Source organism: Cataglyphis hispanica, chromosome 22 (genome assembly GCF_021464435.1).
Source record: "Cataglyphis hispanica isolate Lineage 1 chromosome 22, ULB_Chis1_1.0, whole genome shotgun sequence".
Lineage (NCBI taxonomy): Eukaryota > Metazoa > Arthropoda > Insecta > Hymenoptera > Formicidae > Cataglyphis > Cataglyphis hispanica.
In genome coordinates, this window is record NC_065975.1 from 1 (window position 1) to 118,649 (window position 118,649).

Consider the following 118,649-nt stretch of genomic DNA (forward strand, 5'->3'; position numbering starts at 1 on the left):
ACCTAACTCAACCAACCCTAACTCAACCTGACCTAACTCCCAATCCCAACTCCCAATCCCAATCCCAATCCGAACCTAACTCTAACCTGAATCCCATCATCCCAACCTAATCCCAACCTAACCCAATCCCAATCCCAATCCCAACCCAACCTAGAATCCCAATCCCAACTCAACCTGAATCCCAATCCAACCCAATCCCAATCCAACTCAACCCAATCCCAATCCCAACTCTAACCCAACTCCCATCCCAACTCCAATCCCAATCCCAATCCCAACCTAACCCAACTCCAACTCCAATCCCAATCCCAACTCCCAACCTGAATCCCAATCCCAACCTGAATCCAACCTGAATCCTGAATCCCAATCCCAACCTGAATCCCAACTCCAACCTAACCTAATCCCAACTCCAATCCCAATCCCAACTCCAACCCAACTCCAATCCCAACCCAATCCCAATCCCAATCCCAACCTGAACCCAACCCAACTCCAATCCCAACCCAATCCCAATCCCAATCCCAATCCCAACCCAACCTAACCCAACTCCAATCCCAATCCCAACCTGAATCCAATCCCAACTCTAACCTAACCCAATCCCAATCCCAATCCCAATCCTAACCTAACCTAACCTAACCTAACCTTAACCTAACCTTAAATCAACCTTGAACCTAACCTAACCTAAATTCAATCCCAACCTAACTCCAACCTAATCCCAACCCAACCTAACCCAACCCTATCCGAACCTAACCTAACCTTAACCAACCTTAACTCAAACTAACCTCAACCTGGAACTCAACTCCAACCTTAAACCTAACCTAATCCCAACCAACCCCAATCCCAACCTAACCCAACCTAACCTAACCTAAATCATAACTCCAACCCAACCTAACCTTAAATCCAACCCAAACCAACCTAACCTAACCCAATCCCAATCCTAACTCTGAATCAACCTAACTCTAATCCTGGGGAATCCCAATCCCATCCTAACCTAACCTAACCTAATCCCAATCCCTAACCCAACTCTTAACCTAACCCAACCTAACTCTGAATCCCAATCCCACCTAATCCCAACCTAACCTAACTCAACCTAACCTAACCTAACCTAATCCCAATCCCAATCCCAATCCTGAATCCTAACTCAACCAAAATCCCACCCAATCCCAACTAACCTAACTCCCAACCTGACCTAACCTAACCTAACCTAACCTAACCTAACCTAACTAACTCTAACTCAACTCTAACTCTAACCTAACCTAACCTAACCTAATCCCAACCTAACCCAAATCCCAACCTGATCCCAACTAACCTAACTCTAACCTAACTCCCAATCCAACTAACCTAACCTAACTCAACCTAACCTAACCTAAATCCAATCCCAACCTAACCTAACTCCAACCTAACCTAACCTAAATCCCACCCAACCTTAACCTAACCAACCCCAAATCAAATCCAACCAACTCCAATCAACCCAACTCAACCTAACCTAACCTAACCTAACCCAACCTAACCTAACCTAACCTAAATCCAACCTAACTCAATCCCAATCCCAATCCCCAACCTAACCTAACCTAACTCAATTCCAACTCCAACCTAACCTAACTCAACCCAACTCCAACCTAACCTAACTCAACCTAACCTAACCTAACCTAACCCAACCCAACCTAACCTAACCTAAACTAACCTAACCTAACCCAACCCCAACCTAACCTAACCTGGAACCCTTAACCTAACCCAATCCCAACCCAACCTAACCTAACTCAACCTAACCTAACCCAACCCAATCCCAACCTAAATTCTAACCTAACCCAACCTAACCTAACCTAACCTAACCTAACCCAACTCCAACCTAACCTAACCTAACCTAAATCCCAACCTCAACCTAATCCCAATCCCAACCTAACCAAACCTAACCTGAATCCCAAACCCAACCTAACCTAACCCAACCTAACCAACCTAACTCCAATCCCAACCCAACCCAACCTTAACCTAACCCAACCTAACCTAAACCTAACCTAAACCTAACCTAAACCTAACCTAAACCTAACCTAAACCTAACCTAAACCTAACCTAAACCTAACCTAAACCTAACCTAAACCTAACCTAAACCTAACCTAAACCCCAACCCAACCCAACCCAACCTAACCTAAAATCTAACCCAACCTAACCCAACCCAACCCAACCTAACCTAACCTAACCCAACTCAACCTAACCTAACCTAACCCAACTCTAACCCAACCAAATCCAACCTCAACCTAACCTAACCCAACCTTAACCCAACTCCAACTCTGAACTCCAACCTAACCTGAATCTAACCTAACCTAACTCAACTCTAACCCAACTCTAACCCAATCCCAACCCAACCTAACCCAACCCAATCCCAACTCAACCCTGAACTCCTGAATCCCAACTCCAACTCAACTCCAACCTAACCTAACCTAACCCAACCTAACCCAACTCCAATCCCAACCTAACCCAATCCCAACCTAACCCAATCCCAACTCCAATCCCAACTCCAATCCCAACCCAACCTAACCTAACCCAACTAAATCCTGAATCTCAACCCAATCCCAATCCCAATCCCAATCCCAACCTAACTCCAAATCTAACTCAACTCATCCCAACCTAACTCCAATCCCAACTCCAATCCCAACCTAACCTAACCTAACCCTAACCTAACCTAACTCAACCCAACCTAACCTAACCTTAACCTAACCTAACCTGAACTCCAACCTGAACTCTGAATCCCAACCTAACCCAATCCCAACCTAACCCAACTCAATCCCAATCCTTAACCTAACCTAACCTAACCTAACTCTGAACTCTAACCTAACTCCAACCTAACCTAACCCAACTCCAACCTAACTCCCAATCCCACCCCAACCTAATCCTAACCTAACTCTAATCCCAACCTAACCCAATCCAATCCCAATCCCAATCCCAATCCTTAACTCCCAATCCCAATCCTGAATCAACCTAATCCCAACTTAACTCTGAATCCCAACTTAACCTGAATCCCATCCCATCCCAATCCCAATCCCATGAATCCCAGAATCCCATCCCAATCCCATCCCAATCCCAATCCCAACTCACCTAACCTGAACCTGAATCCCAACTCTGAATCCCAACTCCAACCTTGATCCCAACCTAATCCCAATCCCAACCCAACCTAATCCCAATCCCAATCCCAATCCCAACTCCAATCCCAATCCCAATCCAACCCAATCCCAATCCTAACCTAATCCCAACCCAACTCTAATCCCACCACCCAACCTTTTTCGCTCGACGGGATGGGAAAATGCATTTACGCACCGTACCCCGGGACCGGCCCCGGGGCGTGTGTGGGACTCGCTTCCGGATATTACGGTCCGGAAGAATACCCACTAAAAACCCACCCCCTCTAGCAGAGTGTTCTGCTTGGGTGCCTGTAATGCGTAAGGGGCGGGAATTGTTTTCCACAGTACAACCGCCCCTCCGCAAAAGGCATGCGCTGAGCTAGCGCCCTCCTTCTAACATATCTTCTCCTTCAAAAACTCTTCCAGAAGGAAGAACTCTTATCGAGATCACATGTGGTGTGACTACTTAAAATAACCCCTTATTTATAGTGGCTTTTACGACTAATAATAATATTTACATATGACGCTTAATAGCTATAAGAAATAAAACAATGAATGATGAATTATATCTAATCATATGTACACGAACTTAAGGCAAGTAATACCGACCTTGGCCAGCCTTTACTTTCTCCTCTACATTCATATCGTATCCTAAAGATATATACATTTACTTCCTATATATATATATATATACTCATACATACACACACGCACACACACACTTACATACTTACATACGCATACATACATACACATATATATATACATTAACTTACTTAGTTATAAGTTATACTACTATTATATATTTATTTAATAATAACAATTGGTATCTCTATTTAGACTGAGGTAATTTTACTATACCCCAGTCTACTAATGTCAGGAGTCGTCGGAACCTGACCCATCAAGAAGAGTGTTGTTTACTCTCCTGGCCTCCTCTTCCTGTCTAGCCCTCTCGGCAACTTCTTTTCGGAGCATAACCACGTTCGCAAATTCAGCGAAAGCCTCCCATTTCTCCTTGGAACAGAGAACCTGCTGGATTATTTTCTCCAAGGAGAGCGTGTCTACATTCACCTCTAGGCTCTCGCAAAGTTTATTTCTGTTTTCTTCCCATGCCGTACAGTCTCTCAGTGTGTGTTCGGGAGAATCTTCGACATTTTGCACGTTGCAGTGCTCGCAGTAGGGCATCGAGGCTTTGCCAATCCTGTAGAGATAAGTTCCAAAGCAGCCGTGACCGGTGAGCAACTGTGTGGTTCTGAACGAAGAGCTTCCGTGCTTTCTGCTTATCCACTCCTGGAAGTGGGGAAGAATAGCTTCTCTAGTTCGTGCGCCAGCCAAGTTGGGGTTTTCACAGTACACTTCCCATTGGCGGCGGAGGAGCAAGTCCTCGTCCGTTTTAATCTCCAACTCGGCCTTTTTAGACCATCTGTTGCTGTTTCTGAGATCTTTCGTTCGATCGTATACTCTCCGTCTGGTATTAGCTAGAAGATATGCCGGGGGAATTCTAGCGAGAAGAAGGGCTGCATCTAACGAGATCGTGCGGTATCCCGCAATAACGCGGATGGCCAAAGTACGCAAAACTCTATTAATTGTTATTTGAGAACTCCTAGAAGCAACGAAAGCCTCGTTCCACACAGGGGCACCATATAAGAAGATGGAAAGAACAACCTGAGCGTACAGTCTTCTCTTATTTTCATTAGGCCCTCTTAAATTGGGCATCAGTCTGCCTAACGCCCTATTGACTTTGCCTATTTTATCCTCCACATACTCAAAGTGGGGGCGAAAATTAAACCGACCGTCCAACATGATCCCCAGATATTTTAGCGTGGGCTTCGCTTCGATATCTTCTCTGTCCACCTGCAATCTAACTGTGCGAGGAGGCCTGTTTTTCCCATAGAAAACTATGGCCTCCGTTTTTCCACTGAGACCTCTAATCCTAGTCTACGTATACGGTTAAGCACACGCGCCACCTGAATATTGCTCCTAGCGATAGCCGTGCTTATTGTGTCCGCCGAAGACATAACGAATGTGTCGTCGGCATAACATACGATATGGCTTCCCTTCTCTGTGCCTTCTTGGAGCACACTATCGTAAGCAATGTTCCAAAGCAAGGGGCCCAGGACAGATCCCTGGGGGACCCCTGCTGTAACTTGACATGTGAAGGGTTTTTCTTCGCTGCTTATCTTATATTCTATGGACCTATTGCACAAATAGTTATCTATAATTCTCAACAAGTAATCAGGGAACTTCTTGTCAATTAGAGCTTGTCGAATCGTGCTCCACGGCACTGAGTTGAAGGCATTACAGATATCGATGCTTACTCCAACGGTAAAACCGCCTTCCGACATCGCTGCTCCTGCTACTGTTTTGACGTATTCGATTGCATCATACGTGCTCTTGCCGTCTCGAAAGCCAAATTGCCATGGAGAAAGATCCACACAAGGGTTCTCAGCCATGTGTTGCTTCATTCTATCAACGATTATCCTCTCTAATGCTTTCCCTGTTTCGTTGAGGAGACATATAGGCCTGACTTTAGGTAGTGCATTCAGTTCTGCTTTATAGCCTACTTTTGGGATGAGTACTAAAATCGCTCTTTTCCAACTGGTAGGGAAGATGCCTTTTTCAGACAAGCTGTAAGACAAATGTTCATCTTGTCTAAGAATTCGGAAGGGACTTTTTCCAAGCTTTTGCAGGGACCCCATCGGGACCCGGAGATGTGTTACCAGATATTTCTCTTTTCTTGAACACCTTGAATACCTCTCCAGGTGTTACCGACCAATCTTCGTTCCAGTCCTCATCTGACCAGTCTTCCCATAGCGTTGAGGGGTCATGCGTTTCGCCCGACGGGAATAACTTAGCGATCAACTGTCTTCTAGAGTCTTTATCCAGATTTTCAAGGATGTTGCAGGACGAGCTCTTAAGCTTGTTAAGAACAAGTCTATAGGGGAGGCCCCACGGGTCGGATTCCACTGCATCGAGCAGCTCTTTCCACGCAATAGTTTTGGCCTTGCTGATTTCTGCCCTAAGCTTCTTTCGTGTTGTCCTGTATCTCTGTCTTAATAGTTCCTCCTCCTGTGGGCTCGGGTTGCAAGTTCGTCTGAGTCTTTTCCATGCGCGGTATGCCGCATTGGTGTCAGCTCTGACTTCCGCGATAGTATCGTTCCACCAATAAACACTTTTCTTGCCCTGAGGCGGAAGCGCTTTAGGGGCAGAGTTGTCACATGCCATTTTCATTTCAGCATCCAGTGTGTCGGCGATCTTGTCCACATCTGGCTCTACATCAATGTTCGAAAGGTTGCTCGTACAGCTCCATAGGAGGGAGTCTTGGAATTTTCCCCAATCAGCCTTCTTCCAATTCCATCTCCGGATTTTCTTCCTCATCCAATTATTCTCGACATGCCTGATAGTATCGAACCTGACCACTATATAAACATGGTCCGATAGAGTGGACAGGTCCAGTATTTGCCACGAGTTGATATATCTTGCAAGACCAGGGCTGGCCCATGTGAGGTCAATAATTGAGCAGCCCTGGGCTCGGATGCAAGTGGGATCCTTCCCGGTGTTAAGCAGTCTTAGGTCACTAGTTGCTGCCCATTCATCGATTGTTGTGCCCTCTCGTCAGAAAAGGGGAACCCCATGATTTGGATTTTGAGTTAAAATCTCCACATATTAAGATTTTATTCCTTGAGTGGGCAAGAGCGTCGTTGAGTTCGTCCACAAATTCCAGGAATTCTCCTCTAGGAATGTTGGGTGAAACATAGCACGACACCAGGTCGATCTCTCCCATCCTAACTGCTACCACATTGTTGCCTTGAAACGCCAGAACTGGCGAGGCACCGGTGAACCTAGTGTCATGGAAGACCATTGCGAGTCCATTCCTGCTGCGAAACCAATTTGCTCGATTTGCTATGAATGGTGGTTCAGAGATTGCAGCTACTCCTATATTAAGTTCCCTCATATTTTGTTGGAGCAGATCAAATGCTCGAGGGCTTCGATTAAGATTAATCTGGATTAGGCTATTCATGGTCTGTGTCCATATGCTCAGCCCTCCGTGCCGATTGCGTCTGTATCTCTGCGGCGTGGCTTTTACTTTTGCCTTTACCTATTCCAGAAGGATACTCCTCAGCCTTACAGGCGGCAGTTCCCATCCTGTGGTCACATTGCAGTCCAAGTTCTTTACAGATGGGGCAGGAAGGAGACGAGTCGCACACGCGAGCCGAATGTCCCGTGGAACCGCAGTTGTAACAGGCAAAGGATCTGTCCACGGACGATTTGCAGTTATTGCGTAGGTGTCCTACTTCCCAGCACTTGTAGCAGCGGATGGGCCTGGCCTTGAGAAGAACAATACGAGCCACTGTCCATCCAATCTTAACTTTTTCATTCTTGGACGCCTTAACCGCTGAGGCCAGTGGGCATTGTATCCACACTGTACATAGGTTATTTTTAGCTTTCTAATTTCTCCCATTTTAATATCCTTCGGAGGACATCCACCAATCTCCGCGATTGTCTCGGCGATCTCCGAGGGAGTGACAGAGTCGTCGAAGCCGGAGAGGCGTATGTCTCCTCTGATTACTGGTCTCGAGACCCTGGCGTGATCTTTTAAAAGATCTGCTAGTTTGTCTTTAAGCTTTTCAGCCTTTTCCGCGTTTTGGGCTCCAGGTATCTCGATTAGTGCGTCACCGTTAGCCGCATACCTTATTTTGGTTTTCTCAATACCGAATTCCGAGAGTTGTACGTTCTCTCTGACCTTGCGCATAACCTCCGAATAGGTTAGATTCTGGTCGAGAACCTTGATAGCGACTGCAGCTGTCCGGGGAGGCTTGCGTGTTATTTTCTCCTTAGTAGCCTTATTAGCGGGCTGCGGGACTGCTTCTAGAGGCTTTTCCTTTTCTTTCAATATAGACAATTTAGTCATCTGCCTTCTAGCCTTATTCTTACTCTTTTGCTTTGCGCCTGTATCCATTCCGACGAGCCAACTACAGGTGATTCACCAACTACGTTTGAGGGAGGAGCCAACTGTATGTCACTAACAATTTTAGGTTTTGATTTAGGTTTCGACATAGCCATGTTGGCGCTAGTACTGGGTTGTACCCTATCCTGCATGTTACAGGGTCCTGACGTACTCGAGGCTCTCGCTGCCGCCTTACTCTGTCTAACATTTCTCATTTGTGACCGAAGATTACGTATCTGGTTAGCCAATTCAGCTTCAGTCTCACTCGGGTCGTTATCTCTTAAATTATTGACTGGGGCTAGAATTGGTGTTGATACTCCACCAAGTGGAGGTCTCATGACTGCGTCATTTAGCAGTCTAGGGTCCTCATCAAATATTAAAGGAGAGCAGGCTTTGTTCATGGTGACTTTTATATTGCCACCATTAGAGGAGCTGACTTTTTCCTGCAGATCTTCCACTATCCGTTTGAGATCGGATACGTCTCTACGTAGCCTCTCAGTTTCTTTTTTGGAGGCCTTAAGCTCGGCAGCCAGTTCGGCGTTTCGTCGGCGGAGAAACGCAGGATCTCCTATGTCCTCCACCTTCTCAGCCATAACTTTTATAACCTCCTTGAGAGCATTGACCCTTTTCTTCATTTGGCTCTGGAGACTGCCCTGTAAATTTCCACTTCCAACACGGATAATTTCCAAGTCATCCAGCCACTCGAGCGCTGATGCTCCCAACTGACTGGCAGGAACAATAGGCAGCTCATCCAAGTTGGTGGGGACCTCTCTAAGTTGTGACTCGATTGTGGGGCCACTACGTTTAATTTTAGTTTTCTTCTTTCTGGTGGAGCTCTTCGCGGGGCTTCGGATTCTGAAGCTGTAACGTTACCCGATGTTTCTCCACCATCTTTAACTATTGGAACATTCACCGGATCTAGCTGAATCTCCATGTTATTATCCGTCTTAATTAGTTCTACAGCAGGTTTCTTCAGCCTCCGTGGCCTAAGCCTCACACGAGAAGAATCAACGGATTCCTCGACTTCTTCAACAACTTCCTCGTCTTGTTTCCTTTTACCGGGAAGTATATAATTGCTTGACGCCGAAGTGGATACCACCGATTGCAGATCTTCTTGAGATCCCATTTCGATCTGCAAGAATTGTGACGGAAAGATCTCAGGTTGCTCCGGGGAGCAGGGCAACTCGGCGGGCTCCCTGCCGAAGGAGTCCAGTTGGACATTGAGTATGGGGGTATGATGCCCATCTTTCGTTCCACTTGCCGCATTGCAAGTCTGGTTGGCAGCTTGGGACTCTAAGTACGGTCCCGTTTGCTGTCCCTTGTCAGGCTCATCTTTGCGTGTATCGGGTGTAGGATACGGCATTGTTTTATTTACAGACGTTGATGCAGGAATTTCCTGGGCCGACGAAGTCAGGGGGACCGACACACTCCTGGACCCCTCCGAGTCCCAGTCCCTTACGATCTTCTCTACATCAATCTTATTTCTTTCCTTCTTTTCATCCAGCTCCTTCATTAGCTCCTCCATCCTTTCTTCCATCATGCCTTCTCTCTCTTGCACGTCTTCCTTCTTTTTTGCTCCTTCATCATCCTGATTCTTGCGCATTAATTTGAATTTTGGTTTTGTTTTGTTTTCAGTTTCTTCCATTTTGTTCCCACGAGTGTGGTCGGAAATCCTGTCCATCCAGGCAGAGCCGCCATACCTGAACAAGCCTAAATATCCTGGGGTTTCGGCAGGTTCCCCAGGGGCACCGTTCGAGACTGAGCATTTTAACCTCGCCCCAGCCATGCAGCCATCACCACGGTTGCGCACAGCTTAACTTGCGAGGAGTGCATTTGATTCGAGGGGCACTACCCTCTAGGCATACTTTATGGCGCCTCCCCACACCAGGCCTTACCGGCATGATTAAATCTGCCGGCATCGCCCTGGGGGATCATAAGCAGCCTCTCCGTATGCCAGGGAGTTACCCACCCCAAAACCCCGAAAAAACCCACCCAACCCTTAAACGGCCTTGATAACGGGGTTGGCTCCCCGGCCGTTGACAGACCAAGTCTGCCTCACGGGACGGCCTCCGGTTTGTTAACGGGGTGAACTCCCCGGCCCCCTGGTGGCGCGAACACCACCACTATCGGCAAGGACGTGCCGGGTTTGTAGTCAGGGTTGTCCTTCCCCTAGACCAGTGGTAGATCACAACTACCTCCGGGCTGGTCACTCCGGATTTTTTAACGAGGTTTGATCTCCTCGAGTGCATTTACTTCAAGGGGCACTACCCTCTAGGTATGCATTAGCCAGCTATTACTCCCTGGACCACCCCGGCATGGTTAAACCTACAGGTACAGCCCCAGGGGATCATTACAGCCAGAGCCCCACCGCCACGACAAGGCCGCACACCACAGTGGGGAACCTAACCTAACCTAACCTAACCTAACCTAACCTAACCTAACCTAACCTAACCTAACCTAACCTAACCTAACCTAAACCATTAATAACATATCCATATTTAGTAACATCCTTACATCTAAAAATATCCATATATCATCCTTTAATAACGTCCTTATATATAATTACACCCATATATTTATTAACATTCCTAAATTTTTTAACATCTCCATTTTAGTTACATCCCTATATTGAATATTTGACAACATCCCTACATTTAATAACATCCATAAATTTGGTAAATTTGTTTAGTACAAGTCATCTAAGATCAGTCACTTGGGGCAATGACGTCATTCACACATAAGCAGAAGTCTCTGCCAGTGGTATAAAGCGGGGAGCACAACTTTTGCATAAGCGCATAACCATAAACATAAAGAAATTGATTGGTCCACAATTATATGCATAAGGAAATGAACCAATCAATTTCCTTATGCTTATAATTATGCGCTTATGCAAAAGTGTGTGCTCCCCGCTTAATTCCCTCAAATTTTCATCACTGCAAGTAACCCGTGCAATAGCGACAACAGTGACAGCAAAGAAACAACGCGAACAAGAATTCCCTATCAATTAGTATAATCAATTTTCTTTTTTTTTTGTCCACCCCAGTAGAATTTTGCAAAATCTATACATTCCCGTTTATCAAGTATACCGAGCCCAAACGAAAAATCCTTGCGGAGGGGTACAGGACCAAAGTTGTAGCCTAATTTATATACTTCATACAATACGCATGTGCAAATTTTATTGAACCAATAGTATTATATTACGACCTTACGTATGCCAGCACATGCGCATTGCGTCAAGTACTTCAATTGTAAAGGCAAAAGGTTGACATATATCTCCATTGTAATGTTTTTACCCGCATTGAACTTTGACTAGCAATACTAGTTTTATATATATAATTTCTATCATCTTCCCCATGGTCAAAGAACGGTGATGCGAACAAAAACGAGGATAAATCAATCGATTTGATCTTCAATAATGCAAATCAGAACGTTAAATTTTATTTGAATAAATAAAGTTACTTTATACAACCAATTACTTCTTATACATAAACATAACAAATTTTATTATATACAACCACATATACATTTATTTATGAGAACATTTGCTATAAAAATTTTTTTGTCACACCTATAAATTAATTTATTATAAATTTACTATAAACATTTTTAAAAGTAGCGTTTAAATTTAAAAACTTTTATTTTTATATATTTATATTTTATTCAAAATAATCTTAGCGCTATGTGCCACCATTTAAAAAAAATTTAAAAAAAAAGAAAATAAAAATAAAAAAATATATATATATATAAATGTAGAATGTAATATAAATTTTATACATTGCAATATATGGTAAAATATTAAATGAAAAGTGAAAGAGTATTTAATACTGTGCAATAATTTTAAATGCTCAGTATTACAATTTAAAAAAAAAATTTCACTAATCTAATATATTTATTAGATTTATTACATTTGTAGATTCGAATAATCAAGAAACATTATAAAACATTATATAAACATCTTGAATGCTTAGAATTTTTTGTTAATGGAAATCATGTCTTTATAAAAAATAGATCTCTTGCCGTGGAATGCACATCAAATTCTTGTTTCTTCCTTAGTGTATATGTTATATATGTATATATATATATATATATATATATATATATATATATATATATATATATATATATTGATCTAAACAATATATTTCTTATAGACTTAAAAGAATATTATAATTAATTTTATATTATAAGAATAATATTTTATAAGTTAGAATAATAATGTTTTTAAACATTACAGATGTAAAAGAAACTTTTCTTTTTATACTTATTATTTAGTACTTATTTTAATCAATGATGATGTCCAGTTGTAATCAACGCGGGTAAAAATGATCCTATTACCAAGAATAATATTTCTTTAACTTTAAGTCCAGTTACAGACGTTGTACTCTCCATGTTTGACAAATGTGAATAATTATTGTTTCTTGTCATTAATTCTGGCAAAACATGTACAGTGGCTACGTAAAGAAATGTTCCAGCGCTAAACAACATAGCCAAACCAGTCGCATTGACACTACTCAACGTTTCTTTTCCTTCCTACAACGACACAAAATTTAGTATATAAATTAAATCTGTGTATAGAAATTAATGTCAAAAAAAAAATTAATATTCAAAATTACTGAACGATAATGTAAATATAGAATAAAAGGACAAAATTTAACTCGTAAAAATTTTATTTGTTGAGAGAAAACATATACGAATAATAATAAATACATTCCTAAAAAAAAAAAGAAAAACACATGTTAAATTCGTACTCGCGTTTTATTATTACTTCTTCAAATTGGGGAAAATAATTTTTATTCAAATTTTTTCCATAAAAAGAAAAAAGGTCTGAAATGAATGAGTCGATTCGTAAAAATGTAATATTTCCATACATTATATAAAACTTGTGTGTATATAAATATCTATTGTGAATAATTGTGACGAAAAATAATTTGATAAATATTTTGCATTCTTTACCTTTCCAATTCCAAAATATGTCACAAGTGCGAGACATGGTGCCGCAAGAGAAAATATTAATAAGTGTCTGCTTATCTTCTTTCTATCTACACCTTCGTGAAGAAGAAAAGACACGAGTCCAAATGCAGCTGGTGCCTATAAAATAATGTATTGTTTATTGTTTAATAAGAAAGAGGGTATTAACATAACTAAATTATACAATTTTTATTAAGCACTTGTAAACTAATTGCTGAAACATTATATAATTAAAATCCTACTTTGTGCAACATTATTGCGAAAAAAACTATCACTTCAACATCAGCTTGAGATGTAGTAGCGGCAGCTCCCAATGCAACTCCGTCAACAGCTGCGTGTACTATAAGACCTAAAGTTGCTGTAATACTTTTTTGTCTTCCTCCGCTTTTTCTAGCTGAACATTGATCGATCAAAAGCATAAATACAAAACCAAGTACTAAACTAATTCCAATTAAAGAATGTAAATCACCTGTAAAAACATGAGTACTGTTCATATATATATATATATATGTGTGTGTGTGTGTGTGTGTGTTAAATATCTTTTTCGTATAATCAAAAAATATACAATTACATACTATATAATCCTTTTTCATTAGAAATTCCACCAGTGAATAATGCTCTTATACCCTCAGGTATAATCACTGCTAATGCAGTACCAACGAGAAGTCCTGCTCCTAATATTGATACTAATTGTAACTTATCCTAGAGAAAGCACATATTGTGTATAGTAGCAAAGCATATTGAGAGACATAGTGTATTTTATAAACATAAAATATTTTCCATTTATTATAAGAAATAATCTTACTTCTGACAAATTTATAACTAATGGCAATGATCCTGCTACGCAAGAGCCAAGAAACATAACGAGAGAAAGCATCCATAGCATTGCTCTCTCCTCCATTTTTATTTAATATCGATGGAAATTATTAATTTTCCACATTATTATATGTTGTTAACGAATAAAATATGTGTCAAACATCAAGATGAAATAATTGAGTAACTGTCAATCAAATTATAAACTTGCCTAAGTCGTACACTAATCTATCATGCCAATGTAATAATTTTTTATGGGAGATCAAAATATATGTAAGATATAATTCACTGATTTATATGCAATATTTATTGATATCGATTAACTTAGTCACAAAAATCTACAAGAGCCTACAAAAGCAACAGACTGATTAATAGACCAATTCTAAATGTTTTTTGCGAATTGATCTTGAGCATTGACTTATAAAATATATAGACGGAGTAAAGAACTTGTAAAGCGGGGAACACACACTTTTGCATAAGCGGATAATTATAAGCATAAGGAAATTGATTGGTTCATTTCCTTATGCATATATTTGTGGACCAATCAATTTCTTTATGTTTATGGTTGTACGCTTATGCAAAAGTGTGTGCTCCCCGCTTAAACAATTCACTGACCGCGCAAAGAAAACCGCTCAGTAGCAATCGAGCGTGATTGGTTCTTACTTTTAAAACCAATAAATTTACAAGTGTTGATAATAGCGTTTTCAAATGTAGCAAGTTAATCGCTCTGACAATGAGAGCGATTAATGACGTCATTGCATTGTCTTTGCCAATAAAAAACTTGAATTCGTAGTAAAATTTAGTGATTAATTGATCCGGATTGGATCCGTCCATTCGAAAACGCCATAAAATAACTGAGTGCTTCCTTTGCAAGAGGTCAATCATGTAACTTTTTCTCTATGAAAAGTGAAAACTGCTGCAATTGAAACTGTAGAATATACATTGTAAAACTGCACACAAATAGCTTTTAAAAACATAAAAAACTGTATACCCATTTGCAAGAACATAAATACTACTTCGTAATAAATAAAACATATATATACATATTATATTGTTGCTGCTAAGAAGCTGTTACGGATTGTCAATTTTGTTAATATTTACAGTTGTTTTATTTATTGATTACGAATTATGTATTGAAACTAATAATCTTTTTTAAATATTATATCCATGGCAAAATAATTGCATAGAATATACAATTCCATATTTTTTCCAGATATATGTAAATAAATGAAATATATTACATTAATAATATTAATATTGTTAATAACTTTTTAATATTTTTAATATCATTGCCTAGAGAGAGAGAGAGAGAGAAAGAGAGAGAGATTCGAGAGAGATATTACGCTTGCATTTCGTCAATCAAGAACAAGAGAGAAAGAGGTAAGAGCGGTAAAACCGCGTAATATGTTCAACGTAATGCTTAAAGTTTCAGTCTTTCGCTTTCTCTTCGACGAAGTGCTCGATCACGTGCTCTCGTTTCCTTTTTCTCGATGGAAGCGTTTTTTTTAACGGGACATTTAGCGTCATATTGCTCATCGAAATGTTACTATATATAGTTTTGCAAAAAAGAATCTAATTGATTAAAAATTAATTATTAGAAAGAATTAATTATATGTGAGCGTGTACATACATATATATATATATATATATATATATATATATATATATATATATACACATATATACACATATATATATATATATATATATATATATATATATATATATAATAAGTAAGTAATATGAATAAATTGAATTTGTGCAGAATACCGAAACTATAATCTGTGTGATCATCAAGAAAGAAATCAGGTTAAAAATATTAAAGCAATAAAGCAACCATTTACAAATAATAATTTGAGCTATTTTTCTAAATTGTACCAACATTGTATATAAATCTGTCAAACATCTAACAATTGTGCTTTTAGATTTGTGCTTTTAGACACTTCGACATTTTAATATTCTTAACTTAATTTTTTTCTTGGATCATTCGGATTACAGTTCAGATTTCCGCGAATTCATAATTATTCACAATATTTTTTTAGTTTATGGTTTACTCGAAAACTATTAGAAAAAATTTTAAATATGAGCAAAAAAATGTTATTTCGAATATTTCAAATTCATTAGTTATGTAAAGATTACGATTGGAATGTCAGTTGCCTAATTGCTGAATCCAATTTTATACTTTCTCCGGAGAACTATGTCTGACAATTTCGAAATAGAATACATGTAATGAAGACCTAAAAATACTCTTAACTACTTATTTTTTATTTACTATAGATTTTCGTAGATTTTTTAAGAATCAATGGTTTATGTTTTAATTCAAAGTATACATTATTTAAATTGGCAATGATAAATTGATTAAGGATTATATTAATAATTGTACTTTAGAAAACAGAAATTATAGTTTGTTTAGCTATTAGGTTAGCACCTTTTTCTCCAGGTAAAAGTTAACCAAAATTTACACTTCACAGATCATTTTATTTTTGATATATAATTGAAGGTCAAAATTCTGAACAATTTACACTTTGAATCAAATGGTTTCATCTTTACCGATGAGATATATATTATTATGAAGTGATGACAGTAAATGTGTTTACTTTAAGTTAGAATGCGGCGTCCCATATGGCACAGATTTTTGGCATAATATTTATCGCGTAATCAATCATATCAAAGGACACCACCCTTATAACTTACGGATCACTTATTTCTTTTTTATATATATCGTAGAGAGTGCATTCTGTAGTAATACATGCTTTAAATTATATCGCGCTGTCTTTTCATCTTTAAAATATGTGATATTTGAAATATCGCAATTTTTGTACTTATGTTATCTCTTTCTTATATTTTACTCGTGTGTTTATATATATTTTTTTATATTTGCTCGTCTGTATCATTGTCAGTATTCATTGTCAATACAAACTATGTATTTTAATTTTATTTTATAGTAAAATAAACGTGTGAGTGGAGGAAAGGCTCTATAGAAGGGCTATGATATATATATATATATATATATATATATATATATATATATATATATATCACAGACCGTATTCCAATAAAATGAAATATATAAAATAAAGTTTTAGAAAAACAAAGAAATAAAGCAAAACATAATACATTGAAACCAATAGAAAAAAATCAGTTAAAGTTAATTCAGTTACAAAGGCTGCGTTCCGTTATTCATGTCAGTATAATTTACATCACGTATTCTATAGATTTTCAATACTATGAATATCGGATTTTCTTTTCGATGTTTGAATATAATCACTGCGAACATAATTATTGTAATAAATAAAACAAATTTCTATGTTTTTAGATTTATGTTTTTAGATTTATGATTTAGTTTTATGTTTTTAGATTTCCGCATAAAATTCCAAAGGAAAATATTCCGAAAACCTTTTCAATATAATAATAATGTATTGGATACACGACGAAAAAGATGACTGGTACTATTCACAATATAATTACTTAATTAATGATTAATTTTCCATATCCGACATTTTTTATGAGTATATAGTGATTTACAATTATAAAGTACAACAGTATGAAGAAAAACGCGCAAAACGTACATGAAATATTTAATTCAATTTTATTCTTCAAAGGTATGTTTTATAACATATAATCCAAATATACAAATTTAACAGAAAAAGAAGTAAAAATATTTGCAAACTCGGCTACTTAAAAAATTTGGACAATATTAATATTGATTGAGATTGCAACCAGTAAGAAAGATGAATGTTACGACAATAGTCGGTGCCGCTATAAAAGCAGCGACTGTCCTACTTGGTGTCAGCATCGGCAAGATTACTATAATCCCAGTACTGATCGTCGCGCTCATGTACTTCAATTATGATCTCATGGATCCGGAAAATCATCCGCGTGTAAGGAAGGAGTTAAATAAAAGCTATGATTTTGTTATAATCGGCGGCGGTTCAGCCGGTAGCGTACTCGTCAACAGATTGACCGAAAATCCCGAATGGAACGTGCTGTTATTGGAAGCCGGAGGTCATGAAACAGAGATAACCGACGTGCCAATATTGTCTCTGTATTTACACAAAAGTAAAATCGATTGGAAGTATCGCACGCAGCCACAGAATACAGCCTGCCAAGTTATGGTCGATCGCCGATGTTCTTGGACTAGAGGCAAGGTATTTTAAGCTTTGTAGATAATTATTATATAAAAACAAAGAGAAACAAAGAGAAAGATAGAAAGAAAAGAGAGAGAGAGAGAAAAAGCGCGCTACTAATAGCATATAAAAATATTACAACTATTAAAAAATAAATATACTTCATATATGTCATTATATATATATATATATATATATATATATATATATATATATATATATATATGACAATATTTGTAAAATTGTTATGATACTATTAGGAATACGGTTATTCTTTCATAAGAAAATGATTAATTGCCAGTATATGTTTCTTCATTATACAGGGTATCCGAAAATTCGCGCAACACTCTTTAAGAAAAGGTAGAGGGTGTTATTCTAAACAGAAAAGTCCTGTATCATTTTTTCTATAACGCTTAATAAAAGAGTTATTATTGAGTGAAGTCTGGCCTATCATCGCCGATCTTTAGCTGGACGCACGGTCGATGAGCCGCGCGCCTGGTAGTGTGCGTGAGCGCTCAGATGTATGACGGCTCACCGACGTGCGCCCGGCTGAAGATCGGTGATGATAGGCCAGACTTCACTCAATAATAACTCTTTTATTAAGCGTTATAGAAAAAAATGGTACAGGATTTTTCAGTTCAGAATAACACTCTCTACTTTTCCTTAAAGGGTGTTGCGCGAATTTTCGGACACCCTGTATATTAGCATTACTCTATTTGAAGATCTATTTAAACAAATTTTAAACGAGTTTTAAGCGATGCACAAAAGGAATTCGTATACAAAAGAAATTGTGATATAATATAAATATATATATCATCGACATTATTATCTTATCTTACACAGAATTTTGATAATCTAATACAATGCAATCGTATTTAATTAAACTATTTATTAATTTATTTTTATTTGTGACCCATTTAATTCCAACTATTAAATCATTTCACTATCTTCATTATCATTAATAAACATTAAAATGTGAGTATTCAAATTTTGAAAAATTTGTAATTTAAACTTTTTAATTACCACATGATTTAACTTCTTGAGAGAATAGCTAATCGAATTAAACAGCAATTAAACAATTGCAATTAAATTTAACTTACAGAAAATTTTGTTGTAGTATATTAAGAATTAATTGTTACATCAAATATTTATTACATTCAAGTGGAATAAAATCGCGAAATCTTTTTTACGCTAATTAAAGAACTTATCCACCAATTGCGCTTAAATCGAAACCGATTGCGTTGTGACATTAACATTAATCATCGAACATAAAGGCATATATTACTGTTATACGTATTGCAAATCATCGTGTATGGAATGAGAAGTGTATATATGTTCGAAATATTCAATCTCAAAATTGGAATGTAATTTCTGACTTCTTTGTATCACAGCTTAATGTTTTTGTATGATAAAATACCTGTCATATTTTATATTACGGCAATCATTATGTCATTACGCGATTAAAGATAATCATTTCATCGAAAAAGTAGATTAAAAAAGTTACTCGTTTATTTACAATTATGTGATTATTCTATTTTGCGCAATCTTTATAGTCAGTTAAATAATATTCCAGGTTCTTGGAGGTTCCAGTGTTTTAAATACAATGCTTTACATTCGCGGAAATCGACGTGATTTTGATCAATGGCGAAGTTTCGGAAATCCTGGTTGGGGATACGAAGATGTGCTACCGTTTTTTCACAAATCGCAAGATCAAAGAAATCCGTATTTGGCACGTAATACAAAATATCATAGCACAGGTTTGCATACTTTAATTATCGCGTATGTATGTGTGAAATATAAATATTTCTTTAATTTTATATAATTTTTTTATTTTCCAGGGGGATATCTAACCGTGCAAGACAGCCCTTATATTACTCCATTGGGTGTAGCGTTTCTTCAGGCTGGAGAAGAAATGGGTTATGATATTTGCGACATCAATGGTGAACAGCAGACTGGTTTCGCCTTTTTTCAGTTCACAATGCGACGAGGTACTAGATGCAGCACTGCTAAAGCATTTGTGCGACCCATTCAGCTGAGAAAAAACTTTCATCTTTCTTTGTGGAGTCATGTGACTCGAATATTGATAGATCCGCAGAGCAAAAAAGCGTATGGAGTGGAATTTATTAGAGAAGGTCGTAAGGAGATAGTGTTTGCCAAAAAAGAAGTTATCCTGTCTGCCGGTGCTATTAATAGTCCACAATTATTAATGCTCTCAGGAATAGGGCCACGTATCCATCTAGAGCAATTAGGAATCCCCGTAATTCAAGATTCACCCGGGGTCGGACAGAATCTACAGGACCACATAGCAGTTGGCGGTCTCGTTTTCCCGATCGACTATAAGATCAGCCTCGTAATGAATCGAATGGTGAATGTCAATTCTGCATTGAAATATGCTATCACCGAAGACGGCCCGTTGACATCCAACATCGGCCTCGAGGCGGTCGGCTTTATTGCTACCAAATATGCTAATCAGACTGACTGGCCCGATATCGAGTTCATGTTAACGTCTTCGGGAGTCAACTCTGATGGTGGCAACCAAGTAAAGAATGCTCATGGTTTAACCGACGAATTCTACAACGAAATATTTAATGAACTCAATAACCGCGACGTTTTCGGAGTGTTTCCGATGATGCTAAGACCTAAATCGCGCGGCTATATTAGGCTTAAATCTAAAAACCCCTTGGATTATCCACTGCTTTATCATAATTATCTGACTCATCCAGAAGATGTGGCAGTACTTCGCGAAGGTGTTAAAGCGGCCGTTGCCTTCGGCGAAATGAGTAGCATGAAAAGATTCGGTTCCAGATTTCATAGTAAACAGTTACCCAGTTGCAAACACATTCCACTCTATACCGACGAATACTGGACATGTATTTTACGAATGTATACTATGACCATATATCATATGAGCTGCACTGCTAAGATGGGCCCATCTAATGACCCTATGGCGGTTGTGGACCCAGAACTGAGAGTCTATGGTATTGAGGGCTTGCGAGTTATCGATGCGTCGATTATGCCGACCATTACTAGTGGCAATATAAATGCGCCTGTCATTATGATCGGTGAGAAGGGCGCTGATATGATCAAGACAATGTGGATGCGATCATTTCGCTTTAAAAGAGACAATATCACTGTTACTTTATGAGTTAGTCATCAATTGGATAATATTATTCTAATATTTCGTAACATAATACATAGATGTACGATTAATCGAAAAATTAGATCAAATAGAAGTTTTAATAAGTATTTGTATGTATAATGGAAAAAAAACTAATTCCAAGTTTAAGATAAGAATAATTTAAAAGAAAAATATAATTATTCATATTTGGATGCGTATAACGAATCTAATAATTTTAGTATTATTACAAAGAAAGATGTTGAAATAGGAACCAAATTTGCCTAGTAATGGAAATATATGCAATCGATCTATCTTTATATTTTTGAGCCTGCTGAACTCGATGTGGCTTTTTTTAAATTGTCCAAAATCCAGGGAATCTCGTGAAAATGAAATTTTCCTACAGGAAAGCATCGTTTTATAGCAGATATCGTCTATTGAACAATTTAATAATTGTTGACAAAAGAAGTCTCGTTTAATTGATATTTTTGAATTTAAATGAATGGTTCTTGATCACCTATCATATATTTTTGCAGCTCTTATCAATCAAAAATCTATTACTTTGGTTGTTACATGATCTCAAAAAATTCAAAAAGTTATTTTTTTTGCAATGAAAGAATAGTGTTCAGTGTTATATCATGAAAAATGATATTTTCGATAATTGGCAAAAATTATTTGTTAACTTATAAATAGAATTTTTTGTACACATATATTTTACTAATCTATATTATCAAACACAAAACATATATTGTGCGAATGAAATCATAACCTAGTAACATTTTATTTCTATTCATTTTAGTTCAATAACTATAACATATAACTACAGCAACAAACTAGGAGCTATAAGACTGGATATAAAGATTAATATGATATAAAAAGACAAATTTTTGATGTTTTAAATACTATTTTCAATTATTCAAGCATAAAATAATTCTTTTAGATATGAAGAAGATAACATATTTATTATATGAAAATCCTCATTTTATTATTAAACCATTCAATAATATATAGAACTTTTTTTTATCATAGCAAATTTTATACTAGCCATTATTTTCATCTGGTTGAACTTGGTTTAATTGTACCTCTTCCTTTTTCTCCATATCATTATCATTAAAATTTTCATTTATTATGGATTGCATTGAAACATCAGCATTATCAATGATTGCAGCTTCAATATGTTCTGGATTAGGATCTCGATTTTCTTCACCCTCTTCCATCGAGCGCGAAGCTTCTACTATATGTAAAGATGTAGATGCTTCAAAATTTTGTGAATTTTTGCCTAATCCTATCTGCATCTCTATTAAGTTTAGTTCTTCTATCAATGCTTTTTCTCTTCTCTCAATTTCCTCTAAAATATGAAAAAGAAAAAAGTAAATAATATATAAATATATAAAGAGATATAAATTTACAATATTTGTAAAAATATTAACCATAAAGTTCTTTTGTGGATTGCACTAATAATATATCGGTCTGTGGATGTTTGCGCTTTGGTACATAATAAATGGAAGGTTGTGCACGTGTTTTTATAAATGAAGCAAGGGGTAACTGAGCATTACGCCAATCTTGAAACTGTCGACTACGAGCAAGTTTTGCTTCCAATGCCCGTACTTCAGCTAATTGTCTTTTCCGTGCCAAAAATAATTGTTGTCTTTCTTTTCGTAATTCTTCTTTTTCTCGTTTTCTAGCTTCTTCTACTCTAGCTTCTACTTCTGCTTTTTTATCTTCCTATTAATAATAAATGATATAAAATTTGATAATATAAATTTCTAAATACACCTAAATTCCAATTTTACCTTTGCCTTAAGTTTAGTCTCTTCTTGCCTAAACTTTTGTAAAGTACCCAAAAGTGCACCAAACATACGTTTATTTCTTTGTCGACTGCGTTCATCTGTTCTTTCTCGTCTGATAACCTCTTGACGTGAAGGAATTTCTCGAGGAGTAGCTATTACTCTGGATGATACAGCAGGCTTAATAAATATTATAAAATACGTATTAAATCATGTTTAAATTGTACATACGTTAAAAAAAGTTATATATGTGAAATAATGTACAAAATAGTATAGTTAATAGAAAATGTAGAAAACTATAGAAAATAATAATTAAGTAAAACTAAAAAGCTTGAATTTGCTACAATTTTGTGCTGCACTTTATCTGCTATAACTTTACAATACTAATTGCAGTAAATTTACTAAATTTATACAAGATATATATATATATATATATATATATATATATATATATATATATATATATATATATATATACAAGAAAAGACCTGATCAGAAATATTTACATCCACTAATGTTAATCGTTTCTTTGTATCCTCCCGTATTGTTGATCGTTTATAAATATTTTTTTATTATTTCTATGCATAATAGTCAAAACAATCTGCAGATTTGTAGATCATAAAATTTGCAGCTCTGTAAAAATCTTCTTTCTATATAGCACTTTTTTTACCAATCCACTAGTTTATAAAATTTCCATCATACTCAATGAATAATGTGCTAAAACAAGTTGAAATCATATCGCCATTTTATCATAACAAAATCATCTAATATATCTTTAAATTTATTCTGAAGAAAACATTATCATTTAATATTTGCATTAAAATGATATAATATCTAGAAAAGTGTAATATACAAGTTTTTTTAACTATTGAATTGGGAATTCTAATTTGATGTTGAATATTGCACACACTAATGTGAGAACAATTGTAGATCATTGCTAAGACTATTAAAGTGTACCATTACGATTTCGATAATAGCAAATCCTGTCTACAAATGAAACTTTTTTCAGTTTGAAATAAGTATTGAATACTTATATATTTAACATTAATATTTAACAATCTCTTTAAGTATCTCTATGTACATACATACATACATACATACATACATACATACATACATACATACATACATCATACATACATGCACGTACGTACGGACGTACATATATATATATATATATATATATATATATATATATATATATATATATATAGTGCGTGTGTGTGCGTGTATGTAAAACCCAATTATAAAAAATGTTGAAAATGCAAGTTTTGCATCTGTAGATTTTCCTGTAATCTCATGTTATTATCTAATGTAAAATTATCTCTCATGTAATTTGGCATTATATATGAATATTTCTATTAAGAAATGTTAATTATACAAACATAAAAAATATCAGTAGTTAGTTTTTGAAAATAAATCATAAATAAATTACCTTAATAATGCTATCATCTTCTTCAGCACTATCATCAGCGTTAGATGGAACACGTGCGCTTAATCTACTAAAAACCGTTTTTGGCTCTATATTGGAACTTTGCCATCGTCGTTTACTTCCAGGTAGTTCATTATTCACAAAATCTGTTACGACTCGTCGACGATCTTCTTGTAGCGGTCGTTTTTGAGATATTCTAAAGAAAATTGAATTATATCACAAAATTATAATAAAAATATATGTATACATTATATAATATTATGTATACAATTTAAATTTTTGATACAATTAGTATAACTGCAAATTAATAAATGTAATTAATGTAAATATAATATAAATAATATAAATTTAGCAAAAGTATTTTGAAGTAATTTAAATGATGTAAATACAAAAGTTTGTGATCAATAAAAAAAAAATTGTACATATACTAGACATATTGCACAAAATATTTTATAAGCTTCTAGAAAATACTTAGAGCACTTAAAACATTTTTAATAATTTTATATTAATACATTTAAATGATAAATTGAACATTTTTTAATTAAATATAACCTAGATGGTTGCAGTGAACCACTTTCGCCGTCAGGAAGATCCCGGCCTAGAATTTTACGGATACTGCGATCTAGACCGCGAAGTCCATCGCGAGCAGCTTCCAATTGAGCTTCTAATCTTTCGGCTCCCCATATCTCTGGATCTAATTTCCTCATTTCAAAGTTCCCAGTGTTGGGCACCGACTCAAATATGTAATTCTTTTTAGCAAACTACGCGACAATATTGTCAAACGAAATTACCATAGACACATAAAATATATAGACAGTGAGTTCTAGTATAGTATTATATAGGCCTTTAAGCCGATTGCACACACTTGTCGCGTTGTTATGAGGTCTGTTCGTTTTAGCTGAACTAACTGCACTAATTCAGAGTTTATCTTTTTCTCTCTATATTGGAAAGAAAAAGATAAACTCTGAACTAGTGCAGTTAGTTCAGCTAAAACGAACAGACCCAGTGACAGCCGAATTAAGCAATGCGATTGATGCGAATCCTTACGTTACGGTTACGATTACGGTTACGAAAAGTATGCATTTGGCTTTAGGCTGCGTTCCGTAATTCAAGCCAGTACTGAAAATCTATAGTGCACGTGACGTAAACTGTAGATTTTCAATACTAGCAGCATATATGTAATACTACTATATTGCTAGTCAAAACTCAACGTGGGCGAAAAGATTACAGTGCAGACGTATATCAACCTTTCGCTTCCACAATTCGCGTACTTGACACAATGCGCATGCGCTGGCATACGTGAGCCATATGTGTAATATTATTGGCTCAACAAAATTCGCGTAGACATATTGTGGAAGCGAGAAATTGATATGTATCTGCACCGTAATGTTTTCGCTAACGCCGCTTATTGGGAAGATACGTGACTAGCAATATAGTAGTATTACATATATGACTAGCAGTGAATTACGGAACAAGCCTATAGCTTCTCTCTGATCGGTTGAAACGTTAATGTGTTCATATTGCCGCTAGATGGCAGTTTCAAAAGACAATTATAATTCCTCTATCGGCGTAACAGCGTACTAGCCAATACTGCAATTGGCAACGAGTTAAGTACGAGCGAGACAAGTGATTAAAAAATGGCATCCGCGCCGACGTCGCACAATGAGGTTTCCCAGGAATTCTCTGTCAACAAACTCATACGTGTCGGTTATTACGAACTGGAAAAGACTATTGGCAAGGGAAATTTCGCCGTAGTTAAAATGGCCACCCACGTCGTAACAAAATCTAAGGTAGAAGAATAGCCATAGGAATCTATGTTGCAAACATGAAATCCGTCATTTTGTCGTTAATATCTTGTGGATAACTGTGTGTATGTGCGTGTGTGTGTGTGTGTGTGTGTGTGTGTGTGTGTGTGTGTGTGTGTGTGTGTGTGTGTATGTATGCTGCTGTTATATACTTTAACATTTTCAGTATATGATTACAAAATAAGATCATTTGAATTATTATATTTTATCATCATACTCATATAGCAAATATTAAAAAAACATACATTATAATTTGTCAATATTAAGAGAGGATATTGTGTGTTGCGTTATTTAAAATATGTAATTTATATAAACTTTTTTAATCTTGTTATAAAAATAACGTCAATCATTTCAAGTAAAATAAATATAATAATAAATAAATGCAGAAAAAATGTTTTTTCTCTTTAATTTTAGATAGTTTTTATATGTAGAACACACAATAAATATAAATTAAAAACAAAATTTAATTTTTATTTTATTATAAATAATGTTATCAAAAAGAAAACTAAAGAGATAAAACGACTATAATGACTATAAAGATAGTATATGTGAAAATGTACATAAGAATATGTATGTTACATATTCTTAAAATCAAAAAACAGAACATTAGATAATTTTGTTCAATATTATCATGACGTTATGCTAACACATGCTTGCTTTTATAATTATGTGACATTAATAGCAGTCATATTTACTAGCATTTTTTAATATATATTTGTATAAATAAACTTGTATGTATATATATAAAAATATTAAATAATAGCACCCAATCAATCCTTATAATTTTTAATTTACCAGATAATTTGTTATGATATGTCAAAAACAATATTATGATATGTCAAAAACTGTGTGATGTCTTTAGCACATTCTCTCGCTCTCTTTTTCTTTCTTTTTCTTTCTCTGATTAATATATTTCTTAACAGATAAAATCTTTTACATGACTTTTATTACTGTGAATAATGATATATAGAGGTATACAGATATATATAAGAATATATATGGAATATCTCAAAATTATTTTATGTCTTTTCTATATTTGATTCTTTGATATCTAATTTGAATTTCTATTGTTCTTAGCAGAAATTAGAGAATGTTCATCATTTATTGCAATTTTTTGTATCATTCATATTTTTGTAATTATACTATAAGTTTTAAAAAATTGTAATTTTAAATCAAAATTTTATAGTAAATTTTACATGTGTGTGTGAAATTGACAAATGTTTTATTATCCAGTTGATTTCTTAAAGCTTAATATATAAAAAATATATATAAATCAGTTTCCTTCTGATTTCCTAATTATTTATAATGTAAAAGTTATTAATATCTTGGAATTTTTATTAAGAAATAATTGACAGCGTAGTATCTATCCCCTAGAGAAATTTAGAAATTCTGTAGTTTTTAGGAATTTTTTTACCTTGAAAAATCAAAGACTTTCCATGGAATTTTTTGGAATTCACGGAGCTGTTTTTTAAATTGTCTCTTATAAATTTGCTCTTATACTATAAGAGATCAACATAATCTGCTGATTGGCCAAGTCAGCAATCAGTATAATGATATGTACAGCGCGTACACATCTGTATGTGATTGTTATACTTTTATTTTTTAATATCTAAAAGATATTGCTCTTGGCATATATATTGCATAATTATTGACTTTATGATTAATAAATCCATATTAAATGTTATAGAAACAGAGCCTTAGATCTGTTTTATACTTTATTCAACAGATATAAATTTATTTATTTTATAATACAATTTATTTATTTTATAATATAATTTATTTATTTTATAATATAATTATGATTATGAATTTTTGTGTTTAAAATATTTTATGAATATATATTTCCTATCTGTTTATATATATATTTGATATTTCAGAAAGATATTGAATATACATTATACTTTTTATTGTAATTTTAGTTATTAAAAAAATGAAAATATTCTGCAAATGAAAAATGCTTACTTTATGAAACTCATTCAATACTTCTTTTTTCAAATTTAACATTTAAAACTTAAATGGCTTTGTATTTTTTTAAATTATTTAAGTAAAACACGTTAGAAAGCACAATAAAGAAACTCATTCTTAAAAAACACACTAACAATTTTCCAATTTTATTTATAATTTTTAAATACTTAATGTTAATTACATAGAAAATTGGAGAAAATAATAAAGGAAACGTTTATAATTTTTTATATATTTATTAAAACTTGCATGAGTTTAAAAATTATTTAATTTGTAATTTATTCTAATTTTTATTGGATCTAATATTTGCTCAAAGACATTAAATGTTTATTTGAACAATGTATATTGTAATTTATATTACAGAGACTAGAATTAATAATTAATAGTAATTCATAGAAACGATAATATAAATAATAACAGAAACGATAACATATGCGCGCGTACGAGTTATTGACGTACAAATTTTGGAGAAAGTAATTAAAACTCGTAAAAAAATGAAAAAATTTCTCGACAGAGAGAGAGAGAGAGAGAGAGATCGCTTCTTTATCAATAACAAATAAACTGTAAATAATAATTGTAAATAAAATAAACGTATTGCGATATATTATATGGAATATTAAAAAGTCGTCTACGAAGATGATCGAAAAAATCAATTAAATCAAATGAAAATTTATAATTAAGATAATTATAGCTTTTCTTTATAAATTTTGCTTTTAATCTTATAAAATAAAGAGAAAAATCTCCTCTAGCCGAGAATTTTTGCAAATTATTCTTCAGAATATTTACGTTATATTGATATTGCATGTTATAATTTGTGCTATTAATTTGCTTAACTGTTTTATAGGTTGCTATTAAAATAATAGATAAAACTAAACTAAATGAAGAAAACTTAGCAAAAATTTTTCGTGAAGTACATATAATGAAAAGGTTACGACATCCACATATTATAAGACTATATCAAGTAATGGAAACGGAAAAAATGATATATTTAGTGACAGAATATGCTCCTGGAGGTGAAATATTTGATCATCTTGTTCGAAATGGTAGAATGCCAGAACCAGAAGCACGAAGAATTTTTCGTCAGATAGTACTTGCCGTTCGTTATCTGCATCAACAGAGAGTGGTTCATCGAGATCTTAAGGTCTCTAAATCTGTTATGTACTGTATTATATTAAAATTAACTTAAATTGAAAGTAATCTATGAGTCTCTCTAATTGTTAATAAAAATTATTTTGTTACCTTGTTTTGTGCATATTTATATAATTAACTTTTTATCTTTTTTCTTTTATCAGGCTGAAAATTTATTGCTTGATGCAGACAATAACATAAAACTTGCTGATTTTGGATTTAGTAACGAATATACACCTGGTGTTCCACTTAATACATGGTGTGGCTCACCACCATATGCTGCACCTGAAATTTTTGAGGGAAAGCATTACGATGGTCCAAGAGCTGATGTATGGGTATGTTATCGGTTTTTTTTTTTTTTGTTTTTTTTTTTGTTTTTTTTTTACATAAATCATATATTCTAGTTAAAAATCTAATTATTTTATTTATTAACATAAATACTTCTTTTAATAATTATATATATTATATAATACAGAATGTTCCATTTCAAATACTCAACACAAAATATCTGAGAAATTAAATAATATTGAAGTAAAAATTATACAATTGTAAAAGAAATGTAATTATAAAACATTTTGTTTTCCAAGTAACGGCACTTTTAAGATTTAAAAAGATTACCTTTTTTTTTATATAACTGACTTTTTTATATGTATTGAATTTCTTACTCATTCTGAATATGAGAAAATTTAAGTAAAGTAAAAAAACAATATTATATGAAATAATTAGCAAATAAGAGGTGATAATTAGAACACAAATTTTTTGTTATTTAATTTTACTAACAAATATACATTAAATATATACGTTATTAATCGTTTTTTTTTCATTCATCTTCAGTATAGCATATAAAATTAAATTTATATTTAAAATAAACATGCGCAATATTATGCGGAAAACTCAATAGCTCGAATGTCGCACTTTGCGGTATTTTGGCGAGTACATTCTTGCAGTTATTCTAATCGTTGTGAAGTGTGACAGCTTTATATGGCATTCGTACGCGATAGATCTCGATATACATATATATTTGTTAATGAAATTAATTATTTTATTAGTAGGAAACATGAAAATTTGAACATAATTAAAAGTTTTCAGTAAACTCTATATATGTGTGTGTGCGTGTGCATGCATGCGTACGTGCGTGCGTGCGTGCGTGCGTGCGTGTGTGCGTGTGTGTGTGTGTTATGTATATATATATATATATATATATATATAAAATTTTGTGAATTTCAAGAGATGTCATTAAAATGAAACTTCAACAAAATAATGTTGATTTAATAGGATATTTTGCAACTTAACAATTTTTATCTGAATTTTTTTTTCCAATATTGTTTAGTTTTTTAGATATTTTGTGTATGCTGGAATATTTAAAATGAGGTACACAGATTTGTGTGTATTTATGTATAGGATATTTACACATACTTGTACAAATTTAATACTTTCTACAACTGTAATATATAATACATAAAGCGCAATAAATAAATGTTTCAGAGTCTTGGTGTTGTCTTGTATGTATTAGTTTGTGGTGCTCTACCATTTGATGGACCTACCATGCAGTTGTTACGATCTGTAGTTGTCTCAGGGAAATTCAGAATACCATTTTTTATGTCTGCAGGTAGATATATACAAGCTATTCTATCTCTCACAAGAAATATTTCTTATTAATTTATTGAATGATTTATCTTTTATTTATTGATTTATATATATATTAAGAGGGAATATAGCAACATATACACATTTGGATAAAAGAAATTGGAAATAGAAATTACTTGAAAAGTATTTATTTTTTTTTTTTGTTTAAGAAATCAATAAATTAAATTAAATTTTTGTATTGAAAGATTTCTTTAACTGTTTTTAAGAAGTTTCTTAATTCAAATTTTTTTTTTCTTCTTTTTTTTTCTTTCTTTCTTTCCAAAATCTGCTATTAACAATGTTTTATTATATTTAATGATTCTTGAACATTTTATATTTCTTACATATCATTTGTACAAAAAATATTTCTTATTATCTAAGTTAAAAAATATATACTATCATACACGAATGCACATTTGTAATTATCAAGTGAACTGACTTACTCTTTTTATCATTACAAATTAATGCAAGATTTGCAAAAAATCTATGGCGTTTTACATATCTAAACAAATCGATCAGTTTTTTTTATTCTAAATTTGTTATATTTTCCATTGTTTATTTCGATTATATTAAAAAAAAAAAATGTATATTCAAAGCTATGTAACCATACGTTTTTATCATTTTAGATTGCGAAAAATTGATTAGGCATATGTTAGTGGTAGAACCAGAGCGGCGTTTAAGTATCTCACAAATATTAACACATTCATGGATGTGTGCAAATGGAGTCGTAGAATTAGAACCTGGAGGGTATGTATTATGTCATACATCAATATTAAAGAGAATGGCAATAAGTGTCACCTCTCATGTGCAAATAAGGATTAAACTGAAAAGAAAAGTTCTTTACTATTTTGCGATTTTTGCAACAATTATTGAAAAAGTAGGTAAAAAAAAAACGCATGCGGCGAGAAAGGTCAGCCCACTAGTATGCGGTCGATAGGACACGAGCATTCAGCGTTATGCACCATTAGTATTTAATTCGTTGTCATTTGTGAAGCGTTTCTCCCAAAACTTTATGCGTCTAGCAATTCCGCACCAGTAGTCGGTCTTTCCTCGCCGCGCGCTTATACTCGCACATTGACCGATCTTTTTAAATTAATTTTTCAATAATTATTGCGAAAAAAAATCGCAAAATGGTAAAGGACTTCTCGATTTTTCTATTTTAATTGTATAAAAGAGGGTTATAAGGTTATGTCCTATATATGTATGTATATATAATATGTGTGTGCATTCGTACGTATGTACATACATTGATAATATATTAGGAGAAACCTATTTATATAAAAAAATTAGTGATTTTATTTTAAAAAATTATATTAACATTTTCACAATTGAAAAATGGCCTTAATTAAAATTCAAGATTATCAACTTTTTTTCTCAAAATCCTATAAAATTGATTTAAAACATTTTTTTTTTTGTACAACATCAAGTTTAGAAGAAAACACATTGTAACACTTTATGAACAACAATATGTCTATATTATATATTTTTATATATCTTTATTTATATATTTCTATATACTTTTTATATCTTTACATTCTCAGATGTAATCCTGATGTAGTACCACAATTAAATCAATTAGTGATAGAAAATATGTTAAGATTGCCTGGACTCAGTGCAGATACGTTGTTACAAGCCATCAAAGGAAATACTTTTGATCATGTATCAGCTATATACAATTTACTTGTTGATCGATTAGAACCAACAATGCCTAATTTGCCTAATATTCAAAATATATCAGGCGATTATTTGCCAGATGGTGCACATCAATTGGAGAAGGTAATTATATAACTGAAAAGAAAACAAAAAGATACTTGACTCATCCATTTCTATTTTTATAAGTACAGCACTGTATTAATATTATATGTTGCAATGAATTAAAATTAATAAATCTACAATATCATATAATTATATTTTTTGACAGTTTGGTGAAACCGAAGCGGAAACAGAAGAGAAAAGTAGTCTTTATTTGCCTTCTGGTACGCCTTACCATACAACAAGAAGACATACAGTTGGACCTGGTGATGCAGTGCACCAATCTCCTGCATCATATCCTTATAATCATATGTCGGGATATCAAACTTTACGACCTTTTCCTATTCTTCATTGCAATATGGATCCTCAAGTTTTACCACATACAAATTTACCATTAAATCTTCCTTTAGTTCAACACCAACCACCTCAAAATTTCCAAATAAAAGATCAGCATTTACTGAAGCCACCTCCACAACTTCTGGGTGCCAGTAAGTTTTCATTTTTATGTAAGACAACTTTTAAATAATTTATTGCAGTGTAAAATGTGTGTATGTATATGTGATTAATTAATCTTTTATCTCAAGTCTGTTATGTTGTTAGTAACAGTAATTATATATATTAATTACTTAATTATATGTTATTAATATTAATTATTTTTTTGGATTTTTCTTTATATAATTCATTTTGCACACACATTTTATAATTTATACAGAATTTTTATAAAAAGAATTATAAAATTACTAATATTTCCTTAAACTTTTAATCATTCTAACTTCTCTCTTTCTTTTAAAGAAAGAACATTAATTTGCTATATATCATGTATATTTATATATACAGCGGGAAGCTTTGGTAGAAGAGCTTCAGATGGTGGAGCAAATCTGCACATATTTCATCAACAACATAGTAATAATATCAACAATGATGAAGAAGGTGGCTGGAGTCAACCTGGTAGTAGGGAACAATTACAGTCTGTAAGTATATATTATAGATATATATATATCTATGATAAATATTATTTAAAAGCCAATTGTGGAACAAAGAACAATAATTTTATTTGAATTATTCTAATATAAAATATGATATAATCAATCACAATTTAATGATATGGTTTCAACATTAAACTTTTGTTTCTTCAATCACAATATTACGTATTGAAAGTTTTTTTTAATTTTTAAATATGTATATGCAAACAGTTACAGAGTGGCAATTCAGGATTAGTACAATGTGCCCAGTCATTAAGTATTGGTGTTAGTACTGCGAATGGAGATGGGAGTAGTAACAACAGTGGTAGTAATAATGGGAATAGTGATAGAAGAAGAAGAAGTGGTCTTAGCACTGTTATGCAGCGGCCAGGTATGACATAGCCAAAGTTTCAGTATTATATTGAATCCTTTTTCCACAATTAATTATTAAAAATGCACGACTTATATAGTTTTTTAATGTCTGCAATTTTATTGCTCATTATTTTGATTAAAAATAGCAAAAACAATATACATGTTAAGTATGGAGATTTCTTAAATTTTTATTAAATAAACAAAAAAATTGATTCTTCTTTAACAATTAATCAACATATAATCATATAATATAATATAACAATTAATCAACATATAATATAAACTATATAGATATATCTAGATGTAATATTTATTTCATTAATTTTGTAAGCTTTTTGCAGCTTTTATGTTTTTATTATTTGTATTATATTTTTTGGTATTATTTTTTAGTGTTTATAAAACGTTTTATTCAGTTTTATTTTTGATTTTGCATGGTTTTTTGTGTTCACTGCACCATGCCTCGTTGGTTGGTAATATGCATGTAGTTATAAACTCGGAACTGGTAATGGAGGTAGAAGCTAGGATGAATAGAGCTTATCTACCATCACGGTTGTTACCAACTCATCTTAGAGGATCAACACTTCCACATCACAGAAAATCTTCATTATATCACACTAGTACTGGTAATTTTTGCACTTTTGTTAATTTTGAATTATTTCTTTTGTGTAGTTGTGCAAGATATGTTTAAAGATATTTTTAATAATTATAAGCATGTTTAATTTATATATTTTTCAATATATATTTTTTTTTTAATATAAACGAATAAAATTGTGTGTGTGTGTGTGTGTATATGTGTGCGTGTGCGTGTGTGTGTGTGTAAATTATACAATATTATTATAAAAGACGACTTAAAATATAGTATAACTACAAAAAATATTTATTATACTTAAAAATACATTGAAAAAATATTTCAACTTTTTTAAATATATGTAACTATATGTTAATTTTGTTTTGATTTTTATATACCTACAGATAGATAAAGAGAATTTATATATATATAGTATAACAAGTCATGTGTGATAACATTTATAATATAAGAATAACTTTTATATCTTGAAAGTATGTTTTCACTTAGAACAAATTCGTTCTAATTATGGATGTTCCTTTAAGGAAAAATTTTATAATTTATTTCAAACTTTTTTTATATATATAAATATAAAAAAGAATTTTTCTCTTGAATATAATAAATGAGTTTTATGTAATGTAAAAATATTTTGTTATTATTAACTTATGTGAATTAGTAAAATTTTGTAATTTATACAAATTAATTTTGGATGGAATGCTTATATTTACAGTATTAGATTATATCAGAATATATTTTATTTTAGTAAATAATAGGGATTCATATAAGGAGCCAAGCAGTCATGTTGTTACTGAAAGATACTCACCTGTTCGTCGGGCATCAGAAGGATCGGGTGCTCCTGGACCAGGTATTCAAGCTCTTCAACAAGAGTATCAACAGTTACAAAGATTGGCATCGCCTTCACATAGCCCTGCAAGTATTCCAGGATCTCCTGTACATGAAAGAGGTGTAGCAGCAATTACGCAAGGTATTAGTTCCATTTTTTAAAGAATATTTTATTAATTTAACATACACATTATTATAATTTTTTTTGTTTCAACAAGTTAAGAAATTACTAAGGCTCTAAAGTGAAAATCACAAATTAAAATTTTTTTGAGCCAATAAAAGCCAGATGTGGATGGTAGTGCGTCAATTTCACAGAAAATTTTTCTATAAAATTGATTACACTGTGGAATGAATACACAGGACATGAATTTTTCTTAATCCTATATCAGGTGTAAATAAAAGATTCGATATTCTAATAAACTTCCCCTTTATCTTCTAAAGAAGTGTAGGCGAGAAAATATCGGGGTGACGCTGAATCAGGAATCGAACTCGAGTTTTTTGCTTGTCGTATAACTGCTTTTACTACTGACCTATTCAAACCTCACAGGGATCTTTTCAGCAGAGAAAACAGAATTTTATTAAAATCTTGAATTGGAATTTATTTATATTTGATCAAGACAAATTCGTAATCTGTGTACAGTAATCAGTTTCATAGAAAGATTATTTTCGGTAAAACTAATGCACTATCATCCGCGTCTAGCTCTTTTTGGCCTGCGAAAATTTTAAGATAATGACTATTATGCCATCTAATGATTGTTTATTATTTATTTCTGTAATAGTTAGCTGTTTTTAAAATAACATATAATCAATTTTATATTTTTGACACTTTAAAACAATTTATAATGTAATATTTTGTTACATTAAATAACATACAGAATACATAACCGATAATTATCAATTTTAATAGAAATGTTTAATAAATATTCAATATATATAATAAAATCTCTGATTTTGAGAAATAAAAAAAATTTTTATGAAAACAAACTTATAATTAATACATCTAATTAATTTTTTTTATTTATTAATAATAGGTCTCAGTGGTTTATCTACGACGCCAGTACAGGGTAGTATTGTACACGGTACACCAGCACAACCACCGGCAACACCTTTAGATCTAAGTCCACTTAGGCATCATAGATCACCTGCTACTACTCCCGTGAGTTATTCCCCTAGTAATAGCCCAGCATTGGATATGATACAAGAAGAACATCCTGTAGAAATACCAAGGGTATGTAACACTTGATTAAGTCTGCATAAAGAGCTTCGTTATAATGTAAAATATTTAGTATAAGAGAAATTTTTAAAAAGTAAGATATATTATACTTAAAAGAAATTTAAAGTAAATTTTTATTTTTTAAATGTGTTGCTTGATTGTGATGCTATTTAAATAATTTCTTTTTTTTTTATTAAATGAAAAAGACGTTGAGAATAAATTTAAAAAATTTTTAATACTTTAAAATGATCTTGAAATTAAAATTTCTCATATGATTTAGTGCAAATGACTTAGAACTATACTTTATAATATATGTCAGAATGCAGAAGACCATCTTTTTTAATATATGTCAGAAATATGTCATTAAGGTATAAAGTTTTATAAACATTTATTAAAAAAAATAAATGTCTTTTTTTAATTGCAAAATGCAAAATTTTTAATGGTAATTTTTAACTAATATAAAAATTAACATTTCACTCAAAATTCACTCGACATATTATATAATTTAACTTTTCTATGTTGTAAATAAGATAAGATTTTCATATTAATATATTTCATATAACTTATTTTCTTATTATTTACTTTTTTCTTTTGCTAACTGTAAATATAGTAACCATTATATTTATATGACATTTTTGACATTATAATATTTGTTATAACTTTTTATAGAAATAATATATAATAGAGAGAGAAAGAGAGAGAGAAAATTATATAATTCTTTGTTGTTCCAAAGTTTCCAAATTAGGCATTTAAACATTGTAATAATATTTAATATTTCCCCTCTCTATGTTAATAATGAAGATCATTAAATGATTTTTTATTATAGAGAGTAGATTCTTTTTGCTTTGTTTTTTTAGAAGAAATATAAAGTAAAAAGATCAATTTTTTATTTTATATAGTATTATTATATAATTGATTTGAAATATTTAATGCCAAATTTTTAAATTTTGCTTATAGGTACCACCGCAAATTTCAGTGACAGATGTTCTCGGAGGACAAGTGACGTTAATTAATTGTTCGCCTTCTCCGTCGCCGTCGCCTGATTCACTTGAAGATGCATTACCTCATTATAACACTCTTCCGAGTTTTATTATTTCAGAGCCATGCGATCCTTTGAGACCTAGTATCACACGCGGTATCGGTAGACCACTTACTAATACAATACCTACCGAAGTCGAGGTTACTTTGTCTGATGAATCGAGCAGATTAAATTCTGAAGCTATATTAGGTCGTGTTAAACAAATAATAGACGCAAGAGCGCCACCAAAAGGTTTTATATTTTCAACGGAGGAAGTAGAAGGTAGTGGACTTAGTTTAGAATATCCAGGTGGCGTACAAATCGAACTTAGAGTGTGTGAATCGGAAGAAAGGGAAGTGAAAGGAATAAAAATGCGTAGGATTAGCGGGGACCAATTGCAATACAGTCAACTTTGTCAGCAATTGATTTCATGTATTACTGTTTGACGACAACTAACAAATAATGTAACATTTTTGTATACATTACGTTACATTCCTAGTGTAACACACACTGTTCATCACTGTTTCAGTATTGCACATACACATTGCATACATGATGTTGCATACACAAACGGTATTTTAAAATTGCCATCCTATATATATATAATAACATTATTATGTTATTATATTTGTATGTGTAACATTCAGTGTATTATATTATTTTTAATGTTTACTTTGAGAGATAAGATAAGAGCCATCTTATTTATAACACAAAGTTGTAATTAAGGAGATTTATTAGATATATTTATATTTTTTAAAACATTCAACTATTATATGCATATTTAATAATTCTTAAAATTGTAATATACTTTTTATTTTCTTTAATTTTAATTAAATAAACGCGAAAAACTCATTGAGCAAAGGAAAATTTTAATGAGAGAATTTGTTTATTAGTATGCGTAATAGGTATTAACAATAGTATTTGTTGTAGATGTACACAATAAATCACCGAGTTGTCTTATGCATTTTATCTGCGGTACATGTGCATCAAATGCTATTGTTCTTTATTATAATTTACAATGTTCCTTTTCTTATTATATATATTTTCTGTGTTAGATAGATATAGGCAAACAATTTCAAATTTCCTGATTTATATTGTTAAATATTTGTTACAAGGAATGGAAAGATAAGGACATTGTCATTTGTATTTGGCAAGTGTATAAATATATATTTTTTTTCTTTTCTTGTGTGTGCCACATACAATCTACAGCATGAATAGATATTAATAAAACAAAACGATTTTACTGTAGTCACATTATGAAAATGTCGTTACAGTAAATAAAAATTTATGACAACAATGTACACATTAAATTATATAATGTGTACTTAAAATATAAAATTATATAAAAAAAATATGAACATGTGAATAGCATCATTTCTCTATTGAGAATTATCATGTATAAAAAATACATGTCCAATGATTTTTGGTATAATAACAGTATGTGTGAATATATAATTCAATTTTCCTTATAGAATGGATGCATGAGTGGAATATTTTTATTTATTATTACAAATATGTGTAATTTTTTTTAAATTTTTTATTACTTGAACTTGTAATTGTTATAAATGATATACAGATAAATCATTTAATATTATCACGTATATAATTCTTTTACTATTATATTGTTTAAAAAATGGTTTGAAACATGGATGTATATATATGTGATTTTAAGATGACATATGTTGTATAAGAAATTTTTGATATCATATACTTACTATCAAATTTCTCAAGATAATCTCTATTTTTTAAAATAACTATTTAATATTTTTTTGTAAATAGAACATTGCAAATAGGGCTATATTCAATCAAATCCAATAAGCTAAGAGATTACGTTATTTATTCAATGAAAGTGAAAAGGGGCTAATAAGAGCCAAAGCACACAAGTCTCTGCAAATAACCAAGCATGATTAATCATATTAAACTAAAGCACTGCACATTGTTGAATGTTTGTTGTACGTTTGCTACATCGAAATAGAACGCGTATATAGACACGTGTTATATACATATATTGTACAGAGTGTCCCCGATAATAAGAGTATCACTTCTCGTGTAATTAGAGCGGATTAAATCGAGAAGAAAAGTCCTTTACTATTTTGCAATTTTAGCAATAATTATTGAGAAATTAAGTAAGAAAATCGGCCAATATAAGCGACAAGAAAAGACGGTCTATTGGTATGCTATCACTAAGACACGAGGATCCAACATTATGTACCGCTCGTCATATGTAACTGTTGTCATTTGTAAAGCGTTCCTTCCAAAACAGCGCCCATCAACCATATATTTTTGGGTGGTTGTCTTTTTTCGCCGCACAAATTGGTCAATCTTTTTTAATTAATTTCTCAATAATTATTTCAAAATTGCTAAGACTAAATGATAAGACATTTCTCCTGAGTTTTATCTGCTTTATCTGCACATTAGAGTTGATACAGTCAATATGTCAGACACTTTGCATATATTAATTTTATCGTTTATGTTAGAAATTATATATGAGTGTGTGGATGCCTGAATGTGTAATATATATGTGTGTGTGTGCGTGTGTGCGTGCGTGTGTGCGTGCGTGCGTGTGTGCGTGGTGTGTGCGTGCGTGCGTGTGTGTGTGTGTGTGTGTGTGTGTGTGTGTGTGTGTGTGTGTGTGCGTGTAATATAAAATAATACGCGCGCATACACACACACAGTGTTTTAACATTATATGATTTGTTTGGTATCGTATGGGATGATTTATTAAAGAAGGGAAAGATAAAACATGATGAAGTACATTATTTAAAAAAATAAAGATTATCTTGATACTTTTTATATATGCTAAATGTATGATGTTAATTCTCTTGATTATATAAGATTTTCATTTAAATCACTTAAGATTTAAGAAATAGTAAAAGAGTAATAAAATATAATTTCAACCAATTATGACAATATATTAGATAGTTTATCTTATTCTGTGAAGAAAATTTTGTATAACAAAAAATATTCAAGAAATTTTTTTAATTTTTTAAAATTATATTTTTTAATATTTTCTATATAATATTTATCATGTGACGTACAAATAATTACTACGCATTTATCACATATTACACTATTAAATAAAAAAAGAGATTGTATCATATATTTCTGGCTAAAAAAAATATTGCGTTTTATGTTTTAGTTTTTTTGTATCGAAATTTTTACGAAGTTAAAATATCTTTATGACATAGCTGCAATTATGTAAATAAATGTATTAAATATATAAGAGCTGTCCATAAAAAAAAAACTTTAAAAAAAGCGCCCGCGATGACTATCGCGTAGACTATTTGTCTTGTAGCAATGTATGGTGGGATACTTTAGAAACCTCACACCATGAGTATAATCGTTCTTATTTTACTATTTGAATGAAATTGTGTTCGTGGCGATTTTCTAGACGTAGCGATTTTTTTTTTTTTCTTTAGATATTTTGCAGCATTTGAGAGAGGTAGTGAGAAAGAAGCGACCGGAGGTGTAGGGCAGTAATTTATCGCCTCTGCATCACGACAATATGTCCATACATATATTTTATTTGTTGTTTTTTATCAATGTGTTTTTGGAAAAACATGATGATTGTTGTTCAACTTCCTACTCTCCTTTCTCACTGCCTCTCTTAAACTTTGCAAAAAAGTCTAGAAAAAAAAGAATTGTTACGTTTAGAAAATTGCCATGACGAATACAAACTCATTCAAACTATCATAAAACATAAACTAAGAACGATAGTGTCATGCTCGTGGTGCAAGAAAGTTGCTAGAATCCCATTATACAGTACTATAAGGGAGATTGCCTCACGTCATCGGGCGCTTTTTTAAAGTCCAGTTTCTTTATGGAGCCCTTACACACACACACACACACACACACTCTCTCTCTCTCTTTCTCTCTCTCTCTGTCACACACACACACACACATATATGCGCGCGCAACAACATACACTATATGTGCGTATGTGAGATAAAATTAAGTACGTATAGTGCAGGATATACTTGATTGATTAATTGCTTTTAAGGTTAAAGGTTGCGAGCAGCCCTAATATATTTGCCAATTGATTAGTCTTTATAAAAAGTATTTTGCTAAATAATGAAGATATGTTTATATCACGGGCATGTACATATTAAAAAAATTGTATTATATAAAAATCAAGTTAAATGCATAAGGAATACAATATATGTAGTTTTAAACTTAGCTCATATTTCTATCACCTATTTTTCTGCTATTGTAAATTTGAAATGGACTTCTCTCATAATAACAAAAATCATAAATTAAAAGTTATTATTAAGTAATTTTTTTTTACATTATTTTAATTATTGTTACTTATGCATTAAATTAAAAATCTGTTCAAATTAAAACTGTAATATAACTGTAATATTAAAAAATGAATTAACATTTTATATTTTTGAAATTCAATATTTAGATAAACGACATATATATATTTCTCTACTTTGCGATTTCTTTTTTTATTTTGTAATATTTAAAATCAAGAAGATGTTATACAGTATGTGTAATTTTTATATTCTATGAATTACACTCAATGAGATTGAACAGCATTAATCAATTTGTCAAAAGAAAATAATATTTTTTTTTTACATATAACAAAGTCCACTTTTTATTAATTTGCTGTTTAAACAAATTAGTACGAGGCTACGCTTTAGATCCCACACTAAAAAGCTTCTTTTTTCATTATATGAACTAATTAGAATATGTATATCATTTGTTACCATAAAAAGCGTAACAGATGAATATTTTTTTTATCGAAAATATTTAAAATATAATTAGCTAAGATTTTAAATAATAATAGTATTTATGTATATGTATATATATATATATATATATATATATATATATATATATATATATATATATATATACATTAGCCTGTCTCAAAAGGGTCCCAAAACTTTCTTTGTACAGATGTTATTAATTAACGCTATCTCTTTAATGAAGGTCATGCTGTCTTCGTAGAAGCTGCCTTAAAAATTTTGGCAAGTTTAACTGAGATATTCCGCTAACAGCTGATTTATCATAGGAGCAAAAGTGAAATTATCTCTTTGACATTCGTCGAGAAATCACCATGGAATAAAGAGCGTACATCAAATTCTGTTAAATTGAGCAAATTATTTACAGAAACACTCAAAATATTACGGAAAGTTTATAAAGATCCAGCACTAACACGTACAGCAGTTTATTGGATTAAAATTAGATGATGTCGAAATCTATACATGATCATGAACATATTATTAAAAAAATATAACAGTACATTATTTTTAAAAAAATTGACGTCATGATTATTACACATGTCACGTCTACAACGACTCTTAGAATTTTTTTAAATTATTTTTTTCTCTTTTCTTTCTTTTCTCTTTTCTCTCAATGATTTCCACATCTAATATGCGATGAAAACTATATATGAAGCTAAGAGAGACATACTTATGCGTAATCTTGATGAATAATGAAACGCGAATTTTAATTAGTAAGAAAGAAAGATGTATTGACTTGCCTATGCAAGCGCGAGATAGACCTATACGAAAACTGTCATAAAACAAAGACAGATATAAAAGTGTTCTTTTAAGTACATTACCTCTTTCTAACACCTTTTTTATATTAAGCCGTAATTTTATTATATTTGACCAATAAAAATTATGTAAATTATGTTTAAAGAAATTAGGATTAATTTAATTTTATGAAAACTATGATAAATAATCAATATATTATTATAAATCTCTCAAAAGAATCATTTATCATAATTTATTTGATACAAAATGTTATAAACTCTACAACTCATAAAAGTAATACATACGACACAATCTTGTAAGCTTTGCATTCAGAGTCAATTAATATGCATCGATAGAAAAATTTGCTTCTAAAAAGGCCATCCATACAAAGAATGCGTTTGCGAAAGATTCTTTCTTAGAACAACTTGTAATTCTTAAATAACTTATTCCTAAAACTCCGACATATGATATTTTATTCGTACAATTCAATTTAAGAAATATATAAAAATGCATCCATTGTAAAGAGATTATGCTTTATGAAAAGACATGCTATTACACTACTGTTACTTAATTACACTCATTACTATTATTATCGGACACGCTATTACATTACATAATTATTAAAGGCATCATTATTAGATCATTGAGAGAGAGAGAGAGAGAGAGAGAGAGAGAGAATAAAAATATTTAGACTAATTTTTCGTCGGATTAATTTAATACAGAATAAAGGTTCAAATTTAAAATTTCCACGTCGATATATATTTCTTTATCTTATCCATATCACTGGAGGACCAAGTTATCTTTGGGTTTTATCTTCTTAACCGAAAGAATAACCCAATTTTTAAACATTCTGCATAATTTAATGAGACCATTGGAACATCTCGTTTCACTGATAATGAGTCAATCAGAGTTTGTGACACATATAATGAACATTTTCACACACATTGAGACTTTAAACAATATTTTTGTTTATAGGGTATTTAGCAAAAATAGACACTTTTATTATGAAACAGATCAAAGTTATATCGATTAGCTTCTTTGGATTTGATTGATTCAGCCGTTATTAATAATAAGATCCATCTTATATCTAAGATGCTTTCATAATTAAATATAGTTCGCGTATAAAACGATATATTTTGTTGCTAATGCGCGTGATTTGGTACGAGACATTGTCTCTTAATTTAATTGTTTTTTATTTTATTCAAAAAATACGATCTATCTCAAAAAAATTTCCAAACTTTATTCGTCAGACATTGTTTACACATATTATTGTTTAATCAAGGTCGCGTTGTTTTCATGGAAGCTTTGTTAAAATTCTGGTAAGTTTGATCGAAAAAAATTCTGATAAGTTTGATCGAAATTTCACTAACAACTGATTTATCATAGGGACAAAATTAAAGTTAGCTCTTTGACATTCGTCGAGAAATCATTATGAAACGAATGAAAGAGCTAACATCAAATTCTGTGTTAAATTGACTTGCTAATTCTTATAATATTCTTGATGAGTCTCACGGACATGCAATGGTCCTTTTTGATTAATTCAATAATTTCTTCTATGGTTTCGCCTGGTTGATAATCGTCACCTCGTTGATAATCGAGCTGCGCTCATCGTTTTCCAGCGATTTTCTGCCATCCCTAAACTTTGTGAACCACTTATAAACAAAATTATTTTTCTAGATATTTTTTACGTGACAATTTCTAATAATGCATAATATTTGTATGTTGTACCAGTATGTTATAATGTATATTAAAAACCATTTGTCAATAATCTGTGATTGAGATTCTATAAAATATTATAAATGATATAAATATTCAGTTTTTATATTTTTTATTTTATATTTAATTTTTATAATAGTAAACTATACTAAAAAAAAAGAGTTATCATAAAGGAAATAATTTATAAGAATAATTAATAATTAATAATAATTAATTTTCTCCTTTTCTCTAAAATAGTACCGACCTCTGACACGTTTTTTAATGAGAATATGTAGAAAGTTGACACTGAACGATTTCTAAAGAAATAATATAAGTTCCCCTATTCTTTGGGATGAATTGTTCCTTTAACTAATATAACAGAGTATCGGGGCGGAGCATCTCATCGTCACTGGCTGCCGCCGCCGCAGAGCAAAAAGGAAATATTCATATTTCAAAAGAAGGCCCGTCACACATCATACGCGCCGCTGTTATGTATATGTCTGCAATGTTACAAAAAATATCTGCTATCATAATGCTTGAAATGTTACCAAATGTATGTTAAGAATATTTTGGTTGTACAATAATAGTAAAAAACTGTCAAAATTAAAAAAAAAAACATTTCTTACTTCTTTATACTGTTTGAAAAATTAAATAAATAAATCCGGATTATAAAAAAATTAAAATATCACAAAATAATATAGTTTTTAATGTCTTCGTAAAAGAAAATAGATGTAATATTTTTATATTAATATTTTTCCTAATTTATGACAAAAACTTTTCGTGAATAGCCTTTGAAATCAACTGCAAGAAACAAAAAAAAAACGAGTAATTTGCAAAGCAAGAGAGAAAAAGAGAGAGAGAGAGAGAGAGAGAGAGAGAGAGAGAGAGAGAGAAACAGACAGAGTTTTGCACAAATATTTATTAAAGTTTTCTTAATAAATGTGAAAATTTTTAATTCATTGACAACGTTTTTTCCTAGTCAAATTTGTCAATGAGTGCTGTAATACGCGATTTTCCAAGAATTAATAATAACTTTGAATTTAAATAATTTCTAAACGTTAAGAAATTTGTGTTCAGATTTTGCACAGATATTCAGAAGAAATAATAGAACAATTTATGAAATTTTTATGCTTTTGTCAATGTTTGGAGATATGACATACGTCCTTAAAGTTGTAACAAGAAAATTATTGATAAGAATATTGATGATAAGAATATAATTATTTATAAGAATAATTATATGAATTATATAAATTATTTTACATTTAATGCAGTAATTAAAAGATTCGCATACTTTTAATAAATTATCTGCATTGAAAAGAAAATGATGGTATAAAATTTTATTTTGTTTTTAATAATTTCAATCTTTTAATACACACACATTATGTGTATACATATGTATACAATGTATAATGATCTTTGAAAAAATATTTTATAATATAACAATTTTCTTGTGGATTATAATTGCAATTATAATATTGAGAATATTTCATTATACTATTTTCTATTGCGTCTGTTTTATTTTCGTATGCTTTATTTGATGTTACAAATAGAGCATCAACAGTTTATACAAACGCACATGCTATCACACGCGGCAGTTTCATGAGCCAAGTACTTAGCGCCAAGCAAAATGTGGATAGAGATCAGGTAGATGCACTTGAAGAGGCGTAAACTATGGTCGCTCACGCTGCACTGCTGTCGCCAATAGCCCATGCGAATGTGACTCCGCCTCTTAAGTATGGCCAGCCTCCTTCCCCAATCCTCTGGCTTTAGTATGATCGTTCGATTGCGCTCAGTCGAGCGTGCGCATGAGTGTTTATGCGCGAGAGGGTAAATAAATGTGCATCACGCATATAAGAATGCTGTAGGATCGAATACGTTTTATATGATCGTCCACCAATCGGCTGTTTAAGAGGCCACTTGTGGCCTCCTCATATTACGGTTCTGTCTTGCTTTCATAAATTTTCTCTTTCAATATTTCACATACATATACGAACAAATGGATGCATGAAGGCGAAACTTATAGTTCATCTATAAATGTTTTCTTTTTTCTTTTTTCTTTTTTTTTTCGTTTTAATTCAATCGATATTCATTTAAATGCTCGTGCAAAACATTTTATTATTTTAAAAGAATGCACATGTACATGAACATAAGGTTACACTTTTAGGCGGGGACTGTGTGCTTTAAGAGGCGTGTAGAGGGATTTCTTCTTATTGCTGCTGTGGTAAATCTGTCGCTTCAGTCAGTGAAGCAGCGAAGGGCGAGCCGCGCGTTATTGACTGTGTCCGTGCTTCTTTTTTCGTCCACTGATTTGCCAATGTTACGATTCATGTGTATGCAAACAGGACGGTGCGGTGTAATAGCTTACGAATCTATCTTGTTAGATCCGCGCTTTTATTTATTACTACATATTGCGTATTATCGTTGCATCTTTTACACCATCATCGCAGATGTATATAATATCGCAAAATACTTTCAGTTACTTATTTTGTTTATTGTTTTTTCTATTTTAAGGTTTGTCGTAATTATGTAACTGTTATTTATTAAAATATAATTTATTCAATTTACTCTCTCTCTCTCTCTCTCTCTCTCTCTCTCTTTCTCTATATATATATATATATATATTATTAAAGTATATTTATGCGTGTACGGCAATTTATTAAAGTATATACATTTACAGTTTATGAAATAATCGAATATTTAATAATCAAATATATCGAAAAATTGAAATATTGTGGATATCAAGATTATCATAGTGTATGTATGACAGTTATTTATATTATCAAAATTCTAAACTTTTGTGTATACGTATGTGTTTATGTGCGTGCGCGTGTGTGCTATGCATATCGTTTTATTTGTTACACTTACACATATATCAAGCGATATGTTTGTAACTATAAATTTTATATTGAAATTTTTAGATCTTTACAGTTTTGTTATCCGAGATATTGAGATATTCTTCCATTGATATTAATTTATAATTATTTATTGCACTTTTTGCAATATTTTTTCACATTGAATTATTCATTATTTATGACTCGTATATTGTATGTGCACGAGATTAAAATTGTATCAAAATTATGTTTGAAGAGGCATAACGCAAATGGCAAATGATTATCAATGAAAAGCCAGCTTTGAATGTACTTTGAATATCACGTGCAACACAAAGATTTACTTTATATGTAGCCGACGGCTGCTGGATTAAACATCTTTTCGATGGACCCGACCATGTTAGGTGAGCATAATTTAATTAATGTTATCAAATTATGTGTTTCAATGTATATACAATCTATATAATACGATTTAAATAATAATTAGCATAATTAATCTTTCTCTCATGCATTATTTATTATATAGATATTTGTCATACTAAAATCGTGATTGAAGTATCAACTATTTATATGTTATCACTCAATTCAGTTGTATTTGCAATACCTTTATATATTCTTATATGTATATCTATACATCATATACATATATATGTATATTGTATACATATATATGTATACATATATATACATATGTGTATACATTATAAGTATATAATTAATGTTTATGCTGTTTCGTATATATTATATATTTATATTATATTTAGGTATCGTATAAAAAAAGTTATCGTATAAAAAAATGGAGAAAGCATTTAATTTGACTGTAATTTATAAATATATTCTTGACATACATACTTACACTAACAATAAATATAATTCAATTTTATTATTTTTAGGTTTTGTGGTTTTTTTAATACAATAAAACTAGATAATTTGTCATTATTATTTTAATTTTCTAATAACAGAAATAGACTCAGAATAGTAATCATATTAGGAAAGAAAATTAGCAAATAAAAGACAAGGCGCGGTAATTAAACCGCAAACTTTTTTATTATTTAGTTTTATCAACAAATATACTTTAAATATGTACGTATTGGACTGTTTTTAGTCTCTCTTCAACATAATACATAGAATTAAATTTGTGTTTAAAATGAACATGCGCGATATTGTGCGAAAAACTCAATACACACACACACAAAAGCTACCAAATGCAATACCTTGCGGTATTTTGGGGAGTACATTACCTCAACTGTTTTATTCTAATCATTGTGGGTTGTCGCGGCTTCGTACGGTACTCTTAAGCTAGCGCCAGACTATGTATTCGCGATTCGTTTATAATTCATAAATAATGTATATAGAAGATTCGTCAAAATCAACCAATCAAATTTCTTTATACCGTTCACGAATCACGAATTGCAAATACGCGCATAGTCTAGCGCTAGCTTTACACGATAGATCTCCATATGCATGAATGATCCATATATCTACACGGGTTTTGGAGATGTACGGATCCATGTATATCGAGATCTATCATGTAAAAATGCCGCGAAACCGCTGTATTCCACGATTAAAACAGTTGAAAGAATATACTTGTCAAAATATCGCAGGATATTGTATTCAGTGGCTTGTTGAATTTTCCGCGTAATATTGCTCATGTTTATTTTAAATGTGAATTTAATTGTATATATGCTATGCTGAAGATGGACTAAGAATTAATTCAAAACATATTCATAATTCAATACATATTTAATATATATTAATATTATATTAATATATATATATATATATATATATATATATATATATATATATATTAATTTAATATTTATTAATAAAATTAAATAATAAAAAGATTTGCGTTGTAATTATTGCACCTCGTCTCTTATTTGTCAATTACCTTATCTTAATATTTTAATTAGAAACACCAAAAAGCTTTATTAATTTTATAGCACTTTTTAAATGTTTGTATTTGCATTGCTCTTCATACAATGTGTAATATTGTTAATGCCTTTGTGTGATAATTTAGACCAGAACAAATTTCTGCTGTTGAATAATTAAATAAATATAAATAATAAATATAATAAATGTAATAAACATATAAAAATATAATTAATAAATAAGTAAATGAGTATATGTATATACATACATATATATATATATATATATATATATATATATATATACATGCTATTAAATTTAACAGTAAATAATTTCTTACTTATTTTATTCTATGTTTCCTTTCAATTATATAATTGAGCTAGTTGAAATAAATCTTAGAACAGTTGAAATAAATCTTAGAAATAAATCTCTAGTCAACTGAGTATGTGAAATCTTATCTTTAGATACTTAATTCTCTATTGCAGTTTATATAATAATGATGTGACTAGTGGCGTGTAAATGTATTAAATAGGATACGCATTACAAAAGGAGTTATATCGCGAAATTAAACGAGAAAGCGATATAATTAACAGCACGAATAGGCACTTATAGCAAAATAAGATTCGAATAAATTTTCTATTCATGTTTGATTTATATGTATAAACATGCAACTAAAGTAGAGTGTAAGCTATTTTTTTGTTTCGATAAGTATAAAAATACAATATATGAAAAAACAAACTCATATAAGTTAATAATTATACTATATCATTATTTTTTTATTTTTTAACAATAATATTTTTTATTGGCCTGTAAAAAATCTAAAACTTTACATTATTTCAAAGTATTTAAAAAATATTTATCGTATATAAAACTTTTTTGGTAATTTTTATATTAAATAAATAAATTTTTATATTAGGGATTTAATTTCCGATTTAGTTTAAAATTTGCATAGAGCTTTCCTTCGGTTTACAATTATGAATTATGATATTTTAAAAGCGGGCAAATTATATATCATTCTTGACGAAAGTCTCATCAAGTGGTACTTTGTCATAAAAGTATATAAAATAGCTTTTTACAAAAAAATTAATTTTTTTAACTAACTTTGCGCTATATTTTAATGATTTAATAATTTAATAATATTTTAAAAGCGGGCAGATTATCGATTTCTTACTATTTTGCATTTATATTATATTAAAAAACTGATGAACTGATAATTATTTAGTATTACATCTATACATACATCTAAAAAGTAAACACATGGAAAGGAAGAGCGAAGGCCCCCTTTTCTGCACTCCCACTCTAAAAAAATATAATCTTATCTAATCTATTTGTACCTTTAATTTTTATTAGGTATACTGCATATTCTAGATATACTATGTACTAGGTATATGTTCTATATCAGAGATTTCCTTTGTATCAAATATTATGTGTAAATACTTGACTGAAGATTTTTTCTGTTGAATATTATTATTAAATAAAATATAATGTCTGGCTAAGGAAATTGATAGAGAATACAAATACTTACAGTATAATAACATAAATAAAGATAGAATTATAGGTTAAGTTAGATTAATAAATTGCTTCAAAAAGTAACATAAGCATTGATATAGTTATGTTCAACACAACATTCATGGAAAGTATGTTGTATTCATTCTTCAGTAGAAACCTTTGACCTTTTTTATTGGGTCCCGGATGCCCCTCTGCTTATCGCTGGGAGAGTTTGTCCTTTTTTAATTCAATGTTGATTATAAAAGAATTGAATAGAAAGAGAAGAAACAAAAACGGCAATAATTAATTCAAGTTTTTTGTTTTATTGTCATTAACATTGATCTACAAACACATATATATGTGTATATATATATATATATATATATATATATATATATATATATATATATGTGTATATTATACATATATGTTTTTGACATAAAAAAAAATAATATATAGTAGAATATATGTATGAACATTATATACATATTTTTGTGTAGCATACACCGCAAACAGTTCAACTTATGGATACGTCTACATTATTTACGTTACACAGCTATAGATTAATCAACGAATTTAAAAATAATTTATATATAATTTTTTAATTACATATTTATAAAATTGATATTAATTAATATATAAATAATAAATTTAATTAATAAAGTAAAAGTCTGTTTATTAATATTTACTTTATTATTTATTAATATTAATTTTAAATAAATTTTAAATTTTCCAAAAATGACATTTTACTAGTTAAATTTTATCAAGAACGATGAATATCATAATATGTATAATACAGTACATACGCACAGAGTGCGTATATAAAATGCGCGTTTATAACACAATTAAAACATTATCTAAGAAATCAATTTATAAAAAATTTTGATATAACGAAAAAGAGGAAGAAAAACAAGTATGTAATAAGATATTTTATAACACGTATATTATTAAAAAAAAAAAAAAATTATAAGCACACATATGCGTACACAAAAATACAACATAATTGTCAAAACAATATATTTTCAAATAAAACTGGAACTTTCCTAACATAATCAAATTTTATGAGTTATTGTAGTTTATGAAAATGTAGCAAAATGTATAATTCATGAAACAACAGTGATTTAAATTTAAAATAATTCTTATAATATAATTATTATTACTTTAATATTGATATTTTATTATTATCTTAAAAAACAGGACTTGTAATTTAATTCGAAACATTTAATAAAAGCAATTTTTTAATGTCATTGTTGTTAATAATGCACTTTCTTTTATGTTTTGTTTTTATTTATGATCATGTATATAAAACAGAGAATTCTACAGATTTTAAATAAAAGTTAATATAATTAGTTTATTATAAAAAGTTAATCAATTATTAAATTTTAAATTACAATTATATAATTATAATCTTAACAATTATAGATCTTTTTAAACGTTTTTTTATTTTCAAAAAACCAAAGCACACGAGAAGGACATTTTATAATATTTTGATTAGAGTTAGAATACAAGTATAAGAAAAAGGGAATAAGCAATCTCCCCTTTCCCCCTATCAACTTAAAATATATTATATACTTTTTTTTTAAGATGAGCCATATAACATGCAAAGTTCGACGAAATTTTGCATATAATATTACGTTATAAATATTTTTTTATAATTTAAGGTAAATTTATATTATCTTTGAATATTAAAATATGGATTACATTTACCAACAATATTAATGTAATAATGCGATAACTAAAGTAATATAAGAGTAAAATAAATGTTACACAATTTTTAAATAAAAAATCCATGTACACAATCGAATATATATATATATATAATTAAGTGTAGAAATGCTTTTTGAATATTACTATTCGACTATCTCCTTCAGCTCTTTTCTACAAGTAACGCGTTAACAATATCCGAAGTCAATGACACCAATACATCTGTAGCTACTGCGCTTGCTACTACGGTTCAAGACCCCGATATGTAAAGCGATACGATTTGAAACGTAAAAGCGAGATAAAACATTTGAACATTCCAAAGTCATCACAGTAGATACACAATCGTATAAATACATCAATAATATAGATTTGTCTCTTGCTTTTTTGTAACAAAAACATTATTAATTTAATATTATGATAATTTTTTCAAAAATAAATGTAGACATTACAGTATTAATATTTATAGGAGAAACTACTATTCGGAAATCGATCTGCGATTGATTTGCAAAATAAAACGAGTAACAGAAAAAATATTTTATTATATACAAAAGTTACTTATATATGTATATACACCGTTCTTTGATATAATCGCCATTTGAATTAAAATATTTGTAATAACGCGGCACCATCTTTTGTATGCCCTCATCAGAATACGCTGTCTCTAAACTGGAATCTCAGCCAACACTTCTAGCACTGCTCATTAGCTCCTCGTTGTCCTCAAATCGCTGCATTTCTAGCCATACTTTCATGCTTGTGAATAGAGAGTTCTCGGTGTTAGATCCATGTTGTAAGTCGAAAAATTCTCATCGAACTTCTAGAATAGTGCAATGGGAATTTGATCGTTCATCTTACAGTCCAGATCTTGCAACGAGCGACTTTCATCTGTTTAAAGAAAATATATGAAAATACGGCAAAGAGGCATCTAGGAATTGATAAGCAATAGAGTAGTCATAACTAGTTTCTTGCTAATTGAATATATCGGCAATCAACATGTATGAATAAATGCGTAGAAACAAATTTATCGGCGATACTTTTGTTGACAAACGAGATTTCGTGAAAGAGCCAGGTGTTCTGCAAAATGTATTTACACATAAGACAAAAGCTGGCAGTTATTGATTCATTAGCATTGAATTAGTAGTGTTTGTTTTAGTTAAATAATGGCTACAACCTTTAAGAAAGATTATTGAAATAGGATTGTGGTTTATTTGATAAAGGACTGTACAAACAATAACGTTAGCTGCTGGATTTTTCTTTCGACTACCTGCGGGAAACCATAAGTCTTATACTCGATATTAACTAAAGGTTACATAGGTTATATAGGTGCTTCATATAAATAAATAAAATATTTATAGCAAAATTACATTTGAAATCAAATAATGTAAAAAAATTTTACAAGTCTTTTCTTTTTATTATATTTTGTGTGTGTGTGTGTGAATATATAAGATGATCTATTATATGATCTATGAATATATTCTCTGAAAGTATGATATACAAACAAAACAAATGGTATATATAAGAGTTAAATTGTTTCGAAAGGGACATCGAATACTGCCTAAGTTTTAAGGATGTTTTAAGGATGATTCCGGAAATTTTAAGATCAATTCAATTTTTTAAATTAAATTATTCTTTTTTTAACATAAATCTATTCCTTTCATTATTCTGTATATAGAAATTTTAGGGTAAGTATCTAAAAATGAATAGTTTAGAAGATATTTTGATTTCTTTATAGCGTACTTTATGGGTTGTTTAATATTCTCTGAGCCCATTAATAGAATTGTAATCTACGATTTAAATCAATCTCTTTCAAATGTCGCATAAAAATTAAATGATACAGATAAAAATGCTGGTATCTTAATACTCGCGATATAATGTGTGTATAATGGAATTTGATGATTGTGACTGATGTGTATGTTGACATGAATTTGTAGAACTATGGATTTTAGGACTGAAAACTGAAAACATATCACTCGATTTGGACCTTGTAGAAAGTTATTTATGTCCTTGATATTCTCATCAAAGTCCAATAACTAATGATTTTATCATAAACAATGTTATGGATATCTGGATAATTTTTTTTCCTCCTAACTTTTTATTAAGAGAAAAAGAAGAAGGAAGAAACGGAAAGATACACATACACCCACATAAATATATTTATCTCCGTTTCTTCCTTTCTTTCTCTCTTCCTTTCTTTTCAAAACTTTTTTAAACTCTCTATTGCTGCTAAATATCTGCTTTATATCTGCACATATACATATATGCGTGCGTATAATATAGGAATTTAAAAAAATATCCAAAATTATTTGTATTGTAACAAAAAATATATTTATAATTTCAATTATCTAAATCTATCTAAAAAATGATCAGCACAAACATTTGTGAAATTGTAAGGCGATTAAAAATCAAAGCATGTAAGCATGAATCGAGATGAAGAGTTAATCAAGAGGTCCGATAATCAATCACGGTCGATCGTGCCTATTATGGATATGCAATATTCCCCTTCCCTTTTGCTTTTTCTTGGACTGCTTCTGGCCGGTAATGGATTACACACCTTTGGTCTTTCTCTCTCTCCTTTGTTCATTGATCTATTATTTTTTTCTGCCTCGGCAAAGATATATATGTCTCGACCGAACGTGTAATATAAGAATAATAATAATAATCGACATCGTATAAGAACCATAAAAAGAATTGGCTGCTGATTTTATTAGCGCAGTGCGAACCGTCCATCAAAAATTCCTTGCTAAATTACAAGAATATCGTTATAAAATTTTTATAATAGTTTACTCTAATTTTCACCTAGCATTTCTTCTAATTTGTTAATTATTTATTTAAGAATTTATTAATAAGAATACTATTTTCATTTACAAAACGGCAATTTTTTATCTTTTTATTCCTTTTTTAAATCTGATCGATAACAACAACTTGTTTAACAATCATAATCAAAAAATTATTTAGTGGCTAACTTAATTTTGTATTTTTAACAATAAATCTTAACATTAATATTTTTAAATTAGCAAATAATTCAAAAAACTTTCAAACATTTAAAATTTCACTTCAAATATAATTTAATGCTACGATAAATGCATAATCATACTTTTTATACATTGTTTTAATGACAATAAAAATGCGCGCGCAACTTTCTAGTAATTAATTTGTCCAAAAAAAGTAATTTTCTTTATCTTATATACAAAATATAATATTATAAATTATATATATATATATATATATATATATATACATGTGTTATATTAAATATATTCCAAAATTACATTAGTAAGAAATAAAACAAAAAATTGGAAACTTTGAAACTTTGAAATAAATAAATGTTAAAATTAATTTATTAAAAATAAATTTTAAATAAAAAGGTATTAGTTTTTTATATAATAAATTGTTTAGTTTTATTTATTATATATAATTTATTATTTAAAATAAAAACTGCTCAATTTTGATATGTCGATTTTGGCGCTTTCCTTGGAAAATATTTAGTTATTTAAAAAGGCTTATAAGGAAACTAATTTATGTTAATGAGACACACACACACACACACACACACAAACACAAAAACAAACAAATAATATAATAAAAATGAACAATTGTGCATATAATGTTTTTAAACATTAATTTAAGAATATTTTTCTTTCTGTTTCTTCAACAAATGTTTTGAGTTAAGTGCAACTAATTCATAACATATGTGACTGTGAAATTAAATCAATGCTTCACATTTCTATAAAATATCGGAGCCGACAAAGAGAACAGCGACGGTGCTGATAATTAGCAGGCTAGATGGTAGACAAACATTGGTCGCGTTTCTGTGGTACCTATGTAAGCAAAACATGTGTCTCAAGGGTGACACTAACATCCATCACATCTTTGAACACGCCCCTTCATGTCACGTAGTGGCATTTGCCTAACAGTTTTAACTTTTCTTTTTTGCGCTTTAAATTTGTATTTACTGTCTTCCACATTTGTATGATTTTTTTTTTTGCTAGAAATTCTGATATATAATCAATTATTATACTTGTGTGCATTTTCGTTGATTTATTTCAAAGTATATTAATTTTTATATTTCTTTCTTTTGATTTATATTACACATATGCACGCATGCACGAACACACATAATTAAAATTATGCATATAAACATACTTGATAAAATCATACTCAAATTTTATATGGAGTTTAAATCTCTATTGAATCATCTTTTATCATCTTTTATCATACTTTAATCATCTGCGATATGTTTGCAACCTTTTTCTGTATATACATATATGGATTTTCACAAAATTTAATTTTTTAATACAATTTTATTGACATTTGGTAAATAAAATCATTTTTTTAACGAATTTCTCTGAATTTGTATTGAAACTTTAATGAAATTGCAATGAAAAGGGGTCAATTGACTAAGATTTTAGTATCTGAGATTCAATTATTTTAAAATATAATTTTATTATAATATCTGTACAATATTTTCATCAAAGAATATAATAGTTATATTATATAATAGTTATAATATAATAGTTATATTATATAAAGTGATAATTATAAATAAGTAGAATAAAAGATATCTTTAAAATATAATTAGAAATAAATATAAAATAAATGTAGTAACTGATGATATCAATAACTAATAATAGTCTTGCGCAGGAAGCGCAAAAAATCATGTTTAAAAAGGTTAAATTATCAAGAAGCTTGAATGCGATGAAATTGTATTAAAGATAGGTGAGTTTGCTAAGGGTTGAAAATTATCATTACAAAGAAAAAAGACTGTAAAATCTGACAGACGCAGTAGAATGTCCATAAAGCAAAAACATATTGCTATCATCAGTGGCAGCGACGATTTCGCGTCCGAATCTCTTCCAGGAATTATGTAGCCGCATCGGAGGGTCTCTCTCCCTCTCCGTTGCAATTTTTTTTATTTATTCATATCCTTTATACACACGTCTGTTGCTTAAACGGTATACCAGCCAATGTGAAAAGTGGAAAGTGGAATAGTTAATGATAATATATGAGAAAATAGATGCCATGCATCTTGCATACAAAAATTGCATTTATTTTCTGTATATTATTTGAAAAGAATTTGAATTGAAGATTGTAATAACTTTAAGGTGCAATTTTCAATTGAGAGCATTAATCCTGATACTAGTACTTACTATTATAGTAATTTCTTTGTAATATTTAAGAAATGTATGTGGTGTTGTTTGAGTTAAGACGCTGCAATTTAATACTTTATTTTGTGAAGAAATGAAAAGAATTTATAAATTAATGTTATCGACATATAAGATTTCCATATAGTAAATGTAGGCATTCCAGAAGATATTATTATTTCCGTGTTTGTGTGTATGTAAAATCATTCAACAAAATGTCATAATATAAAGTTATATGAAATAAATACAAACAACTTCTAATATAAAGAAAATAAAAATAAACATATTTTTATTAATATTATAGTTGTATTAATAGTGTAGTATGCAACTCTTTGTGTGCGTGTGTGAGTGCGTGCGTGCGTGAGTGCGTGTGTGCGTGTGTGCGCGTGTGTGAAAATAGTATCTATTCTACTGTTACCATTTTCATGCTAAATAAGATCAATTGCTTTTAAAAAATAGTATTTATATAAACAATGCTAGACAGCTTTAAATGTTTTGTTAGTAAACTTTATAGCTTAATAGCTTCTTGTAAACTTTTGCTTTAAATTATGTGATTTTAAAACAATCTTTTATTATAATTCCTTTTTATTTATATTTTCATATATATATACAGATATACTATATTTTTATAAATTTACTATATTTTTTATTTTTTGAATTACACACACATATATATGTATATATATATATATATATATATATATATATATATATATATATATATATATATATATATATATATATATATATATATATATATATATATATATATATATATATATATATATATACATTTATGGATATATACCTATATTTATTCAATTTTTATATTTTTAAATATATTAATATTCTTGATTTAAATTTTCAGTCTTTTGCTTCCTAATATATAAATTTATTTCATTTTCAAGTCTTGAGAAATTAAAAAGTATACTTTTTTAAACGCGAAAGAAAAGACCAATGAAAATTCAGTCAAGGTATTCCGAAGATTTATTAAGAAGTGCGTAAAATTGTTGATGTTAAATCGAATGAATGACATGTAGAATGCTTGTGAAAGAATTTGGGGTGTCCAAAGATACAAATTATGAGAAATTTTAACCAAAAAAGTCTTGATTTGTGCTACACACTGCTTTATAAAATCTGTACGCAAATTTTTGCCAAAAAAACAAGTATGCATCATCTAACATCCATCATCCATAGTATATATTATTCGTCAGAGTTGTCACTACCCAAGCTGAACAGAAAATCACAATAATATCAAAATAACATCATAATGACTATTAAAATTCATCATTTTGATATCATTTTGATATCATTTGATATTATTGTAATATTCTGTTCTGCTTGGGTATATTTAATTATTTCCTATGTCCAAAAATGAAAATGGCGCTACAAAGACGTTGTAGAAATACAAGCCGACGTGATGAGAATTTTAAGACTATCTCAAAGACAGATTTACGGCATTTTGTTAATGCAGAAAGGATATATTTCGAATTAGACATTTTGATTTTTGATAAAATAAACAAGTTTTCTTTTTTTAATAAAAAAACACTTTTTTTCACACACACACACACACACACATTAAATACATATAAAAAAAAATATTCCTGTTAAGAATACACATATATGTTACATTAAAATATATACTCAATCAAATAAATACATAATTTTGCGCTTTACTATAGATATTCTAATTATTTTAGTAGACTAATAGATTCTAAAAAGAAAACTCTACCACACTTTATATTATATACTGTTATATTGTGTTTTGAATAGGATATATACATATATCGAGCAAAACAACGAACTAATAATGAATGTAAATTGTGAAAAGTTCATATTAATATTCATTGTTTGCTCTTCTTTTTTTGCATTCGCACCGATTTTGTATGTAACGGTAAATTTAATTTTCGCTGCATATGGCAAAAGCAAAAATATTGGAGACAAACCATAAAAATTGCCGATTTTTTAAAAAGAATTTAATCACTTTTTTCTGTTTTCTTTTTTATTAATTGCTTATATCTCGCTGATAAACTTTAGATTTTAATATTAAATGTTAATTTTAATTTTTAATTTATATTTTTATATTATTTTATTGTATCCTATTCTATGTTATTGTATTTTATGTTATAATTTATTTTATGTTATAATTTATTTTATTTTATATTATTTTATCTTTTTTTAATTTAGCATATATTATTTTATCTTCTTCTACTGTTTCTTATTGATGTAAAGAGTCTTTCCATAGATTCTGATAAATAAAAATAAAATTTTTGAGTTTGACATTAATTTATTGCACTTTTTTGTTTGAAAAAGGGGCTAAAACGTCTTCACCCTGGTACCGGTTAGCTGGAACAACTCACCGACTCGCATAGTTCTATTCACTCACACTTGCATATATCGTCATATACATATACGTAGATGTCTGTGCAGTTGTCGTCTCTCTTTCGTTAGATATGTGCGTTACACGCGTGTAAAATGACTACACGCGTCGGAACCTTTGATCTCAACCATTCATCACTGCTTTCGAGAAAAAGTCTAATAATATTACATGTACAGACCTCACACACACACACACGCACACACACTTATATATATATATATATATATATATATATATATATATATATATCTGTGTTCATGTATACTAATATATGCGTACTTAAAACCTCGTAAAAGTACTATGGATATAGTGTACTTCTCTCATCTTCGTGAAATGTTTTATCTGCGTTCAGTGAAAACGTTTGTGATTTTGCCAAAAATAATGACAAGTATTTCAATCTATTGAGAGAGAGAGTTACATATTTTTAAATTATTTTAATATTGCGTATATTATGTTGGATAAAATAAAGTAAATAAACTTAATTATAAACTTGATTATAAAGTAAATATTTGGATAAAAAATCGTGCAAAATTGAAACATAATTGACTTTTGACTTAACAAAAATAGATCAGAAACAAGAAAGAGACATTAACAAAACTCTTAATGTATTCTAATAAAGAAAATTTTTGTTAATCTCGTATCTATATCGATAATATTTTCGAATCCAAAGAAATTTATAGAAATACGAAAGGCAATATGCGTTGCATACTTCAAAACGCATCTGCAATTATCTCTGTAGATGCAGTGAATGAAGAAATCAATTATCTTATTATTAGAAATAGTATCAGGCAAATAGATGAATCATTTTGAATGATTTTTAGAGGTAGAGATGTACACACGAACTCTTCACGATTCATCAAGAAGAAAGAGGAGAAAGAGGAGAAAGCGCGAACTCATACAAGGAGTTAGAAAGATGCGAGCGGAAATGAATAAATTATGCGTGACGAGACTCTGCACAAATATAGATGAAAGAAATCCAAGACGCCAGGAATACGATAACGACAGATTCAACGAAAGACTCATAGAGAACGATGTAAGAACCCCCGACGAAACGCCATCAATAATGATCTGAATTAAAGGAAACTAGATATATGATTTTTTAATCCGACAAAACCTCATAGAATAAATTACACGAGTTTCTAAGCGCAAGCATATATGCCGTCAAAAATATTAACTTTAAGAAATATAGACTAAAGAAGAAATATTATTAGAAACTATTCTGTATTAAAATAAAAAAAGGCAATGTTAGATTTTCAAAAACAAAATATACAAACTTTTACAGAATTAAAACAGCTAAAAATTTGTTATTAAAACAAGCAAAGTACAATACATTTTATATTTCAAATTTAATTCATCGATAGCCTAGCCATTATACGATTCAATGATACAAGGGAAACATATTTTCAAATACAAAACTAAATTATTTTAGATACAATTAAATAAGAGGGCTTAGAAATGTCTAACTTGCATTACATCACAAGATAAAATAATTCGTGCATTTGCAACATTATACACTCCGAAAAGCGACAATTGATGTTAGTGCCAAGGAAAAAATAAAAACGATCCTATCGCGATACGTGTCGCGAGCAAATAATTATTTGAATCCGAATAAATACAATCAATTCTATTTAAGAAAAGCATGAAACTTGATTCCTTAATCCTAGAAATCGTAGAAAAATTGGCTGAATCCGATTGGCAAAGCAATTGATATTTCGAATAATTTTCCTTATCAAAACCAGAAGATCACTCTCAAATGAATATAATTGAAATATTTTGCAATTATTGTAAAAAATCCGACACACTCGCGATGAATGTTGGTTTTTAAACATACAACTGGGAATAAATCAGTCCAATCAATGACGGAAAGTTAAAAACTCCTGTGCCAATAAAAAATGATAATAATCAATTGTACGAACAATGGAGAAGAAATTAAAAAACAAACAGGACAGCCATTTACAATAGAATTATTCATACACACACACACACACACACATATATATATATATATATATACATATACATATATATATATATATATATATATATATATATATATATAATCTCTACATTTGAAAAATAAAATACATTTTTTTTTTAATTTATACAGATAGTTGATCAGATAATTTGCAATGTAAATAACAAATACTTATTTTTGCTTTTAATCTAATTTTGCGAATGGTTTTAAATGTAATGCAATATTTTATATAATTCAAACATTAGTTATTAGTAAAATGAAATAAAAGATATTAATAGAAAAAAAAATAAGAATTTGTTTTTTATTTCTGCATTAGTAGTTATTTTTTATTCAATTTAATAAATATAGACTTATAGCAAAACTAAAGTATGTACAAAATATATCCACGTATCTAAAATTCTAAATTCCTATAATTATAAACATAGCATTGTGTGATTATTATAGTTAATAAGCATTAGTTTTATATATATATATATATATATATATATATATATATATATATATATATATATATATATATATATATATATTCTCTCTCTGCTTTTTTTTCTCTTTCTAACAACTATTAAATATAAAAATTATTAAACATTTACTATTTTAAGATATGTTTAAGAGAAGGAAAAACTATTTTAAGATATGTTTAAGAAAAAAGACATATATTTTTAAACCATGGATAGATTAAATCATAAAATAAATTGCAAAGTAGATTGATAATTAACCAATATTTTTTTTTAAATATAAAACTGTGATTATTATTTTCCTTTAACTTCTTTTTAATAATTAATGCAGTAAGATATTAATTGATTATGTCACAGAGAACAGCAACATTGAAATTGGAACGCAATCGCAACATCATCAACAACAACAGCAACAACAACAACAGCAACATCAACAACAATATGGAGAAGTAAATCAATTGGGTGGTGTATTCGTGAATGGTAGACCCCTCCCTAATGCTGTCAGATTGAGAATTGTCGAACTTGCACAGTTGGGTATACGACCATGTGATATCTCACGACAATTACGTGTCAGTCATGGATGCGTCAGTAAGATACTGGCACGATATCATGAAACGGGTAGTATACTGCCAGGCGCAATTGGTGGTAGTAAACCGCGAGTAACCACACCGAAAGTCGTGCAATATATTAAACAATTAAAATTAAAGGATCCAGGGATTTTTGCTTGGGAGATCAGGGATCGATTGTTATCTGATGGCGTTTGCGATAAATACAACGTTCCTTCAGTATCCAGTATATCGAGAATATTAAGAAACAAAGTCGGTATAACGACGACTATGCATCATCATCCACATCATTCAGCTCACCATCATCATCATCATCTTTATGCAGCCGCTGCAGCGGCTGGTGCAGCTCTTTGTCCAGTGCCGTATCCACCGACACCATATCATCCGACGGTACCACCTTCTATCACACATCACCATCATCAAGGTTAGTATTTAGAGATTTTCGCATAGCGATTTCGAGCGAGAGATTTTTCTTTAATCTTTTGTAGCAATGTCACTCAATCATTAAAAACTACAAACAGTTCAATCAAATATTGAATATAAATAAAACAAACATAAACAATTAAATTTCATAATTTATTTTTTACATAATTGTGTTTAAATTAATTAAATGATAGTACAATTTATTTTTTTTTTAAGAAAATTAAATTAAATAATGATTAAAACAATTACAGACATAATTACAGACACACATTATAAATATATTTTCAGTAAAAATAAAATATATTAATATATTAATATATAAAATATAAAATATATTAATAAAATATATCAGTCTCTAAATTAATTTTTAAATGATTTCTAAATTAACTTTTAAATATAGCTAAACAGAGATAAAACATTATAAAAAGTGAAATTTAATAAAGAATTACCAGTAATATTCTTTGGTGTAATATTTTTTAATGAGAGGTTGTAAGAATTACTATAATAATTGGCAAAATTGTGTTATAAAAAAAAAATGAAAAATAAAATGTGTGCAAAAATATAACTTTTCTTTTAGAAATAAATTTTTTTATTACTGTTACTATATTATATACTTTTTATTGCTATTACTATTTTAATATTTTCTGCATTTTAATCTTATGTATAATAGAACGCAAGTTAATTTTTTTCATATTGTTGCTCGCGTGCCGATCTCGGTCGATTCATCTTTACACTTCATATCATCATTCACTCACAAGAATAATTTTCGTAAAGAATAGTTTTCGGAAACACGTTTTAGCTAAGAAACTTAATAACTTTGATAAAAATCTAAGAACACAGAATGTAAAACAGGAAAATATGAATAAAAATATTGGAATAATCACCGTTGGAAAGATGCGTCCACACGATAAGCAGTTGCGAAACTTCACAAGATGATGATTTTTCACAAAAGATGTCTGCTCTTGTTAGTTAATCAACAACCCCCTCAACAATGCATTCGGAGATGATCTCCTGGAAACGGATACAACGGATATCAAATATAAGATAGCTTCTATGCAAAAACAAAATATGCAAGAGACATAATAATATATATTGTGATTTCTGTATTAATATTATTTTGGTAATTTTATTTTATTATACAGTTATAAGAGAGAAAGAGAAAGAGAAAGAGCGAAAGAGGTAGTCAAATGTAAACCTCGTCAACAATACAAAAACAAAACAAAAATATAAATTTTAAGATAGAGTTGCGCTTAACAAATTTAACTATATATTTCTTTCTGCAAATATTATTTATATTATATCTATTTTCCCGCTAATCTTGATTATCAATTTGTAATATTTTTATATATTTAATATAATAATGTATTATACGAATATTATACAGAATGTCTGGAAATTCGAAATATAAAATAAAAGATTGTAACATAAAAATTTGTAAAAGATTAAATAGTAGAAGTATTTGCAACTTTTTATTCCAAGTAGTAATGCTAGACATATAATTTTCAATCTGATCATTTACAAATTGAATCTTACATACGTCACTAATATACTAGTGTACAACCAACACACGAACAAGCGGCTACATCTAAACATAATCAATAGTTGACCAACTTTAAATTTTTATATCTTGAAAACCATAGATGTACATAATTTATCCGAAAAGTTTCCGAATTTTCTTTCTACAGACAATATTAGTAGCGCTATCTGTTTAAAAAGATCAGGCTGTAGAAATTTCATTAAAAATTTTAGTTTGATCCAGGGAATCGATTCTGTAATTCAAGTGAGAGTGAAAATTACAAAAATGAATGGAATTTACTAGGTTTAAACCACCAAAATTTTCTAGACCAAAATAATCTTACATTATTAATTTTCAACCCCACTTGAATTACAGAATTGATATTAAGATCCCATTAACAATTGATTTACCATAGGAGCAGAAATAAAATTTTATCTCTTCGATACTCGTCAAGAAATCATTATGAAGCAAAGAACCAACATCAAATTCTGTGTTAAATTTTGACATGCTAATTCCTGTGATATTCTCGATGAGTCTCGCGGATACGCAACGGTCCTTTTTGATCAATTCACGAATTTTTTCTATGGTTTCGCTCGTTCGACTGATCGATAGCTGTTTCGCTGAGCTTATCGTCTTCCAGCGATTCTCTGCCGTCCCGAAACTTTGTGAACCACTCATAAACTACTGTACGCGATAATGTTTGATCCCCATAAGCCGTCTTTCGTAAGTTTGAGTGTTTCTGTAAACAATTTGCCCAATTTAACACAGAATTTGATGTTGACTGTTTGTTGCATGGCGATTTCTCGACGAATAACAAAAAAATAACTTCACTTTTGCCAACATGGTAAATCAGCTGTTAGTGGAATGTCGATCAAATTTACCAGAATTTTTAACAAAGCTTTTACAAAGACAACGTGACCTTGATTATACAGATAACGCTACTAATTACATCTGTACGAAGAAAATTCGGAAACTTTTGGGACAGACGGTGTATAGGATGAACTGGCCCTGCCATGAGAAACAGCGTGCAAATATATAAGAGGCAAAAATAGTATTCTGTCTCTTTCTTTTGACGCATAGTGGGGAGACTGGAGTAGGAGAAGATGAAGACAAAATGAGCAAATGCCTCCTTTCATACGCATGTATTCCCCTTATTCGCTTTTATTCCCACTCTTATTCAAGCAAGGACAGAAATAGCATTGTGGGGATTGCTGTCCTTCACATGTTTCGACACTGCACCTCTCACAAGGGCCGGTCTACCTTATATGTCTATAAGGTTAAAAACTGTTTCTTGAAATAAAAAGTGCACTTTCATTACTTAATTTTTCACGAGCTTTTATGCTGCAATCTTATTATATTTGAATTTCAGGACATCCTATATATAGTAGCATTACATTAATATAGCACTACATTATGACTCACTATAATTTTTGTGCTAAAAAGTAAAATTAAATTCTTAGAAATTTTTTTTATTAATGTATTTCATTCCCCCCCGCCTCCTCTCAATTTATCATAACATATCATAAGATTTAAAAAAATTTGTGCTAATTTTAGAAGAAACTCCTTTATAAGCCGATTGGAAAAATAGAAGCAGAAAAAACTCTCACTCGAAACTACGGACAAATTTTAATATTTATGTACGATATACAGTGCAAAAAAAAAAAATATTTATATTTGTAGCACTCGCATGAGTATATTAATGATCATTCATTATTATTTAAAAACGTATTTATCATTATTTTTTAAAATATATATTTAATTTTAAATAATTTTAATAAATTTGCAAGATATTGGCAAAATCAGGCAAGAATTGTATCTATTTTTTTAACTGATATCATTATTAATTGTTGATATTCAAATTAAAAAGATTTTATTATATATTTATTTGCTGTTGCTGTGTTTTCAGTTGGACCATCGTCAGCGAATAAACTCTCACCATCGTCGCCTACAGTTCATACGAGCGGCGGACATCAAACGGCGACCAACAACGCACTGCAATGGCCAAGTTCTCACACTGTACACGACATTCTGGCTAACAGCTGTAACATACAGAATTCTTCGTCGTCTCCTTCACCAACTTTATCATTATGCTCTACGATCAACAACAATCATCATACTCGTCATAACGATAATTCCGCTAATAATAATAGCAACAACAGTAATAGTGATAATAATGATCGTAGGACGTCAAGTTATCTTCATCCGCATCACTCTCATCATGCACATCATCATCATCAACAGTATTATACTTCTGCATTATATCATCATCATCATCACTCGGATACTATGGCAGCGGCCACCATATCATCCACTCTCTCTGTACAATCTATCATGTTGCAGTCTTCAGGCACAAGTCAACCAGCCAGCCCTTGCAATTAGAAGAAAGAATAACATTGTCTCATAAATACAAAATTATAAACAACTAAATAATCAATAATAAATTAGTTTTTTGGGCGCGGATAAATGTTTTTAATATATTTTTACGCATAGTATAATTAATTATAGTAGAACTAATAATGCAATGAGGATGTTCGTATTATTAAAATTTTTTGTGTTAAAATAAAGTTTGAATAAAAATAACATCCATTATTACTATTATTTTATCACCTTTGCAGATAATGATGTAAATAAAATTGTAAATAAAAAGGTACACGCACATATACATGCACACATGTATACACATACATACATATACATATAAGTGTGTTTTATGCATAATGTTTTATAAAAGTTTATATCTTCTAGACATTTTTTTCGTAATTTTTAAATTATCTATTTATTTTAAATTATTTATTTATTCCATTTTGGATATCTGTACTTTATATAATTTGCAAATATTTCTATTTTATACATTAAACACTAAATCAATATCGTGTAGTACAAATTCATATTGCTAATACTGCAAAATTATATTTTTTATTTCAATTTCAAAAAAATTATAAACCTAAATTATATCAAATTTAATTAGATATACACACGCATATTACATTGAATTATCAATTTACTAGTATTCTGTATATTCTATTATCGTTTTCCTGCATTCTGAGCTGTCTTAATTTATTTTATATAAATTTTTAATTATGTAGCAGCATAAAATAATTTTTTCATTATTTTCATTATTTTATAATTGCTCGGCGATAAATATTATCGGCGATAGGTATACTTTGCAAAATATCGTCATACAAAAAATGGTGAAATCTCTTTTGTAATAGTTTCAGTAAAAAAGTTAAGAATTTCTTTTTTACATCTCGTGGGATGTTACTTATTAGAACTCATCTAAATAAAAAGCTGAAATATTGCGAAAAAATTTATCCCTTTCGAGACTTCAATATATTATCTTTTATGCGGTATACGAAAAATTGTAATTTCCGAAACGCGGAGATTTATTATAATTAATTATATTTTCCTATAGCTTTAAATGTGTTCTTTCGAATTGAAGTTTTAATAATTACCAGCTAATTAATTCTTTCATGTTTATATACATATATATGATCGTCCGGGCAGATATACTTAGGGTTGCCATATTTAAAAATTCCAACACGAGTTTTAGCAAGCAAAAAAAAAAAAGAAAAAGAAAAAAGTTAACGAATAGAAATAAGATTATAATAAGTATTGCAATAATCGTAATTATTAATATATTTTAAATTATATCTATTAACAACATGTCTACAAAGGAAAAAGAGGAAACTAATTGTTGCGAAAATTGAAGAACAAATAGTATCCTCGGGAGAACAGAAAAAATTTTACTAAATTAGAAGGTTGTCCTCCTCATTGAAGGACGTCTGGCAACCCTATAGATATATTGTGACTTTCGCTAAATGTCATATGAAAAATTTTTTAGCCTTTTTTAAGAAATTGATGGCGATACCTTGTTTGTCATTTAAAAAGCTTCAATAAAGCAGAAGCTGCAAAAAGAATTTCCTTGCTATAGTTTCGGAGAAAACAATTTACAACATTCTATCGTGTGACATCCCCTGTATATACATATACGTATAGATATATTGAAATAATGTTGGCTGTATTCCAATATTCTGCTAGTACTGAAAATCTATAGTGTACGTGACGTAAATTATAAATTTTTCAGTACTGGCATACTGAATAGTGAATATCGGAACGCAGCTGTTACCAATTCCTTTCCGAATCAACAGTCATGATACACGAATAGCTTGATGTGATGCGTCTAGTTATAACTGGTCCCAAATATGGCTAATCTTACGGGTAAAGGTATTTACCCGTGATGCTTCAAGGGACTGATTATATATGTAATATTACTATATTGCTAGTCATGTATCTTCCCAATAAGCGACGTTAGCGAAAACATTACGGTGCAGACGTATATCAATCTCTCGCTTCCAATTCTCGCAAATTCTGCACTTGTACGCAATTCGCATGCGCGAATTTCATTGAGCCAATAGTATTACATATATGGTGATTCCGCTCGAGGGCATCTCTAAGTGTATAAAAGCTCTGTGGTAGAATCCAGATAGAAAGTGCAACCTAACTTGATTATTATAAGTTGACAACTCAACAGTTTTCTCAGCTAAGCCACATTAAGTCTATTGACGTGATCAGTTCATTGAAATGATACTGTTTTCGTAAAGATGTTACTTTTTCATTAATCATCAATTTTCATTCTTAATGTAAATATGATATAAATATTTCGCTTGAGCTTATTATACAGATCACATGCGGATTAATCTCGATTACACGATTGTCTCGCAAATGTTATATCATTTTATGCATAGTACTTATTAAATAACTGTGATAATTTACAATTAGTCATAATATGCGTCATTTCTGTGCTACGTTTTCTATTGCCCAACAATTTCTTTCGAAAATTTTCGAAAGTGAAATTATGGCAACAGTGCAAGAAAACTCATATTAATTCATATTAAGTGAGTAAAAATTTACTAGTCTCATAATGTCTGTTTAACATTGAAAATTGTATTTTTTTTATAACAATTTCATAATTTTTTATTGCTCTTTTCAAAAATTACATATATTGATATCATATACACATGTTTAATTGCAATATACTACATCTGCTTTAAAATTGATAAGCCACTTATGAGAAAATCCTAATATTTTTTTAAAAGATTAAAAAAAGAAAACTGAATTTTGTTTATTTAAAAAATAATATAATCTTATAATAATGTTTCAATATAGTACTATAAATGTTATAAAAATGTATCATTTTTAGTAATGGTAGCTACCGGAATCACAGTTTTGATGGCAGCTAGTGAGGAGTCAAGTAAAACGAAGGATACTACAACACATTTGGTAAACCAAAACACTTGTTTGCAAGACAGTGATTTACAGCATTATGGTCAAAAGAACATTGAATCATTAATTAAAGAAGATATAACTACTTGTTCTTCAAATATTAGTAAGTATAAAAAGATAACATTTGTCAAGTAATTAGTTTTTAAACATGAAAGATAAACATATTGTAATATCTTGTAACTCTTTTATTTATATTTTTTCAAATTATATCTTGATAAACTAAAAAAAAGAACAATAATTTAGAATTTATATTAATACCTTTAATAATTGCTTGTTCTTTAAATAACTTGCTTTTATGTTAAATATCTTGATTTTATGTTAAATATTTGCTTTAGTTTTAAAATGTTAAAAAAATATTAAATAATTAAAATATATAATTTGTTTTTGTCACAGTAGAAAAGAAGCAATGTAATCTTACAGCAGAGAAGAATAATAAAATAATATCTAAAATAAAGCCCAAGGAGAGTATTAAAAATTTTGCAATCTGTAAAACTCAGATTCGTGAGAACAGGACCTCTAGATTACGAGCGGCTTCTATATCGAATGGTGAGTGAATATCTCAAGTTAATATTTATATTTAGAAATTATATAATTTTAATTATGTATTGTAAAATATTATCATATATTATATATTATATCCCAATCTTTTCTACACTATAAACAGTATTTTTCTCTCAGTATATAGAAAAATAATAATATTACCATATTATCTTTCTTCAATCTATATACATAATTTTTTTAAAATCTAATAAATTTATTTTTTTTTATTCGCGTTTTTAATGTGGATTATATTATTTTGTATTATTTAAAATAAAATATTTTGTTATAATATAAATATATTAATATATTAATGTATGTGTGTATGTATATTAAAATGATCGTTAAAAAAAAATTATCGCTGCAGCCTCTTAAAAGAATAATTGATAAAAAGAAAAGTTCTGTAAAACCTCAAGTCTGTAAATTAAAGGGAATAGGCTTCATGAAAATACAAGTTTAATAATTTTTTTTTATTTTTCAGTTTTACAAAACTTTTTTATCAATTACTACTCTTTTAGGGAGTGGCAGCAATAATTTTTTTTTTTACGACCATGTTGGTGTGTATGCGTGTGCGCGCGCGCGTGTGTGTGTGTACATATTGATATTTAGACTGTATATATGGGCATGCATACATATATGCTTGTATGATAAAATGTTACTAATTTGTCAACATTATTTTATAATACAATGTATCATAGTATAGTACATATATTATTGTACATATATTATTATACTGAATACATATATTTTTACTGAATTAGTAATATGTTATAAATATCATAATGTTATGCATACTTGATTAATTTGAAAAAAATACCAACAAGTTGTTTCTTTCTAGAAATAAATGTAACGTTATCTAATAAACGTGGATCAGAAGCTCCTTTTTCTCAGAGGTACAATTCATCACCTAAGCAAGTAAGTATTTATAATTATTATTATGATTACATACACTAATGTTAGATATAGTAATATATTGGATAATATATAACATATATTTTGTAATAACTTTTTTTTTAATATTTAAAGTCTGCTCAACTTTTTTACAATTTAGCAAAACTAAATAAAAATGCTTTTGTATGATGCAGCAAAATGTCACTTTACTCTAATAATAAGGAAACTGCTTAATATTGCATAGGCGATTATTATGATAAAATTTTATTGCAAGTAGTATTAGTAAATTGCTGCAAAGAATTTTAACTACTAATAGCTATGCACAGTTTCAAAAAAGATGCCAAAATTTATATTTTGCAATTTATTTGTATTTTGACCACTTTACAGAAATGTAATTTAAAAAATGATTAATTTAATTAAAATTAAAAAAAAATACATTTTAATGTTTAATTTAAATCATTTAAAAATGATGAGTTGTTGGTTATCATAATTAAATGATTAAACTGCAACTAAATTTATATTACAAGCAATGAATAAGATATGGTTTGCGAAAATTACAGAAATTATTTTTTTTAAAGGCAATGTAGTAATACGGTGTTTATTATGAAAACTAAAATATATATTTTTTTAGCTATTTAACAATTTTAGTTCTAACAATCTTCAAAATATTTCCAGAAACATATATTTATAAAATTTTGTTTCACAAAATTAATATAAGTACAATGTAACATGAATATATTCAAATCATAAGTGCAGTTCTACAAATATGCCAAGAATTTTTAGAATTTTTTATATTGATTTTATATTGAAAAGGGAAACCAATTTATAGTAATGACATTCTCTTTTAGAATGAATATTTATAAAGTTAATAGCGAAATGTTTTAATGCAAAAGTGCAAAATGAAGTAAAATAACTCCAAAAAACTATTAGACTTAGGCCATATACATGTCTTAGGATCTTTTTTAATGCAAAATCTTTAGGATCTGCTATAAAAAGTACTTCTATTTAAAAAAAACAATTGACCTTTACAATATTTTGAAAAATGATTTTAGTTAAAAACGAGATTACTACTGACTTTTTCCTCAATATTCTATAAAAAGTCTATAAAATCTTCAACATTTTTATCTGTTGAGCTTAGTTTTTGAGATATTTAAGTGGACAATTTAGAGTGAGACACTCTCTACTACATAAACATATATGTATGTATTGTTTGTGTGTGTATGTGTGTGTATGTGTGTTATGGACATGCAATGAATAAAGAAATATATATATATATATATATATATATATATATATATATATCTGTGTGTAGAAAAATTCGACATCTTTAGAGGGTGGTGTAACCATGAATCCTATCAAGGAAAGAGATAAGAGTTACAAACGTAGATCCTACTTAAATAAGTCGCGTCATGTAGAAGCAGTGTCTACTGATCATTCAAGTGATGGTGAGAAATTTATTAATCTATTGCTTTTTAATAATAGGTTTTTTATAGAAATATTTTTTTGATATACCAAAAATTGTATACCATATTCATTTATAATAGTGTAGAAAAAGTTATAATAGAAAAAATATTTTGAAAGTAATTGAGATTTTAATAAAATACAAAAAATTTAATATAAAATTACAAACATAATGAAAATTATTGCAAAAAAAAACAAATTTTTGAAAGGACATTAAAAATTGATATTTGTGTATCCACATGTGTATACTTTAAAATTATAAAAATTATGTACACAACTGTACTATATATACGAACCGCGTTTCTGATTTGGAATGGATGTTAGCTAAAATATTTATAGGATAATCTTGTACTACACCTTGCTTCTTCAATGACTAATATAATTTTTAGCTGATTCTAATGAAAGACGCTTCAGAAGGCACTCTAACAAACAAAGTCAAATGTCTGAAATATCAAGTTCTATTGGCTCTTGTAGCAATCATCAAGCGTCAATGGCAAGTTCACACAGAAAACATATCGATTCGAAAGTAATTGAAGCTCAATGTAACAATATCAAGAATCTCTCTAAAACTTGCTCGTCATCTTCTGTTGCATCTATCAACAGCACGAAGCGTTCCCTTATACAAAAGCCTAAGTATATATATATAATAATAATAATAATAATAATAATAATAATAATAATAATAATAATAATAATAATAGATATATATGCACAAAAGAGTTCAAGATTGTATTTAATCTATTTTACAATATCTACATACATGTAGAATATTCTATTTTAAATAATACGAAAACATTTTGAAAAATAAGGATAATATTTGGGACAAATGACATTATCATATTGAAGATGACATTTTGTCGATAAAATATTTTTGTTCTCTGTGCAATTATCAAATTGTTCAAATTTGATAGTAAAAATTTTTTTTTTTAGTAGAACTTTTTTTTATTGCATAATTTTTTTTCATTTTTCTTAAATATAAGAATATTAAATAAAAGGAAAGTGAATAATTTATGACGCGATATTTTATTTATTGTTTCAAAAAATCAAAAGAAATATATGTATTTTATTTTTGTGTGCGCATGCTCGCATGCATGTACATATAGATGTAGCTATGACTGTGAGTTATGTATGTATAGGCCAATTACTCTCTGAAAAAACATGGAAAAGATGACATTAAGGATTTGTTTTTATACTTAGAAAAGCCAGGAAATTGTCATAAAATTTTATTGAAACGCAGAACATTTTTTTAGTTTCTCTCTTTGATAATTGTGTTTTTATACAAAATTATTCTAATCATGTAATATTCTCCTCGAAACAACGTATATTTAACTATAAAATTTTTTAAAATAACATATTAATCGGATAATAATAATATGGAAATTTATTCCCTATGTCAATGGGATACCTTACATATATAAATATGTATGTATATATTGCATTCCATTTCATTCCATTATTTTATTAGCAAAAGTAATATTAGAAAGAAAGCGTAACTAATTAGTTAAAATTGACTTTCTTCAGTAGTGACGATTCGGAGGTTTCACGCAGAGTGGATGTGTTAACGGCGCTAACGCGAGCTACTATGGAACGTGTGGAAAGACTCACATCTACAACTACAAACTGCGCGAATCATTCGACCGAGAAAGAGTCAATGTCGCCAAAAAGGTATAACGTATCGAAACAAGCCCCAATTTCAATTCTTAAACATAAAACAGTCGATGGTGAAGGAAGCGAACGACAAACTTTGTCTGGCAGTTCTTCTCATGTACCATCACCAGTAACTTTCTCGTCATCTGTCATGGAACCTGTTTCTCATAAGAGACATGGTATCTTGAAGAAACGGAGCAGTTTAGATGAAAGTGAGATATTACGTCGTCGTAGCTGCTCTCCCGATGTTTTTTTTGCTGATAACATTTATTCGGAGTTTCGGCCAATCTTAAAAAATCAAAGGCGATCATCATTAGATGAAATCGTCAAGAGAGATCAGAGTCCTGATCAACAACCCACTTCCATATTGAAACGGAAATCATCTAGAGAAGACGACAGGGAAGTTCATCAATTGTCATTAGGATTTTCAGAACCGCAGAGTATTCTAAAACGAAAACTCGCAAACAATGTGCGCGCCAATAATATCAATCATCATGTGACCATCGTGTCGGACGTTGTGAATACGAATGCGAGTGGAAGTCAAATCATTAACACCGCGAGCTTAGTTTCCGATGGTCTTGATGGATCTGAAGTGAGACCGATATTAAAGAAAAAATATGGCAAGGAGGAATTTGCTGCAGGTGACGTTTCATATCTCGAGCCTCGACCTATATTAAAGAAGAAATTGAGTACAGAGTCAGATGAACATGAGCATGATAGACCAAAGAAGACAATCTTAAAGTCCTCACGAAAAAATTCATACGAAGAAGGTGGTTACGAGACGGAGTCGACTTCACCAAGAAAATTGTCTGCATTGAAGAATCGAGCAATTGAAATCGAAAACGTGCGATCTATATTGAAGCAGTCGAGCGGTAGTCGTTATCACGATGATACGCGCGACTTAACGGCGAATTTATTTTTGCGAAAGAGAGCGCAATCCGTAGGTCACACGCGATCCATTAACGGCAACGATTGTGTCGAGTCCATTCGCATTTTGACCAAACGAAGGTCTCTCGAATCAAGTTCATCAATCGATGCGTTGTATACATCAACAAGTTGTAGTTTCACAACCGACCGATCCAATATATGTGACATCTCCTATGCAGAAAATAGGTATGTCTATCAATAAATTAATATGACAGAATATAAACAAATAATAGTTATTAAAATCTTAAGTATATAATTATATCTATTAATGATATTTAGTCCATTTAAATATTAACATAATACGTTATGAGTAAAAAATCAAAACTTATTAATTCGGTCTCGTATAACACACGACTTATTAAATCTTTTCATCTTTTTTTTTTCGTGTATCAATAACATGAAACTATTATCTTGTTCTATGTCACAAGAAAAACAGTTTCGAGGTGTTTATTCCTTAGAAAAACTTGGAGAAATTAGAATTTTCAAAGATTTTTTTATATTCAGAAAAATCCGGAAAATTTCTTGGAATTTTATTGGAATTCAGAAAATTTTTTAAAAAACTAGTCTGGTGAATTTGATTTTATAGTGTAAGCAATCAATAATACACTAATAATATATATATTTAAAATGCATCATAAATATATATCTATATGTTTTAGCAAAATATGAAATACAGGAGCACATATTTTTATTGATATTTTTTTAATGATAAAAATAAAAAAAAATGTTAGTGCAGATGAAAAATATTTATCTTTTAAAAGCTGTTCAGTTTTTTTAGTACATTTTCAAAGCTAGCATTTGAAATTTAAATGACTCTTTATTTTTTTGTGTAAGTGATAAATATTAGAAAATTTACACAATAAAAAAATTTTTTTTTAAAGTTGCTTCCAAAAAATCTGTAAAAAAGTTCTTTTTACTTGTAATTTTGAACAAAAAAAAACCTGGAAGACTCCATAGGAAAATTTTCAGAATATCTTTTTACAAAATTTGAATAGATTTTCTGCTTAAGAACTAATTCAGAGATTTGAATAAGAATAGATCGATATAAGAATGCATTATTATTAGTGTATATTAATGCTTGAGTTCTATTTATTTGTTTTGCAGAATAATTTATATTATTAATGAAGATGAGAAGATGATGTTTGATATTGATGATTATCAAGATTTGATATTTATTCAGTTCTTGTGTAGAAAAACATTTGTTTCTAAATGGCTAAATGAAGCAAAATTTGTAATTTTAAATATTTAAAAGTGGATTATTATTATGGTATAATTTTTATTGAATTAACAAAGTAAAAAAGCTCTCTGGACTGGTAAAATTTAATTATCTAAATTCATTAAAATATTCTATGTCCAGTTGCTCGATATATATAAAGAAGATCTTTGTTTACAATTTTTTCTGTGTAGCATTACTTTCATAAAAGAATTCAATCAAATATACTGTTATATGAGAAAAAGATTTCTTACGCTGTGCAATATTAAGCTTGAAAACTGAATCTTTTTCAATTTGCTGTAATGATGTATGAGCTTACTGATGTTTTGAGCCTATGCCAAGTTTAATTATAGATCTAACACACAATTCTCAAAGCAGAAACGCCTCATGGTGTTATTCTGGGATTTATTTTTAATAAATTTATTAATTCTGGGATTTATATTTTTAATAAATTTATTGAATATATAAATTATATTAATATTAGTACGCATTTGTGTATATTTGTCTTTTTTTTTCTAGTTCTGCAATTGAAGATAGTAGTAAACTGTCGTGTGAAAAATTCTGTCAAATCAAACAAAATATAAATAGCATGGAGGAAAAGAATAAGACGGATTCGCATGTATATTTCGTGAAGCTTGATGCCGACACGGACAATCATCGCAATGCGATAGAGAATCTTACTCAGACGATTGACAAAAAAGAGATTTTGAAAGACAAGGACGATCAGCACGATATACAAGAAAATTCTGCCACTATTCATCATAACAATAGCGTGTCAAAAATGACACAACACTTTAAGGCTCTGCAAGAAAAGATGACAGCTGCAACGGAAAATGATTCTCAACGTATAACTCTGCAGAAATCATCACGCGGCGTTGAACGTTATCGCGAGCGCAAAAAGACACAGGGGAGCGAGAGATTCAATACACAACCGGTAACTTCCCAAGAAGTGCGTGAAGCAGTTCTACAGAATCATCGCAACACCGCATTAAATATTTCGGGAATGCTTATTGACGAATGTGAGCCGTCCAAACTCAGCATAGCCGAACGAGTGCGACTTTTTGATAAAAAGATCGCGACAACGGATACTGCCGCATACCAAGAAAGATTAATTCAAAAGAAACGATTATCTGCACGTTACAAAACACAGCCTATAACTTCCGAGGAAGTTGAAGTGGCATCTCGAATATCCTCACTAAATGTAAATCACCAAATTCAAACCTTGATCACAGGCAAGTATTAAATAAAGTAATACTTGTATCGATTATCAGAAAGATTATATCGATTATAAAAATTATACACGATATTAAATAAGCAATCATACAATTTATTGTTTCAGAGCATTCCAAACCACTTCATACACCGCTTGCAAGCACGTCGTTGCAGCATGATTCACCAAAAGGTATTCTAAAATCATCCGTTGGTCATATGAAAAATCTATGTACTAAAACCCCAGAACTACAAACTGCGAAATTGATAAAACCTATGCTTAAGAGAGAATCTGAGGAATTGGAACAACCAACTACCTTACCGAATTCCGAAGTGTATCTTCGTTCTATTCTAAAAAGTAATCTTAACTTGAGGTCCATTCAGACTATGAATGATGCAGCAACCTCGAGAAGCGAGGGAGGCTCAAGTGGTATTGAGAGCCAAAATCAAAACAGTGAAATTGCTAAATTTTGCGAAAGATTAGATAGTTCCGATATAACGACTAATATGACGCAAAACAGTTTGCAATGTGTTTGCGACAATTTGCGAACATCTCTTTCTAAGGAAAGTGATAACATAGAAAACAGAGCTTCAGTGCCTTCTCAAAAAACTGCGATGTTTCGGAATGAGAAATTATCGAATGATATAAACTGCAAAATTGATACTATTCCGAGCAACAGTGTATCAAAAAGATGCAATGATAAATGGCATAGCAATTTATTGACAGTCAAATCAAATAAGATATCGAATGTTCACAACGACAATGACAATTATAAAGACGACACCAATGATAATGAGAACAACGAAAAAGATACTGATGTCAGGAAACAGGAAAGAATGATGGCGAAACAGAACAACGACGACAATCACGCGTTGTCATCTTCCAATGATTACGAGGTACATATTACTGAAAATAAAAAATATACTAATATCACACAATGTTCTAATTTATTGGCCAAGAATATCAATCAACATTTGCGCGGCGATGAGAGGCGAAGGCCACGACAACGCTTGGAACGACAGTGTCGTAATGCGACTCAGGTAATAGCATCGATAGAAACGAGCGAGACGCCGAGTGTAAGTATTGCCGACCGACTGGCTGCGCTACGTCATAATGGTAGTACGAGCTGGAGACAACGCGTGGCTGATGGAAAAATTAATGATTCATTTGACAATCCACTATTGAGTACGGAGGAGAACACGACGATCAAATCAGGTGTATTGGCTGACTGCATCGAAAAGTTAGAGTCTTCTAAAGAAAGTTGGAAGAGTAGAATTGTGACACAAGACGCAATTAACTTCACTGTCGCTGGCAAAATGAAAGTAGTCGGATCGAAAGACGGAAGTTCATCATTTCTCACGGAAACTACAGCGAATATTTCAAATCAAAAGAAGAAAGCACTACGTCCACAGCGATTCAAAACGAGAAAGGGTAAAGACGAAAGTTTCTTGTATTTGAGAGAAATAGAAAATTGTTTAGAGAACATCTTAAATTTATTTAAGCCATTTTCTATCAAAGATATAAATTGTTCTTTAAGCATTTAAAAAAGATTTCAAAAATCTAGGCCGTTTTTTAAATAATCAAAGTTTAAATCATTTTTTTAAATGACTTTTACGATGTTTTTTAGACATTTATATTGCGTGAACAATCCAATAATTTGTAAGGAGAGAGAGAGAGAGAATATGTGAGAGTGAGAGAGAGTGTAAAGAGAATGTGAGTGAAAGAGAGAGAGAGAGAGAGAGAGAGATTTAATAATAATAGTAGATAAATTTAATTTTTTTGCTTTGTATTCTAAACAAAAATAAGAGCTATAGACTATACTAATATACTTGCTAATAGACTTGCTAAGAACTATATCTTTCCAGATGCAGTATCGACTCCTACAAGTCCATGTAAAGATTTATCTTCTATTATGCGTACGAGTTTCTCTGAACCTGCTAGCGACGACAGCGGTATTTTGATATAATTTCTATCAAAATTTGTTTTAATTGCTATTAAAAATATTGTGCTCTTTATCTTGCTGACGATTTGCGCTGTTCCAAAGAGAGAGAGAGAAAAAAAATGTTTATTTGCAATATTATTTAGTTTTAACAGTATTATTTTTGTCACTGAATTGTATAAAATTATCTGGGACAGCTTGTATGAATAATATTATTGCTAAAAAAGAGCTGCAACGACAATAAATATGTGATTTTTTTTTCAATATTTTTCAGGATTTTTTTTTTTTTAATGGAATTCATATTGTATATAAATTTATAAAGTTTGTCATATATGTTTATGTGTAATTTGTAGGTGAAGAGTGTAAAGCGGAGCATATCTTGTTGCCAACTGTTTCGGTACTTAAAACGGATGACGAAACGTTTACCTCTTTCTTTAGCAATGTATCCTTGGAAAAATGCGAGAACGAATGTCTTGATTTAGATGAAACTGACTTCGATATAATTGCACCACAATCCAAATTGTAAATTTCCTACTATTACTCGTAAAAAATTAAGAAAGAAAAAGAGTAAAATAGAAAAAATCCGAATTGTTTAAAATGTTGATATGTGTACATGCAAATATATCTAGAATTTAATATATTTAATATATTTTCTCAACAGATTAGTGCAAAAACGGAACATACGAACGCAACGTCGACGAGCCACTTCGAGAAATCCTCTTAAAGTTCTCGCAGCACGCACCGATTTAAGATCAGAATATACCGAAATTCGCACAGATATAGTGGCAAGGACGATCAAAAACTTTAACATAGAAAAACGTGAGCATATTCAGATTTCTTTGTCATTTTATAATATAAGCTTTGCCAGGATGTGTCTATTCCTTGAAAAAACATGGAAAATCTAGAATTTTTAGGAATTTTTATTTGTATTTGAAAAAAATTAGGGAATTCTCTTATAGAATATTTTTTATCAGAACTCAAAGAATTAAAAAAAAAATTCTCTTTTTAATAATTTTACTCTTAGATTGTAAGCAGTCAGCGATAAAGCAAGTTATGTGTTTAAAATATAAATATAAATATATATATATATATATATATATATATATATATATATATATATATATATATTTATATATTTAATGTGCCTTAATGAAATATTGAATAAGCAATACATTCATTATTGTAATTTTTAGTAAGAAAAAAATGAAAATGTTATGTAAGTGAAAAATGTTTGTCTTACAAAAGCTATTTAGCTTTTTTTTTTGTTTTTTTTTCAGTAAATTTGCAAACCTAGCACTTAAAACTGTATTTTTCTTTTATAAATGAAAAGCATTAAAAAAACGCATACAATAAAAAAAAAAAACTTATTTTAAGAAGTTTTACCAAAAAATCTTTAAAATATTTTTTTTTATCTGTAATTTTGAATAAAAATACTCTGAAGGGGTATCAAAATTTTTTTTTTTACAAAATTTGAATTGGAGACATTTTATTTACATATAATAAAATATTTCAATTAAGACTCACAAGTTTTCGATTAATGTTTCAGTCGCTAAGAATTCGTCTTTCTCTATTGAGGCTCTCGCTGGTTTAGCATCTACAGAAGATTTTAGTTCAGTTACTCTGAAAAATGTATCGGAAACAAACGTATCCGCGAATAAATTGCAACCATATAAAGATATAATGTTGATATTAGTTAAAGGAAGACGTCATGTTCAAGTTAGGCTGGTTGAGCCTGTCGCTGAGAGTATTAATAGCGGTGATAATTATGTATTAGTAACAAAATCGGAGGTAATAATAAATATATATGTAAGATAGTAATGTAAGATAATATATGTAAGATAGTAGAATATATAATACAGTAATTAATTCTCTCGTTTTCTCAACAATAAAAAAAATAGCGATAAAGAATATATTAATTATTTTAAAGTATCAAATATCTAATAATACATGTGTAATGGCATATACATATGGTGACTATATATAAATCAGATTTACTATAAATCTGATTTAGATTGTGTAATATCTATCGATCTCTGATACTTTTTTTTTTCTTTTTTACTAATTGTTAATAAAATTGACTCTCGACAAATCGCAGATTTTCAACTACATAGGGAGATACAGCAATGTCATTGAAAAATCCCGTGCCGCTGAAATCGCATTGAGTATTCAACAACGAAAGGATCTAGGTTGTCAAGCGACTAAAGTTATTTCTATAAACGAAGACAAATTGAATTGCATGAGAGATGAAGTCCAACAATTCTGGAAGTATCTTGGTGTACTCAATAGCGAAAGAATCAATGGTATATCCTGTGTTCTATCTTTGTAACACACATTACACATTATATTTTTATATTTCTATTAATAATATCGTGACAGTTGTCGAGGCTGGCCATCCTGACGAAGATGAACTCTATGAATCCGCTATTATCGATACAAATATGGTATATGTATTGAAAAATGAACAGTTAGTGCCACATGAAAAGTTTTGGGGTACATTACCTAAGATTGAAATGCTCGATATCAACAAGGTAATTGTTTATTTTATTCTAAGCTATATAATTGCCATTTAGATGATTTATAATTCACAGAGTATTTATAAAATTTGTGAAACAATATTATAGCAACAAAGTTCTTAAAATATTAAATGATCAAAGTATTTCAAAAGATCTTTTATTTTAAGCAGTAATTTTTAACATGTAAAAATTTACAGAGTTAAAACACATAAATAATGATTTAAATAAAAACTAGTAGATATTTGAGACAATAATGGATGGTAAAAAGAAGCGCTCTAATCGCGCATGCTGGGATTGTTCCCGATTATTCAAAGTGACTATTCTTAGGGGTTTTTTTTCCTAAATTGACTAATTAGGTGTCATTCTAAAAAAAATGGTTGATTTTTTTTTTTTTTTTAAATTTAAAAATGTGAATAAAAAAATTAATTAATAGATTAGAAAAGAGTAAAATATTTATATTATATATGTATATATTATGAAAACGATCGCATGTATGATTAAATTGTGACTATTCCAATTATATTTATGTGTTTCATAACTATATACACACACATACATACATACATACATACATACACACGACACACAAATTTGCTTGAAATAATAATTTCAAAGATTTTTATATTACATACTTTTATAAGTTTAAGTAAATTATTTAATTTTTTGGGAATTTCTTTGCTTTAAAATTTTATTTCGCAAATTTACGAATATCCTACATCCTAATTTGATATATGCATATAATATATGAGAAATGTGTTTGTAGAATTAAAATTATAAATGGGAGAACATTCTATTTTTCTGAACTTTTTTTTAATTCGTGATTCAAAACTTATATAGTTTGCAGTTTTCGAAACATGTCGGTTTTGCGCATGTCTAAACAACAAATTTTTTTATAATTTTTTTTTCTCTCTTCTCTCTTTCTTTATTTCTTTCTTTCTTTTTCTTTCTTTTTTTCTTTCTAAGGGTTCAATTTTTTTAAATATTAGATTGTCTTCAATTATGATATTGCACGTTGATAAAAACAAAAACAAAAATAAATTTATAAAACGGAATATTTACAATGCAAATCTTTTTATAGGATTATATCTCATCGTATTTCATATATACGCGACTCGTACACAAGCATCTGTGACCGAAATGTTTATATTAAGAGTAATTTTTTGAAAAATTGATTGGATATGCTCAAAACCGGAAACCTGTTTCAGAAGAAACTGCCGTTCGATTTCTACATTTTGGCTTAAATTTTATTTTAAAAAATTGCATTCTTTATATTGGGCACTTTCTTTATAAGAAACACATAAGACATTACGTTATGTTGTATGCATTTTTAATGCCTCTCGCAAAGATCCTGGTATTTGACTTCGGTACCGAAATGTATATTTGGAGCGGTAAAGGAGTTACGTCGGACAAGAAGAAGCTCGCTACGCGACTCGCCACGGAGATGTGGAATGACGGATATGATTACAGCGAATGTACAGCTTGTCCAATTAATGCGGCCCGTATAATCGGTAATCGGAAAAATACGAGTTCATCCGTAAAATCCGCCAAGAGTAGACCCGAGTGGTGTTTACTCGCTAAATTGACGCAACATGTCGAGACTATACTCTTCCGGGAGAAGTTTCTCGATTGGCCTAATGTCACCAATGTGATAAAAGCGCGAGGTCGAAAGGACAATGCACGACAAATCGATGATGTTATAAGTATACATTTGGATGATAACGACAATATGTGGTTACCGAACACCACTTCAGTTGATTTTATCTTAGAAGGATGTCACTTAGGTAGAGGAATTGGTTGCTACGATAATGAGGTAATTTATCTTTTTATTAGTAAGATGTAAGAATTTTTTTTTTCCCATCTATGTATGGATATTGAAGATAAAATATATATATATATATATATATATATATATCAATTTTGAAGAAATTTTATTGTATTATTAATTTAGACATAATCGCTATTGATTTTTTAATAAATTTCTGTTTAGAAAAAAAATACAAGCTCTGTCCCAAAAGTTTCCGAACTTTCTTCTACAAATGATATTAGTAGCGCTATCTATTTAATCAAAGTTACGCTGTCTTTGTAGATGTTTCATTAAAAATAATATTTGATCCCTTGATCTCTAAACCTTCCGTAACATTTCGAATGTTTCTGTAAACGATTTGTCCAATTTAACATAGAATTTAATGTTGACTCTTTGCTCCATAATGATTTCTTGATGAATCAAAGAGGCAATTTCACTTCTGCCTTTATAATAAATCAGCTGTTAGTGGAATCTCGATCAAACTTACCAGAATTTTTAACAAAGCTTCAACAAAGATAGTGCTACTAATATTATCTATACGAAGAAAGTTTGGAAACTATTGGGACAGACCGTGTATATTTTACAATCAACATTTGACTGACTACAAAACTAATTAATAATTTTATTTGATTTGATTTTAGTTGAAGAAAGAATATATCGTCGCTACGACAAGCGTGATGGTATGGCACATCGACGAATTCTCGCATGCACTTTTAGATGAATCCTCTATTGGGCAATTCTATTCTGGTGATAGTTATATTGTTCAATGGATGTATTCTGTCACGGTTACTGGTGAGCCTTTTATTGTGTAATTTCATGAAATCGCAGAACTTATTTTCATAAAAGTCACATTTTAAATTCATATCTTTAAAAAAATTTAAAAAAAAAAAATGAAAGATTTTTACTTTTAAACTTTAGTTTCGTAATACAATTTCCATTTTCTAAAAATAAGTTTAAAATAGTTTATATGAGTTTTATATTTAAGTTTTTTAGTTATGTGTATATGTATGTGAACTTAATTATGTAAGTTTTAGCTCTTAAAATACATAATTGTTTTTACATTTTTTTTTATATCCATAGGTAGAGAACTTACTGGTCTACCATCTAAACACTTGGCAAAAGGTCGGGATAGATCCGTATATTTTATTTGGCAGGGCAGAAATGCATCTTTGAACGAACGAGGTGCTGCGGCATTGTTAACAGTTGAATTAGGCAATGATCGAGGCCCTCAAGTAAGAATAATAAAAAGCAATCATGGAGTTTGTTCTTTATAGCTGAACTGTTGAATTGGTTGCACTAATTCAGAGTTTATCTTTCTTCTTTCAATATGGAGAGAATTATATTTAGTATATATTTGCAGATTCGTGTTGTCCAAGGGCATGAGCCGGCTGCATTCTTAAATTTATTCTCCGGAAAAATGGTGGTGCACAATGGCAAGAAATCTGAGAAAAAACGTAAGACACAATGGAGATTGTACATTTGTCGAGGTATTTTAGATTCTGAGACATTTTTGACCGAAGTCTCTTGTAGCACTCGACAATTAAGAAGTAGAGGTTCCTTTGTATTGCTAGACACTGAAAATGCAAAAATGTATATCTGGCATGGAAATAACTCATTACACCATGTTCGAGAGGTATATTTTTCATTAGTTTCCACAAAGATTATTATAATAAACGCATACACAATATTAATTAATATTTGCGTGCACATGGGTATAGAGTTTTTAACATTGCAGTAAATCTCGCATTTTACATACTATTAAACTCATAATAATTTATAATATAATAAATAGAAGTTAAATAGTGCTTCTTTCTTCCTTTTTCTTCTTCTTTTCTTATATTATTTTGTTTCTATTTCTTTTTTTTTTCTATGAGGTGTTCTCCTATAAACGGCTACAGATAGATCTCTTTCTATCATTCTTACTTTTTTCTTCTTTATAGAATGCGATAAAAGCAGCAAATCAATTAAAAAAAAATCGACCAGAAGAAGTCGGATTATCGAACAAGGATGATATACAAATATATGAAATTCAAGAAGGTTTGGAACCCGAAGAATTTAATAACGGTAAGTAATTTGTTATACCTTTTTTAAATATCTTAACTTAAGGAGGAACTAGATGGATCAGCTATATCAAAAGTTAATAAGTCTATAAAACGCAAAGAACGTAAAACGTAAAAAACAAAAAGAACTTTTAGCATTTCAAAATATTAAATTAATAATTAATTTATATGAGTAAAAATAAAAATTTGCTCTGTAGCAAGGGTTCTCAAACTTTATTTTTCGCGTACCACTCAATTATCTACACAAACAGACACATACCATGAATTAAAATTAAGATGAATATTGCAGTGTGAAACATGAACATAGCGTATGCTATTAACTTACGCAATGTTAAAACATAAAAAACATGCTATGAACTTAATTGATTTATTGTACACAGAAAGTAGGCGATTCTCATCGTAGCTCGCGTATCACTTGGGAGTCTTCCGCATACTATCTTCCGCACCACTAGTCGTACGCATACCATAGTTTGAGAACCCCTCTTGAGAACTAACTCTTTTATAACTATCACAATACCTATATGACAAAAATCTTAAGGTTAATATTAGGTAATTATCAGTATTAAAGTAATTATCAGTATCTATAAAGTTATTATTAGTATCTATAAGGTAAATATTTACTTAACTCACATAAATAAATTATTAATTTTATATTTAAGAAACTAAAACCATAAGCTTTGTGCAATTCATAAATCTCAATATATAATATATTAGATTTAATAACTTTAGTTAATCCATCCATTTCCTCCTTAAAAACTGAAAATGTGTTAGATTTGCACAATGCAATTCGCCGCTCGCTCCATTGCAAATTTTAATTACCAAATTTTATGTTTTGGGCCAATAATGTACATAATTTCTAACAAACAAAATTGAGTTCTGTATGATTTTTTTAAAATACACGCATTTTCATATAATATAAATAATAATATTAATCATTGTGTGATGTTGATTTTTTTATTTAATATATAACTATAAAAATATTTCTCCTTAGATTAAATATTTAAAAAATAGAATGTTCTTATGTAAAATTATATAATTTTATATTATAAATGAGGAGCATAATTATTTTGGATGCTCTCTCTCTCTCCCGCCCTCTTTTTCTCTCTCTCTCTCTTTTCTCTGTTTTTTCCTCTCCTCTCCTCTCCTCTCCTCTTCTCTTCTCTTCTCTTCTCTTCTCTTCTCTTCTCTTCTCTTCTCTTCTTTTCTCTTAGGATGTAGCCCTTTTGATTTTAATTTGGCAGTTTAAAGAAACAAAAAATAAGTTTAATACACTTGTAATGTAAAATAATGTTGTTTATTTACAAAATCTAATACCGCATAACTTTGCATTTCTCAGCATTGGGTAGTATGAATAAAAAGTTATATTGGTCATTGGAAACATCTGAAATACAAGATCACACTCCAAGACTTTATCATCTATCGAGTATCTCTAAAACGTTTCGCGCAACAGAAATATTATGTCCACATCGCGCAGATTTCACAACACCATTTCCCTTTTCACAGGATGACTTATATCAAGCAAATCAACCAGGTATGATGCCTTCAAAAATACATGTCAAATACTAATTCGTGGATGAGCATGCGATTCTGTTTTGAAAAAAATGCGCGAGAAATTTTTATTTTATTTAACAATACTATATTAACAAGGAAGGTATTTTGTAATTCAGTATTTTGAAAGATAAACTAGAAATTTTTAATGCATTTTTTCGAAACAGCCTTTCTTTCCTACCAATCTCATCATTTTTTTTTATTTTTTTCTTTCCTCTTTATTACAAATTTATGATTATTGTATACGAACAAACATGCTTTTCTTGGCATACATTAAAATAATATTAATAATTTATAGCCTATTGATGCAATTTTTATTTGTGATATCTTTATTTTTATTTATTTTTTATATTTGCGACATTTTAGCTATAACTTTATCATTTATGTTTATTTTTCTATATTTTAATATATTTTAATGTATTTTATATTTATTATATTTCTATATTTTCTTGAGTTTTATTATGAAAATTTTTAACAAAATTATTAATTTATGTTATTTTTTTATCGAAACTTGCAACTCTTTCAGCCTTATTTTTATTGGATGATAAAAACGTGATTTGGATTTGGCAAGGATGGTGGCCTGATAATGAAATGGAAGATCAGTCTGGTAGTAAAACTGTCCGTTGGCAGACTGAGAGAAGAGCAGCGATGACGATAGCGATACGATATTGGCGAAAGACTCGAAACACGCAAACAACGAATCTTCCAATATACTTAGTATGGGCTGGTTTAGAACCCTTGCAATTTATAAATCTCTTTCCTGAATGGATATATCGAGATGATGTCGCTGAATTAAATATAGAAGTATGTTTAAAGAAAAAATATACATACATCATAATTTTTTTCTTTTGAAATCTTTTTATACCTTGTATATTCTGCTAGAAACAAAGATTTATTTTAAACTAATGAATATTATTTCATTGTGCATATATGATTTATTATATTTCAAATATATGAAAATATGATTTTAAATATATAACACACATAATTTATTAAAATTAATGATCAGGATGGCCGGAATCCAGGGGAAATATTAACTGCAGAAAATGAATTGGCTCGCTTAACACAAAGCATATATCCTCCTGCGCAGTTATTGCAAAGACCTTTACCTGACGGAGTCGATCCCACGCGCTTAGAATTATATTTATCTCAACAACACTTTCAAGTTAGTATCATACAAATTTATGATTTGCAAATAAACTAGGACATATATATATATTTAAATTAATAAAATATTTTTTTATCACATTTAATATTAACAATATTCTCTCAAAAAAGCTATAGATAATATATTTCATGATTTAGGAGCTATTGAAGATGAGTAAGGAAGAATTTCAACAGCTTCCAAACTGGAAACAAGTAAATATTAAAAAAGAAATAGGATTATTCTGATGGATTGTTTTCACTGTCTATACTGCGAGCAGTAGCTGTTCTCGCAACATGCAGTTTTCATTGTTGTTTTTGATATTTATAACTTGAAAATTGTAAAAAACTATTCCTAAATATGTTTTTGTTAAAACTTGCAATATATAAAACGAAACATTTCGATCGAGTAAGTTAACGACGATAAATCTAGTGTAATAATTAACCGAAGACTAAAAATCAATACGAATCGAAAACATTGTCAGTGCTATTTGAATTATGACGTATATATATATATATATATGTGTGTGTGTGTATGTGTGTGTGTGTATATATAATATATATATATATATATATATATATATATATACACATATATAAAATGATATATAATAGGCATGTGAACACAGATGATTATATATTTTTAATACCTGCTACATGCGAATCTGCTTGCGAACATTTTCTTTATATTTGTATAATCTTTATAAATTTGCGTATGTGAATGATATACCGTTCTACTTTATTCCTTCATGTGTAATATCTTTATATAAGACCATTTCTATAATGCAGAACATATTCTATATTTTTAAATAGTATTTCATTCAATTCAAAACACTATATTTTAATCTTTTCTTTGTTTTTACATGTAGGTTATAGTATTGATAACAAATACACACACATATGGTACAAAAAAATTATATTATTCACAATTTTTCAAGATAATCTTTTTTTTCCAACATATTTTTTAAATATTTAATTTATGGAGAAATCTTTTATAGTAGTATATAGTATAATCTTATATTAAAATAGCATGTATATTCATATATAATTTATTCACAATTATTCCTTGGAAGTATGACTTATGATACATAAATATTTACAAAAAAAGCTTAAATCCATTTGCACTTCTCATAACACACAAATGCATTTTTATTATTTATTATAAAACTGTATAACAATCGGCACTTTCGTGAAAAAAGAAAATTTTGACATGAATATTTTACTAAGTAGAGAAACTGGCAAATAAAAGCCAAAGTGTAGTTATTTTTCAGTTTCTTTACTTAATATTGTTAGTGCTCTGTTAATGATCTATTGCTGTTATAAATAAATATTTTAGTTACAAATTATTCAAAATTATCAAGCAACAATAATTAAAAATATATAACATACAATAGTTTGATAATCAAGACTAACTAAATGTAACTTACAAATGATTTAATACTTTTTGATAGATTTTCGTATAAGTGCTAATCTTTGTTTATGCGCTTCAGTGACAGTAGCTCGCTTGTATGGACGTACTTCATCTGTACCAAAACCAGGGATCCACATGTTCCAATTTCTTTCTAAAAATAAAATATCAGATTTAAAAAGTAACATCAATGCTTATAACGATTCTTTATGTGATTTATGGCAATAAATAAATAAAATTTTTTGAGAAGTATTCATTATAGATTTTATGATGGCATGGCATTCAAAATTTTTAAAGGCATATGGATAAAATAAAATTATAAATTATAAAAATAAAATTGCCCAACAAGAATGCCATGATAATGGCACTTATCGTTTAAAAATAGTATCAAATAAGATTTGAATAATATTAATAATTTTAAAGTAAGCTTTATTTGAAACTTTTGAAAACTAAACGGAACAAGTGAAATAAACATAAAGACTTAAAATGTGTGAATGATTAAGGATTACAAATTCACCCTGAAAGGGACAAGCAACTTGAGTTATTTTTTTCTATTGATATTATAAATATAAATTGTAATAATAATATAAATTAATAATATAAACTGTAGGAAACTGACCCAAATGTAACTGTACATCTTTAACTTCCACTGTATTTGCATGACGATGCTTAGCCAATAAACAAGCTGCATTTACTGTTGTCTCTACAAAATCATCCGCTAATTGTAAAAGCATTTCTTCCACTTCTTCATCTAATTGTTCAGTAGGATCTACTTCCCTTACCAAATCTTGCAATCTTGTTTTTGTTAAAAACTAAAATCAAATAGTAATATTCAATTAGCAAACGTTATATTAAAAAAATATAATATACTAAAAGTAAAGTCATCGATCGAGACAAGAAGATGATAAATGACATTGCATAAGGTAAATAACGAGCAGAAACATGTATTATTATATTATACAAATAATTTTTTAATTGTATTTTATAAGTAACGTATATATAAAAATGCTATTTTCTGCAACCTATAATCTTGCTGATAGGAAGCTTTGTGTATAAACGTTTTAATTTGTATGATGTATACATAAATTACATACTTGTGGAAAATCACTGAAAGAACTTGGAGTGGACGATTGTTGTAATACTTGTTTCGGAGACTGCGAGATGTATTGAGTTTGTTGAGATTGCGTCTGTGGTATAGTAGTTGCCGTGGTACCACTGACATTGCTTTGCATGTTAGATAAAACCGATGAGGTCTGATTATTAGGGCCTGCAGATTGTAAAGTCCCAAGCATAGGTGTTATCTCGGAAGCTGTGTTAGTTGTTTGCACGATAGTACTTTGTTGTGACATTCTTGTACTGAATACACACAATTCGTTCTAGATTTTCGTCAAGAATCAACTCTCAATAAATTTATTGACCTACTTTATTTACATTCTCGATATGTGTGTTATACACATATTGAAAGAAGATTACAAACATATATAATATTCAATGTGTTAAAAGTGAAATTCACAAAAATTTATTACGAATTAAAGATAAAATATCAAAGAGAAATATGAATTAAAGAGTATAAAATAGGTTACTAGCTTGCCGAGAAGAGTATAAACCACAAACACAGATCACAGCCACAGCCATAGATTTCTATACATACATTTTATACTAGGCCGCTAACAGCGACGTGAAATGTGAAAGTGATGTAAGCTTTGAATCATTCTAGGAGTATACAATATTTAAAAATTAATATGTATAAAACTCATGTATGTATGATATACAACAAAATTAAAACTACCAAGACTGACCAATCATAACCATTCCTCTAAAGAATGGAATATTGCAATTCGTATAATATTTAGTATGTATTAAAATATATCGGTGTAAACTAGATCATTGTGGCTGCGGTCAGGAAGATTCTACAAATGCTTCGAAGCATTTGATTGACCAATCAAGACAAAAAGAGCAAAGATTTCTTTATTCCGATTGGTTAATATAATGCTTCCAAGCATTTCTAGCGTCTTCCCCACCGCAGCTTAAGTCACTAAAAAAATTTTTGCTTCTTTGTCCGGATTGGTCAATCAAACACTCCGCTATTTGTAAATTTTCTAACGCCAAGTTGATCATCTAGATATATATCATATGATCTTATGATTCAGGGAGTCAATCATGTAACTTTTCCCCTAGGGTAAAAATGTGAAAGGTGAAAAATTTTGCTATTAAAATTAATGAGAAAATTTTTCTCTCTTCATGTTTCTGCCCTAAAAAAAAATCACTATTAGATCGACCCTTGTTACGCGTGCCAAGAATCAAGAAGAGTCGGTCATTAGTCAATCAATTTACCACTTTTCTATTAGAGAAATTAATTGACTAACGCGTTGACGCGTCCAGGAGCGCAAAGATTTTTTTTTGTTATATTTACTGAAAGTCCATTTTTTTGTTCTTTCATCATATTCAATAATTAGGCTCTGGTGGGCTAAATTGACATTGACACTTACCTTCTCTCTTTCTCCAAGGGAAAGATCAGTAATATTTCACTATATAAAAGCAGTTGATCTATAAATATTTATTTAATACATGTTTAACAATACATAAAAAATATAGCATTAATTAGTGGAAAAAAAAAAACAGTTGTCTTGTTGTTTGTAAGAAAAAATATGTAGCTGCTCGTTACAAATTCATATTTTTTTTTTAAAAACGCGGTTCGCTGCGTCGCATTTCATCTATGATCGCGCACTGTTACTTGTCACGTTACCGATCGAGTTTTCAATCAGTTTCGGTCTCTTTTCCAATGTGTCGAGTGCGGTGTCAAGCTCCCGGTGTTGGTAACTCACTGCAAACAGTACAAACTGCAATTGCAATTTGCAATTGGCGGCTATAATATTAGCAGTGTCTGCTGTGGTCAGTCGGATTGTCAGATAGTCAGATGACGTGATATGCCGTGTGTCGTGCAAACCGTGGAGGATCTATTGCAGGTGTATTTACAGCAACGTGAGAGAGAATATTCTTCTGTCCGTCGTACTAATCGATGAGGCGCATTCGTACCGTGTCAAGCTTGGAAGTCTTCCGTCGAGATACCGTGTCACGTTTACGATGTAGACATCATCCGTCGTGTCCGTGATAAGGAGTGAGCCTCGGACTTGAAAGATCAAGTTTATTTCTTCGTATATACATGTGACACATGTCGAAAACGAAACGCTGTCTGTGCGACGTGGAAATTATATTCTGTCTCTTTCTTTCTTTCCGCCGTGCTCTGTCTCTAATTTATCCTACCCTTTCCTCTTCTTCATAACGGCACGTCTTATTTTATATATGATCCTTTCGTTTTTTTTTTTCTTTCGCCGTGATTATAATTTTCTTTCTTTCTAATCTCTTTGCGCCACATACGACTCGCCGGTGTTTCTCGATTTTTTTTTGTATTTAATTGTGTATAAGTATACAAAAACAGAGTGCTACTCCGATAAATACGTGGACGACAAGAATAACCATCACCAGCATTGATGATGCTGGTTATGCGACACGCTTAAGGAAATGTGTCTTGGCGCCAGCCACGAGTCACGAAAGGTAATTTTCTTTCCGTCGTTCTATGTTGCGTATGCATAGCCATCTATTTTTTTTTTTTTTCATATCTTTGCACTTCTAGATTTTTGCCTTTCTTTCTTCTTTCGTCTTTTAAACCGATAATAAGATTTATGCTGAACAAAATAAAATTACATTGGGAATGTTTTTATCAAGAAAAACTATAAATACATCCTCTTAAATAAGCCTAATAATAGCCCCATAATTTTTTAACAAATTTTCTTTTGTATTGAATTTAAGGTGTAGATAGAAAAGCTATAACAAGCAGAAAAAGCAATCTCGCGGGGATTGATTAAAAATCTCTTTAAAAGAATGGGAGATGAAACAAATATTAATATTTTCGAATTTTTTAAATTATGTCGGATTGTTTCGAGCACAACAATTTTTCTTAATAACAGAATATGATTAAATTATTGGTTTTCAATATACAATAGAATTTTGAAGAAAACTTTTTTTTTATTTTTATCTTTGATAATTCATAAGATGAATTATAAATTGTGCATATTTATTTATATTATAAAAATTGCATTTAGCGTTATTCAGAATTAATGACGTGACAATAGCGATAGTTTGATTTCTTTTTAATTTCTTGTTTTTTCTTGTTTTTTTTTTTATATTAAATTTTTATTCCTTGTATTTAATACTTTTTTATTAGTTTCTCCTTTGTAATAATTAATACAATATAACAACTATTGCATACAAGGGTTGTCCATAAAGAAACTGAGCTTTTAAAAGAAGGGTCCGAATGCGATGACATGGGGCTGTTTGCCTTGTGTCACTGTGTAGTGAGATTCTTTAGCAACTTCTCACATCACGAGCATGAAAGTATCGTTCTTACTTTATGTTTTATAGTGGTTTAAATAAGATTGTGGTTGGCGTTCGATTTTTTGCACCCGCACACACATTGTTCCTTATTAACGAGTTTTTGGCAAAACACGCGACAACTGTTCAGTCCCTCTACTCTCCTTTTTCAATGCCTATCTCAAATTCTGGAAGAAAATGTAAAAAAATCGCCACGAACGACAAAATTTTATTCAAACATAATAAAACGTAAACTAACGATAGCGTCATGCTCGTGATGTGAGAAAGTGTTAAAGAATTCCACCACACATACATACTGCCACAAGGCAGATGGTCCGCATAAAATTCGGGCGCTTTCTTTAATTTCGGTTTCTTTATGAACAATCCTTGTAAAATTTATGAGAAAATAATTTTTGAGTGTAGAAATCTAATATGATTTAAATCTGATTGCAGATTTAGAAAGTGCTTCAAAGATTAGAAATATTTCAAAATTCTTTCAATCATGCCGATGGAATTTTTAGACCGATTACCGGTTCCGAACCTCCGGTTATACACCACGATAAGCTTCGCCATATTATCCTGCTCTATATATTATGCCACTCAAATAATCAAGGATCCTTCTTGGAGAACGAATCATACGCACATCGATGCTATAACCAGAGATGAAACTAATCCAACGGATCCGAGAAGTCTTGGCATGCATTTCAAAGAACTTCTAGAATGTATGGTGGATGAACCTGTCTGCATTTGGGTATGTGTGCTTATTTGAAATTACTGATTTCGAAAACCTATGTATTAAAATGTGAAAGATTCTGACATGTGCTTATTTAAATCTTTGATGTATCCCTATTTGAATCTTTTGTATTTTTCTGAGGTTTTTTTGACGATCGAGAATTTTGAACTATGTTTCTATCAATAAAGATACACATACACATATTATATATAGAAAACAACATTCTATGGTGATCATTTATGTCACCTATTTTCTCTACCCGAGAAAAAATGAATTTATGTAATTATAAGATTATATGTATAGAATGTCCCAGAGCACCTGTGACAATGCTCGTGCGCGGGTAGAGCACAGTAAACTGAACACAAGTTCTTTTTTATTTTTTTTATCTGAGCTGTCTTTTCGTTGTTGTATAATGTTAAAGTTAGCTAAGTCAGCGCCTGTCTACAACGGAAAACAAAGGAGGGACATCGGGGGTCGGAGTAACGAGACGGCTTTCTGCTGTATAAACAGGAACTGATTAGCTAACTTGTAGTCCTGTGTGTGTGTGTGTGTGTGTGTGTGTATATGTATCATACATACATAAAATTAAATCCAAAATTTGGCGCGATAATGATCCTATCTTATATAATTACTTAAATCCATTATTTTCTTTGGTAGTTATAAAAATTGTGAGAGTTTGCACTTTTGTTTTTTACTTATTAATAGTAAAATGATGACGCATTAACTATCGTAAAAAAATAATTAATTAGGCAAAGATTTACGTAAAGAGAAATCTAATAACAATTTTACATTATATTAATGTAATTGGTTAATGTAATTGGTAAATAAATATTTGATAGCGCGCGGTTTAAATAAAACCGATTGTTTTGTTTATAATATATCTACTGATTTCTATAAAGAGAAAAAAAGATCAATATGTTCCGGTTGTTACGACAGTCTGAATATATTACTTTTTTCTTTCTATATCATGGCACGCACATTATGTGTCTTGTTACAAGTGCAAGATTACGCAACTATCACGATTATGTGTTTAGCTATTATATTTGAAACGAATAAGTATCTTAAATTGAGTCCTCTGCATCTACTATATTTTCGCTAGGAAACTTGTAACGTAAAATTCATAATCCGCGTCCACGTTTGTGTTGTGTAAATAAATGTAATAATTCGCCTTTATGTTACGCGTAACATAATAAAAGAAAAATATCCGAATAATAGCTTTTTTGAAGGCTTCCGCAGATTATTGTGTTTATTATTTGGTTAGGAAAATATTATTTAGTAATTAAACAAATTTAGTTATTATTAATGAACATAATTTGTCATAATTATTCTTTCTAAAATATTGTGTTTTCAATCATATTTAATTATATTTATCATTTAATTGTGAAATTATTTATGCCAAGAAAGGAAAGTAAGCACTCAGCATATTATACAACATTATGTAATTTTTCAACATTTTGTAATATATTTAAAAAAATGAAATATATTTTATGAATTGAAAAAAATTATTTTGCGTTATCAACAAGATAAAATCAAAGAAATTTTCATATATTTAGTTCAATACTCTCTCTTTTTAATACATAATAATATTTAAATAAATAAAGTATGTGCTTTAAAATCTTATTTGGTTTTATCAAATGTGTGTGAGAATAACAAAATAATTTACATAACTTTATCAAAGTTTTCTTTTTCTATTTTACGTATTTCGATCTTGTATATTAAAATCTTCCAACAATTTGCACTTCAAATAATTGCACTCGCGTATTTCGAAATATTTGGCAGACATTGAAACAGAAAATATTTTAATCTAAAATTAGATGACCTTTGCTATTTGGCAACGATTAAATAATATATTTATTTTGATTATTTATTATTTGTATAATATACATAGATCAAAAAAACATTTTTATAAAGAGCTAATTATGAACAAATTGTAAATTAAAATCCAAAATGCATAATTTATTTCTTTTCATTAAACATAAAAATTAAGGTTGATTATTAATGTGTTAAAAAGATAAAACTAAGATTAAATCCTTAAGCTTTATAATATAATTAATAAATTTTTATCAAAGAATTTTAAATATTTTTGAATCATATTAAAGAATGCAACTATACAGGGTATCCGGTAACTTTTGACATATTCGAAACACGTCGGTGAGCCGCGCGCCTGGTAGTGGTGCGCCGTTGTAAAAGCTGAACGCTCTCGTACACTACTAAGCGACTCACCGATGTTAGTATAGTTACATTCTTTAATATGATTCAAAAATATTTAAAATTCTTTGATAAAAATTTATTAATTGTATTATAAATCTTATGGATTTGATCTTAGTTTTATTTTTTTAACACAATTGGTAATCAATCTTAATTTTTATGTTTGTAATGTGTATTGATGTGGAGTGGAAGGGGTAGTGTATGTGTGGATGAAGATACGTGGATATAAAAACGATTTTATGAAAATTATAATCTAATTGTTTTTTTTTGTTTATTTTGTATATATTTCTAATGATATATTGATAATATATTGTTATGCTTATTAAACATTTTCATAATTTTTTTTTTATTCACAGACTTTAATCAACATGGCTTACTGTGTATTAATTCTTCTTGGCAAATCTATTCAAAAGCTCGTATTTGGTGAACTACGTGTTTCGGAAAGACAACATCTGAAGGACAAATTTTGGAATTTTGTTTTTTACAAATTTATTTTTGTTTTTGGCGTTTTGAATGTACAATATATGGACGAAGTTGTACTCTGGTGGGCATGGTTTACGGCACTTGGTTTTCTGAGTCTTCTTAGTCAACTCTGTAAGGACCGGTTTGAATACGTGAGTATAATAACAAAAATTAAAAGATAGCAATAAAAAAAGATTTTAGGCATCTTGAAGCAAAATATAAAAATATCTGTTAGTTTTACATACTCCTACACATCTACTTACACTCATTTACTCACACACACAAATGCTAACTTAAAATAAAAATAAGTTTTTTTTACAATGTTTTGTCAAAAATATTTAAGAATTAATAAACTATTACCATGTTTTGAGAAATATAATATAATATAATATAATATATAATATAAATAATTATAATATATATAATTGTGAGAAATATAATATAATATAATATAATATTCAATTCATAATTTTTGTATTTCAGCTATCCTTTTCACCTACTACACCAGGATGGAGTCATGCACGACTTCTCGGATTGTTGGCTGCAATTCTTGCACTATCTTCCTTCATGCTTCTGTTGTCCACTGCTGCAGCTTTTTTCATCATATCTTTCAACACTTTTGCTTTTATGGCAGCTGAGGTAAATCGTGCATCAATCATTTCTTGATAATTATAGCTTTCATTTATAAAAAGATTATTCAATTTTTAATTTTATTTTATACAAATCTAAAAAAAAAAATTAATATTTTGTCAAAGATAATACAATTAAAAATAACCAAAAAATATGATTTTAGTATTTATCAGTTCTTTTGAAATTTAGTTCAAAGAAAAGTTATAGCAAAAAAGTTTCTTTTTTAATTGCCTATAATATGAAAACATTTTTGTTAAGAATAAAATATTGATTTGAATTCAACAGAAAATTATTAAAATTGAAATCCTTTATATTAAAACTGTATATTTCTTACATTTAACAAATACAGTTCAGATATAAAAAATTTAGAAATGAATTAAACTCAGAATAATATATTTTATAGAAGTATAAAAAATATATTTTGAATACAAATTATATATCAGAAATTGTTTTAATTACTTGTGATTTAAGAATACTTTAAAATAAGATTAAAAGAGAAATGTGAAGTTTATTATAAAGACAAATTAATATTTAATTAATTTTATCTTTATTATAATTATTTATTTTGGTCTGTGACAGTGCATCTTGCTTGGAGTACGTACTATTCATGTGATGATACGTTACGTGATTCATTTATATGATACACGTGGCGCTGGTACTTCGGCTCAACGCTCTTGGGACAAACGTGGTCCTTTGACTTACTACACAGATTTGATTTCGGAATTGATTGTGTTGGCAGTCGATTTTCTTCATCACAGTCACATGCTTTTGTGGAGTAACATCTTTCTGAGTATGGCATCGCTAGTAATTTGCATGCAACTGAGATATCTATTTTATGAGATACAACGCAGAATCACGAAGCACAGGAACTATTTAGCTGTATTAAATCATATGGAGCAAAAGTATGTAATATATTTATTAAATAATAATAGAAATAGAGGCTAATAATACTAACAATACTAGATGAGGAAATTGGTAAGTAAGAGTGGAAGCGCAGTAATTACACACACACACACGCGCACAGGGTGTCTGATAATAATCGCCCCACTCGAAATGTGCAAGTAGAGCGGATTAAATCAAGCAGAAAAATCCTTTATCATTTTTTTGTATAACGCTTAATAAAAGAATTATTATTGAGTAAAGTTTGACAAACATCGCCGATCTTTAGCTGGGCGCACATCGGTGAATCACGCTGTAAAGCTCACTACCAGGCGCGCGGCTCACTGATATGCGTCCGGCTAAAAATCAGCGATGATTGTCAAACTTCACCCAATAATAATTCTTTTATTAAGCGTTATACAAAAAAATAGTAAAGGACTTTCCTGCTTGGTTTAATCCACTCTACTTGCACATTACGGGTGGGGGCGATTATTATCATATATATATATATATATATATATATATATATATATATATATATATATATATATATATAATTATCATGCCTTGACTTTTATTTGTCAATTTTCTCACCTATTAATGTTATTAATGTATTTATATATTATAATATTATTAGCGTAAGTATATTATGATAATTTTATAGGATATTGATAGACTATTTAAAACAAGTTTAAAGATTACAAAATTTAAACAAGTTTCATAACAAAATTTAAACAAATTTTAACAAGTTTAAAGATTACAAAATTTACAAAAACTATAATTTTTCAAAAATAAATGTATTTGATACAATAAATAATAAAATATTTTTTAAAAGAATTCTTCTCTCTCTATTTTTAGTTATCCAATGGCTTCACAAGATGAATTATCTGAAAATTCTGATAATTGCGCAATATGTTGGGAAAAGATGGAAAGTGCTCGTAAGTTACCCTGCGCCCACTTGTTTCACAACACATGCTTACAATCTTGGTTAGAACAGGACACATCGTGTCCTACTTGTCGATTGGCCTTGAGTATGCAGGCAAATCACAGAGAGAATGCTCCAGAAATACCACCTGAGCCACAGACACCTACGAGAAGAAATGGCAATCATTTCTTTCTCTTCCTCGATGGCTCAAGATATGTATCTTGGTTGCCCAGTTTTTCTGTCGAAGTCTCACATAATAGGCTACGTGGTAACATCTCTACATTGGCACATACTAATTCTCAGATGGATGCTATGGCAAGACAGGTACTTTCTTCAGAAAATTATAATTTTGAGTTATATAAAACTTATATAAATTTTTATTTTATTTTATATATTTTACAAAAAATTTTATAGAGATTTATAAAAATTGTTGATTATTTTAATTTGTAAACAAAGAATATAGTATATAAGCTACACTCGTTAGCTATATCGTGGAAGTAACAAAAAAGAAAAAAAAAAACATTTTTTGTTAGGTTCAACAACTTTTCCCTCATTATCCTCGCAATGTGATTCTGGAAGATCTTAGAATGACCCGATCAATTGAATGGACAGTTGAAAATATACTTGATGGAGTATTAACTGTACCACATCATTTAATCGAAGAACCACAAGCGGAATCCGTCCCACAAACGCAAACGAGCATGACAAATATTATGCCCAGTTCTTCGGTCCAAAATTCATTGGACCCCAGATTCGATATTCCATTTGCTGATAGGTAATGGAAATATACTATATAATACAAAAAGTAAAAATTGTTGCATGAGAAATATTGTATTATTAGATATCTAAATATTTGTTCAACATCTTTTGTTATAAATTTAAAAAGTACCAAATCTCTAGAAGAACATCATAAACTCATATTATTTGAACATATATAATATAAATTATATTCGTTTAAAATACATATATTAGAGATTAGGAATGTAAAAAGATAAAGAACTTTTCATGCTAGTAATCTCTATAGGCATCTCTTTTTCTCTCTCTCTTTCATTTCTTTGGTAGAATTAATATATATGTAGTTATTATTTTTGTAGCGGAGAAGAACCTTCAAATCTTGGTGGACGTTTCTCGAAATCATCTGCTGAGAGAGAACTTATACTTCAACGGCGAAAAGAGCATATGCGATTAACAGCACGCAGAAGATATCTAGAAAAGCATCGGAAATCCGAAATTGAGTCGACAAATTCATAGATAATGAATACCGAAAATGTTATATCTTAGATATAATATACAGCTATAAGACTTAATATTATTTTGAATTTAGTTCAGAGTTTCTTATAACTGATGTAAAATTGGTAGACTGCTATTTCTTTTTTTTGAATATGACACAAGATTGTAGATAACATATGTATTCTTTGCTGATGACTGATCATTAAATACAGCAAGGATATGTCAAAAAATTTTTTGCGTGTTTAAGAGTTAATGTTTTCAAAGTTCTGAAACAACAGCAAATTAAAATCACAGTCAAGAGATTAGGCATGACAATTTTGTCAGGAAGGTTTTATCGAAAGGTTGTGAATGATATACTCATGATGATTATTAGAGCATTGTGCTTACCACTCAATGCCATTGAATAATGATAAAATCTGCAATGAGTCAAATAAAGTATACTAAAAGATGAAAGATTAAAATTTTTACGCAATCTTACTTAAACACTAATACACCATTGGTAAATGCTTACTAATGCCTATTGCAATGTATAATATATACAGTTTAGGAAATAAATTGTTAGAAGATACAGTTAATCTTACTAAGAGCTCTTTGATAAAGCTTATAAATTGCATTGTCGTCCAATTTTGAACAGATTAAAATCTTTATTTTAAATCATCTTATTTTTCTTGTACAATACTCTTTATATAATTTTTAAGATAATAGTAAAAAGAAATAATTTATATATACGAATACATCAGAGTATAGATATTCTTTAATTAAAATGTAATAATTATACCAAATCTTATAATTTAATATATGTATTTAGTGTGCCATAAGTGAATTAAAGTGTGAGATGTGCCAATAATAAGCATTGATTTAGTTATACTTAGAACTTTAACAATTGTTTGAAAAAGAAAAAGGAATCTATCATAACCTGTATACACATATGTGTCATGACACACACCACACTTACTCACAAACACACATACATATGAAGAATAGTTTTTAGTTTTTAGAATAGTTTTAATCAATATTGATTTTATATTATCGTTATAACAATATTTGAAATATTATTCCAATAGTATACATCATCAAAGTTATTAAGTTATAGTTGTTATATGGGCAAATATAAATTCGCACGATGTCAATAACAAAAAATGAATAAAAAATTTATTATTTTATTTAAGATAACTAAAAACTATTCTTCATTGCTCTCGTGTGTTGAATAGAATATTTATTTCAATTGAAAAAGTATTGTAAAACTTTATCAATTTCTGAGTTCTAATAATAAGTAACTTCTATTGTATTTGGGTATTATTCTTAATTTTATTAACGTATACACACACACACACACACACACACACATACACGTGTTTTCGATCAAAAAAACTGTATATATATAAAATTTTAATGAGTTTTATGAAGTATTCGTATATTTTATGACTTATTAATTATGCAAATACTATTAATATCTAGAATTTTTTCCTTTCTCAGTTTTTAACTTGTGATAATATGATAGAATTTGACACAAAGATTTATATATATTCACCTACATACGCATTCACAATTTATATTCAAAAATATTTATAGGATATAAATATGTAGTGTTTTACAACTCGCAATCATAATTTTAATAAGAGATTCTCTGAAATTCCCAATATTGTATCTTCATAAATTAATTTTGTAAATTAAAGCTTTATCTCTTAAAATATATTTAAAATTAATTAAATATGAATATTTTATTATTTATTCATTTCACTAAAGTTTGTGAAAAGTTCTTTTTTATTAATTTATAATTTATAAATTATAAATGATTTAACATTTTGCGAAAATCGAAATTCATCAGGGTATCTTTTAAAATTAAGATTGCAAATTATGGGTCATTTTATCTACATAATATTCGCACATCATAAAAATTAGTGCAAATCTGCATCTAACAAATGCAAAAAAAAAAAAGAAATTATTTTATTAATATCAGCGTGGACAACATTTATTATTGTACTAGAACTTTATATGTATTCTTATCAAGTTATTTATTTTATCAATCTTTAGGTTGCATACATAGAAGTAGGAAATAAGTTGTAAACCATTGTAAGATAAGTTTTGTTTGAGGCAACTTTTTGCATATAAAAAGCATATATAACATATTATTGTATAAAGTTTATTATTTTTGTTATAACTCTCTTATAATATTATATTAATAATAGAGAGTTAATGCTTCTCCCAATATATTTAAATTACTATATTTCATATATAAGCAAATCTCTTATTAAAATAAAAAAATTAAATTTATTTTTGTTATTTGCCTCAATGTGTAAATAAAATATATGGAAAATTAGAAATGAATATTTTCATAACTATTTCATAAGAAGCTTAATTGAATTATATTATTTCTAAGGGATATAGCATCTAGCTAGATAAGGAAGGGTACTAAGTTAAAAAACAGTCCAATAATGCTTAGGTCTCTTTAAAAAAGTTACATCTAATAGATTATGAATTTTTCCTTAGGATTTTTGTAAATATGAGCATAAGAGGTGTCCTATATCTTCTCTATAGTAATGTAATATTTATCTTTCACTTGGCATTGTACACAAAATAATAAGATAAATAAAGATCATTATAGATTATTGTAGTTATACTGTTTATCTATTAATCTAAATCTATAATCTAAATAATATATCTCCCCATTAATTCAGCGATATGTATAACATTCTTATAATCTTTAATATATATTTGACATATAGTGTATTGATCCTCGTTTTGTATAATTTTATATTTATACATGTTGTCTAGTATAAATTTACATTGCATATAAAAGCATTTTTATATAATATTTATATTTTTATTTATTATATTTATTATATAGGAGAGAAGGATTTAGATAATAGGAAGATATTGAGATTTCTTGTATAAATTAACAAATAAGAAAACAAAAACAAAATATTTGATATATCATTACCCCATGTTAAAAAAATAGACAAAAAAAAAAATTATTTTCATTAATTTTATTAAATAATTATGAATTATAATCACAAATACAAAAAAAACATGATAATATATCAGAATAATTATCAGAAATACAACTTATTTTTTAACATAATAAGTAATATGTTTATTTGCTTTAATAACATATCTGTATACCTTTCACCCAATAAAATTCATTATAACAATATGTAGAATAATATGTGCAAAAATAAAGTCTGCAAATCCTCTTTCTGGGCTTATACCGTGAAATTGACTTTTATTTTGTGGATTAACTTGCAATCGAAGACAAACTGAAACAAAATATATACATACAGATGTGTATATATATGATATAGATTCAAATTTATATTCACTATAACAAAATAAGTTGAATATTACAAAATAAAATTTTTTTAATATAAAATTATATGTATATAATATAATTAATATGATCTTAGTGTAGCATATATATTAGGAAAAAAAATTTCATATATCAAATACATATATCATTAATTAAAAATTTCCAGTTTCTGAACTATGCAAAAAGATGCAAAGAATGCAAGTAACAAATAACATATTATTATTACCTCCTAGAATGAAGCAGGACACACAGGATATGAAACCACTGAGAAAACTGTTGAAAGGAAATGTGCCGACAAGACAACAATAAATAAATTGAATAACACCCGTAAGAAACACGTACAATAAGTACGCATCGATGATTTTGAGTTTCTTAGGTGTATTTTTCGCATATTCCATCCAAAATTTATGTAATACTGTTAATGCCGTCATATTTGTCGATTCTCGTATAAGATATTATGATATAAAAACCTCCAGCTTTTTGCATACACGCGCAAGACAAATACTGGCGATAGGTGATGAGTGATACGGAATCTGGAATACACTGGGTGACACGTATCTACATACATGAAATACATGAATAGCCATAAAGAAATGAAAGGATATAGACGAATAGAGCAGGATTGTCCGTAGTCCATAGACATATAAAATATATAGACGACACGAGTGTGTCTATATATTTGCCAAGGGAATAGCGAGCGTCCCGTTTGACTATAGCCACTCATGTTGATCGATGCCTAGGGTAACCAGCAACGATTGACCAATCAAAGAGCTTCGTTTTGAATTGATCAATTAGTGAAGTGTTCAATCAAACGCCATCTCAAATTGCCAACTAGTTTCAAGGTTTTACTATTAGAGTACGTCTTAAATTTTACAATCTATCCAGACGGCTTTGCATACGCTACGATCGAGGAGACGCTAAAATGCTTCGAAACATTATTACATTAATCAATCGGAATAAAGAAATCTTTACTCTTTTTTCTATGATTGGTTAATCAATTGCTTCGAAGCATTTTTAACGTCTTTTTGACCGCAGCTTACATCTACACTTTGAAATGTTTAATGGACCAATCAGAGCAAAGAATTTAAGTTTGAAGTAAAAATAGTCAAGTAAAGCGCATTTAAAGATACCGTCGTATTGCACACATTTACATTACTCTATTCTTTTTCTTAGTGATAGTTGACCAGGCATACCGGTTACGAAACTGACGAAACGAGTCTTTTATTTTCCATATAATATGATGAGTCTTACATGTTGATCAAGAGGTATCAATTCCGTAATTGCAAAGGTGAAAATTACAAAAATGAGCAAATAACTTACCAGGTTTGAATCAATAAAATTATAAACTTTAATTATAAATTTACTTTTTACACAATATTCCATGCGTAACCGTGTCCTCTTACCGACTGTGATATGCTTTTTCGCTTCGTGTCTTTTATTTATATATTTCTCTTGTTTATATATCATTTTTGTAAAAAAAAAAAAAAAACTTATTTGATTGGAGAGATTTTATTTTTTTTTTTAATTTTAAACATACAGTTACTTTTTTTATAATTTCTGCTTTTGATACCATTAATTTATATACATTTTTTAATATGAATTTTGTAAAAAATTCTTTTTTTGACTAAAAAAGTTTTATTTTTGAAAACATTCTATTTTTGTCGAGTTTTAAAGAATTGTTATTTTGGTTGAAGAGAAAGATATACTTGACATTTTTTTTATATCTTTAATATTTTTTTTAGACGAATTTCACATATTTTTTAAAGTAATTATAATTTTTATAATTTAAATATACTTTGTTTTTTTTGGTAATTAAAATTTTTTTTTATGCCATTAATTTATATATTTTTTAATTTTTTTTTTGTAAAAAGCTATTGTTTTGGCTGAAAAGATTCCACTTTTCGATAAAGATAATTTCCAATTACATATATTTTGATTATGTTAAAAAAAAAGTAAAAATTATTTATATAAATCAATATATTTGGCATTTTTTCTTTAAATGTCTAATATTTTTAAGGCAAATTTTATATATTTTTGCAAAGTTTACACATTGCATATGTATCGAAATATTTTTTGCTCGAATGGTAGCATATATACGTTATATATGTATAAACAACATTCTTTGGAATTTTATTTCGACAAGCGCTGTGCCGCAATTTTTCATACACATGTACTTTTCAAATTACTGAAAATATGTATAATGCTAATATACATATAAGAAGTTCTCGATCCATTATATTATAGAAGTCTATGCTTTGGTCAGATGTATAATATTTAATCGAATTGATGACACATTCGAAATAAAGGGAAAAAAAATGGTCAATGAATGGAAACGTGTGTACTGCACCGAACGGAAGAATGAGGTGAAAAGCGAAAGTTCGATCTCGCGGAAAAGATTGCTTATTCCTTTGTTGCGAGTGCCGATCTTGATCATGCATGAAACGATTCAGCTTCAAAGTCAAACTGCTCCTTTTCAGATATTGCTCCCAAGTGCTCGTTCACATTTAAAGAATTTGCACAGCGGGACAAAAATTATTTCAAATTTTATAATAATCCATATGCCACCCTGCACGCTGTTCAGAATGTGAAAATATTAAACATGTGAAAATATTGAATAAAAATGATGTTTTTTTATTTAATTTTTTTACTTATATATTAATAAGATTTATTTGATTAATAGTTTAAGATTTTTATGCTATTGTATTTTTAATTACTTTTATGCAAAATATTATATATTTATAATTAGTAAAATGTTATATTTATACATTTATAATTCTTCTATTAGAGTAAATTTTGTTGATAAAATTTATATAACTAGCATAAAATTTGTTATTATATAAAATATAAACAATTTTTCCCAGAGAAAAATTTTTTTAGAAACTAATAGAAAAATAACAAAAGAATAACATAATTTTCTTTTTCTTATAATTAAAATTTTAAGAATTTATTTTTCCAACTTTGAAAATTAAAAGCAGTATCTTTCACATACAAATAACATAATAATATTGTGAAATAAAAACTACTATTTTACATATAAACTGTCCATCTATTCTTTTATGCGATTTCGCACGGAAATTTAGTGAACGCGAAAATTATTAAACGTTGTTAACTTGATCGACAATGTCGGCAAATCGACACAGAAATGCAGACAAACATGTACAATTCGAAATCATGTAATGTTCAATCATCTCTCGCATGTACTATCGGCCTCGTCTCATAAATTATTATAGATTCTCGGCTCCGCGGTTTATATCGTAGAAGGTCCTTCAGACTGCTTGCTACCTTGGAGCACAACCTGACAAGTGGTGTCCTGACAAGCAGCCTGTTGCGTGACCCGAGCGATCAATATCTGTGCGAGCGCAACACCCGTTGCTCGTGTCTTCGTATAAACTGACGCGCCTCTCGTACGGCCGCACCACATTTCCTTTCCTCTCTGTTTAATCTTTTCGTGCTTGAAGAAGTTCACCGCGGTTTGTATTGCACGCTGGGCTGACACGACGTGAAAAATAAGCCGCGCGAATGAAAACACTCGATGAAAATTATCATAAGAATTCAAATTACAAAATTAGATCGAAATTTGTGAAACGACCGTGCTTCGATTTTTTGAAAAATAAACGCATTTTCTTTTAAAAACATATAAAGGAAATTATATGGAGATATAAATGTTTGGCGAAAGCTATCTTTTGAAATTAATGATTACCCCTTTTTTGTCGTCTCGTTAATATTATTTGTGACGCAAACATACACAAAGAGGGATAATAGAAATGAACGAATAGAAATGAGAATAATATTTTCTTTATTTTTCTTATTAAATATAGAAGGAAATAGGAAAACTGTAAACAAATGTTTATAGTTTACATAATTTTTGAATATTTTTATAATTTATTTATTATATATTAAATCGCACACACACACACACACACACACACACACACACATACGCATATAACAAACATATATAAATTAAAGTATGATGTATTTACAAATATTATGCATTTGGAATATTTTAAGAAATATCCCTTTTTGAGATAGAGAAATTTATATAATATATTTAAAAATTTTTGTTTTATACAAATATAATATAATATATAATTATATAGCTTATTTACAAAAATATAAATCTTTCAATATCATTGTTATAAGTTACATATAATTCGCTAATGTACATAAATATATTTAATATTAAATTAAAATCTGTTTTTAATGGATATGTGTGTGTTTTCTGTAATTTAAATTTTTGTATTATCATTTAATTAAATTGTATGCGTATGTGTATGCGACTGTAATAAATACGTATAAATTAAGAAATAAATAGGAATAAATGAATAATTTTAATTTGTTGACATATTTTTGAATAAATAGAATACTGTATATACAAAGAAACATAACAAACATAAATAAATATTCATTAATTTATGGAACTACTTCAAAATTAAACAATTATAAAAATATTATAAATATTGTTGATTTATGGCTTTTGAGATCTATATTTATAAATTTTAGTCTATATTATTGAAATGTCAAAAAGAGATGGTCAATACTAAATGCATTTTGTGGATCATAATGTATATTTAGCAGATTTATTTGTCACATTTGTACCTTGTGCTCCGGTTTGCTATTTTATTTATAGCTTGACTCAAATGTCATCTGCAAAGACTGTCATTCAGATGCCGAATACAATCAATTTTATGATTTTTTTATTAATTTATATACAATTTCTATTTTAAAACTTATTCGTATCAAACATAAAATTCGAAGTTTTATATGTGAAATCTAAGTTTCAAATAGCAAATAGCAATATAGTTTTATTAGATATTAATTATTTAACAATACAAAAAAGCAATTCGGAATTATTCAAGGAATTTGGGAATGAAAGAATTGATAAGATATTGATATGCTTTATGCACAAAAATACATAAAATATTAAAATAGATATTTTATTCCACCTTGAGAAAATTGTTGTATTTATATTTATTCAGTTGTAGTTTGACACACACATACACGTATACGTATACGCACGCATATATATATATATATATATATATATATATATATATATATATATATATGTAAAACTGTACAGTAATATATATTTCTCAAGAATAGATTAAAACTTTTTGTTGATTTATATTTTATTTTAAGGAAAATTTTAATTTTGATTGTCTTCTATGCAACTTTTTATTTCTGCGTTTCTAAAGGATGGTTATTTATTTTGGAAAAATATATTTATTATTAAAAAGTATTTTCTTTCTCGCTTTTTTTCTCTTTCTTTACTTTATATCTCTCTTTCTCACGAGAGAAAGCTATACTACGCGTACCCTATTAAATAATCGCAAACCGAAATTATTCATTCGCTGCGACGTGCATTAGACGCATTGGCAATTTTGCCATACGTGTTGGATCTGTATCCATATTTTAATTTGCATAGTGACAGAAAGTTTGTTTCGACAGTTTGCAACCGTTTAGGAGACTGACAGGACCAGGTAACTGGCTACATTAAGAAAAAAGATCGTATCGAGCTGGCAGACAGCTTAAGACCTTTATCCACAATCCCGGAAAAAGATCCCTGGATTCTTAAGGGGTTGGTCTCTGTGCCCTAGAAACGAACGCAAAGAAGCTACCGGCGTAACCTGTACGAGGGTGGACTGAGGCTGCCAGCAGGTGGCAGGTTTGCCGCGTATCGATTTCTTACGAATCTACCCGGGCTCGGAATCGCTGGGATGGTTCACGCAAACGGCTCGACGAATCTATGTGATCGTTTTCGCAAACAGATGAAGGAAGGTAAGATAGATGCATTGTGTATGATTGGTTAAAAAGATAAGAAATCTTTCAAGAGCGATAAGATAAGATCTCACATACAGTTGTTATTAAGAAAATAAGAAAGTTGGGATTGCGATTTTCTTATCTATTATATATTTAAAAAATATATAATAACGGAGTATTTGCTCTAATATCAATGACATGGGTACAGCATGTTTTTAAATTTTTTTGGGATGCTTGATTAACATGGAGTTCTCTTATCTTTCACGATACACACAATGTCTCTCTCTCTCTCTCTCTTTTTATAATTTTTTTTTCAATGTATTATCATTTGCGCCAATGCACACTTGAAGTCTATGACGTAATGTAATCGCAAATTCTTTAAAGTACTTTTTCCTGCAAAAGCTTTAGGGTGATGCGATATCAGCCGGTTGGCTTGCTCATAGCCAAAACAATCTTTTTAATGTACTTCCATAGAAAGAAATCACACAAAATGTCAAATCAATTGAATTTGAAGGAAAATTGCCCGAAACATGAAAGATAAGGGAATATAATTAAACACTTCAAACATAAGAGGCAAGGGAACTCATCTCATGTTAATCAAACATTTCAAACGTGAAAGGCTAATTATTTCAATTAATGTAGCCTATTAGGTTGATTGAAATAATTCTCCTTAGAGAGGGGGACTTTAAAATAATTATTTATTACAATAGGCGACTTTTCCTCAACTCTATTAATATTCTTATATATTTATACTAATCAACATTAGAAGTTATTAGCTAAAGTTATTGGCTAAAAAGTTTTTTTTTTGAATGCGTATATTTATGAGAAAATATATTTAAATAAATAAATATCAATCAATTAATAAATCATTAAATTTTTTATTTATTACATTAATTATTATTTTGTCATACATACTTCACAAATTTTTTTTTTCTTTTTATTTTTTTCACTTTGATCATCGCGCCGTTAAAAATAAAAACAACAGAATAAAAAAATTAATGAGAAGGCAAATTTTTTTAATTGATTTCTTTGTCTAATAAAAAAAAAATAAATAAATAAATAAAAAATAAAGATTGAGTCAACTTAAAAATTGCATTGCGGGTGCTGTAATTGCAATACAATCGCGGTTGCAAATGAAAGGTCAGGATATGGCAATCGGCAAAGTCGATCTTTGTGCAAATAAAGAAGGACCATCGTAGAGAACGTGGAAATAAAAGTTTAGTCTAGTGACGTAAACAATGACCTGCATCGGCTCTGGTTATTTTCGTTTAACCTGCTTCATAATTTCCGATTCTATCCCTGTCCTTCGTCGCATCCTGTTTCGCGAAAAATGTCTCACCCAAGCGAGGATTGTATTCAACTTATGATATATCAATACATCTGCTAATGTTGTGATCTTTCCTACGCGAGTACAAAGTACAGTCTTGATTATCAATTATCTGTTATGTGTGTCAATGAAACACGTTTATCGTATCTAGTTTTAATGAAAAGTTTTTGATTTTCAATCATGAGATCGAATCATAACAATGTTAGTGGAAAATATCTTGGTAATTAGAAGATAGATATCAATATCTTTTTTAAAAGTGTGTGAAAACACTAAGATTAATCCTGTTGAAGATTTATTTAAATTATAGTAAGAATGTATAGAAAGAGGAAGTATAAGATATAAATAAAACAGAAATGCGCAATAAAAAGTTATTTAATTTTGACAAAATATAAAGAAATGTAAAATAATCTTTTTTCTAAAATCTAACAGATAATTGACAGATAAATTTGAATATACGGAACCTTTAATTTAAAGTAATAATAAATGGAAATTCTTTTTCTTATTTATATGTACTTATTGTTAGATATGCATATATACAGGCACACGCGGTTAAAATGCTGCAATATAAAATTAAAAATCTTAAATTGTATTAAATGGTTTTGTCTAAATCTAATTAATGTCAATGAATTAAATTTTGTTCTAATTGTATCGATTTTATGGATAAGATAAAATCTAACAAAAACTTACAATCTTATTTTCAGTTCTTTTTATATACATTATAACAAATTTTGTATGAATATGTCAATCAATTCGTAATCAATTACTTTTCCACAAAATCTATAAAAACCAATATGATTACAATTTTATTATGTTTATACCAATATATCATTTTATTATTCCAAAAATTAATAAAAGATTATTTTAGATTTTTTATTAGTACTTCGTTTTATTAAATCCTTAATTCTAACTTTTATCAAAATTTATAATTAGTAATAACAAAACTTATTTGAACAAGTTGACATAAAACTTAATTTACATAAAAAAAATTACAACTTAATAATTATTAAGAATAAAAAAATTGTTTTTATAAATGTTATCAGCTTTAATAACTAAAAAAATTATATTATAATAACAAATTATATTACAGAAAAAACATATTTTGTAAAAGCAAAAATTTCTAGTTGTCTAATATTAATAAAAATATGGAAATAAACATTAATTTATTTGCTATGACATCTTAATTATGTCAAAAATCAATTTTTTGCATTTTTGATTTTTATTTTTTCAAATCTCTATGATACACAATTTTGGAAGTCAGAAATAATTTTAATAAACAAAAATTCTTTAAAAAGCGTTTTTTATTTATATTACAAATATTTATTGAACAATGTTGTGTAATAAAATTTGTTTTAATAAATACTAACATTTACCAACATTGACAGATTGTGAGATAAAATTTCAAAATGAAACTGTTTTTGAACATTTTTGGATTTTTACTAAGCGGTTTGACAAATTTTGGAATTTGCAACTTTGTGTAAATCTTAAGGTTTCGCCAAAATTTTACAGTAACATATATAAATAAATAATCTATGATAAGTAATATATATATATATATATATATATATATATATATATATATATAAAATATATTTTACTTATCATAGATATCAAGTATGATTTTCATTTCATTTGAGAAATATTATCTTTTATAAAATTTGCATCTCTCAGACAATATTTCGCGTATTACTTTATTGCAAAAGTGTATGGAATTCATGATAGTGTTGCAATTCATCATAGAGTTGCACGCTTATCCATTTGCTCACTAAAATTTACTAATCGTGTTAATCATAGTAGTCAATGCAGTATTCATAAGCGGACTACAAAGAGAATATATGAAACACAGTAACATTGCAATATTGTGTATTACAAAGATAAAATGAAAATATCGATTAATATCTATATTTTAGCAAATTATTTAATATAAATTGCTCATTAATATTAAAAATTGAGATCAATTAGAAGTAGGTAGGTGGTTTCTATCTCCGGTAAAGTATATGTTTTAAAACAGCTTTCAAGAGATAATTATTTCTATATATTTAATTTTTACGAAGCCATATTGTTCCTTATTAACGAGTTATTGACAAAACACGCAATGATTTATGTTCAGCTTCCTAATCTCCTTTCTCACTGTCTCTCTAAAATTCTCCAAAAAAGTCTAAAAAAAGAAAAAAATTGCCACGTTTTAGAAAATCAGCACGCGATAAATACAACCTCATTCAAATCACCATTAAATGTAAACTAAGAACGATAGTGTCGTATAGTTTATGGACAGCTCTTGTATATTATATAACTTTTATACAATATTGCTGAGTTGATAGAGCTATCAACTTCATAAGCTTCCAAGCTCCATAATGAATTATGAACTGTAAAAAAACAGGCAAAAAGAATTCAACAAACATCTTTGTATTTAACATTTTTTTTAGTATTTAACATAAATTTGACCCAACTATTCTATTCTTCTTTAATTTGTACACACTCTCATTGTTTAAAATGATTTAAAAATCTATACAGCCAATATGTAGAACAACTTAAAAAAGGTTGCAATTGGTCAGTGAAACAGATAATTTGCAAGATCCTGAAATGTGTAGAATATAATCATGAGGCGAATTTGAATGAAACAGAATTTTTGATTTTTAAATCCGTGTCAGTATCGAGCGCGACGAATCAACAGATTGGTGAGTGCATCCTGTGCGACAAGACGCGAGCATCTTTTACTTGCAAGTAATCAGAGTAACTTATAAATGGATCATCGTGCAATTGTCGGCGGAAGACGCTTGTTATCCCCTCAACCGAACCAACCAATCGTTATTATTTTAAGTCACGATCATCGCCGGTTTAATATCTCTCTAACTACAGTGATCTAATGGATTTTTTTTTATTCTGGCGTATTTTGTTGTTTTTAAAAAATGACTAAATGTACTGTTCATAGATAATGACTATAATATAAATTACATGTTAAGTATCAATAAAACGAGTTAGAAAGATCTGTTATATTCTAACAAGTATTCCTTCTTATTGGGTTCAGGGTTATCAAAGATATCGTTTTATATTGCGAGATTTGTGTGAGTAGGATAACGCTACAATCATGCAACAATGCGTATCTATCTCTCCGACAGTGTACTAAAAAATAATGTATGCATAGACAATCCGCAAGACGGCGGGGCGGGGGAGAGGGGCAAGGAGGAGCATACCCCTCCCCGGAAAGTGAAAAAAAAATAATTATAATTCTATTATATATTAATACTAAAAAATATATAAATATCAAAGCATATATTTCAATCAATCTGATTTGTTTTATGTCATGCCTCCCCGCTTTGAAAAAAATCCTACGAACGTTTTTGAATGTGTGGACGTAACAATACTGTGCAGTAATCCTAAATTTCACGGTTTGAGAGTGAAGTGGGGACAACCTTGCTATTATATTATTCAAAATCTTGAACCGCGCACTATTAAGAAATTCCAGCATTTATATATATATATCAAGAGAGAGAGAGAGAGAGAGAGAGAGGGGGGGGGAGGGAGAAAGCTCCTGTTTTTCTCGGAAAACTTGACCTTTGAGAAACGATTTGCTGCATATTATTTATCCCAATTGCGCCTAATGCGCATAGGCATACGCGTGTATCGACTATTTATACATGTAGATCCGATATGAAGCATAGGGGGGGCAAGCAGTCTGGGAATCGGCAGTTTTATTGATGTGAGATTTAACACATAGTACACACCCACGGTTTCTACTGACCCCTTCGTACCATTATTTAATTTTATAACTATGAGTCTGAATAATTTTGACTCGACTACGTCAGACATTTAATTGAAACTCTGATATGACATAAATCTAGGGCACGAAAAATTTCAAAAAAGGCAAAAGAAAACAATTTTGCTTTTTGCAAACTTGTGGAAATCTATGTGTAGAAATCTAAACCTTATGCATTGTATTTTACTTGATTTAAATTATTTTACTTTTTTACAAATTATATATTTTTATAAATTATACATTTAATTATTTTGATCTTAAAAATTTCTTTCTAATGCAACACATACATAAAATATATATTTTTAAATTAAGAGATATCTTTTTTATAATACTTTGAGGGAACAGAAACTTATTATTATACAATATTTTTTCATTGAATATTTTATTTATAATTTATTTTAATTTTTTCTACGAAAGAAATATATAATATTGATTTTTTTTATAGTATCATATAAAACAAGATAAAAGATTAAATATATACATGTATCTATGCTAATTTTCATGTTAATATTAAAATTTCGAAAATCTACTTTTTTATAGTAATATGTACGAATTTATACAATTATAAATGCTTCATTTGAATAAAAAAATTCGTATTTTTTAAGAAAATGATTATTACAGCAAAAAATCGGGCTTAATAAAATTTTTTGCGTAACAGATAGATATGGTAGTAATATAGCTAATAGATTTTTTCAAATTGAAATTCTGTAATATGGAACACTGCTATAAATTTGCTCGGTATGTTCTATCTTATCAGCAAAATCGGCAAGCGATTCACGTTCGACGTAACACCCATTGATCCAATGTGCACGTCCGCGATTACGTGATACTTGATATTTCATTAAAGAACACAGATATGTACTTCTTTATATTACGCGCGATTGCAAGTGCAATTTTCCTTTTTTCTTATTTAAAAATTAATTGAATCTTGTTAAATGTTATTTTTTATGAGAACTCCATTTCATTATTTTTTTTTTCAAACCATAAATTTTTCAAAATAAAATTATTAATACATTTTAGTATGGTGCAATTAGCTAATATTTTGTTATTTTTATTTTTATATTTCTTACATTTTCTCGCAGTTTTCGAAATGTCGGGAAATATTTCTGCCTCTATAGTAAGAAAATCTTATAGGTGAAACATTATTAATATTTCTGCGCTTAATGATTCACAAAAAAAAACCAAGAAAAAAAAATCGCGATCGAGAAGCTAGGTACAATTTGATCAAACGAGTTTCTTTTGATGACGAGATTTTTTTTAAAAAAAGAAAATTTAAAATGGATATTTTAATTTCCTTTTCCCCGAAAAGGGAATTACAATATCCATTTTTAAATCTATCTATCGAGACGAGAATCAGCCAAATGTCAATTAAGGCATCTTTGCGGCGCGGATAAAAACACCGTGCCGCAAAGACGCCTTGTTTCAGATATTATACGATAGATTGACATGATTGTAATTTGATGAATCATGAGCCGTTTTACTCTATAAGCAAAGTTATGCTAAAACTAGACCTGATCGTTTTATTTGATGCAAAATTATAGAACATTATAATAAGTAATAAGAAACGTCTATTGATAAATTGCTATAAAATGGCTTAAGAATATTTAAGTGGCAACACACAATAAAAACTTGAACTGTTGATTATTTAAGGAGAAAGGCTTTTTTTTTTCTTCTCCCCTTTCTTTCTCTTTCTTTTTCTCCTTCTTTTCCTTTCCTTTTTTCTCCCTCTAGTTTATTCTACCTATTCTTTCTTCATTTTAGTCCTTCTTCTCTATTCTGCCTCCTTTCTTTCTCTTTTTTCTCCCTTTCTTCTCTTCTTCTATCCTCATATCTTTCTTTCTTTCCTTATCTTTTTTTTTATTTCTTTCTTCTCTAGCTTTTTTCCCTTTTTTTCTCTTTCTCTCATCTCTCTTTTCTTTTTCCTTTTCTTCTTTTTTCCTTCTTTCTTTGCCTTTTTTTATATCTCCCTTTTCGGTTTTCCTCTCGTTCTTTCTTTTTTTTTTCTCTTTGGCAGAATCTCCGGGAAATCCATGTGATCATAGATGAGATCGTTAAATATTCGGTGCGCGTTCTGCCAGGTCTTCTCGTTAATAACATCACGCATCTTGAACATCTTTCCGTACTCATGGGTATTACAGCTGCGTGCCTATTATGTATACGGGAAGAGTGCAAATCTAGTTAGGTTTCATGTAATATTTACGCACAAATTATTTCATTGTAATTATATTTTTAGACATGTAGATTGTACAATGTATTTTTAGACGTATATTACATTATAGAATATTTATACAATCCTTATAACTACAATATTATATATATATATATATATATATATATATATATATCAGACTAATCAGAAAAATCTTAGAAAAATAAATATTTATTGTAATAATATGAATAT

The 118,649-nt window shown here is 29.5% G+C and overlaps 9 protein-coding genes across 20 annotated transcripts; 5 read left to right on the plus strand and 4 right to left on the minus strand.

Annotated features, from left to right (window-relative positions):
- Positions 1–12,251: 12,251 nt before the first annotated feature.
- LOC126857626 (zinc transporter ZIP9) lies at positions 12,252–14,257 on the minus strand. The gene is made up of 5 exons (XM_050607261.1): positions 13,832–14,257; positions 13,602–13,728; positions 13,269–13,495; positions 13,012–13,146; positions 12,252–12,588 (listed from the first exon to the last, which is right to left on the minus strand). The coding sequence occupies exons 1-5, from the start codon at positions 13,925–13,927 to the stop codon at positions 12,343–12,345; spliced, it is 831 nt and encodes a 276-aa protein (XP_050463218.1). The 5' UTR covers positions 13,928–14,257; the 3' UTR covers positions 12,252–12,342.
- A 1,049-nt stretch (positions 14,258–15,306) lies between these two features.
- On the plus strand, positions 15,307–21,401 carry LOC126857574 (glucose dehydrogenase [FAD, quinone]-like). Of its 3 annotated transcripts, none has more exons than XM_050607168.1 (5): positions 15,307–15,453; positions 17,197–17,285; positions 17,442–17,987; positions 19,540–19,723; positions 19,805–21,401. In XM_050607168.1, the coding sequence occupies exons 3-5, from the start codon at positions 17,571–17,573 to the stop codon at positions 21,109–21,111; spliced, it is 1,908 nt and encodes a 635-aa protein (XP_050463125.1). In that variant the 5' UTR covers positions 15,307–15,453; positions 17,197–17,285; positions 17,442–17,570; the 3' UTR covers positions 21,112–21,401. The 3 variants fall into 3 exon arrangements, with proteins under 3 accessions (XP_050463125.1, XP_050463124.1, XP_050463126.1); XM_050607167.1 differs by having other exon boundaries at positions 17,484–17,987; XM_050607169.1 differs by lacking the exon at positions 17,197–17,285 and having other exon boundaries at positions 15,336–15,453.
- A 390-nt stretch (positions 21,402–21,791) lies between these two features.
- On the minus strand, positions 21,792–25,087 carry LOC126857599 (pinin). The gene is made up of 5 exons (XM_050607219.1): positions 24,853–25,087; positions 24,304–24,496; positions 22,875–23,048; positions 22,512–22,806; positions 21,792–22,429 (listed from the first exon to the last, which is right to left on the minus strand). Exons 1-5 carry the CDS (start codon positions 25,005–25,007, stop codon positions 22,122–22,124), a joined length of 1,125 nt encoding a protein of 374 aa, XP_050463176.1. The 5' UTR covers positions 25,008–25,087; the 3' UTR covers positions 21,792–22,121.
- Positions 25,088–25,876: 789 nt separating this feature from the next.
- Positions 25,877–41,722, plus strand: LOC126857562 (serine/threonine-protein kinase SIK3-like). Of its 2 annotated transcripts, XM_050607134.1 has the most exons (13): positions 25,878–26,090; positions 28,912–29,208; positions 29,360–29,530; positions 30,681–30,804; positions 31,448–31,568; positions 32,363–32,597; positions 32,743–33,061; positions 33,411–33,544; positions 33,767–33,926; positions 34,393–34,530; positions 35,236–35,457; positions 36,347–36,543; positions 37,486–41,722. In XM_050607134.1, exons 1-13 carry the CDS (start codon positions 25,938–25,940, stop codon positions 37,990–37,992), a joined length of 2,778 nt encoding a protein of 925 aa, XP_050463091.1. In that variant the 5' UTR covers positions 25,878–25,937; the 3' UTR covers positions 37,993–41,722. The 2 variants fall into 2 exon arrangements, with proteins under 2 accessions (XP_050463092.1, XP_050463091.1); XM_050607135.1 differs by lacking the exon at positions 34,393–34,530 and having other exon boundaries at positions 25,877–26,090.
- Positions 41,723–46,985: 5,263 nt separating this feature from the next.
- On the plus strand, positions 46,986–67,628 carry LOC126857600 (paired box protein Pax-1-like). 5 transcript variants are annotated; one of them, XM_050607220.1, is made up of 5 exons: positions 46,986–47,235; positions 47,402–47,478; positions 47,643–47,956; positions 62,928–63,560; positions 66,982–67,628. In XM_050607220.1, the coding sequence occupies exons 3-5, from the start codon at positions 47,938–47,940 to the stop codon at positions 67,452–67,454; spliced, it is 1,125 nt and encodes a 374-aa protein (XP_050463177.1). In that variant the 5' UTR covers positions 46,986–47,235; positions 47,402–47,478; positions 47,643–47,937; the 3' UTR covers positions 67,455–67,628. The 5 variants fall into 5 exon arrangements, with proteins under 5 accessions (XP_050463177.1, XP_050463179.1, XP_050463181.1 ...); XM_050607222.1 differs by having other exon boundaries at positions 47,812–47,956; XM_050607224.1 differs by having other exon boundaries at positions 46,986–47,070; positions 47,812–47,956.
- A 1,931-nt stretch (positions 67,629–69,559) lies between these two features.
- On the plus strand, positions 69,560–89,789 carry LOC126857545 (supervillin-like). 4 transcript variants are annotated; one of them, XM_050607052.1, is made up of 25 exons: positions 69,632–69,970; positions 70,276–70,461; positions 70,752–70,904; positions 71,734–71,810; positions 73,099–73,231; positions 73,637–73,880; positions 74,769–76,007; positions 77,554–78,266; positions 78,374–79,140; positions 79,204–79,675; positions 80,110–80,196; positions 80,537–80,705; positions 80,845–81,002; positions 81,730–81,971; positions 82,279–82,483; positions 82,560–82,711; positions 84,042–84,506; positions 85,142–85,292; positions 85,581–85,732; positions 85,861–86,133; positions 86,441–86,564; positions 87,897–88,091; positions 88,635–88,912; positions 89,118–89,273; positions 89,414–89,789. In XM_050607052.1, exons 2-25 carry the CDS (start codon positions 70,278–70,280, stop codon positions 89,498–89,500), a joined length of 6,876 nt encoding a protein of 2,291 aa, XP_050463009.1. In that variant the 5' UTR covers positions 69,632–69,970; positions 70,276–70,277; the 3' UTR covers positions 89,501–89,789. The 4 variants fall into 4 exon arrangements, 3 of the variants coding, with proteins under 3 accessions (XP_050463009.1, XP_050463007.1, XP_050463008.1); XM_050607050.1 differs by having other exon boundaries at positions 78,374–79,675; XM_050607051.1 differs by having other exon boundaries at positions 70,755–70,904; positions 78,374–79,675.
- A 587-nt stretch (positions 89,790–90,376) lies between these two features.
- On the minus strand, positions 90,377–92,261 carry LOC126857643 (transcription initiation factor TFIID subunit 12). Of its 2 annotated transcripts, none has more exons than XM_050607291.1 (4): positions 92,243–92,261; positions 91,754–92,015; positions 91,279–91,471; positions 90,377–90,813 (listed from the first exon to the last, which is right to left on the minus strand). In XM_050607291.1, the coding sequence occupies exons 2-4, from the start codon at positions 92,006–92,008 to the stop codon at positions 90,686–90,688; spliced, it is 576 nt and encodes a 191-aa protein (XP_050463248.1). In that variant the 5' UTR covers positions 92,009–92,015; positions 92,243–92,261; the 3' UTR covers positions 90,377–90,685. The 2 variants fall into 2 exon arrangements, with proteins under 2 accessions (XP_050463248.1, XP_050463247.1); XM_050607290.1 differs by lacking the exon at positions 92,243–92,261 and having other exon boundaries at positions 90,377–90,565; positions 90,679–90,813; positions 91,754–92,237.
- Positions 92,262–93,361: 1,100 nt separating this feature from the next.
- Positions 93,362–104,711, plus strand: LOC126857577 (E3 ubiquitin-protein ligase AMFR-like). The gene is made up of 8 exons (XM_050607173.1): positions 93,362–94,214; positions 95,484–95,781; positions 98,328–98,585; positions 98,917–99,072; positions 99,643–99,965; positions 100,801–101,191; positions 101,401–101,642; positions 101,962–104,711. The coding sequence occupies exons 2-8, from the start codon at positions 95,533–95,535 to the stop codon at positions 102,116–102,118; spliced, it is 1,776 nt and encodes a 591-aa protein (XP_050463130.1). The 5' UTR covers positions 93,362–94,214; positions 95,484–95,532; the 3' UTR covers positions 102,119–104,711.
- A 358-nt stretch (positions 104,712–105,069) lies between these two features.
- On the minus strand, positions 105,070–105,964 carry LOC126857651 (dolichyl-diphosphooligosaccharide--protein glycosyltransferase subunit DAD1). Its single transcript, XM_050607299.1, has 2 exons — positions 105,631–105,964; positions 105,070–105,354 (listed from the first exon to the last, which is right to left on the minus strand). The coding sequence occupies exons 1-2, from the start codon at positions 105,833–105,835 to the stop codon at positions 105,224–105,226; spliced, it is 336 nt and encodes a 111-aa protein (XP_050463256.1). The 5' UTR covers positions 105,836–105,964; the 3' UTR covers positions 105,070–105,223.
- Between the last annotated feature and the right edge of the window lie 12,685 nt (positions 105,965–118,649).

Bases quoted from the DNA above. Each gene is read 5' to 3' on its own strand.
- LOC126857577 (XM_050607173.1), top strand. From the start codon at position 95,533: ATGCCGATGGAATTTTTAGACCGATTACCGGTTCCGAACCTCCGGTTA. The intron at 99,966-100,800 runs GTATGTAATATA...CTCTATTTTTAG, and splicing joins TTAAATCATATGGAGCAAAA to TTATCCAATGGCTTCACAAG. The intron at 101,643-101,961 runs GTAATGGAAATA...TTATTTTTGTAG, and splicing joins GATATTCCATTTGCTGATAG to CGGAGAAGAACCTTCAAATC.
- LOC126857600 (XM_050607220.1), top strand. The intron at 63,561-66,981 runs GTTAGTATTTAG...CTGTGTTTTCAG, and splicing joins CACACATCACCATCATCAAG to TTGGACCATCGTCAGCGAAT.
- LOC126857626 (XM_050607261.1), bottom strand. From the start codon at position 13,927: ATGGAGGAGAGAGCAATGCTATGGATGCTTTCTCTCGTTATGTTTCTT. The intron at 13,496-13,601 runs GTATGTAATTGT...ATGTTTTTACAG, and splicing joins TAATGAAAAAGGATTATATA to GTGATTTACATTCTTTAATT. The intron at 12,589-13,011 runs GTAAAGAATGCA...GTGTCGTTGTAG, and splicing joins CATATTTTGGAATTGGAAAG to GAAGGAAAAGAAACGTTGAG.
- LOC126857562 (XM_050607134.1), top strand. From the start codon at position 25,938: ATGGCATCCGCGCCGACGTCGCACAATGAGGTTTCCCAGGAATTCTCT. The intron at 32,598-32,742 runs GTAATTATATAA...ATTTTTTGACAG, and splicing joins GTGCACATCAATTGGAGAAG to TTTGGTGAAACCGAAGCGGA. The intron at 33,927-34,392 runs GTATGACATAGC...ATATGCATGTAG, and splicing joins CACTGTTATGCAGCGGCCAG to TTATAAACTCGGAACTGGTA.
- LOC126857574 (XM_050607168.1), top strand. From the start codon at position 17,571: ATGAATGTTACGACAATAGTCGGTGCCGCTATAAAAGCAGCGACTGTC. The intron at 17,988-19,539 runs GTATTTTAAGCT...ATAATATTCCAG, and splicing joins GTTCTTGGACTAGAGGCAAG to GTTCTTGGAGGTTCCAGTGT. The intron at 19,724-19,804 runs GTTTGCATACTT...TTTATTTTCCAG, and splicing joins TACAAAATATCATAGCACAG to GGGGATATCTAACCGTGCAA.
- LOC126857643 (XM_050607291.1), bottom strand. From the start codon at position 92,008: ATGTCACAACAAAGTACTATCGTGCAAACAACTAACACAGCTTCCGAG. The intron at 91,472-91,753 runs GTATGTAATTTA...ATTTGATTTTAG, and splicing joins CTTTCAGTGATTTTCCACAA to TTTTTAACAAAAACAAGATT. The intron at 90,814-91,278 runs GTCAGTTTCCTA...TTTTATTTTTAG, and splicing joins AGATGTACAGTTACATTTGG to AAAGAAATTGGAACATGTGG.
- LOC126857651 (XM_050607299.1), bottom strand. From the start codon at position 105,835: ATGACGGCATTAACAGTATTACATAAATTTTGGATGGAATATGCGAAA. The intron at 105,355-105,630 runs GTAATAATAATA...ATTTTGTTTCAG, and splicing joins GTCCTGCTTCATTCTAGGAG to TTTGTCTTCGATTGCAAGTT.
- LOC126857545 (XM_050607050.1), top strand. From the start codon at position 70,278: ATGGTAGCTACCGGAATCACAGTTTTGATGGCAGCTAGTGAGGAGTCA. The intron at 73,881-74,768 runs GTATATATATAT...GACTTTCTTCAG, and splicing joins TCCCTTATACAAAAGCCTAA to TAGTGACGATTCGGAGGTTT. The intron at 78,267-78,373 runs GCAAGTATTAAA...TTATTGTTTCAG, and splicing joins AATTCAAACCTTGATCACAG to AGCATTCCAAACCACTTCAT.
- LOC126857599 (XM_050607219.1), bottom strand. From the start codon at position 25,007: ATGAGGAAATTAGATCCAGAGATATGGGGAGCCGAAAGATTAGAAGCT. The intron at 24,497-24,852 runs GTTATATTTAAT...AATTTTCTTTAG, and splicing joins GGTTCACTGCAACCATCTAG to AATATCTCAAAAACGACCGC. The intron at 23,049-24,303 runs GTAATTTATTTA...ATATTTATTAAG, and splicing joins AAGATGATAGCATTATTAAG to CCTGCTGTATCATCCAGAGT.